Source organism: Festucalex cinctus, chromosome 4, assembly GCF_051991245.1.
Source record: "Festucalex cinctus isolate MCC-2025b chromosome 4, RoL_Fcin_1.0, whole genome shotgun sequence".
Taxonomy (NCBI): Eukaryota; Metazoa; Chordata; class Actinopteri; order Syngnathiformes; family Syngnathidae; genus Festucalex; species Festucalex cinctus.
This window is the reverse complement of record NC_135414.1, coordinates 12,464,904-12,609,082: the sequence shown is the minus strand read 5'-3', so window position 1 is coordinate 12,609,082 and position 144,179 is coordinate 12,464,904. Positions and strand designations below refer to the sequence as shown.

At 38.7% G+C, this 144,179-nt stretch overlaps 8 protein-coding genes across 28 annotated transcripts in view; 5 read left to right on the top strand and 3 right to left on the bottom strand.

Moving 5' to 3' along the window:
* The window catches only part of adamts7 (a disintegrin-like and metallopeptidase (reprolysin type) with thrombospondin type 1 motif, 7), a 93,484-nt gene extending 90,926 nt beyond the window's left edge, over positions 1 to 2,558 (top strand). Inside the window, exon 24 of the mRNA XM_077518973.1 lies at positions 1 to 2,558. This exon is cut by the window's left edge and continues 1,354 nt beyond it. The gene's annotated coding sequence lies outside the window, so the exon portion shown is untranslated.
* Positions 2,559 to 2,754: 196 nt separating this feature from the next.
* Positions 2,755 to 7,447, bottom strand: calml4a (calmodulin-like 4a). 3 transcript variants are annotated; one of them, XM_077518986.1, is made up of 5 exons: positions 6,794 to 7,447; positions 6,665 to 6,695; positions 6,215 to 6,355; positions 5,432 to 5,620; positions 2,755 to 3,761 (listed from the first exon to the last, which is right to left on the bottom strand). In XM_077518986.1, the coding sequence occupies exons 1-5, from the start codon at positions 6,794 to 6,796 to the stop codon at positions 3,664 to 3,666; spliced, it is 462 nt and encodes a 153-aa protein (XP_077375112.1). In that variant the 5' UTR covers positions 6,797 to 7,447; the 3' UTR covers positions 2,755 to 3,663. The 3 variants fall into 3 exon arrangements, with proteins under 3 accessions (XP_077375112.1, XP_077375113.1, XP_077375114.1); XM_077518987.1 differs by lacking the exon at positions 6,215 to 6,355; XM_077518988.1 differs by lacking the exons at positions 6,215 to 6,355; positions 6,794 to 7,447 and having other exon boundaries at positions 6,665 to 6,697.
* Positions 7,448 to 7,646: 199 nt separating this feature from the next.
* cln6a (CLN6 transmembrane ER protein a) lies at positions 7,647 to 13,604 on the bottom strand. Of its 7 annotated transcripts, none has more exons than XM_077518981.1 (7): positions 13,261 to 13,304; positions 11,607 to 11,724; positions 11,403 to 11,501; positions 11,043 to 11,231; positions 10,352 to 10,407; positions 9,761 to 9,883; positions 7,647 to 8,909 (listed from the first exon to the last, which is right to left on the bottom strand). In XM_077518981.1, exons 1-7 carry the CDS (start codon positions 13,287 to 13,289, stop codon positions 8,639 to 8,641), a joined length of 885 nt encoding a protein of 294 aa, XP_077375107.1. In that variant the 5' UTR covers positions 13,290 to 13,304; the 3' UTR covers positions 7,647 to 8,638. The 7 variants fall into 7 exon arrangements, with proteins under 7 accessions (XP_077375107.1, XP_077375105.1, XP_077375109.1 ...); XM_077518979.1 differs by lacking the exon at positions 13,261 to 13,304 and adding an exon at positions 13,414 to 13,604 and having other exon boundaries at positions 7,649 to 8,909; XM_077518983.1 differs by having other exon boundaries at positions 7,650 to 8,909; positions 11,607 to 11,727; positions 13,242 to 13,356.
* Positions 13,605 to 20,578: 6,974 nt separating this feature from the next.
* Positions 20,579 to 23,960, top strand: LOC144017129 (CHRNA7-FAM7A fusion protein-like). Its single transcript, XM_077518407.1, has 5 exons — positions 20,579 to 20,741; positions 21,573 to 21,770; positions 22,597 to 22,683; positions 22,967 to 23,076; positions 23,541 to 23,960. The coding sequence occupies exons 1-5, from the start codon at positions 20,579 to 20,581 to the stop codon at positions 23,958 to 23,960; spliced, it is 978 nt and encodes a 325-aa protein (XP_077374533.1).
* Positions 22,120 to 28,875, bottom strand: LOC144017424 (uncharacterized). Of its 6 annotated transcripts, none has more exons than XM_077518991.1 (5): positions 28,347 to 28,720; positions 27,906 to 28,087; positions 26,592 to 26,774; positions 26,328 to 26,399; positions 22,120 to 26,207 (listed from the first exon to the last, which is right to left on the bottom strand). In XM_077518991.1, the coding sequence occupies exons 3-5, from the start codon at positions 26,659 to 26,661 to the stop codon at positions 26,011 to 26,013; spliced, it is 339 nt and encodes a 112-aa protein (XP_077375117.1). In that variant the 5' UTR covers positions 26,662 to 26,774; positions 27,906 to 28,087; positions 28,347 to 28,720; the 3' UTR covers positions 22,120 to 26,010. The 6 variants fall into 6 exon arrangements, with proteins under 6 accessions (XP_077375117.1, XP_077375119.1, XP_077375120.1 ...); XM_077518993.1 differs by having other exon boundaries at positions 28,072 to 28,087; XM_077518994.1 differs by having other exon boundaries at positions 28,072 to 28,084.
* Positions 28,244 to 39,525, top strand: LOC144017421 (neuronal acetylcholine receptor subunit alpha-7-like). Of its 4 annotated transcripts, XM_077518974.1 has the most exons (11): positions 31,209 to 31,261; positions 31,335 to 31,527; positions 32,877 to 33,016; positions 33,133 to 33,177; positions 33,418 to 33,527; positions 35,906 to 35,985; positions 36,247 to 36,414; positions 36,695 to 36,889; positions 38,345 to 38,431; positions 38,717 to 38,826; positions 38,940 to 39,525. In XM_077518974.1, exons 2-11 carry the CDS (start codon positions 31,473 to 31,475, stop codon positions 39,303 to 39,305), a joined length of 1,356 nt encoding a protein of 451 aa, XP_077375100.1. In that variant the 5' UTR covers positions 31,209 to 31,261; positions 31,335 to 31,472; the 3' UTR covers positions 39,306 to 39,525. The 4 variants fall into 4 exon arrangements, with proteins under 4 accessions (XP_077375102.1, XP_077375100.1, XP_077375101.1 ...); XM_077518976.1 differs by lacking the exons at positions 31,209 to 31,261; positions 31,335 to 31,527 and adding an exon at positions 28,244 to 28,395; XM_077518975.1 differs by lacking the exon at positions 33,133 to 33,177.
* A 1,199-nt stretch (positions 39,526 to 40,724) lies between these two features.
* On the top strand, positions 40,725 to 124,170 carry trip4 (thyroid hormone receptor interactor 4). Of its 3 annotated transcripts, XR_013283186.1 has the most exons (14): positions 40,725 to 41,250; positions 42,104 to 42,285; positions 42,750 to 42,880; positions 42,976 to 43,194; positions 43,286 to 43,364; positions 43,755 to 43,860; positions 43,950 to 44,165; positions 44,263 to 44,389; positions 47,393 to 47,586; positions 47,671 to 47,795; positions 48,236 to 48,327; positions 68,763 to 68,865; positions 69,105 to 69,213; positions 69,287 to 69,303. XR_013283186.1 is itself a non-coding variant. In XM_077518972.1 (13 exons), exons 1-13 carry the CDS (start codon positions 41,171 to 41,173, stop codon positions 69,155 to 69,157), a joined length of 1,707 nt encoding a protein of 568 aa, XP_077375098.1. In that variant the 5' UTR covers positions 40,725 to 41,170; the 3' UTR covers positions 69,158 to 69,380. The 3 variants fall into 3 exon arrangements, 2 of the variants coding, with proteins under 2 accessions (XP_077375098.1, XP_077375096.1); XM_077518972.1 differs by having other exon boundaries at positions 69,105 to 69,380; XM_077518970.1 differs by lacking the exons at positions 69,105 to 69,213; positions 69,287 to 69,303 and adding an exon at positions 122,297 to 124,170 and having other exon boundaries at positions 40,727 to 41,250.
* A 13,982-nt stretch (positions 124,171 to 138,152) lies between these two features.
* The window catches only part of znf609b (zinc finger protein 609b), a 95,971-nt gene continuing 89,944 nt past the window's right edge, over positions 138,153 to 144,179 (top strand). Inside the window, exon 1 of one of the 3 annotated variants that reach the window (XM_077518964.1) lies at positions 138,153 to 138,660. The gene's annotated coding sequence lies outside the window, so the exon portion shown is untranslated. The remainder of the gene's footprint in view (positions 138,661 to 144,179) is intronic. The other 2 variants (XM_077518961.1, XM_077518960.1) reach the window with 2 other exon arrangements.

Genomic DNA, 144,179 nt, shown 5'->3' with positions numbered 1-144,179 from the left:
AAAATATCATCACCATGTTGTCAAAGGTAAGACTTAATCACTATATGCCTATAGTTAACTGTGGAAGAACTTAAAATACTGTGATGTAATCCCTTTAAAATGATACGATTAATCTCTGCTAAAGCAATTACTATGTCCTTACTACATCCGAAAAGTTTTGGCACAAACATCAGATTATGCTGTATTTCTCGCAGGTTTCTAAGTTTGTTTTTTTCTCGCAAATCTGTGAATTTATTTCTCGTAAATTTACGAGGTGCTTTTTTTTTCCCCGCAAATTTGCCACTTTATAATGTCACAAATTTGCAAGTTTATTTCTCGTAAATTTGTGCTTTTTTTGTCGCAAATTTGCCACTTTATAATGATGCAAATTTATGAGTTTTTTGTTGCAAATTTGCGAGTTTATTTCTCGTAAATTTGTTTGGGGTTTTACAAATATTAAAAATATATATATATTTATACGTGGCCCCTATCAATGGTACTTTAACTTTAATATGCCATCGTAGCTGAGCTTCTCTGTTCAGTAATGAAAGGAATTTAAATAATTAGTTTCACTTTGTAGATAATATATTGCCAGATTGGCAAAACTGTCACTGACAACAGGCTTACAGAAGATAGCCAGCTTAGGATATAACATATATATCCACAACAAGAGAAACTACACATTATCATTTGTGTTTGGTAGCAGGTACAATACAAATGAATGTATAAATGAAATATGTAAGAGTGAGATAAAACAATGACAGGTGCTTACATTCCATATGTGTCGGTTTACCAGCGCTTAATTACAGCTCATGTGCAGCTAACAAAAGGTGACTCACAGCAGATGTGATATTCCGTAGTTGGAAAACAATCAGTGATAAAAGGAGAGATACAAAATGAAATTGCTTCAATCATAACCTTCGTGACAGATGATTTGACATCCAATAGGTTTCTAAATTTGTGTTCAATTACAACGTTTTCGCAGCTGTGTTCCCGTCTCAATTCAAATCACAGTGAAAGGTTTATTCATACCTTACCTACTGTGCATATTTTTAATAGTCAAATTAATGTAAAAGCAAATGCTCAATGGTGCTCAAAGAAAAAAAAATCTCTCAAGAATGCTGTGATCGCCGCAAAGAAAATGAGGCTGCAGGACATTTGGTGCTCGAGGCCACATGGGCTCAATTCAGGTGAGGTATGGGCAGGCCCAGTGCCTTTATAAAATATTTAAATACTCTACCTTTCATTTCATTTTGATAGTCAATTAAGTATCAATCAAATGTAACTTTTTATTACCTATAAGATGTGTCCACATCATATTAATGTAGGTTTTGTGAATCGTCTTTCAGTTTTTATTTGGTCTTTTCTACATTGAAAGCACCATGACCTCAGTGACAGTGAATAAGCAATTTAGAAAATGGATGGCTCCAATGAAAGGCACAGTGCAACATGTAGGATAGTGTTGTTGTTGTTTTTTTTTATCTTTTTTTTCTTTTTTGAATGCTTCTCCGAAACAAAAATTGGTGACTGCAAAGCCTCAGACCTCGCTATCTTTCACTAAGTTTCTCTAAAAGCTTTTTGATGCAGCATAATAAAGCAGAAATGCACAGTAATGTCTCGTGGCAAATGATAACCGACTGCCATAAATCAAACACTTACTGTTGAACACAAAAAAGCAAAGCAGCTTTATCGCCAGCGAGGAACCTTTAATTCTTTCAAAGGGAACATGACTCTTAAATTCGTTTTCTGAATGTTTTTATTTTCTACCTTCACTGTGAAAGGTCACAAGGTTTTTGAGTGAAATGTATGCACTTCTCAGGTATCTATTCAACAACCAGCAGAGATCTGAAGTAATAAATAATTACATCTCATAGCGCAGTCAGTATTTATTTGGTAGATAATGTATTTTTAACATTAAAATCTACTTATACTTTAACATGTCTATAGTCAGTTGTTATGACCAACAAAACCAAATGAAATGTAGTTAACTAAAAAAAACTGCACTTTTTAAAAGTGGATTTTCTCCATCCTGTGTAATAACGGCTTTTAACACATTCACTGCCAGCCCAGCAAAAATGCATTATTTGACGTCTTTTTCCGCCAATGGCAGTCAATGACTTAAGATGAGATGTAACCAAAATTGATGGATTTTTAAGCAACATTTGCCTTAAAAAAAAAAATAAAAAAAAAAAAAAAAAAGGAAAAAAGGAGGCTGCAATATAATCACAAAATATATTGGCACATTGTGTTTAACACATTCACTGCCAGCCCAGCAAAAATGCATTATTTGACGTCTTTTTCCGTCAATGGCAGTCAATGAGTTAAACAATGCTGATGGTATACGGCAATGTGTCATGTTGTTTCCCGCTATAGCGTGTTGCTGGCTGCTGCTAGCAAAGGTGCTACTGTTACTAACAGATGTGTGCTGTGATTGTATGCGCTTTGCCGCATTGAAACATTATTTGAAACATGTTGTACCAGTGTTCAGCCCAAAAATCAATTGATTTGCTTGTCAACAAAGTTTGTCATACCCACAAAATGAATAATGAGCTGCATTAAAAAGAAAACGTTTTTCCTCACTGCTTCTTATTTTTGGAGGCATCATGCCTACCAAGAATGCCTCAAGCATGCATTGATGACATGACATCTTAATTACATACAGTTCACATATTTAGTAGATTACATTTGTCACAGAACGTGACACTTGTAATGGAGACTACTGGCTCTGCTTGCACCAGGCACTTTATTTTCATAAATCCCTGTCAGTGTTTACATTTTTAAATCATAACAACATTCTGAGAAAATCACAATGTCTACGCACCGGTTAACTGTTTGTGGAACAGCCGCGGGCTACTCGTGATCATTCATGATGCCATGAGTACCCACCCCCTCACTCATACACCTTGATGATGAGCTCCAAAAATAGAATGTAACATTGTTATATAAAAATAATTTTATTTAATCTTCTTAACATATTCTAATCCAAAAACGTGTAAATGTTTTTTTTATATTTTGTCCTTCACTCCCAAAAATTTGTTTTTTGTTTGTTTTTTATCCAAGAGCATACAGAAGGCTTTGATGCTTCTGACATGAAAACGTGGCTTAAAGAAATAGTAGTTACACAAAAAACGGCCAGCAGGTGGCAGCAGGGTATAAGAGATCAGCAGGGCCATGTTGCAACAAACTCTATTTGACAGTGTTTTCACCAGGAATGTGAATAATGATAAAACTTGGCTATATTCTAATGTTAATTTCTGCAAAATGGAAACAGATACAAATATATTTTTTTCCTGATGAAAGAAGAGACTCTAAACTTTCTTTTGGTAGGTTCCATGTTTTTATAGCAATACAACACAATATTCTGTGGGCCTTGCAAAATCAGTCAAAATCCAGTAAAACAGGGGGTTGCTTCAGCGAAAATGTCTGGGAGTGAATGAGTTAATTTTAACATTTAATTATTCATCATTATCATCTTTTATGTGAACTTAAACATAAAATAAATAAGAATATAATAAGAATAATCAAACAAATCAAACGCTTGATAAAAATTACAACAACAAAAATGCATTTTAACAAAATAGACCCAAAACTGACAAAACCTTGAATGTTTTTGCAAACATAATGAAACCGTTGAAATTAAATCAGCACACAGTGAGCGTTTATTTCTCGCCTTGCAGGCTGAACTCAATAATCAACCGGTGGCAGAGTCACTATTTCGATGAACTCTTCATAATTAACAACTCCGCCTGGCTTGATGTTTGCTTCTTTGAACAGCTCATCCACTACAAAAAGGAAACAGAAAAGAGTTTAGCTAGTTTCAAAGAATGTACCAAAAGACTGAAATGGCTACCAGTGAAATGAATTTCTAAATATTACTACTTTGTGGTCAAAAGGTCAATTTGGGGCTAGACTAAATTGGTATTATTTCCGACCTCTGGGGAAAAAAAACAGTGAAAACTGAAGAGTTGTGATTTCTTGGAATATGCCAAGCATCGACATGTTTGGATCCAGTGTCAACTGCATCAAGTATGACAGCAATTCTCTTGGCTGTTTGGGCATGTCAGAAATGTCATCATCAAATGGAAGAGCATCGTCATGGTGATCATGATGTTGGTGATCCTACAGTCACAGGGTTTATTAAGCAAACTGTTTACATTGTTACTGGTTTACATTTACTGAAGCATCATATCATTCATTATGGGTATCAGAGTCTCAAAAAAAAAAAAAAAAAAAAGTATCACCTTCTGATTTACCATTGTTAAGTTTGGTCTTTCTATTATAATTTTATATTTGTTGCAAATAAATCCAAAATTATGAAGGAGATTTTACAGATCTGAAACATGTTTACTGGTAGTGTTGTCACCTTTACCTTGAAAAAAATAAGTTACTTGACTGATTTGCTTTAAAAGTAACTTAGTTACTTTACTGATTACTTGCTTTAAACTAAGTAACTTAGTTACTTTGACTTAACTAACTTAACACTTGTTAATGCACGCATACATTGAGTTCCTCCACATATTGACTCGGTTCACACGCATATTATCTTCCCCTTCATCTGACAATTAGCGTAGATTTTAAACATAGAAGGGCCAAAACATGCCTTGTGAAAATTAAACTGCACTAAAAAAAAAAAACTAGCCACCAGAGGGTGCTATTACTGCACAAATGGAAATCAACCTGACTTTTTAACAGATGTGTTCCTTTTAAATATTGTGAACATGACGACGATATTGTGGCAGTTTTAATATCACGATATTGCCCTTATCGTTACATCCCTAGTTACTAAAATCATTAATTTTTCAAAAATCATTCCCAATTTAATACATTTTGAAGAAACTTTATTTGTACTTATGCTGACATTGTTATTTACGTCGCAACACATGCAGTGCATCGTGATGTCGAATGGTGGCTCGCTCTCTGCCAAGCAATGCAAAACGTGCATAACGAAAGCGAGGTAAGCCTCCAAGTGTTCCTAATGAAACAAAATGCAACATGCCGTGCACTCGTCATTCACCAGACACATTCAAAAGTTTTGATTGTCCCTTTAGGAACGCAGAGGCTTACCTCAATTTCTTACCCGTTTCGCATTCATCGGGTCGACATCATCAGCAGCTCATGATGTATGTAATGAGGGTACTCTATTACATGGTATGTGGTCACGTACTGGTTGATACAGTATTATCTTTGCATTCACAAAATGTGCTGTATGTATTCTATTGTAGCATCATATGAACTCTGCTCTAGTGTGACAACGACAAAAAAAAAGGTCACCTTGCTCCTTCGTGCTTGAGTCTCTATCTGATATCAGGATAACAAAACACGCCTTTGGCGGATGCCACATGCGTCAAATGGAAAGTGAGCTGTCTGTTTGTGTTTGTATATTGACACTGACATTTTTGTAATGTATTTGAACAGACTGTCCTTAGTCATGGTGATTGAGCCTTTTTCGTACCTTCTTTGACAGTAAGTTTCTCTCCCAGCATGGTGAGCTTGGCCCTCAGCTCCGAGGCTTGAATGTATCCTTTCTTCTGTTTGTCTGTCATCCTCAGGGCTTCAAGAATTTCTGTTTTAGGGTCTTCCTGTTGTATCTGCCGGTGCATCATGGTCAGGAATGTAGAGAAGTCCAAGCTCCCGGACTTTTCTAAAACATGATAAACTTAATCAGTTCAAGTGAAATATCCATCAAACAAGAATGAGTTATGCAAAAATCTCTTTTAACAAAGCTACTTTTTTTTCTGCACAGTTGGTTTTGCTAAACTTATTGTGAAACAACATCGTCTGCACAGCAACAAAGTGAATACAACTTAATTGCTTCCACTAATGAAGTCCCTTTTTCTGCACACAAAACAAAATGTACTGCTTTCAGGCTCTGGTGTGTCATTTTCATCTACTAATCACTAAATTATTTTCAAATCGTAAACTGAGTATAACGATATGATGAATGCATTCTGATTAATCAACCATATAATTAAATGCCTCCTCCGATGAAAATGGTTTGATCGGCATTCGCAGGATCACCCAAAACAACAAAACTGATTTCCACTAAACAGTGCCAGTGGGGCAAATTTTTCCTAATGATAAAATATGGCATATGCAAGAGGTTGGCATCTACTAAGGGGATAATCCATATTGGGATTGTTTGGGCTTGGAAAAGGTCTGTACTCTAATGGAAGCCATTCTAGTGAAAATGCAATTAATTCTGATACGGCTAACAGATTATTTTTGGTGTTATTACCAATTTTGTGAACTTGAAGATGTCTTTCAATTTCACCAAGTGTGGGGCTTGTACCGAGGCAGCGCATAACTGTGATCAAGTCCTTGACGTCAATCCTTCCCTTTTGTTTCTTGTCATACAATGAGAAACACTCCTTGAACTCTGCAAGCAAAATTTAGTTGTGGTTTAAATGTTGTTTCAAAACGGTCCGTAATCATCAGAAAAACAGTGTTGGTCCGTAATCAAACAAGCTCACGAAAGTAAAATTAACTTTAAGGAGGTAAACGACAATACTCAACATGGCATGAATCACATATTTCAATTTCACTGCAGGCTGATTTGTATAATTTGAGCGGAACACACAATGAAACAGGCACACTGGCAAGTCCCATTCAAGCATTTTTTTTTTTTTTTTTTGTTAATGATGGGGAAAGGAACAGCTCTGTGACGCATGCTGCCAAGAAGTCTTACCATTGATTTGAGCTGGTGTAAAGAATTTAGCCTGTGGAATGAAATAACAAAACGTCCAATCAAATCACAAAAAAAAAGTTGTTTTACAATCAAGAAATTTCAAGTACTAACACAAACAAGTGTTCTTACCATTGGAAGTAGTTAGGTTGCTTTCCAGGAAGAAGAAATTAATTTCCTGAAGTCTGTCCCTCTACCTGTTCAAAGTCCAACAGCACCAAGCCTGCGTGTAATTTAATATAGGTTGCTGTGGAAACACAGATACCAGATCCAAGGTGCACAGTTTAACCCTTTCACTTCCAAGTGAGCCACAAGGACAACGCTTACAAGATAACAACTGTATTCTGTTCAACAAACTGTTGATTAAAAGTGTGCCCACCCCCGGTATGCCATTACAGAGGGACCGTCCCCGATTTCCACATGATATTGCAGAGGCGTGTCAACCAGGACAGCCCTGCAACATCCACAGCTTGAGGAACCTCGTGCGGCTCTCTTCCACCCCCAGGGCCCTGCCACCAAGGAGCTTTTTAAACCAGCTCTGTGACTTCAACCCCAGAGATAGGAGAGCCCGAATCAGAGTTTCCATACTCTTCTTCATACGAAAGCGTGTCGTGGAATTGAGGAGGTCTTAGCATTCTCAAACTAACAACGTCTCACGTCAAGGTCAGCAGCACCGTATCGTATATATCCCTGATTCCCCACTATACAGTTTTAATGGCGCACTGCTTCCTGAGACGTCAAATAGTGGACTGGAATTTCCTCTGAGCCATCCATAAGTCTTTCTCCATGCCCTCGATTACCCATCAGCTGCTTCTTGGTCCCACAGGCCAAAAAAGCTCGATGTGCAGAGAGTGATATAACACCTTGTCTACCAACCCACCTCTACCTCTTGAATCCCGAGATGGCAATTAAAAAAAGAATAAGCCAGTCATTTCATGTTTATGTAAGAGAGGTGCTGCAGACCTCGCGCTCTGCACTTTTTTGTTTTTATGGACCTTTATTTAAACAGAAATGTCCCACTGAGATTAAAAACCTTTTTTTCCAAGGGAGTCCTGTACAAGAGGTGACAGAAGTTACAGTTGCAGCAAAATTAAAATGACATACATGTCAGTAAAAACTTAGTTTCAACGTATTTTAAATGACGTAAAAATTAAAACCGGTACAAGTTAAGGCGTCTGTATGAAATGCTCTCAGTCTGAATGTAAAGTCACTCAGATAAATTCTGTGAACTGCCAGACCCAGCATATATGAGTAAGTTAAATACTGTACTGTAAAACCAACAAATGCAGTAAATACAGAGTGGCAAATGTAACAGGATTACCGTGTGTGTGTGTGGGAGAAGAGGCAAGTTCTTTATATTAACACACAAAAAGCACTGATTTTATACAATCTATTCTTTTTTTAATCATTATTATTACTAATGTCATGACTGCAGTGAGCAGCCAGGACAGTGGGTGTTGAATACACTGGTGGCCTTAACGGAGTGCTGTCGAAAACGTAATCCGAGCAATGCTGTCAAATAATTCAGCAACGAGAAAAACATAATAGCTATAACTCATTGTAAAACAGAATTTACAGAAGTGAGCGCGTCAATGAATTTTGAGCTTCCGTAATTCGGCAATTGTCAATAGTCGGGACACATTTGCGCCATCGTCATTCTGTCAATATTTCACCCCGAACAAAATTGTAATCGTCAATCTATCAACATTATTTTTAACCACACTTCCAGCATGCTAAATTACATTTTGTCAGCACTATTTTCCACTTGACATTCTGTTTTCCTCACTAAAGTTGCCACATGGTTGTAACTGCTGGGAATACTTATTCTCAGAGACAATATACCCTTTTTAACACCCCTCAGCTGTTCAAGAACCTGCCTGACAAAAAATAGCGCACAGAAGGACCCCTTAGCCGTCTAACAAGGTGCCTGATGTAAACATGTGAAGTAACAAAGTTAAAAACCTGAAGAGTTCTGATTCAGTGATCTTTCTTTATATGTAACATGTAGTAAGACCAGGGTTCGGGAACATACACTAAACCAGGGTACTTGTTGCGTAATACCGGGTCGTTCCATAGATAGACAACCCAGAGTGCCACTAGCAGAACAGTAATACTAAAACTATGGAACAAGAAAAGACCGTTGCTGTCTGGGCTCAGGCCATGATGCCTTTGATGAATCACCATGGCCACCATTGCAAAGAAGGTGAGGAGAAAGAGTTCAGTGATTTGTCCTTCTGTGACCAAGTACCTGCGGTGTAAATGAAACAAAAAAGCAACTCAGGCCACGACACAACTGTAAAATGAAAAGAACAAGAGACTGGACAACAAACAGGCATGCAGATGCTTAATAATTGAAATTACAGTGCAAACTAGCAGGAAGCTGCCTTGTGTTAATACAATGCAAATGCTCTCATTTAACATTCAATTATGTTCCAAATACGTTTGACCCTGGAGTTTGCCCTGAAAAACTGTTTGTCATTGGTGGAAGTGATAAAGTTGTCCTTGCCAAGAATATATGTCTGACTGTGCAAGAAAGACAATGGGGCCTATTAAAATGTATAGTATTAATATGGAGGTTGTTTCTCCTACTCGGGGCCAGTTCGCCCATAAGGAACTCAAGACACGTCGTCTCCAGGGCCAACACAACAATGGAAACAAAAGAAAGAAAGAAAATATACCTTCACCTCGTTATATTAAAACTAGTTATTACTACTATTAACTCTTAATGTCAAGTCAAACTGGTTTTACTATAAGGAAAGTAGACATGAGTGTATAAAAATTAAAAGCGGAACAAGATTAACCTTTTTGAAATCAGCATTCCTGTCAGGAGCATAAAAAGAGAAGCACCCAGCCACACATGGCAAGAAACCAATTGTAAATAAACATGGCTAGTCCATATAGAGTAGTTTTTATTAAGTCTTTTTTTTTTTCTTGTAAGATTAAAAAAATATATATCACACTAAGTAATGTGTAGTAAAAGCTCACCACATTTATATAGCGTAAGAAATGGGAGAATGTTCCCAAATGTAGACTTCGTGTAACAGTGAAAAGTTAAAACATTAAAAAATAAAAATCTTCTTTTGAAGAACATGAACTGACCAGTAATAAAGTGCGCTGGGTACAAGTAACAGCTGGCCTGTGCGTGGAATTTTCTTCTGCTTTGTAGACTCTGTGAAACATCCAGTGAAGTAGATGAAGAGAATGATGAAGAAGGGAATATACCTAAAAAAATAAAAAATAAAACACAGATGGCTTCTTATGAACTGCACTGGTTGAGTTACATTCATTATTTCCGCTTTATGGGGAATAATTATGCCAAATGCTGCATATATTACAGTATACTATGCATCCATTTTTATGTATTTATTTATTTATTTTTACTTTTCATCATGTATCATCACAAACATACTGTAGTACTGTATTCTAAAATTACATTAATGTACAGAAATGAAATCTTCACAGAAATCTAATTCACTCAGTGCAAGACATGGATCTGTCACATATTCTTCTCTTTACATTACCAGTGATTTTTAGTGCAGATTTTTCTCTTTCTTTCTTTCTTTCTTTCTTTCTTTCTTTCTAAGACTGACTGTATCAAGACTTTAGTTTTATATGACTACAGAATGTGTCAAAACACACATGAGGAATGCAGTAATACATTCATTCCCAATGATTATGGTGACAACTTACCACATTAAGTGCCCCAATTGTTCATCATAAAAATACAGCAGCTCAAAGGATTCAATCTGTAAATAAATAAACAAGCAATCCCAAATTAATCATTAAAACACATTAATCTCAAATTACCTTCGTTGTTGTTTTTAATGACTACAAGCCAACACACCATCGTTTTCTCTTGAGCAACAGTGACACCTACTGCATTTTTCCTGTTGTCAATAGAATGTGGCTCTAATGATGTAAGAAAACATTATAAATTAATCATAATATTCATAAGGGTGTATGAGTACTTTGGATGTCAAAGATAAATAGAAAAGTGTAACAAAAAGGAAAAAGCCTGAGGCCCTGAGCTTACCATCTTTGAACAATGGATTGGAATACAAAATCCAAATTAAACATTTGACTCAGCCAGTCAAACGCATGATAAAAATAAAATCTCTTCAAGCTTCATTATGTAATGTCGCAAAACTCTTGCCAAATATTAGCTCACAATAATACACGTGGTCCAAAAACGGGCTATTCTGCTGCTATACTGCAATCTTTGTTTTCACATAACATTAGGCAATCACACCCAAAAGCAAATAATGCAAATTTTAACATTTATTTCAATGCTGTATAAACGGTGTCCAATAGTATCCCCTGAAAATTGTTTTTACATACTGTAACTGGTACTTTTGCGACCCAGACTTAATTCGAGTCTTACCAGTGAGGCGGGTTTGAGGTCTTTGATGATGGGGTTCTCTCTGACTGACAGATGGAGCTTGTAGCCACTTAGAATGAGTCTGTGGTTGATGGAGTCTCCAACCAGGTGGATGCTGGCTCCCATGACAAAAGTGATGATGCAGAGGTAGACTGCGGAGCGAGGAAGCGCCCTTGGACTGCGCTCAATCAACTAACAGGAAAAGTGACAACGGATAGACAAAATTTGCCTCAAAATCTCATCCAGTTGCTCTGGGAGTTCATTTCAAATCATTTCTCGCCTCATTCAACATTTATTGACTTTTATTGCCGTGTCCTTGGCTATCTGAAGACAGATGCGTACTGACAATGTGTTCCCACTTACCCGAAGCATGAGGAAAGGTGTTAGGACATTGTAGGCCATGTGGAAATAGTCTCCGGCGCTTGGTTTGTTCAGGGGAAACCACTCAAGCGGAAGCACGATCTATGTTCAGTACACCAAGAAACTGATAGTGGTCATTGCTTCATGGGTCAATTCCACATTACTGTACAGCAAATGTGAATCTGGGCAACATATTGACTTGCTTACCATGACAATAGGCCGTCCAAAATCAAGAATCCAGTTCTGCAGGGTCAGGCAGAACCACAAATCTAAATGGAAGTCTTTCCTTTTCTTCCGTGGCATGTTCTGCTTTGAACTGAGTTTGCTGCTGAAACAGACAAATCCAAGTAAACACATTTCAGCACATAGTTTTTATTATTATTATTTTATTTTTATATCGTTGTCCGCAGCCCTTGTGAGGATTTGCGGTTCACAAAATAGATGGATAATGGATCGTCAACACTACAAATGCAATTCACATTTAAAAAAAAAAAAAAAAAAGTGTGTGGTAGTACTTCATATTTTCGTTTTTGTGTCAATCTGGTAAACAAAAATATATGCAGTTGATTCACATTGTTTTGTGTTTAGCTAACAAAACACAATGCAACTGACTATTTTGAGACTAGACTTTTTTTTTCATTTAACCTTTATTTAACCAGGTTGATCCCGTTGAGATTAAAAACCATCCATCCATTTTCTTAACAGCTTACTCCTCACAAGGGTCGTGGGGATGCTGGAGCCTATCCGAGCCATCTTCGGGCAGTAGGCGGGGTAATATATACGGGACTACGTCGGCCTGAACTTGTGACAAGCATATTTTGTTATTCTTACTCGATGACGCTGTCGTGATAAGGTTACAGCACCTCCACCTGGCGGTCGGGAGGGGACGAAATAGGGCTCAATGTTTAACCTTATCTTTGAGGTCAGTTTGACCCCATCCAATGTTTGCAGTCTCTAAAAGAATGATTGGCATTATTCTCTTTTTGTGTATGTGAAATTACTTGTAATTTAATTGTAACAACCAGGTACATTAAAAGTAAATTAACATTTTAAATGATGCACAAACTTGGAATAACATTAAAAAAAAATCTGTTTCGCCGTAGGTCCAAGGCTGATGTGTACAACAATGCAAAAAGGACATGACAAATTCAATTAAAATATTGTTACATTAGCGTACCCATTTCTTTTTTAGTCAAAGTTTTTTAAGATAAAAAAAAAATTTATATTGCATGTGACTGTTTCTTATTTTCAATGTTATATTCACTAATACCGCATATCATCACACAGCCATATTATGAACAGCAATTAAAATCGAATATGATGCAGACCAAATTCTTGTAATAGGCAAAACTTAAATGATTAAGATAGGTTTAATATTTTCCTAAAATTATATATATTCACATTAAAATGACGTTTGTGTCTACCAAAGGACCTTCGTGTAGCTATCGATCACTATAATGTTGTTTAATTTGTCATTGTGTGTCTTTACAGTTAAAACAAAAATACAATATTTGACAACGAACATAAATAAATAATCTGCATTAAGTGCTCCTGCAAAAGGAACACAACCAGCTGAGAGCAGTCACAAACCGAACGCTATTAGGTCCATCATCTAATTGTACAAAACCTGGTTAATACACTCATGTTGAAGAAATTTGACTGCTGTCGATACCAAGATATCTGGTACAGACTCATACAGTAGTCAGCCTCCATGTTTGTGTTTGTATAGTAAGGACAATACTTTTATTAATAATCAACAAATATGGATACAAATAAGAATCTGAAATGCACAGACTTTCAGCAGAACTGTACAAGAAATGAATGAAGCAGACACGGCGATACCTTGATGCACGTAACGAACCGTTTTCGCAGAGAGCAGCTCAGCAGCATAACAGTTTACTGACTTAAAAGCAAACAACAAACTGTGCTCTCTTAGACCCCAAGCGAATACAATAAGATACGTTACTAAAGCTGGTATTAAGCTATCTTAATAAAACGCTTCAATCAAACCAACCTATTTTGTGTGTTTGTTCGAAACGTTAAAACGTTGTCCCGACGTTTCCGTATCGTCTGCATGTTCGGTGCGGTGTCGGACTACGTAGCTCCAAACAGCAATAAAGACAAAATGCAAAATGAAACCTCCCGTTGTGTTAAAAGTTGACAAAACTTGCTTTTTTTTGTCATGAGTCCTTAACTTCCTGTTTACTTCTTAGCCCCGCCCCTATCTACCAATCAGCATGCAGCTGATGTGTGACGTCACACCACCAACCCTCCCCACCCCACCCCATTCATTTAGTTTCAGTGGGCATTCGATCTTTGGCTATAATTTGGTCTGATGAATAAATAAGCGTACAAATAAACACAAATATATGGCAACATTATTTTAGATGAGACGCTTCTTTGGGCTGCGTCCCTCAAGCGACGCAAAGCTAGTAGTGACAAAGTTTCTAACTGTTAAAAGGCGTTCTGTTCTGTTGTGGATAATAACACATTACACGGCATTGAGAGTGGGAAGGTCATTAATTTACTAAAAAGTACAGCTTATATCAGTTTATATCTTCACAACTTGCAAGACAGCAGTCACCCTTGTGAGCGCCATAGTTGCTTCCCTCCATCCTACAGCAGCCATCCATCCTTGAGCCGATTGTAGGTCCAAGGCTGATGTGTACAACAATGCAAAAAGGACATGACAAATTCAATTAAAATATTGTTACATTAGCGTACCCATTTCTTTTTTAGTCAAAGTTTTTTAAGATAAAAAAAAAATTTATATTGCATGTGACTGTTTCTTATTTTCAATGTTATATTCACTAATACCGCATATCATCACACAGCCATATTATGAACAGCAATTAAAATCGAATATGATGCAGACCAAATTCTTGTAATAGGCAAAACTTAAATGATTAAGATAGGTTTAATATTTTCAATTATTGATATAATTTATCAATATATTTTGATTGAGTCATAACACAGTGGTTTCTCATGTCCTTGTCGGATTATACGTTAACAAGGATGCATACACATTGTGCTGCATAAGGTCGCACACAATGCAACAAGATGCAACAAAAAACTGAGAGGGTAACATTTTGGGCAGACACAGTAAAGAAAGCCCACATGGGCTGTGTCCAAATGTGCACTCCCTATTCCCTATATAGTGCCCTACTGAGCGGTCACGCCATTTTGTAGGGGTGTCCAAATGTCCAGGCAAGAGTGAAAATGTAGGGCACTCAAAATTACTCACAATGCACTATGAAAAGTAGTGAACATCCTGTAGGACGTCAAATTGGTCGATAATTGCCGATCATTTTCAGCCAATTTCTTTATCTGTTTTATCTATATGATATAAAATTGGTCGATAATTGCCGATCATTATCGACCACCGATATTAACGTGGCTCCCTATTGTTTTATTTTTATTACGCGCAATTGATTGGAAAAACGGACTCTATTTCTGTCATTACAGCCAAGCTTAAAATCTATTTGTTCCCACTTTCATATCATACTGCCCCAAATCTTGTTGTTGGTCATTGTTGTCGTGAGTATTTTTGTTTTGTTTTGTCTTTGTTTTTAACCAACCTTGACTTTAATGTTTGATTGTACGGTGTCACTGTACTCTGACGGCACCCTTATTGACATAAGAGAAATCTGGAAGTCGAACAGTATAAAGAAGAAGAAAAATAGGGATATCTGCAGGATTTTTTTTAGAAATGTATTATTATTATTATTATTATTATTATTATTATTATTATTATTATTATTATTCTCATTATTATTATTATTATTATCTCCCGGGGCTAAAGTGGGGCTTGACCAATATGTGGAAGGTGAAAAAATAATTTATCAATATATTTTAGAATATGCTGGATGGGCATAACACAGATTTGTGACAGGGCAAAAAACATTGACTTTGGAATTGCAACTGTACATTTAGTTAATAATACAAATACAAATAATGTAAAAACTGCAACACTTGTGGGAAGATAATGTCCACATCTGTTTTTCATATGTGTTGGCTTCAAGTTAGACAGACTCCAGCTGCCGACATACTATTGCACAATATGCTGCAAAAATACTTGCATAATAACATTTTTTATAATGACCTCTCGAAACTTCCCCCAAAACAATAAATGAAGGCTATTCATTTGTGCACTCAATAACCTTTTTCTTACATTTTCAAGCTTGTATGTTCTCATTTGTAACATGGGAGGAGTCTGTCTACAAAGATACGCAGGCACGCTCCCGCACTCATAAACAAGACACCCCACTGAGGTCCACAGTTCCCCACCATTTCCTGTTCCCAACCACCATGGCTCCACATAATGTTCTGCTTGTTCTGCTAGTGTGTGCATGCACAGTCCAAGGTAAGCGGACAATATGATCATTTAACAAATCGACATCACTAATTCACTTAGAAGTAGATCACTTTGGTCACTTTTTGTCAGTCACTCTGGTCCATAACCTTTCCAGTATTCTTCTTGTTTGAATTTGCTGGTGCCATTCATGTTGTATTAAATAGATTTGTAAATACATAACTTTTTGTGACTGAAATCAGTCCTCAGTCAGTGTGCCGTGGGACATTACAGTGTGTTGTGAGCTAGCAACACAAAATTACACAAGTAACATATGTTTTTTCATCTATATATATACCAATCCAACCCACTGGATTACAAAAGATGCATTTATTAACCTGCGTATCCATTTGATTTAGTTTGTTTGTTTTGTCATGAAAAATCGATATCTTGGCAAGTTGCCTCAATGATTTCTGTGAAACACTGGTCCAGATTGCGCAGTACTTATGTGCACTGAACGAGTACTTGTTTACAGAACTTTCACGGCTCCAAAAGTTCATGCATAACTCCAGCGATCAATACAGATAGATTTTTAAACTCAAACAATCCAAAAGTTCTATCACATTCTATGAACCGGTCTGGTATATAAATCAAATAAAATCATAGTGCTCAGTTTTATAAGAAAAGCAATGGAGTTGCAATTTGCTGTGATGTAAAATTGCACTGCATGTCTGCAACACATGCTTGGGTGAGGTTCTGATATTATATAAGAGGACAAAATATTACAAACACAATTCAGGACGTAGATAATGTTTCAAGATGGTGTGTGTAAGAGATTTGGAAATTTCATGATTCTCATTCTCAAGATTGTACCAGTGTACTTTTTTGATAAAGCGTGTTAGTGAATGTACCAGTACTAAAGATTTTCAATACCACTTTTTTCTAGACCGATACCAGTGTGTGTAATCAACTCTTGAGTAGTCACGATACCAAAAACTAATACCAGTCTTTTCGTACACAACATTCCCCCCCAAAAAACAATGACAGATAATTTTAAAGAAAGACCTATACAGTATACCCCAATATAGCATTTCCCTTGAAAATGGAAATTTTCTATTATTCAAAATTCTAGTTTTTAAAACAGCCACAAGACGGAAGCCGATGTTGGTATGGGCCATTGTCATGAGCACTGATACCTTAAAACGAGGCTGGTATCTGCACCGATACCTAGTGTCAGTACTTGCCCATCCCTAGAATGTACATACAGTACTACCTAGATAACTTGTAAGTAACTGACATTTGTTATTGCTAGGAATGGCCCAAAACTTTCATGATTAAGGATGTACCAAAGAGAAGACAGATGATTAAAACCTTAACATTTCATACAGCAGGCGGGTAATGGTCATCAATTAACATAATTTATGGTGCCAAAAAAATCTTAATCGTGCATGAGAGGAATGGAATTTGTAACATTAAAAACAAGTGTGACATAAACAGGTCAGAGTTTAAATATTTAATATGACATCAACTTCTAAAAGTTTTTCTTACAACTTTTAGAATCCTTTATTTATATTTGTTTGTTTCATAGTCTCGATTCAAAGTCCGAATGAGCGCAGACTGTTGGACGACCTGTTGCATGACTACACTGCACTGGAGAGACCAGTCGCCAATGACTCTCAGACTCTCAATGTTGAAGTGGGCATCATCATCAGCCAGATCATGGATGTGGTGTGTTACTTCATTATTATTATTATTATTATTATTATTATTATTATTATTATTATTATTATTACTTCATTAAAAAAAAGGACACCTAGTGTGAACAAAACATATAGAGCAGAGTACGCTGAGAAAATACAAAGTCGTATTAGGATTTTGGTGATATGTCAAACGACATCTCAGCACAATTAATTATACGTCTTAAACTCCGAAGATTTTTTAGTGCCTGCAAATGAAGTAAAATAATTTTATTTTTTTTACTCACAGGATGAGAAGAACCAGGTGTTGACAACCAATATTTGGCTGCAATTGGTAAGATTTCTAAAAGTGGTAACTTGCAGTGAAAGTGTTGATTTGTTGATAAAATCGTCTTAAGAAAAACGTAAATGTCTCTTTCTTTTTATTTCAAAACAAATATGTATACAATTTATGGCGGCACAGTGGAAGACTGGTTAGCACGTCCGCCTCCCAGTTCTGAGGACTCCGGTTTGAGTCCAGGCTCCGGCCTTCCTGGGTGGAGTTTGCATGTTCTCCCCGTGCCCGCGTGGGTCTTTTCCGGGTACTCCGGTCTCCTCCCACATTCCAAAGACATGCATGGCAGGTTAATTGGCCGCTACGAATTGTCCCGAGGTGTGCTTGTGAGTGTGGATGGTTGTTTGTCTCTGTGTGCCCTGCGATTGGCTGGCAACAAGTCCAGGGTGTCCCCCGCCTACTGCCCAGACCCAGCTGAGATAGGCGCCAGCACCCCCCGCGACCCTTGTGAGGAATAAGCGGTCAAGAAAATGGATGGATGGATATGTATACAATTTGAAAAGCAGTACTTTTCAAGTATCACATGTCTACTCTGACTGTGTCAGTGACACAACTTGCATGCGGAAAACAACATTTAAAGCATGCAGTATATACAGCGGGGCAAAAAAGTATTTGGCCAGCTTCCCATAGACTTCCTATTGGATTTTGGCCAAATACTTTTTTTTGTTATTTTAACCTCACTGTATCTAGTCATTTTTCTGAACAGTAATTTACTAAGACCTCCTCATTGCAGCCACTAGAGGCAGCAGTGAAACCATAGGGACGGATTAGGGACAAAAAGCTTTTGGTTTAATTTCCACTAAAAGCCAATTCCAGAGTTTATCTAATATGAGCTGTGCTTATCTAATAAGAGCCCATCCCACATTGTCCTGTTGAATGATTGTATAGTTTTGCTCTGTGAACACTATATAACCCTGAATATAGTATTTTGAAGAGTTTCAAGAAACAGGAGGGAAAATAACATGCAATTTTATGGATGCTCTGGCTGGCTAGTCCAATCCAGATGAATGGATCACGATCATACTACTGAACAATCTCAAAAACCTTTCAACCACTCCCACAATTTATTTTGGTTTAGCGCTGTTCAAAACAATTTATAGATAACAAGAAAATTCTTCATAAAGCAGACCAACTCAACCTTATACTGTATGTACTTATGGTCAGATTTGTTGGATTGTTATCGCTGTATCTCTGTTAATGTTTTATATGATGTGTTCTGTGAGCACGTTGTGACAGCTGTGGATGTGTGAAAACACTATATAAATGAAGATGACTTGACTTTTTCTCCACCCAGTGCACGCACCGATCATGAAGTTGCGTATATGGCAGATATGAGAGGGAAGGAGAATGCACGCAGCAAAGCATGCAGCTGTGTGGCTAATATTTTGACTTACGCAAGCAGGAGAATAGGGCCCAATGAATGGATGACATATATTAGGGTTTACGCAATCGGGATTTTTCATCTGATCAGCGATCAGTGAGTTCGAAAAACGTTTACAAATCCTGTGAGCCAACAGTTTAGATTAACAGAGTCCATGAACCTATGATTCACGATTTCTATTACCTATGTTTCTGGACCGCAAAATTCAGACTTCCCCATATCTCTGGGTTAATTTACATTTAATTTAAAATAATTCTGAGTTTTAAAAAAACCTGCTTTCTAGAATGCCATCCCATGCATACTGTGCATGTGCATGTGTATGTGAAGTCTGAAAAAGATACTGTATATCGTAATAATTCTCTGCTTCACAGTCCTGGAATGACTATAAACTACAGTGGGACGCATCTAAGTATAATGGCTTGGACACTCTACGACTTCCTAATGATCTCCTTTGGAAACCCGATATTCTACTCTATAACAGGTACAACTGGATGTGAACGCAGCATGACAAATATGGGGGAAAAATGAGTACTATGACAATTTTACACAATAATAATATTGCATTATATTTTAAGGCGCCTTTCTTGCCACTCAAGGACACCGTACAGTGTATTCAGAGAGGGCTTTTAAAAAAAAAAAAAAAAAAAAAAAGAAATCTATCCCAATGATCCGAGGAGCTGAGTTGTCTGGGGCTTTATGTCCCTGGAAAGGTCACCCATGGCAAATAGGACATGAGTGGGAAGAAGGAATGAATAAACTATTTGGATCTTGATTTCCCTTGCTGGGCTAGATCATGGGGCTAGTTGGCGATTTGTGACAAGCAACACTAATGCAATTCTATGTCATCCACAGTGCAGACAAAAGATTTGATTCCACCTTCCATACCAAAGTAGTGGTTAGCTCCTCAGGCGACTGTTTGTATGTACCTCCAGGTAAGAAAAATCCGAACTCATTCGATTTTCCTTATTGAGCGCTCAGCGACTGAAATATGGGACCCATACGTTATGCACGTTTGTCAATTGCACATGTAGTGAGACAGAAGTTGGAGTTGTTGATTACTGATTCACTGAGAATCTTCCCCGCCTCTTCCCCGCCTTTGCCCCCTTGCTGCAAAGACTTTGCACTTGTCTATAATTATGAATTCATCCACTGCTCAGTTTGCCCTCATTCTATATCAGTTCTTTCCATGTAATCAAATCAAATATTACGTTATTGTCTGACGCAATTAGTGACAGAAAGGCTCTCAAACACATTCCCATCCAAACACATTTCAAATTAAAAAGTAGTGACACGAACTACCAAATTGTCATATTTTTCTTGAATGTGGAATGGTGTTTGGGTGGCACTTGCCTCCTGAAGGATTGGCTATTATTGGAATTATTTTCTCTCAATACATGAACACCAGATGAACATATTCTCTCATTACAATGTGTCTCCTTTTCCCCCTATTCCACGTTTGTTTTCCTATTAGGGATCATGAAGAGCAGCTGCTATATTGATCTCCGCTGGTTCCCCTTTGACATCCAGAAATGTGACCTCAAGTTTGGCTCCTGGACTTTTGATGGCGCTACTTTAGATTTATCAATGATAGAGGCAGACATCAGTGAATACATTCCTAATGGAGAGTGGGACCTTGTTGGTGAGAATAATTTGATGTTGTGTATCACGAACATTCAAAAGACTTACTAACATGGAAAAGGTTGGAGTGGAAGGCACTGAACTCAGATTTGAAGATATTTGAATGTTCTTATGTCTTGGTATAGTCTGATTCATCTCAATATTGAACTTCAAAGCAGCCAACTCCGTAGTATTAAACAAGAAAGACTAGACGCAGTAGAGCACTAGACGGTGAACAACAACATGAAACAACAATGAAAAAAGTGTGAATCATGGAAAACCATGGAAACAAATTGACTTGGAGCGACACGATATGCAAGCACCTTTTCAGAAAAAAAGCTGGAATAAGCAATACAGAACAGTCTAGCACACATTATTAAAAAAAAAAAATAAAGGAAAAAAAAAAAACCTGACAGTGGCTGGTGAGCAATGAAGGAGTGAAGTATAGATTGTCAAATTTCTAAAATCTTTTTCCAAGTGCTTGAATAATCACAAAAATTCCATTCAGATAACATGCTTTATAGAGTGTTGTTAATGTGGTTAATCCAAAAAGAACTAGCTCCTGCAGTAGCTGCTAGCTGCTATAGCATCTCTGAAGTCAGAGGTAAAAACAATCAGATCTGTGTGCATATCAGAATTTTTGACTCCAATTAGGGGTAAGATTTAAGTTGGTCTTTAAAGCAAAGCATTGAAACAATCTCAAATATAAGGAACGACTTGACAAAAATATAATGGCGCTGTGACAGAGCTGTGATAGCTGATAGCTTCACTGTCATCAGAACTAAAATTGGACCGAAGATACTGTAACCTTGCTTCCAAATTAGACAAATTTATCTTTTATTTTGTTTCACAGTGGTTTCAGGGAAGAAGAATGACCGCACTTATGTTTGCTGTCCGGACCAATACTATCCCGATGTCACGTACACCATCGTGATGCGCAGACGGACTCTCTTCTATGTCCTCCATCTGATCATCCCCTGTATTCTGATCTCCATTCTGGCCCTGCTTGTCTTCCTGCTGCCTGCTGACTCGGGGGAGAAAATATCACTAGGTAACAAACTTTCATGTCTTTAAACTTCTCTGTACCTGAAAATTATGATTCGTCTAGATCTTAAATTTAAATTGATAACATTTTCTTCTCTTCCTTCAGATGGAAAACAAATAACATTCTAATACTGTAAAAATGTATATATCTTATATTATACTGTGTAGAAAGGAATTAAGAGTTCATGCTGGTTTCACTTGACCAGTTTTGAAATAAGCAAGCGATGACGCTGAGAAGGAAGTCTTTGTAATTTTTAATGCAACTTCCCCAAAGATTTTGTAGACCAATTTTGTTTGTTGACATGTTTTTATTGATGGAAATAAATCATCAAACACATTACAAAAGACTGTACATCTTGTCCAAGAGAAATAAAAAAAAAAAAAAAAATCAATGCCCTACAGCAGAAAACAAATGGAGAAGTCTGACGGGTTGCCAAACGGTGAGCACAATTTTCTTAGATGAAAGGAAATACGTAATGGAAGCGTGTGGGGAAAGAACGGTTTCCTAGCTTTTCCCCTAAAATGGCGACAGTATGGTATTGGGAGAAAATCACTGATACATTTGATATTAAATTGACCAGAAGCATCTAGTGACAGTGCAGTATACAGTAGAGTCCAAAAGTTTGGACACATCATCTCATTCAATTATATAGACTAGATTCTTCAAAATAGCATATATAAACTGGACCAAAGGCTAAATAATTTGTTCTTAAATGAAAGGTAAAACCACTTCATCAAAAGAAGATGGTTCTGCATGTTTGTATGTAAATGCAAATGCAAATGTAAATGCATGTTTTGTTTTTGAAGCACTAACTCAGATTTGGTATTTTCAGGAATCACAGTCCTGCTCTCCCTGGTAGTCTTCTTGCTGCTAGTTGCAGAACTTATGCCAGCCACTTCAGACTCAGTGCCTCTAATAGGTAAGGGAAAAACAAACATCTTCTCCTCAATGCCTTATCAACTGTATACAATTAATAGCTTGACATAATACAGTAGCAGCCTCATATCCTATACTGTTGATGCAACTACCGATAATGCTTTAAAAATAGAAAATGAAGCACAATTTGTTTGTGCCATAAATCAGAGGGGATAGGCTGAAGTTTAGCCCCATGACGCGGATTAGGACAAGTGGTATACTATATGTAATGGATGACTGTATGAATTACTCATACCCAACCCCCCCCCATGTCATCACTTTTCTAGCTCAGTACTTTGTCATCACAATGGTCATTGTTGCACTCTCTGTGATTGTCACGGTTGTGGTCTTAAAAGTTCACCATCATGACCCTCATGGAGCCAGGATGCCAAAGTGGGTGAGCGACCATTTCATTATGTTCTATACCAGAAACTCATCCTCAACATAATTCTTGTTCACCCAAATATTTACATTGTACTTAAATGCCAATCATGGAACTTTATTTGGCAGAAATATGTAGATAGATCCTCAAAATGTAGGTAATACTACACATTCAGACACATTTTTCTTGGACAAATATAATGACACCAACAAAAATAGCTCATACGAGTTTGATTTAAGAGCCAATATGTCGCTATTTTACATATGGATTTCTTGATAATCAAAATCACAGTTTGGCCAGGATGGCCCATTTTTTCGCTTCAGAACTCTTGATGTATTTTTTGATCATACAAAAAAATTAGTTGCCTTGTCAATTTCAATTATATAAGTACATTTTGGTGGAATCCGTTAACAACTAATCTAAAAATTTCCTTTTTTTATTCGCAACATGGAATCTCTCTTCATCGTTCCATCCCAAAGATCCGCATGGTCCTCTTTGATTGGTGTGCCTGGTTTCTGCACATGAAGCGTCCAGGTGAGGACAGTCAGAACAGCATGGACCACAAAGCCCGAATGGAAAGCGTTCACCCGGCCTCACCCGATTCTGGGATGGCTGGACGAGCTGGTGAGGGTGAGATTCTCCTCACCAAAGTTCCGAGCTCCACAGTCAGCAGTGAACCAGAGCTTGCCAAGATCCTAGATGAAGTGCGTTACATTGCCAAGCGCTTCCGTGACCAGCACCAACAAGAGGCCACACGCAACGATTGGAAATTTGCTGCTGCAGTCATCGATCGTCTTTGTTTCATGATTTTCTTGCTATTCATTATCCTGTGCACGTTTGTGATTCTTATGTCATCACCAAACATTACTGAGGCTATTTCCAAAGATGTGGTCTCTTGAGAACTTCATTCCCGAATTTATGGCACAAAAATTGAAATCACTTATCTCTTTGCCTTTATTCCAACAACATGGTCCTCTAGAAAATGTTTGGTCTGGTGTATATGAGACTCATGTAACCCAATATTGCATGTGGAAGTAACCCTTATACTGCCGCGGCATGGCTTGCAAATGTATTCACTCTCTGATTTTTACTCTTTCTGTTACATTGCAACCTTTATTTCAAACGGTTTCTTGATCTGAACTTTAATTGATGGATCTGCATAAAAAGCTTCAAGTGAACTTCTGCCCAGTTCTTTTATCTTTAATGCTCGTTATGCTGCTATTAAGTACCAGAAGACTATATATTCTCTGTTGGACTGTTAAAGAAATACATGACTTGTGAAAAGTCAACCTATTCTGTGAAATGGTTCATTTCAACTGAGCAATTATGATTTTCTAGCACTTTATGAATATTGTTACATTTGGCACAGTATGGACCTTCTTGTCTTCCTCGTTGATTTGCTCCTCTTCTTCCAGTTTCAATCTCCTCTTCCTCCTGATTCAAACTCCTCTTGTTGGCCTGCTCCTCTTCTTCCATGGCCAACTCCTCTCCTTCCTCTAACTCGAATTCCTTTTCGCCTGGCTCTGCCTTCATCCATTGTGTTTGTTTGGAATCTTAAAACAAACTGTGCACTCTGAACTTGCTTTTATAGGTGTGGTCAAATCATTAGCAACAAGAGTCTTCCATTTTGAGTCATTGCGTGTCATGAATAATGCCAGGTGTGTTCATTGTTTTCAAATATTGCTGATTATGGCAAGCATTTTGCATCACGTGAGCTTTCATTTGAGAATGTGAACAGAGTTCGTTTGAAACTTGTGTTTTAGCAAGGCTAAATGTGTTTAGATTTATGAGAAGGGAGGATTGTGTTTTCTAAATTGCGCCTTCATGTGAAATGTGTTTATGATATTGGCAAAGGAAGGCTACATTTAATGTGTTTAGACAGCTGGTCATTTGGTTTAGAGCAGTGTTTCTCAACCCTGGTCCTTGGGGCCCACTATCCAGCCTGTTTCCCATGTCTCCCTATTCCCATTGCAGCTGATTCTAATGACAGCTAATCAGCAAGCTCTGGAAAAGCATGATAATGATCCTCACCTGCGTTGGAATGGATGCTGTCAAGTGTTTCTGAATTGTGGATGTTGGGGGCTACGGAAGAACGACTGATGGTGGGATTCTGGCCAACTCGGCTTTTGGGAAAGCGCTGCGCTCTGGCACACTCCAACTGCCCGCTGACCGAGCACTGCCAGGAGCTGACCACTGAGGACCCCCAGCCGCACATCTTCGTTGCTGATGAGGCTTTTTCCACTTCGGAGAAACCTTATGAGGCCATTCCCGGGACGCCTCCTCCGGCAGAAGCACATAGTCTTCAATTACCGTCTCTCCCGAGCTCGGCTGGTGGTGGAGAATGCCTTTGGCATACTTTGTATAGGCGTACCTTGGAGATACATCACGAAACTACCGAGAAGTATGTCAAGGCAAAATACGTCTGTTCTCCAGAACTTCACCCGGAAAACCAGACCATCCGCGGCCACGGGGACCATCTAGCCAGAACCGATGGGACCACTGCCAAGTGTGGGAAGAGTTGATGCCAACAACTTGACAGGAGAGGCTTCACCTCCTTCTTGGCTGAGGGAGCTGTCCCGTGGCAAGACACCCAGTGATGCGCAGGCACACCCCCAAAATGGTTCTTTTAAGAGCCACCGTATACTTTGTATTGAGAAAAGTTCCTATAATAATAATAATAATAATAATAATAATAATAAGTGCTTATTCTGCTTTTGTGTGAGAAGGGGAGGACAACTTAAAGAGTCCATTTCAGACCAAAACTCTTCGTAACTTGAAAAGTTTGTAAAAAGGGTCTTTTCGTAACTCAAGGTTCCACTATTTGATTTCTTAAAGCATTAAATAAAAGTGAACCCATCGAACGATTTCATATCAATTGAGTTTTTCAAGGTAGAAATAAAATTCTAATGAAAAAGGCTGCAGGTTCCTCCCCTGCAAAAGTCATACTGTTTATTGCCATATTAATTTGAAAATTTGGAACTTAACGTCGTCCTTTTTTTCTGGTGGCACCTTTTGCAGGAGAGGAAGGAGGCTTCGTAAAAATTTCTTGTCTTGGGAGAGTGACAGAGCAGTGGTGCTATGTTGTTGCAGGAGTTGCTTCTCCTTTTCCCTGTTCTCAACGTGGCGCGTCTTTCGCCTCCTTTTACCTGCAAATGCCAAAACAAAATTAGACAGAAGACTTACATGAGTCTATTTTTATCATGGCACAGAACGCAATTGAACTAGCAAAACGTGTGGAATGAAGTCCCATAATCGTTACTAAATACCTGGCGGCCTTTGACTTTCTTGGAAGAAAGGGGCGTCCTCCGGCTCACATTCCCCATCATTTTGAACTTCATCTAAATGGCAGAACTGAGTAATTATCAAATAAAAATGCAGCGACTTTCAAATAGCAACTCTGGATAGTTAATTATGAAACAAGTGACTGAGAATAGCTTTACGCCACATCACCAGCCGCAGCTTGTGCAGGATTGAAAATGACGTACATTTAAAAAGGTAATTTCAATCATTTTGCGGTTTCTGTGACGAACCTCCTCTGTGGGCCGCCGATGGCCCGGCTACTGCTGCATCGGGGTCCCCTTCCTCGACCACCGACCCCATGTTACCACTGGTGGCTCTTGGATTTAAATAGGGGTGGAGAAATGACAGGATCGCAGAGTACTTCCACCTTTGGCGTCGGCCCCCTTCCACCTTCCTTATCCTCTCTGTAATATCTGATTTACATAAACGTATTTAACGTGATCATTTATGTGACTCAAGTTGTCTAATTGGAACACGTGCAAACTAGACCAAATTAAATTAGGTCTAGGTCAACACCATCATGGTGGCACGCAGATGATTAGGTAGTAGGCCTAATGTTTCACCAACATGAATATTGCACAAAAATCTAATCATATTCCTGTCACATGCATGCTGGATAGCAAAATAAAGTCATTATAATACATAAATGTTTCTTGATATCATTGTGTAGCACGCCCTGTGTTTGTTAGCTCAATGAAACCTCCGCTGATTTTCTGTGGCTCCCAGCGACAAAAGTTTCTCAACTTTCGTGCATCGCAGGCATGTGGGCCTATGCACGTCATACTGAACGATTATACGAATCACAAGCACGAATGTCGCCTGTCGCCCAGTGGAAGGAGGGCAGGCGATTTCCGATTTATCGCCCAGTTTAGGATTTGAAGTCAGTGCGAGCGACACCCTTGAGCCCAACATGTCCGGCGACAGTCGGCTGCAGTTGGCGCACTATATGTCTCCATTGCCTTCGGGCGGGAATAGTAAACGTAAATGGAAACACATCGTTTTGTTATGTGTACTAGAGTAATTGTGAAATTAAAAAAAAAAAAAAAAAAAAAGAATTAACTGCAAATCATGGCCACATATCAAGCCGGTTAATGAGCAGCGCTCATTAATATCAGGATGCAGAGTTTGCCAATTAAAGGCCCACAAGGCGAATAGATGATGATGATGATGATAATAATAATAATAATAATAATAATAATAATAATAATGTACGGCCTCCGTAAACATCTTTATTTATTGTATTTGAGTCTCATGTTGCACATTAAAGCATTGAGCTGTTAACTTAATATTGTTTATTGGCTAAATTACATTAAATTTCTTGTTCATGTGAAATATCGCTAGTTCATGAAGAAGTGCAAGCAGAGGACTGCAACTCGATACAAGAAAGCTGAAAATTTATCAACTTTTGTCGCTGTCGCCGGGAGCTACAACCAATCAACGGATGTTTAATTTATGAGCCATAATGAACTCAGGGCATGCAGTGCGCAATTTGGAGAAGCTTGAACCCGATGCAGTCAATCAGACAATCGGTGAATTGGTGTCACCTGTGGTTAGTGATTGTGCGTGGCGCAATGTCAAACGTGTGCACGCAAATGAGCTGTAACATCCAACAGCTGTAATCAAATAAGGCAAATAAACCAATTCCGTCTTCGCAGTCACTTGCCGGACGGATCAAAAGCTCAGGGTGCTCACACATGCAGCCACACATACCATTTGCTGAGTACTGCTGGGGAGAAGAAAAAAAAATAAAAAAAATTAGATGAATGAATATCAAATACGAATATAGCCTAATTTAAAAAAAAAATGCATATAACAAAATACATATGCATAATGACATAATGTTTTATATATTTAATCATCTTTATTATTGTCAGGTGTTTCGCTTGTTCTTCTGATTCGGGTCGCGCCACACAAGTCCCTCCGCATTATCTCTGAATGGGATCATGTAGCATGAATGGTGAAAATCGCTTCCAGTGTGAAAGTACCTTGGTGAGACGTGGTGTGGACCTAGGGAAGCAGAGCGAGGACGCAGAGGTGAACTCTAATAACGCTTTTTAATTGAACAAAAACAAGCTAGGAAACAAGGCCAGTCCGGAAAAACAAAAACAAAAACAACAAGGGTCAAAATCTTGGCGTGGCAAAAACGTGGTGAAACTACAAGGCTTGACGTAACGCACAGGAACAGCGATAGCAACAGCAAACAAACAATCGACTTATGCTGCATTCGAGGATGGTCGGAATTTGGATTTATCCGAATTGGTATTTCCCAGTTCCGACCTGAAAGCGTTAGAGGCGAAAGTAAACGACCAAAATAATAATTTATTAACTCATTCACTGCCAGCCATTTTAGAAAATTTCACAATGTTCAATACACACGCGATATCACATTCAATAATTAGATATAAACCAAATCTACCAAATGACAGAATACAGTCCCTACTTTTTGCCTCGTCCCGTTCTTTTATAATTGACAGTAGAAAAATGAACGTTTGCTAAAATACAGCCATTTCACCCATGGACTCTGAAACTGTGTTTATTTCGTATAAAATGGGGCAATGACGTCATCTAACGGCAGTTGGGCATCAGTAAAGTTGTTTCCAAGTTTAATATTTACAGCAGTGGAGCATAATCAGATTCTCCCCCATCTATCCCCGGTCTAAAAAATGTAATTGACAAGTATACTTGTTAAAGGCAGTGATTTTAATAATTATTAATATTATCAGTATTATTATTATTAATAATAATAATAATAATAATAATTATTATTATTATTATTATTATTATTATTATGGCCATTTGCTCTCAATATTTGAACTCCAGAAGTTTCCAGAGTAAACCTCTTGCTGTTTTTAAGTGTCTCATTTCAACAATGTCGCCGCCTTCTTTAGCCTACAGTACATGAAAATATTTTATTTCTACACAGTAAATTTCAAAGAGTAAGTTTTACTCTAAAAAGATTTTATTCTGTACCACTAAACAGAGTGTGTGTGTGTGTATATATATACATATATATATATATATATATATATATATATATATATATATATATATATATATATCTCAACTCTCTTCCAAGTATAAAGTTGACTGTTTAGAGTGGGACCAAATATATTTTTTTTCTGAGTAAAAGTGGCTAAAACAAAAGAAAAAGTGTATATATATATACATACAGTAGACAAAATTTACTATGTCCATATCTCCTCTTTCCCAGATTCCACAATTTATTTCCCCGTCAGCGATCTTAAAGACCACCTGCTATATCGATCTCCGGTAGTTCTCCTTTCGATAGCCAAAACTGTGACTTCAAGTTTGGCGCCTGGACTTATGGGGGCTGGTCTTTGGATTTAACAATGACAGAGGCAGACTTGAGTCAATACATTCCTAATAGGGACCTTGTTGGTAAAAAATAATTTGATATGATGTGTCACAAACACAGATGTACATAAAATGATGTAATGGTGTGGGAGAAGGTGGACAGGAAGACATAGAATTCAGATTTGAATTTCCTGTGTAAGATTGTGTCAGTCAACAATGAATAATTGCCATTTATGCAACTAGCTCAAAAATATGCAACTGGACGATGTTCACTATAAGTATAAGTAGGCACAGTAAATAAGTAGAGGTACAGTGGGGAAGTCGGTACTGTCATACTTGCCAACTCTCCTCCCACATTCCAAAGACATGCATGGCAGGTTGATTGGGCGCTCCAAATTGTCCCTAGGTGTGTTGGTGTGTGTGGATGGTTGTCCGTCTCTGTGTGCCCTGCGATTGGCTGGCAACCAGTTCAGGGTGCACCCCGCCTGCTGCCCATGGCCAGCTGAGATAGGCTCCAGCACCCCCTTGTGAGGAGCAAGCGGTCCAGAAAATGAATGGATGGATGGATGTTTGTCAGGCCACGTCCATCCGCCGGAGGATGAGGATAAACACTCCAATTGTACCAGCAGGATTGAAGGTCTGTCAAAAAAAAGTCGAGATGCAGGGATCCAAAAAGGCTCAGGCTACAAAAGGAGTGAGGCCACACTCAGCAGGAGGCTGAGAAAAGACAGACTGGTCCAACTTTAAACGTAGGAAAGCGCTAAGCATAACAGCCCGCACCAATTCATCTCCAGCTGAAATCCGCTCAGAAGTAGGAGAAGTCAAGGCAGTGGAAACAAGTCAATTTCCGAAGGTGCCGCACCAACCCACATCCTCAGAGTCCCGTAAACAAGTTCCAGAGGCCGCAATGGAGACGGCATCGTCGGCGACATCGTCAGCCTGGGAGGGTAATTGGAGGGTTGCATCTGGCACGGCCACCTCTGCAGTGATCAAAATCCCCGCAGGGGCCTCAGAAGTGGAAGGGGTTTGACTACAAATTCAATAGAATTTTTTAGTAGCATAATTGAATACCAAAATATTTGAAAGCTCTATGCCAGTTCTTACTGGCCATCTGGAGTTTCTCAAACACGCGGCCCATTTTCCGGCTAGCTACGATACCAAAGTTGGCAAGTATGTACTGTACCTTGTTCGCCTTGAACACTTGACCATGGCACCTTAGATTCTATTTCTGTCTATTCAGAATTTCATACTCTGGTCTTGTTTTAACACTGATGTTCCATGGATTTTTAGTTGACCTTCATTTTACTCTTTGATTGCACATTTTATTATTATTTAATCATTCATTATTAATATTCATTATTCTGTGCTAAGAAATCAGATTGTGATTGGTACAGACACTTCATCAATCTCTAGTATGTATATGCACACTTGACTGAAGTTGACTTGAACTTGAACTTGAAGAGTGCAAACCATGTTTCACAGTGAAGGTGACATCTACATCTGTTTTCCATTTAGTATGTTGACTTGAAGATGAGGTGGACTCCAGCTGCATCCTGCTCTTACACAATTTCCACTGAGAGCTACAGTATGCACAAGTCTATTGTACAACTTGTTGCAAAATACACCCCCGCCCCTAATTTCAAGCATCGATTATTCAGTGTAGTAGGTGTGCCATGTGACGTTTGTAACCTGGGAGGAGGAGTCATTCTACATACATAAATACATACATACATACATGCTCACACAGTCATTATAATCAAGCCACCCAACTGAGGTCCACACTTGTCTAGACCAACATGGCTCCATATGAAGTTCTGCTAGTTCTGCTTGTGAGTGCATGCACCGTCCAAGGTAAAGCTGCCAGTCTGATTATTCAACTAATTGTCATACTGTAACTAATTTGCTAAGTAGGCATCTTTTGTCGTCACTTCTTGAAGTCGCTGGTGCATTGTTATTTCATTGTTCTTGTTTAGAATTCGACAATAGCCTACTATGACCACATATAAATATTTTTTAGAGGGTGGTGTAATATTCTGAGAAAAAAAATTACAAATTTACGAGAAATAAACTCACAGGTTTGTGACATTATAAAGTGATAAATTTGCGAGAAAAACGAATACGTTTACGAAAAATAACCTCGCAGATTTGCAAGAAAAAAAAAAAAACTTGTAAGACATACCATAGGTATAGTCTGGACGAGGTGCTGCTTTTGTCCATCAGTAGCTATATAATGTGAAGATCCATTGCTGGGAAATGGAACCATTTTTATAAAATGAAATGGCAGGATGGAGACAGATTTCGAAACTTTTCTTGTCACACATAGCAAGCTACAGCGACAACGCTTCCTGACCCTATATCAGCGGACTAACATGAACCAATCAGAAGCTAGCATACTTTAGGTCAGCAGATTCAACACATCAGTTTAGCGACTTGTACGCAACGTTTTAAAGTGTGAATGCTTAATATGATAAATTGCTAAAGCAATTCATATCTCCTTATTTGAAAACCCGACCGAAAAGTATTGGCACAAACATCCAAGTGTATTTCAAGTTTCAGACATTTTTCTGACAAATCTACGAGTTTTTTCTCACATATTTGCTACTTTATATAAGCCACGAATTTGCGAGTTTATTTTTTGTATATTGGTGAGTTCTTTTCTCTCAAATTTGCCACTTTATCATGTCACAAATCTGCGAGTTTTCTCTTAAATTTGTGATTTTTTTTTTCTCACGAATTTTCCACTTTGTAATGTCACAAATATACAAGAATTTTTCTCGGCTTATTAGACCTTCCCCGCCCTTTCATTTCTAAAATACAATATATTAATACGTGACCCCAATACGCCGTCGTAGTTTTCCAACTGGTGGCATTGAAGTTGTAATTTATTTATTTTTTTAGCTTTTTAAAGTAAAAGAAAAAGAATAGAAAATAAGAATGAATAACTAATACTTTAAAATGTTTAAATTGTGGGACATAAACCTATAAGCTACTAAAGTTTACATTTTTTTAATGGAATTATGGAAATTAAACATAAATTTGCATTGTTTTGCACAAGCTGTGGTTTCTTTTCAAAGGATTTTTGACTTTATTCATATTACACCTTTAAAAACACATTTACAAAGTGCTTGTTCAACAGAACTGATTGCCAATAGATGATAGGGATCATTTGTACTGAAACTGAAAATTTGTGTGTTTCATAGTTAGCATTCAAGGGCCGAATGAGCGCAGACTGTTCCAAGAACTGATGAAAGACTACAATAATCTGGAGAGGCCAGTCGTCAATGAGTCTCAGGTTCTCAATGTCACAGTTGGCATCAACCTCGTGCAGATCATGGGTTTGGTGAGTAAGTTTTATGTATTTTTAAAATTATTATTATTATTAATTATGTATTAATCTTAAACTCTGAAGGTATATCAGAGGGAAAAAAAAGGTAAAACTCTCACTCTCACTCTCAGGATGAGGTGGACCAGGTTTTGACAACCAGTGTTTGGCTGCATTTGGTAAGGTTTCCAAGGCCTGACACTTGCCATAAGCATGTTGATTTGGTGATGGACATCATTTTTGGGCAACACATAAACTCTCATATAGCGTAAGAGGAATGCAAAATGGCAAATATGTATCGGTTTTTGTTTCAGAACAAATATGTACAATAACAGCCCTACACAGGGTTGTACTCAACTTTATGTTGTTATTCAAATGTGAACTGTGGGAAAAAGATATAATAATTCTGTATTCCACAGTCCTGGATTGACTATAACCTACAGTGGGACGCATCTAAGTATAATGGGATTGACCTTCTACGATTTCCTGATAATCTCCTTTGGAAACCAGATGTTGTACTTTATAACAGGTACAGTCCAGTATTGACAGATCTGCTGCATGTTAAATGTAATACACATCATGACAAATTCTATCAAAAGTTATTGCTCCTATTAAAATTAAGACCATTTCATCCCGACCTAAAAAACTTTGGAGGTGTGCTATGAACATAATGATTTTGGAATCAAAGTGCAGGAAAGCAGAGCAAAAGTGGAGAAACTCCAAGTTCATTTTGACCTGTATAGACATCTTTGTAATTTTAACAAAGAGCTAGTAATAGCTAGAGAACAACACTTTTCTGAAATCATTAGAAAGAATCCCAACAATACACGCAATACACGTGGCCGCCAAACTCACAAACTCCCCAAATCAAACAGCGCCAGAACTCCTCTCAACAGATAAATGCAATGAATTTGCGTTTATCTTATCAGCTACTTTAAGGAAAAAGTACAAGCCATCAGGTCAAACATTGTTACAAACCAGCAAACTGAGAAAATGATGTAGCACTTAAAATCACCCAGAAATAATTCAATTTCCATGACAGATTTTGACTCGGTCAGTGGATCAAAATTGGTTCAGCAGTTGAAACCTTCCACAAACTGTCTTGACTCAGTACAATCTGACTTTTTCAAAACTATTGTGAAATCTGTTCAAAACCGATTTACAGCAAATAATCAACTGCTCTCTTCAATCAGGTGAGCCTCCTAAACCCCTAAAAGTAGCCGTCGTCAAGCCCATTAAAAAAAAAAAAAAAAAAGTCTCCTTGTTATCAAATTATCGACCCATCGCAAACCTTCCCTTCTTAACCAAAGTTTTGAAAAAGTGTTTTTTAAACTCAGCAAATTCTTAAACTCAAACAGACTATTTCATAAATTCCAGTCAGGTTTCCGACCTCGTCGCAGTATCGAAACAGCTCTGATTAAAGTACTAAATGATATAAGATTGAACATTGACGCAGGAAAGTATCGGTGCTCATATTATTGGACCTCAGCATTTGATGCAATTGATCATAATATACTGTTGAACAGGCAGGAAACTTGGGTGGGGTTAAATGGAACAGTCCTAAAATGGTTCAGTTCGAATGGTGATTGACTACAAGGGAAGCTCAGCTTCCAGCTAAGTGCCGCTCCCCCCGATAAAAAGAAAGCGATGAAATATGCACTGCTGTGTCTATAATTCATTATGCGCTAGAATACCTTAATCTTTTGTTCAGAATCAGCTACTTATAAATAACAGACACAACTTCCTTCTCATTCATCCAAGTGATGCAACGGCACTTTTATTTGTTTACACTGTCGGACGCTGCTTCGTAGAGGTACTTGTTCGACTGCGCGAAACGCAGACGGTCATTGGATAAATGCTGGGCTTTTCCCCGCCCATCGGACGTGCAGCGTCTCTGGGGCTTTATGGAACAGACATTGGGCTACTGTGTTATGATTGGATGGTTTGTCTGAGGCGTCAAGAATGAGCTTCCCTTCATTTGAATGATCTATTTTCAGTTAATATGGCATCGATGGAATAGTCCGTCCTCCATAATTGTAATTGCACCGCTCTTGTAAAAGTCAAACTCATATTACATAGTCGTCAGTAGATACTTTATGTATCAGTGACTCCACTTAAACCCACAAGCCACAAATGTCATCTTGTGAAAATATTCTGAAGACGGTCACAAATAAATGAATCGGTCTTGGAAATATGATGATTGTCACGACGTGAAGAGGTAGGACCCAGACGCAGGATAAGGTAAGCCACCAAGGCAGCAGGTTTATTTCCAGCCAACCAGTGTCTCCTCTCAAGCTGAGAGGAGAAAGGGGGAATCAAAAAGGTGGAGAACAAAAAACGCTCCACTGGGGAGGAAAAAACAGGCAAAAGGTATAGGGGACAACAAAAGGCGCTCCGCTAGGGAGGAAAAAGGCTCAAGGCAAAAAGGGGTAACTCAGGGCGCTCCGCTGGGGAGGACAAGGCACAAAAACAAGACAAGGCACAAAAACAAGGCAAGGCAAGACAATACAATACAATACAATACAATACAATAAGGTACCGGGAACAAGGACTCGAGGACTGTGGGACGCTTCCATGCACTGACTGTGTGTGACACTTCGGCAACGGAGGGGAGAATGCAGGTGGCTTTTATTGTCTTGGTTGATTGGTGGCAGGTGGACATGATCATGGGCGGGGACCGGTAATTAGTGAACTGCAGGAAGGGCAAGTGACCTGGGGTGCGAAGGGAATCAGAAATTCAAAATAAAACAGGAAACATGACTATGACAATAAAGGCCTGTCACGCAGGTGGCGGCGTGACAATGATCCACAGTGATGTCAGTTTTTTTAAGTATTTAATTAATAAACAACAATAGTGATATAAATCAAGTACCAACCAGCAAAGATGTTCTTCTTTGTCATCTGCAGCGCTACAGAAAGATCTGAAACCACCTTCGATGCCAGAGTTGTTGTTGGCTCCTCAGGCACCTGTCTCCATCTACCTCTAGGTAAGGAAAATTTCAGGCTGCATTTTTGTGCGCACACAAAGCACATTTCAACTCATTCACCTTTCCTTTTTGAGCCTTATTATTATGAGTATTTGTTCTCAAGACCTGAACTCCAGAAGTCATCAAAGTACACTTCTTGTTGTTTTTAAGTGTCTCATTTCAAATTGAATGAACTGAATTCTTTATCCTCGTGCAGATGAAGATATTTTGTCCTTACATTTCTCCTTTTCCCCCCTTACTCCACATTTAATTCCCTGTTAGCGATCTTAAAGAGCACCTGCTCTATCGATCTCCGGTGGTTCCCCTTCGACAGCCAGAAATGTGACCTCAAGTTTGGCTCCTGGACTTATTCGGGGTGGTCTTTGGACTTAGAAAAGTCAGAAGCAGAACTCAGTGAATACATTCCTAATGGAGAGTGGGACCTTGGCGGTAAGAATAATTTGATATTGTGTGTCACAAACACACCAAGATGTATTGGTGTGGGAGAAAAGGGAGGGGAAGGTTAGCCCACAATATGATAAACCCAGTAATAGTCATATGACCATTGGCCAAAAGTTAGTAGAATAGTTACTAGAATATAAAACATGTTTTCAGTCATAGTTTTAATGCTTCAGTGTGAATCTACAATGTAAATAGTCTTGAAATGAAAGAAAATGCATTGCATGAGAAGGTGTGTCCAAACTCAGTTATTTTTCATTTTGTTTCACAGAGGTCACAGCAAGTAAGCATAGCGTGACTTATCAGTGCTGTCCGGAGCCCTATGTCGCTGTCACGTACACCATAATGTTGCGCAGACGGTCTCTCTTCTATATGGTCAATCTGATCATCCCCTGTATCCTGATCTCCATTCTGGCCCTGCTTGTCTTTCTGCTGCCTCCAGACTCAGGAGAGAAGATATCACTGGGTACAGCAATTTGCTTTCATTTCATTCAAATTATCGGTACATGAAAATGATGATTCCTCTGGAGTTTAAATTTGCATTAATAGCCTTTTCGTCATTCACATGGAAAAACGATCCTTATTAGTCGTATTTATCATACTATACCAGAGGTGTCGAACATATGGCCCGCGGGCCAGATCAGACCCACATAGGGGCCCACAAGATGATTTTGTAAAGTAAAAAACTGAGTAATGTCGAAAACAAAACATAAATTCATAATTTCACAAGCAATTCTCAGATGAGCAATGGAACTTGTACATGGAATTTCCCTGGATGTCATTATTTTACAAAAATAAAAAATATAAACATAGACCAACATAAATCAAACATAAGCGTGCTAAATACGACACATTCAATTGCTGGTAACACAAACACAAAAGACAAGGATTTACGTCTTTATACCTTTATTAACTGTGCCACACAATGCATTCTGGGAACGATACTGTACATGGAAACAGGTACGTCTGGAACTCATACAGGCAAATTGTTACCGCGTTCCATTTGCAGTTGTTATTTTTTGGAACAATGTAATTACATTTGAGTCCCGCAATCTAGGGCTGGCCCGCAAATAACGAAAATTTGTGTATAATTGACGCCAATTGTTTTTATATATAGCATAAATTTAACCGATCCGGCCCACTTGGTAATATATTTTCCTCCATGTGGCCCCTGAGTTTGACACCCCTGTACTATACAGTGTAATGACCTACACATTAGGTTAGTTACTTGCCCACATCAGGATCATGTATAGGTTCATTGATGCATATGTTTGACCAATTTTGAAATTAGCAAGAGATGATGCTCAGTATATAATATTCATTTAACCGCAATATTCGTAAAAATTCTACAAATTTTGTTTGTTGTTGTAGTGCTTTTGCATATCGTCACCCACATAAAATTTTTACAATTTTTTTTCATGCCTAAATTATCTCCTCATGATGCAAATGGTTCATTTTTTGTGTTTCCTGAAATATCTGAAAAAAATACATCGGTGATTATTTTAAGGAGGCATTAATATGTAAATAAATCTAAAAACACATATTACAAAAATGTAGAGAGCCTTATCATACTACTATACTGCGATTTTTATTCATTTGACCTGGAGGTTTTTATGACTTCACCTTAAAAAAGTCATTTCCATTACCAAGGCCAACATCAAATGTCTGTTATAATTATTTGATGATAAACAATGTTTTGCAAGGCCAAAAGCGCAGCTCCATTTTCGGATTTGGTTGATCACTTGGTCCAAATCAAAGTTGACTCTAACAGTGAAAAGTGATTACAGATTTATGTAACCTCACTTCTATTTGTATCCTCACCAAATGTTAAAAGAGAATGAAACCAATCTTTGTTTTTTGTTTTTTTTTCTTAATAACTGTTTTGAAGGAACAACTGAGATTTGGTATTTACTGTTTGCAGGAGTCACAGTCATGCTGTCCCTGATAGTTTTGATGCTGTTAAGTGCACAAATGATTCCCCCCACTTCAGACTCAGTACCTCTAATAGGTAAGCTGATGTGATGTTTGAAAGAGTTTCTGTTAGTTTTCCCAGGGGTATTTAGGCTGTGTTTGTATATTAATTCACATGGGACATATGTCTGTTCTGCGCTAGTGTGGGTTTTGTAACACTTGAAAAAATATACGAAGCACAATTTCTACATGACATGTGATAGGCTCCAGTTTTCCAGGACCATAAACAGAAAAAAAAAAAAGTGTACTAGATATGATGGATGGCTGAATGACCAAGTATTTATTTATTTATTTATTTTTTATACTGTCTTCACCTTTCTAGTTCAGTACTTTGTCATCACTATGGCCATTGTTACGCTCTCTATGATTGTCACGGTTGTGGTCTTACAATTTCACCATCATGACCCAAATGGAGCCAAGATGCCAAAGTGGGTGAGTGTCCATTTCATTGTGCTATACACCAGAATGTCATCAACACGTTGTTCATTCTCATTTAGCAAAACTATTATATTGTAATGTTATTTCTCTTTGTTCCGTACCAAAAGATCCGCGTGGTCCTCTTTGATTGGTGTGCCTGGTTTCTGCGCATGAAGCGTCCAGGTGAGAACACGCACAGCAGTCCAAACAGCATGGACCTCAAAGCCCGAATGGAAAGCGTTGGACAGGCCGGTGAGGGTGAGGTTCTCCTCACCAAAGGTCCGAGCTCTACAGTCAGCAGTGAACCAGAGCTCGTCAGTATCCTAGATGAAGTGCGTTACATTGCCAAGCGCTTCCGTGACCAGCGGCAGGGAGAGGCCACACGCAGCGATTGGAAATTTGCTGCTGCAGTAATCGATCGTCTTTGTTTTGTGATTTTCTTGCTGTTCATAATCCTGTGCACATTTGGGATTCTTATTTCAGCACCAAAATGAGGCCACAGTCTGGTGTATATGAGACTTGTATCAGGTTTGGGAGAGTTCCTTTAAAAATGTATTCCGATATTTACTACAGTTAAAAATTGTAGTTTGTAATGTCAACAAAATAATGTACCATCAAATTAAAGTGTTGTAACTTGATTACTTTTAATTACTTTTGGATTACTCCATTACCAAATACTGTATGTAAAAATAATAATAAATTTTAAAAAGTCTATGCTTGTCTGGTCTTTTCTGTGTTATGGATTTTTATTAACATGCATTTTGTTTTTTTGGAATGTGGGAGAAAGCCTTAGTACCCCAAATTCAGATCCAAGGCATAAGAACTGTGAGGTAGACATACTTAACCACTTGCACCATACTGGATGTCATGATGGTGCCATGAAGGGGTGATATATTGTCTCATGAGATGTTTTGTTTATGTAGCTATCATCAAGTTTCAACTGAAGTGATGCTTGAGTTCATGTAAGTTTGGGTTCATGACCGTGAGGTCAAGTGTCAGGTACTGATGTAACAAGTGTCTGTTTACAAAACGTGATGTTTTGTGATGTCAACCTTTAATCCTTTAGGTGATGTCTGGACCTATGTGATGTCGTTCTTTAGTCCTTTGCGATTCACTGTCTGTAGGTGCAGTCTGAGAATTGTGTGTGGTTTGCCGGATTATTGTCCACCTGTGCTGTGTTCAGCGTCTCTTGAGTTTCAGCTTCTCAATGTGAATAAATAGAGAAAATCTTATTTGTGTCTGCGCCTTTGGGATCCAAACCTCTCAGCACATAACACTGGAGAATTGATGGATGGATGGATGCTGGGGAATGGGATTAGTCAGCCCTATACTGAGTGACACTGCCAAAGGGACACAAAGCAATTAAGCACATGCTGGACGCACTGAAAAGAAAAACAAAATGTTTTGTGTTTTGAGGCCTCCACACAATTGTCCTGCAATAATTTAAATTCAACCACAAAATATGGAATGATTTTCATGGAAGATGCCAAACGAATAGGAAACAAGCAAGATGTAATGTCGATATTTTGAGAGAATTTCGGTAATCATCAGTGACCCATTCAATTGACAATAGTCATGCATTTCAGCAACAAAAACTTTGGGCTTTGCTTTCTAACTACATAGCCTATGTGTGAAATTATAAATATAGATAAGTATTTGTTGTGCGCCTACTGTTTATTTTAATGGTGTCTCCCGTGTGCAAATCATAACGGTTTATAGGGTTCACTAACTGAGATTGACAACCACAATGTCAATTGAAAATGATCATTTAAAAATTGAAATATTGCTTACTGCAGACTTTTAATTGGGGAATTGCATAATTAATCTGTTTTCTAACTGTGTGAAATATCATTCTTCACATAAATGAATTCATGAATTATTAATAGCCTACTAAAAGTATTAAAGGTACTATCAAGCAAATTTATTTCAGTAGTGTCTATCAAATTGGTAGCCCTTGCAACTAATTAGTAGAAGTGGCTCTCACTTTCAAAAACTTTTGTGATGACGGTTGAAATCAAGTCTTCTTGTGCTGTTGTTAGTGTAGATTGGAAAACAGACAAATGTCACTGTAGTGCTGTGCTGCCATCTTTTGGATCCAACAAATAAATTGTAATTCCGGGCGTTGTGTCCCTTCTCAGAATTTTAAGACTTTTACCTGTATGCTTAACTCACGTATTTTTGGGGGGGCGTTATGTGGAACCTTATTTGACTCAGTCGTGCATTTTTCCCTTCAGGAAGGCATTCAGTGAAGCACCGTACTTGTTGTGTGCCGGTCTGTAATTCGACCGGTTGGAAACAAATCTATGCTCCGAGTTTATTTGACACGCTATCTTTGAACTGTGAGAGTTGGCGTGGAAAAATGGCAGACGATTTGTTGCAGTGGTGTTTGGAGCAGTTACAGCACAAATTTGGTCTGGAGGCCTCTGAAGATATCGTCAAGTAAGTATAAGCAAGTTTTAAGATGACACGGACTGTTTGTCAAGCTGACTTGGCAGAGTAAAGTGATTAAATAAAACCGATGTGACGGTGGTTGTTTCGACAAAATAATATGTATTGATTGGTACCTATTCTGTTAACGTTGCTGTTACGAAAGCTGTCACTATTTTGTTAGCAAGCAAGCTTAATTACGAGCTAGCGTAATTTCTTCCACTGTAGCGTACATGTACATTTCTACTTTTTCATTGAGTTGAACGCACTGTAATAATCGTTAATTTTGTTTATTAGAGATAGAAGCACTATGCCTACGTCGTTTACATAAAATTGATTCTCACATCATTGATTTATGCATTTGTTTATTTATTTGTTATTTACATTTGAGGATTAATTGAGGAAATTACAAATGAATTTGTCTTGATCATTGTATTTTCTGTTTCTATTTTATTGTAGGCTATATGTTACAGGTTCAATTAAATGTTTATAGGAATTGTTTATTTAAAAAAAAGTTATATAAGTGAACAGGAAAAATAGGTTTAATTTTATGTTAATTCATCCCTCATTTATAGAAAGCTGAATTTTCTCTAATAACGACAATTTATTTTTAAATGTATTTTATTTATATAAAATTTTGATAAAATGGATGAATAGAATTATCAGTTTTTCTGTTATCTACTGAAGGTTTAAAATACTATGTGTGCAGTTCTATGAAAAAGAATAGAATATTGCCACATCGTTGACACAAAAAAAATGTGATTTCCAGGCATTAAATGGAAGCTTTCTGACAAAAGGGAGGGGCAGACACATTCAAAGTATGATTGTTACTGTTAATTTGAATTTATGCCAATCTGTTGTTTAGATACATTATATCCATTGAAAAAGCTGAGGAGATTGAGGAGTATGTGGGCGACCTTCTCCAGGGCACAGATGGGAGGAAAGGACAATTCATTGAAGAGTTCCTCCGCAGATGGAAGAAGACTCAAAGACAGGCCGGGGATATGGCTGGTCTTTTCCTCCTCACAGAGTCAATATCTGCAACAGGTGGGTAGGCATTAAAGATACTTTTTCAACTTAATTATTGATGTGAATCCTTGGCTGTCATATGTGTGTGTTTGTGTTGCTAGTAGTTTGTTGCGTATGCCTTAACTGTCATATTTTTGGTTAGGTTTATGTTGCACAACTTGCACTATGGTTTTTGTGTGTTTCTTTGCTAGACTGTGATTTTTAGTTTGTGTGTACAATAGTGAGATCCTGCTCAATTCCTTCCTTTGAGTTGTAATGCTCGCCAGGGTATTGCTTGTATAAACAAAAATATTAAGAGCAATTGATTGACAGAATAATTGAAATACTGTGTTTAACTGATACACATCGTACAAAATGAAGGACTCAATGTTTTGATGTAGTTTTCTGTGTCGTAAATTATTATCAATGTAAAAAAGTCTATACTGTAATGCACCAACTGAATTGACCCAGCCCTAATTTACAGCATGGTTTTTCTTAATTAGACTCCCAAGATACTACAAAAGATTCCCAGAAGAAGTCTAAACGTAAGGGTCGGAACAAACTAGAGGTGTTGACTGTGAGTCAAATGGACCTTGAGCCTGAGCCAGTCAAAACCCCCATGGATCTAATGAGGGTCAGTACACATATGCTTAAATATTTATCATGAGCTAAATACCACACATTAGTGGCTTATATGGTATTATACAGCTTTTATTCTCTCTATCATAGGTTCAGGAGAGCAACAGTACTTCTTCAACAAAGAAGAAAAATAAGTTCACAAACCTTTATGGTAAAGAGGGCCAGGACAAGCTGACGGTTGTATTACCCGGCCGACACAGCTGTGATTGCCTTGCTCAGAAGCACAGACTCATCAACAACTGCATCAGCTGTGGTCGCATTGTATGTGAGCAAGAGGGATCCGGACCGTGTCTCTTCTGTGGTAGTCTGGTACAAGAATTTGTCTTTCGTTCTCCACTATTATTATCATCTAAAGCCAATCTTTTTACCTTTTATGTTTACCATTCCTTTGCCATTTCAGGTCTGTACCAAAGAGGAACAGGAGATTCTGCAAAGAGACTCGAACAAAAGCCAGAAACTAAGAAAGAAGCTGATGGGAGGTGAGAAGCGGTTGTCAGTGCTACCGTAAGGGTTGAACTACTGTAAAAGCCACAACTTTTTTCACCAGCCTTTTCCATCTTCAACCCCTGTGGTTTAAACTAGAGTTGCTTATTTGATTTTCCCAATCCCACGAGCAGCATGTCCTGAAGTATTTTTAGCTTACCTTCAACACACCAGAATCACACTTACTGTTAATGAATGTTTTATTGAGCTCTAGCTTGAAGTATTAGTATTGACATTTTGAAATACATTCTGACCATGCAAAGCAAAAAAAAAAAAAAAAAAGATTCCAATTTTAGCACCGGTAAATGTGTTGGGTGCAGATTATATATTATTGGGCTACATATAGTTTATTGTACATTATTCATTGATATATTTATTTGCAACAGATTGCGGTGACAGAGATTATCTGTCACATCAAGAAGCCAAGATGAAGGCTGGATTAGAGAAGGCTGTCCAGCACAAAGACAAACTGTTGGAATATGACCAAACTAGGTAACATTATTACCAACTGTATTGTTTCAATGCAACTGGGATCACAAAAATATATTATAATACTTTGTAAATTGCTATTTTATGTGCAGTGTCAAGAGAACTCAGGTACTAGATGATGAGTCTGATTACTTTGCCACTGAATCGAACCAGTGGTTGTCACCTGCTGAGCGTGACAAGCTAAGGAAAAAGGAAGAGGAGCTGCGGGAACTTCGTCATGCATCTCGTAAAGATCGAAAAATCACCTTGGACTTTGCTGGTAGACAAGTCCTTGATGAGGGAAACAACCTAGATGAGTACTATACTAGGTGAGCAAGATGCCGTGGCAGTATGGCACAATTTCAGACATGATTCTGATTATGATGCTTTAAAATTTCCCCATTGTTGAATATTTTAACCATGCAGATTAGATGAGACCCTCCAGGCAATGAACATTGATTCTGCGGAAAAATCCCCACTGTATAAAAGACAGGGTGGACGACAGAACCTCCGCGAGCTTGTCAACCCCAACATAAAGCAGAGTGCACCAGAAGTAGGTGACTTGTGTTAGAAAGTAGACATACAGTAGTCCAGACATTGGTCACACTTCTTTAACGGGACTTGTGAATTAAGATTACCTAATAGTGACATAATATAATTGATCACTTATAAAATGTAATAGAAAATGGTTGACGGTAATTATTTGCGGACAATAAACCAATCAAAACATTTTCCTGTGCATTCCATCTACCTGATGACCACTATTATTCTACACGTGTGTATGAAACAAGACCATTCTTAAACATCACTAAAGCTCTTACAGCAATATTGGTGTAAAGAATTACTAGATGTCTCCATGCGGGTTTAGCTTACTAGAGATAATTGTATATCTTGACAACTCTTCTGTTATTTCATTTCTGTCATTTGTCTCCTCTACATTTTGAAGTTTGAAGTTTGAAGTTTATTGAACATATGCACATATACACGTATAATTATATAAACACAAAGTTAAAAGTAAAAAAATAAAAATAAAATAAAATAAAAGAAACATCCAATAAATATCTATGTATATGTTCAAGGGAGTAGGAAGAAGTTGAAAACTTATCCAGTCCTACCCCTTATTCTTCATATCCTATCACTTATTTATAATAAATTACATTTTTAATAAAAGAAAATATAATGCTACTCGTATAAAAAAATAAATTAAAAATAGAAATAAAAATACACTAGTAACACACATATATACAAATTTCATTACACTCATATTTATACATCAAAGAAAATAAGTAAATGAATAAATCATTTCTACAATCTTCTTAACTTATATCTGATTTAAATAATAATATTGAATTTTACTTTTAAACATTCTTTTAAATTCAACAAGTGAATTACATCTTTTCAGTTCGGTTCCCAAGTTATTCCACAAATTAACTCCTTTAACGGAGACACACCTTTGCTTAATATTTGTTCTTGTTTTGGGTTTTTTGTATACACTTGTACCCCTTATATCATAAGGACAGTTTCTAATTTCAAACAACTTTTGAGTACTGTGGCAGAGTAGATTATTGTATACTTTATACATTATTTGTGCTATTTTAAACTCAACCAAGTCATAAAATTTCATTGTATTTAATTTAATAAATAGTGGATGTGTTGATTCTGTATATTTTGATCTATTAATAATCCTTATGGCTCTTTTTTGCAATTTAAAAACAGTGTCAGTATTTGTTTTATATGTGTTTCCCCAAATTTCCACACAATAGGTCAAATATGGTAATAATAATGTATTATATAATGTATATAGTGAATTCATGTTCAGGACCTCCTTGGTTTTATAGAGTATCCCTATGATTTTTGACATTTTCCTTTTAACATTTTCTATGTGTGGTTTCCAACATAATTTATCATCAATAACTACTCCAAGGAATTTATTTTCATACACCCTTTCTATTTCAATTAAACTCACCCTAATTTTAACTTGATGAGTGATTGGTCTAGTACCGAAAACTATGAACTTGGTTTTATTTAAATTTAATGATAATTTATTCATATCAAACCAATTTTTTATTGTACTTAATTCATACTCCACAGTAGTCAGAAGCTGCTTCAAGTTGTCTCCAGAACAGTAGAAAGTTGTATCATCCGCAAACAAGACACTCTTGAGTATTTTCGAGACACAACAGATATCATTCATATACAATATAAATAATTTAGGGCCCAGCACAGACCCCTGAGGAACTCCATGAGTAATCTTCAATTGTTTTGAATTTGTATTTTTAAACTGCACATACTGATATCTATCATCCAAATAACTTTTTATCCATTTATATGCTAAGCCTCTTATACCATATTTCACTAATTTATTCATTAATATAGAATGGTCTATGGTGTCAAATGCTTTCTTTAGATCCATAAATATCCCAACAGTAAATTTTTTATTGTCTATGTTGGTAGCTATTTCCTCTACAAGTTCCATGACTGCCATTGAGGTGGTCCGTTTTTCTCTAAAACCGTACTGATATTCACTCAAAATCTTATGTTTCTCAATAAAATTATCCAGTCTATATAAAAATAATTTTTCTAGAATTTTTGAGAACTGTGGCAACAATGATATTGGTCTATAATTACTAAATATATGTCTATCACCACTTTCATCACCATTTTCATTTTGTTTCAACGTTTCCTTGCAGTCGGTAGCACATGCGTGTTTCTGCATATTCTTCCTGCATTTTCAGTTGGCTGCACCATTACACAATCTTACTAATGTGTTTCAAAGAACGCCTTAAATCTTTCTTTGTGCCCGTCCCCAATTAAAAAAATAAAAAACAATGCCATGGCCACAGAAAATAAGCTCACAGGTTGATGGTGCACCCTCTGATGGAAAAATTAGAGATGCAGGACTTCACTGAAATGATACTGTATATAGTTCTCCTTTCTCTGTTTTCCAGCTTCTTCCTTCTTACTCAAATTGACCAGACTATCTCAGTAGATACAATTTACTCCCATGTTTAGCATACGGTACAGGAAAGCTTGGTACCGAGTACCGAGACCGGTATCAATATCGGGCCGATACCCGACCTTATTTCAAGGTGTTGGTACTCGCGACTACGGCCAATACCAATATCGTTAGCCCACTTGTGGCTATTTTACGATCAGGAAATAGTCATGAGAAAAAATAGACAATTGCCATTAATTTCATGCAAGGAGATGCTACATTAGGATATATAGATCTTTCTTTAGAATTATCTGCCATTGTTTTTTGGGGATTTGAGGGACGAGGGGGATCGTATGTATCAAAACTAATAGTGGTATTGATACTTGGTATCGCTGACTACTGAAGAGTTGAATAAAGAAAAAATGGTATCGAACATCCCTAATTTTTAGTCTTCACTATTTCAAATGAGATCTTTAGTTATTCCAGCAGTCAATTGTTTTTTACATTGGACAAAGTCTGAATAGTGACTGCAGATGATACTGCTGAATGTTTGTTTATACAGATGGTCTTGTTTACAACTTTTATACAAATTGTGTTCATTGGTGTTGTTTATATTTTTAGTGGGTAGATGTTGGCAGCAGTGAAAACAACAAAAGGAACATGGAAAAAGGACCGACTTTGACACAGGATAGTAAAGGAGGCGAGCGGTCCAGGTTGCGTCTCCAAGACAAAGAGCTGCAGGAGATGAGTGACGGTGGCTGGTGTCTGAGCATGCACCAGCCATGGGCGTCACTACTGGTCAGAGGCATCAAGAGGTATGATGTTTAAAAATGGAGTAGTGATCACTTGTTAATAATCAAATTGTTAAAAAGTGCTGACGTGGAACTGTTTACGTGTAGAGTTGAGGGCCGAACTTGGTACACATCCCACCGCGGCCGTCTTTGGATTGCTGCCGCAGCCAAGAAGCCCACTCCTCAGGAGACGGGTGAGGTAGAGGCCATGTACCGTGCCATCTACAAAAAAGGTACAATGTAAAGTAGAACATGTTGGTGACTACTGCACTGAAAATTGTTTGGCGTTTTTTCTGCCCTCACTACTCACAGGCGGTCAAAAAACTTGGAAAGGTTTATATATAAAATTATGGGACAAAGTTTGTTTTTTTGTTTAAATATAAAGAAATACCCACACAATTCCATGGATCAAAAACAGACATATTATCAACATTTTTTTATGTAAACTGATGTGTTTGCATACGTGTTCCACACATTTGTTGCCTGGTGTTAAGTTAGAAAACTCATGAGGAGAAAAAACCCCCATCAGCAATAGAATAAATTCAAGAATCCTGCCATGAATAAATACAGAAGGTTTCAAACAAGATATGAATGACTGGTGATATTTAACATGATCTTGTAAAGCATTGTTGGATCTTATGTAATGTTGGTGCTGAATTTCTTCTCTGCGTAGAGCCCAGGTTTCCTTCAAACTATCCCACTGGCTGCCTGTTGGGCTGTGTAAACATCACTGATTGCCTTTCTCAAGAACAGTTTAGAGAGCAGGTAAGTGAATTATATGTCTTTAAATGGTTGTGTTTTTTTCCTGTAATTTTTCATACAGAAAAAATCAAATTAATAAACTTGGGAATTTGTGGCGGGACAATTTAGTTTTATCAGTCCACACAGATGCAGTTACAATGAAATAGACATTAAAATAAATATAAATTGACGCTATATCTGGTGAGCTATTTCATTGAACTAATTCCCAGACTTCAGTCTTGCGGAATTTAATTGTCTGAGGTTGTTCAATAACAATTATTACTTTTGTATACTTGATGCAATGCCATTTTGCTACCAGCAGAGGTCAGGCTGCACTTATTCACCCATAGCTCCTTAATAGCTTACAATACTTTCCACCAGAGGCAGTACAACAAGCCAAAAAATAAATAAAAAAATCTGATGCTGAAGTCTAATCCTTCATCACACCAGTTAACAAAATGGTGGTGCATCTGCAATTCATTGCCAAAAGGGAGTTGTGTGTCAACTTATGACAAAAACAAAGTCTCATCTCATCTTGTGAGTCATATGAGTCCTGCTGAGAGTAGTTATACATTTACCAACTGACTAGACACATATGTTGTCCATGCTTTCTATATGCTTCCACAATGGGCAATTCAGTAAAATCCATTCTGCAACAAATTGTATCGAGGACTCCTGAAAATATGATCCCATTCTGCCATTTAGTCATCACATGCCTGCAAGGTCAAAAGCTCATTTGTCACTCCAATAAGCAGCTGTAATACCGCTGATCCCAGCTCAACAGGCCACATTATACATTAATCGGACACTCACACTTCTCTGTTTGAGGAGGTATCATTTTATTTGTGATTTCACATCAAACATAAGGGAGAGAGACTGTATAACATTCATTATACTGCACATGTTCTACCTTGACATCAAGTCATCATACTTACACTGTTGCGAGAATAATAATAGTCATTCCATGCGTCTCACATATGCTCTCATATCTTTACCTAGGTTGATTTTCAGAAGTGTAGAGAGGGATTTTTTTTTTCTCGGTGCTCCTACATGCTTTACATTTTAACTACTGGTATCTGTTTATTTCAGGGCTTTCCCCTTTTGTACTCTGGCCTCATTCTCTCCTCTACCACTCATTCCACCCAGGGCTGTAAAATCATGTTTGCAGGCTGTGTGACTGCCCTTTCATCCTGTGAAAGAGAGTGTGTGCGTGTGCGCTCACGTGTGCGTGTGCATGTGTGTGTCCACTTGCACACAGGAGCCATAAATAACACCCCCACCCCACACAAGGCCCCACTGAAAAAAAAAGAAAGGCAGATGTAGAGAGAAAAAAAAAACAGGAACAACAGTACCAAAAGTGTAATGATGGTTTCTGAGCAGTTGACATGTTTCTCCATTTGCCGTTTTGAAGAGGGTGGGCCAGAGACTGTTAGCTGGTTAACACAGCACTTAAAGTCTGCTCACATTCATGTGCGGTGACATGTGAGTGTAATCCATAGTAGCACATAGCCGTGCTGCTCGACTGGAGGGAAAGGGTGAATTGTAGGATTTACAGGCCATTTCTGGCAGCTGGAGGTGGTTAAAGGGGGGTCATGGAGGACTGACAGCCATTATTCTTCAGGCTCTGCTAAAGTTGTTTCCAATTGTATATGAGACCTTTAGGGAAAGTGGAATATGGGGAGATGAGCTTAGCATGAAGTAACACAAAATCCCCAAATACTTAAAATGCTGTAAATACTTCAATGATGTCATCTCTACAACCGCATTTGTCCTCCAGTTTGAGCGCTGTTTGACAAAGAACTGAAGGGCATACATAAGAAGGGGAAAAAAACACCCCAGGCAAACTCGGATCTCACTTGGTCCAATTCTTTCCCTCATTAGAAACTGACTAGTGTATTGATCCATTCTCCCAGTAATCTCCCTGCCCTCCCAGCTCCCCTGCCCCCCTTACAACTGGTAATTGGCTCGCCATTATGATCCGTGCTCAGTCTCTCCACCCTATCTCCCTGTGCTTTCTCAGCAGTAAGTGGATATGTACATCCGACTTGCCACTGCTCGAGCCAAATCGGAGAGGGGGGGAGAGGGTCTGTCTGGTAAAAAGATATAAGGCATTTTACAGAGCGAAAATGGAAAAGCTTTTGGAGGCGTACTGAGATAAATGGATTGGGTTTGTACCGTGGCCAAGCTTACCTGATGTATAAATAAAAGAAACAGCAATGCAGTAATGCATTTAAAATTGCTCAATGAAAGAAGTGTCACAATATTTTTACATTGTGTACACACATTTAAGTTTACTCTTGGTCATCAAAACGATTCACAGCACACGCAAAGGCACAGCGCACACCCCATACGGTGCCTAAATAGCACTTTCTGCTGACTCCTGCAGTGAAAAAATTGATTGGATCAATCCACACTCCTAATAAGGATCTGATTTCTTACCGGGTTCCAAGGACCGTATCACCAGATGGCGAGCTACATGTTTCAGTAAATACAAGTCAAAGGGGTCTAATCTCCTGGACAGGCATGCCAAGAGCAAATGCAGTGACTGTTAAATTCGGAATTGATTCAATTGAATGCCTTACGGGCCAAAAGGTCAACATGGTCTTTGCATGTGCAATGGCATCATACAATATATCGCTATCATATATCACTACCAATTGCCTCAAGTTGACATTTGATGGAAAATTCTTCATTCAGTAGGTTTTATTGTTAAGTAACAGTTAAAGCTGTCAAATTATTACATTTTTTAATCAGATTAATCACATCTTAGAATTTTGATTAATCTCTTAATTATAAAGGCTTTTTCATCAACCAGCCAAATTTGAAGAGCACCAGTTGTGTTAATTCTTTAAACATTTAATGTTATGAGAACGTCTTCAGCATTTTATGATCCACTGCACACTCTCATCCTCCTCTTTTTCCAATCAGTTAATTACTTTAATAATTTAAAGTGAAAAATGACCCCAATAGTTTGACATGAGCAAATATTCTGACTGTCATACACAAACATTTATTAAATGCTTTACTTTAATGCATGTCGTTAAAACACAAACTGTGCTACCTTTAACAGAACCATCTGCCGTCAAGCTAAAAAGGATCATCTGTGGTCCAAATTAATACTGGTAGTTTGATTAATTAATCTGCGTTAATAAATGATTAATACAATAGATAATGTTTTGTAAGTAATGAGTGGACGTTGACAGCACTGGTAACCATACAGCCAATCGTGCCAAATACTTTATGGATAACAATATTTTATTAACCTTAAGTGTCTGGAGGATTATGTAATAGCAGCTTTTTCTTATCAGATTGCCCCGCATTTGACACATAGGAGTACTACTTTATTTGCCAAATGGTGAGGACCGATGTGTCACGTTTCTCTTTTATCACCATGTCAAGATTCATACATACAATAGGTCAGTGTAACGTGAATTTACTTTTCGGCTTTAAGGCTGCCATTAATCCTCGCCGCTGAGTTGAATAGCATCGACCGGGTTAACTCACTTAAAGTCAGCTAAAAACAGCACGTTGTCTAGATGCACTAGTTCTAGTAATTTCTTATTTTCATACACTTCTATTACAATTTTATCTTTTGTGCTGCTGGGAAATGAAACTAGAGACCTCAAATCTCGAAATCGACATTTTTGTCCAAACTATTTTTGTCACAATCTCAAAACTAATCCTGCCGACATGCGGACCCTTTAACTGAGCGCAGACAAGTGCCGATTCAACACTCACTAGCTGAATCTTTTTTTTTTTTCTCCCCAAAAATTTAAAAAATAAAATGGCTATAATGTTACTTTACAACAACTTTAGCAAACTTTTGTCTTATTGGCAATGATGTGCAAAGGTGTGTTGACTTTCTGGTGAGAGTTGTCAGAAATTGTGGAGAACATTCTTCGATGGTTGCAGCGTCATCTGATTACCAATTCTTGGATGGAATTGTCGATAGGATAATCACTTCCAAAAAGATTGGATAGTGAGTGACAGTCTTCGTTGATGTTTCATTGTAGAATTGTATTGAGCTTTTTCTGTAGCATTTTCATACATGTATATTTTATTTTTCCACTGTATGCTGCATAAGGAAAACCTTAGGCTTACATACCGCTTCGCATACAGTAGCTGCAAGCCTAGCCACTTATCAGCTACAGAAGTGATATTTTCTGTTGAATTCCATTTGTACTAGCTCTGCCTCTAAACCTCTGGAGTGGAGCTCCGTTGCTTGTTAGGCTGGTTGGGATCTCAATGTGATGCCTGCGTTTCCTTGTGTGGTAATGTGATATTTATATGCTGAAAGCCTTCCTTCCAGAAAGCCACACGGAAACACACACACGCACGCACTCACAAAGAAGACTCTTAGGATGTTGGATGCATTCCAACGGAACTGAACTTGCTCTGTAAATGCTGTTTTTTTTTTCCACTCCCCTTCTTTCTTTGCAACATTGTGTAAATCCTTTCTGTCTTCATATTTCCCCAATTTTGTATCCAACAGTATGGGTTTCAGGCCAGGAGTAAATGTCCTTTTGCTGAGGATTCAATTTCTGTTTTGTCAACAGACATGCACACTTTCTCCCACTCTCTCTCTCTGCACAACCTCAATGGCACACTAACATGCTCCCCCCTCACATTCCTCCCTACTCCTTACTGGGCAGTTTGCCATAGCGGAGAGGTCAAACATCATATGAATCTGCAGTTGTGTGTAGAATGCATTCAGCCCATCGTCCCCAGGCACTGGATGACAAGCAAGCAATCCACAGTCACAGGTTTCCGACAGCATGAAAAATACATAGAACCATCTGGCTGACAAAAATGGTCTGCTGCACTGTTTCGAATTTCACTGCTGTCCTCAGTCCACTTCGCTGAGCGTCAATTTCTGCTGTTTAGTTGGGGTAATTGGCGCCGAAGCCCTTTTCCATTGTATGTACAGCTTTGGATTTCTTTGTCTGCTTAAATCATAAAACATGCTCATTTTTCTATGTACTGATCAATGGAGCAATAATACAGATAATTTATGCAAGGATTTTTAGCAGCTTCATATTTGTTTTGACTTGAAAGACAGAAATGATACTCCTATTTGGAGCTTAATGTCTTTTCTGAAGTGGTTTTTGTCTGCACGTTTGATGTAAACGTGTTGCAAAAGAATGCCTGCAAGGAAATACAATGACAGTTAAGTGTAAAGCATTCTCAATTCTGACTTAACCAATTCTTTTTTTTTTTTTTGCGTAACAAAGTGGATGACTGCTTCTCAGTCTGTGAGAAAGCAAATTTGTCATGTTACTTTCCAGACCTCAAACTTGAAATAATCTCTGAATCCTAATTTGTCAAAAGGCGAAATCCAACATGTTCTTGAATAGATTTGAATTCCCAACATAGACTGTTAATAAGTAATATGAAGCATGCCTGAATGGATGTCGTATTTCTCTGAAATAGTGTGTCCATTTGGCATAACCCTGTGTATAAAATACCAAGACAAATTCAATAACTTGCCACATGTAGTCTCAAATTCCCAAAAATGTGCAATGAAGCTTAGAGTCAATATGTTTGACAGCTGTCTTTCCTCTGTCCATGTACAGAATGTTGTTTGTTGCACTGGTTCCAAATGACCTTTCCTCTGGCCATAACTGTGCTTGCATCTTGTGTGGTGAAGTCTACAAGTTTGTATTTAAATGAAGTCAAGAAGAAACCATGCTATCATATGGCATTACAAGGACATAGAGATTTTAATGTAAACATCATTTGTTTGCTTTTCCCCCAAAGTGCTATGCTTGTCGCCAGTCAAATGTGATACCATGTGTCAAGTTTGTTTTCACCTTAGCTGTCTAAGCGATTTTACCACAAAAACAAAATAGCAGCTCCTAGCACTCCGATTTAGAAACTGAGTCTCTTCCACTGCAGGGTCAGAGATTACAAACCTGATTGTTCTTAATGTCACTTGAACTTGTCGACGCAGCAACATCCCCCTAGGAATACAATGTAAAAGGGAGCTGCAAGGTAGACTACTTATTCTTATAGCATTATTCATCTCTGACAGAATATATATATATATATATATATATATATATATATATATATATATATATATATATATATATATATATATATATATATATATATAATTATTGAATTGTGTCTAGACACTAATATAAGGCCACTCAGACTCAGGCAATTTGTACCATTCTTATTAGGGGTGTACAGTACATCTCTCCAATTAAAGCCGATTCAGCGCATACCTTGATACAGATGATTCATTTTAAAGTGGAGCGATTTGATTCAGCGTGATCACGATTCTTTTTGCTAGGGTACGGGTGGCTCAGTTTGAGAAAGTATGATGCAATGAGTTTATTGTTGTAATTTTATATACATGTGAATAAACTTGTCAGGATTGTAAATGTGACATTTCATTCAGAGTAAATATGTGGTCGTTAGTTGCCCGTCCAACTTTTTTGGAGTGTGTTGCATGTTCGTGCGCATACACGAGAGAATTATGTTATCACCGGAGGAGTAACTATCCTGCATATGGTGTCTACATTGGAACGTACGGGGCGCGTTTTGAAATCTTTCCACTCTGGAGCCTGGTTTCAAAAGTGATCGGTTTCAAGCTCAGAAACCGAGCCTCTGTGTGGACGAGCTTCCCAAAGGGTTAGAAACTTGTGTGGATACACTGAAACCTTTCGTGTGAACGGGGGCCCAAGTAATAATAATAATAATAATAATAATAATAGTAAATTTTATTTATAGGCGTCTGTCTGGACACTCAAGGTCACAATACAACATTTAAAAACATGCAAATACAATGTTAAAAACAACATAGTGACTAGTGAACCAATTCTTTGTTGATTTTATTTTTTTTAAATTGCTTGAGGATAAGCGGTTCAGATCATGGATTGATGGATGGATATTTTTACCATGACTAGTAACTCTTCAGGCCTGTATGACCTTGTTTTATTCTTTTCATTGTGGATACTGCCGGGGCTGTAGATTTCCCTTGGGAATGAATACGTTTTCTAGCTATAGCTAGCTAGCTATCACTGCTGCAAGTCCAAATTTGGTAATGTTATTTATTTATTTGTTTGTTTGTTTGTTTGTTTGTTTGTTTGTTTATTTATTTATTTATTACTAATCTCTGCTATTGGCCAGTCCCCTCATCTTATTTTTACAAATTATCATTATTATTATTATTATTATTATTGTCATTATTATGTTAATGGCTCACCAAAAATAGTGTTTTTCTTTTCCTGAAAAGTGATGTTTTGTTGTTGTTGTTGTTGTTTTGTTTTTTTAGGTACAAGGTTTTTCTGCCTAATGCCAGTGAATACGTATCATGCTGCAAATCCATTTACTCCATGAGGAAATATTATTGTTTTTAAAGCTGTCCTATGAATTATTGATTAATTTGAAAAGCCCATTTTTTTTCTTGCTCCTTGCTTCAAATATATCCTGATGTTCCTACTCATATTTTGGGGAGTGTATTGAACCATATCAGGCAGAAGCCCCCTGCCACGCTCCAGTGGGCAAATATGCTATCAAATGCTTTTGCAGACTCAGTCTGTGGAGGAGAATATTGATTTATATGCAACATCATTCCCTTTCCACTGAAATTCTGGTGGTGTGCGCAGCAATAATGCGATTCAGCATAACTACTTGATTAATGCTGGCACTTTACTTTTAGCTTCACTCTGCCATTACTATTTGTCTAAAATCATGACCACTTTTGTGTGCAAAATATTTACTTTGTTCATGGCAGATGAATTGATGATGTGCATCTTAATTATGGAGCTTTATGAATGTTTTCCCCATGTATTTTGGTGCGGCATGGCTCAGTGGTAGAGTGGTCGTCTCCCACCCCCAGCCGTGAGGTTGTGGGTTTGATCCTCACCCCTGGTGATGATGTCAAAGTGTCCTTGAGCAAAACACTGGACCCCGATTTGCTCCCAGTGGACCTTCGTGGCAGCAGCCGACCACTTGTGTGTGAATGGGTGAATGTGAGGCATTGTATAGCGCTTTGGGCACAATATGGCGTAGTTAAAAGCACTATATGAAAGGCAGTCCATTTACTATTTTATGTATTTTAAATCCACATTCAACTATAATGATATTATACAGGTGCATTTTCTTGTCTAACCTCCTTCAACTTAAAATAGTATAATTGTATTAAATGTGGATACATTGGGATCTCAATGAAGACTGAAATGCATTTCATCCTTCAAGTTGGAAAAAATCCGGGCCAATGTTGATCCTTGACTGTCCATTTATCTGAGTCCCTTTTCTTTTTTTTCTGTCTCCTCAGACAAAACCTTTCAATTGTTTTGCAGCGTTGTCAGGAAAGCTGTAATCATGCGGCAACATTCAAATTGACTTCCGTCTTTGTAGCAAATGGGGAAAGGGGGAACTGACGTATGCCATAAAGCAGTCAACACATTTGTATTTTTTTTTTGTGTGGCAGTGTTCCTACCATCCTCCTCAAAGTTGCTTAGTGCCAGTAAAAATGATACAGACGCCCTCAGGCTATGGTAAAGGTACCATTCAACTAGTTTTAAGTAGATGTTTCATCAGAAGAGTTACGAAAATATTTTCTTAAGGTTGAAAAGTTCCTTAGTGCTACTTTAACTATTAAAGGAAATACCAACAAATGCTAAAACTGGTTAATCGACAGAATCACTTCACAATATATCTATCTTTTAAGAATCCATTGCATTTGCTGAATAGTGCAAAGACACAAATCAAGGTCCATAGAGGCATGCTTTTTGGGGTTTGAGGACAAACCTGACTGGCCAACATAGAGCCCTGACCTCAACCCTATCAAAATCCTTTGTGATGAACTACAGTGTAGTAATTGTGAGTCAATGCTACAAACACGGCACTAATTATGCACCAAAACCTTAATAGAAAAGTGGAAGCTGTTTTAGCTGAAAGCAGATGACTACAGGCATGGAACTAAGCCTGTGGTTATATGGAAATGTTAAAGTTGCCCTCAGTAGGATTTCAAGAAATCAAGGATGAGCTTTCTTCTAAATTCCTCCCATGGTTGCCTTCAAAGTTACATTTCCAGTTTGAGTGAACACACATGGGAAGGCTGTGACTGAATTTCAAAGCAACTATTCCCCTTAAGAGACTGGCATATTCATAAACTCCCCAGTCCATCTCAACTTCTATGTTATGAAATTGTACACCTGCTGTGAAACGCTTTGCTACTTTGGGTTACGTGAGAGCTTTTTTGCTGGCAGCACCTGTGCTACACTCGGAGTTGTTGGGTTTGTGCCTCTTATTTCTAAAAAGAAAAGATTTGGTGGAAACTGAAATGTATTAAGGACTTTATTTCCCTGGATTCTTCTCTTTTAAGTCATGGTTTAGAAGCTCTGTGTAAGTATGTGTAGTACAGGAAACCAGTGTGCCAGCTGTGCAGTTTGATTTTATCGATTTTATTTATAGTCTTGCGATACAATCTTTTCTTCATAATTTAATCATTTCAACGCTTGGAAAACAGAATGACTGAAAGAGAGAATGTTCTCTACTTGAAAGTTCCCACAGTTACCTCTTGGAGACTCAAAAGCTTACACTGTTGTCAGGCAGTCTTGTTTGCTTCTTGCCAGAGGGCCACCGCAGGAGGTGAAGTCATAAACATGGCTGGGAAAGTAGAAGTGAGCTGTGCAAGAAAGTCTGTGTGAATCTCTTTGTGAAACCACATGGCTTTACTGCACCTGTCAGCACTAGTGCTAGCTGAAGGGCTAATCTGTGGCTGGCTTTTAACCAAAATTCTCCCAGAGCTGAATTGTTATGCAAACAAAAACGCAGACACTTGATTATAATACCTTTTCCAGCAGAACATGGGCTCAGCATTCCACATTATAATTACACTGTCCATTTCTCTATAAATCATTCAGACTCTTGGAGTTGATTGTACAGAATTGCACATAGCGGTATTTTTTTCCACAGGAATTTTCATGTTATGTTGAAGTGTATTCTCATATATTATAATTCGGAGCGCCCAATTAACCTGCTATGCATGTCTTTGGAATGTTGGAGGAAACCGGAATAGTTGGAGAAGACCCACGCAGGCATGGGGAGAACATGCAAACTCCACCCAGGAAGGCCGGAGCATGGACTCAAACCCGAGTCTTTGTTTATCAATGATAAACAAGTATATAAATATTTTACATCAAGTGCTTCCTCATAAAGTCTCAGTTCTCCAAGTACACCATAATGACCAACAAAGCTCAAACAACAAAATTATTTCTTTCCTTAAACACCATATATAGAGCTATCAGTTTTTATGGATTATCTATATAATGTTATGGAACTCACCAAACATTAACTCTGTTGTTCTGCGTATTTAAAAAATCATGGCTAATAAAATGTCTCAAATGGGTTGAAAACAAGTAAAAATGCTAGATGATTGCGACGTCTGCGATTGGCTGGCAACCAGTTCAGGGTGTACCCTGCCTACTGCCCGAAGTCAGCTGAGATAGGCTCCAGCACCCCCGTGACCCTTGTGAGGAGCAAGCGGTTACGAAAATGGATGGATGGATAATTGTAATATTTGACAACACAACATTTGCAGACATGGCATTGTTCCATGTTCATGCTGACCACTCGTCACTTCACCAGTGGCAAATTAAGATCAAATCGGCCACGTCAAAATCCTTTCCTGTGCACGTTCATTCTGGTGTAAGCGTGTGGGCGTGTGCGTGCGTGTGTGCCGTTCTCTCACCGAATTGAAGCTTATTGCCATGACGTACGTATGATGTGTTGTTTGTCAATGTGTCATGCAATTCACATTTGTTCTCGCAGCTGCTAGCTGCCTTCATCAATGCACGAACCACTTGTAAAACTTTGGCATCACTTGCTCAGCCCAGAGCTGCAGCTAGTCATTTGGTGGCCCAAGGCAAACATGAGACAAATCTACCTCGTAGCTTCAGTCACCCCATCCGTAATTACTTATGCAATTTTGACAAAAAGGTGACTTGTGTAATTTAGGCCACTTTGCAGAATTACTTAATCCTATACTGCAATAACTGTGTTTTGGTAATGGTCCTGCCATCATATCAAACATGGAAATTCAGACAAACCTTTCTGGAAGTGAATTTCTATAGGCCCGCAGTTATATTCAATATTAGTGTAAGGCACTGTAACATTTTGTATGGTGAACGGTAGAGAAAATGAAATGATGGATAATTGTTTGAAAGCAAACGGTTCTAAAAGATGAACTTGCAAATATGTTATATTTAAAAGTTAAATACAACTAAACTAAACTAAAGTTAATCATTTTAAGCCACTGTGGTTCAACCCAATGTGTTTGTTCATGTACCACCAGAGAAATTCCACCTACCACTCGTGTGGCACCACACGTTGAAAGCACTGAGTAAATCTAAATGTGACCCACTCTGGCAAAATGGTCCAGATGTCGCTAAGTAACAACTCGCGTAACTGAGCATAATAGAGCAGGGGTTCAAAAATGTCGATTTTGAGATTTCTCCACAAATAGCCTCCTTGAGGTCTCTATTTTCATTTCCCAGCAGCACAAAGTTAAAATTGTAGTAGAAGTGTATGAAAATTCACAATTATTAGGACAACTGCATCGTTAGCCAGCATGTTTATTAGCCGACTTTAGCTAGCAACGTGTCTCGGAAACCTGCCTCGAATAACCCTTGTATTGTAGAAGCGCGCATCATCATCGGTAAACGCCGCGGCTAGAGCAGACTTCTAATCTGTGGGGAAACACTGCACCTGCACCCTAAAGTGACACGACATCGTCTCGGAAAAGTGTAAAAGTGAAATGCCGTGTATGTGGTAATGTAGGCCAATCTATTAATGTATTGTAAATTTACTACATATGAATTGTTTTTATCAATCCTCGATGTCGCCACGTCTATGAAAGACCACTTTGACGCGTCACGAATGAACCATCTACATCGAGTCGCAGAATATCACCACAAATGTTAATTTTATGCTCTTTTAAGTGGGATGAAGTTACAATCAAATATGATCTGTAAAATATTAAATTTGAGGATGGAAAGTGAACGCGATGGTTCTTTCCAAGCGAGTCTCCACTCAGCCCGCTCCAAAATGCACGCAGCGCATAATATTTGGAGAGACTTGTGCTCCTATGTATTACGTTGGGACAACAATAATAATAACAATAATAATAATAATAATAATAATAATGAATAATAATAATAAACATCAACAATACAAATGAAAAAAATCTGTTAAACCATCAAAACATTTTCATTTTCTTTTTGTGACCAAATGCATTTGAGACAAAACATCCATAAACTTGTCACAGGCCACACCAAAACGCAAATAATCTTTTCATTGACATAAAATTATTAAATTAAAATTTCGCACTGCGGTAATATGACCTCATTTAAGCAAGAAAATACTACAAGGAGCAACAATAAAATAACCAAACCTTGGCCAATGCTGCAAAAGATTAATTGTAAGCTTAATGTTATCTTCACAGTTGCGGCTAATGTCATCTGTTGGGAGGTCAAGTTTCCTAAAGTTTTAAAGGGTTCAAATCTCAGATGATGGCCTTACCTGCAATTGGAATTGACTTTCCATATTTTAACTGTTTCTGAAAATTTCAGGTTAATATCTTTTTTCCGAGGTACTGGTTACTATGGACATTTGAAAGATGCAAGTACCAAAACTTCAAACCTGATTTTCAGTTCGAATATATGAATATCTCAGTTTTTATTTTATTTTTTATTTTTTTTTATGTTATTTCTTTGGCACATGATGACCCTTTTGCCAGAGCCGGTCACAAATGTATGTATGCCTTTTGTGGAGTGAAATGTCATTTAAGTTGCAAAGAAGCTTAATTTTGAAGGAGCGTCTCTTAGTTTAGCATGTGAACAGAAGGACACGTGCACAGTAATAAAAGTTCCTAATAAAGATGGTTCCATTTTACCATCTCTGGTCAGGTTATTAAAAATGCAAAATTTCTGAAGCTGGTCTGTGAGACTCCTGATAATTAATGTTCATTCTCCAAATTGACACCAGTTGATTCTGTCGGTGAGGGACTGTTTAATTTTTAATTATCACCGTGCATCACATCCAACTTGTGCTTGAGATTCATTACAGAGGAATGATTTGCAATTAAATGCCTATTCAGATTGAAGTAGCCTTATTTTGGAGTAGCTCTAAAGTCTTTCAGAGAATAATACACACTATTTACCAATAAAAACAAGACTAAGACACAAATATATTTGAAAGAAATATAAAATAAGACAAATCAAGTATCCCTTTTCATGCTTATGGTACAAGCACTCTGGGTTTGCTTGTTGCACTGTACGCTGATCTTTTGCAGCTATGGAAACACAAATAATCATGTTATAGCGTGCAATGACATAAACAGCAGTTACAGTGAAGTTTTCCTGAGGGCAGCTGTGTTCTGTTAGAAGGGTTAATGAATGCAAAGAAAAAGCTTGTGTTGCTTACCGAACATGATAGATTAAAGAACATTTGGCGTACAATTGCGCACAGTTCCCAACAACACCTTTTCACCTCCCACATGTAGCTCATATCTCAGTCTACCCATCTGTTTCTCCCACCCCGGGTGAAAAACAACCTTGACAGGACTGGTTAAGTAGTGCTTCAAGGAAGACTCAATATATTTAGTCTAGTATTCATCAACATCTGCCTTTTTGTTTCAACCTCCTCGCCAACCTTTCCTCTTATTTTCTGTCCTTCTCACCATATCACATTCTGTATGTTTACTCTCTAGTTCCCTGTCTCTTTATTCTCCCCACTCCCACCCTCCTTCCTGCTTCAATCCGCCCTACTCATTTTTAAAAGCCACATGCTCCCAGCCCGTCTGGCTCACTTGCTCCCTGCCAATGAAGGCCTTTTTATTGGGCTGAGATTGTGTGCAGCCAAGCAATGCCTGGCTGGGGCCAACCACACATGCACGCACACACACACACCACTGCCACTTCCTCCCCTCCCCCTCTGCAGCATAACCCTCTCCACATGCCTGTTCTGGTCTGGCCCTGTCGCCCAGAAGGAGATTACTTGTTTCTGCTGCCCTTAATTGCTGACAGCAGCTGAGTGGAGTCAGAGAGAGAGACATTGTAGAAAGCTGGGAGAGGATACACTGTTAGCTTGTTGATCTGTTACTTGACATGCACGGACTCAAAGTTTGTCTTCCTTGCCTCAAAAAATTGACTGTGGATTTTCTACTTTTGTAAAGAGCCAGGTTGTTACTGACCCGTGGTATTTTAGACAGAGACACACACACACACACACACACTAAACACAATAAACCTTGATTAAACAATGCCCAGGCTAAACCTTGCTAAGTACTGGTACCTTGGTAGAGTATTACGCTTCATCTACACGACAACCATTAAGCAACAACAATTTATGTTTGTATCTGTGAGAAAACAAACCCTCAAGGCGACAATATGTAAAAAAAAAAAAAAAAAGAAAAAAAAAGAAAAAAAATACTGAAAATGCTTTACACTTATTAAAGCTGTAGCATTTGCGGACTGTCTACACATGAGCATCAACTGAAAGTGTTTTTTGAGCCCCATTTGTTTTCGTGTGTTATACAAAGAAAATGTCATTTGACTTGCGACTATATAGTATAATGGTGAAATACATGTGCACCTGCTGGGCGAGCGTTGCGATAAACATAGCTTAATAGCATAATTAGCAGCATAATAGCATAATTGCAACAAATAACACAAGACTCCAGCATAAATTGGATGACTATCTACTCTGACAAATAGCACACACTATTTTTAGGGAGCACATTCGTCATTAATATTGTAAAAGTTATTTTTCAATAATTTTGGTAATTATGTATGCTATTAGGCTAACTGGAATGCTACAGTTTTGTTTTTCTGCCTTTCGTGATTTGGCTGTAATGTATTGGCGCATACCCAGACCAAACATGCAGGCACATGTTCCTCATTTCCACACAGTATTTGAACCTTTAGATGAAAACTTATCTGCTGTCATTTCTAAATGACTCATTTTCCATTTACCAGTGCCACATGTAACATCTATCATTTTTAAAAGGCTAGTGAATTGTCTTTTGGGGTTGCTACTCTATGCTTTATGGAATAATCCAAGTGAAATTTTGTCATTGAAGGTATGAGTAAACTTTATCTTGATTTTGTGAAGTTTTATTACATTTAACTTTTCTTTCTACTTAGTATTGTTGGTATATATCATCTTTTATTCACCGTTGTTAAATTGTAAAATGTATGTTTACGCCTGCATAACCATCATGAATCACATAGCTTTATTTAGCAGAGAATCATCTGTAATCCGTGGTAAAACTCAAGGCATGCATTTTTAATGCTCATGTCACAAAGACCGCACAGCCTCAGATTTTTGTTGCCACAACCTAAAATACCCTCAGACAGACATTAGTTATTTGAGGAACTGCCACTTGGAGTTGGATCGCCTATAAATTAATTTAATCTGGCAGTTATCCTCACCAGCAGTCTTTTCATGAGAATCTAGTTAATATCCTATTGGTGTGTGTGCATTTGTGAGTCTGTGTGTGGGGGAGCGTGCGTGGCTGTGTTTCTAGCAACATCAATTGAATTTGTAAGCAAGTCTTATTTCACTCCGTTAGATCCTTCCTGATGAATATGGAGTGCTTTAGCAAAGCGTCTTGTCACTCAACCACAATGTTAAGTGCCCTTTTGATTAACATGAGATTGAAACAACTAGATGGGGGGAGGTAGTGAGGCAAAGTAGCACATTCAATGGCTCTAAATGCTAATTGGCTAATGGAGGATAAAAAAGTAGTCAACTCAAGGGGAGGGGGTTCACAGGAACACTCTTTTTCTACTGCTTGGCTGGTTTCATCTGAATTTAAAACAATGCACCATTTTGTTTTCCTCATTCTTTTCGAAGATAGCCCACGTGTGTCCTGGCATAATAACTGGCACATCTTGATTTTTGGGCTGCTCAAAACTCGTTCAGCTTGTTTAGGAATTTGGCAGACTGCGCTGCACCATGCTGGGCGTCCCAGTGGACCAAAGACGTTTTCTTGTTCATGTCTCGGAAGTATCTGACAATTTCATGACTGAAAGTAGGTCTAAGTTGTGGTGCGGATGGTTTAACATGACCGGTGAATTTGATCCAGGTACAAACAGACAGATTGTTATTATAGTCTTTATTATAGTTTTAAAATCATCCCCCTAGGCCACGGTACAGCTATGGGAGGATTGGAAGGGCGGGTGTAACACGAGGTCACCAAAATTTTGTAAGGCCATGTAAACACGCGAAATAACCCGAATATGCTCTTATTCGGGTTTTTAAAAATTCGAGTAAGAATCCTGGGATACCCCTTTCATAACCCAAATTCTTGCTCATATAAGCACATTCAGAATACCTCGATTTAATGGCGCATTGTTTTTCGCTGTGCGGATGGGCTCTATTTTACTTTGTTCTTCGCTTCTTCGAATCCACAAGGAATCTTGGTCTTTGTGGTAATGACTTGTATGCACAGCTCCGTCGACTCTCTAAAAGAGATTTCTCCGCGGTATTTTCACGTTATTCTGTGCCTCTATGGCGAAAATGCTACAGTTTGTGTCTATTCACGCATATATACGACTATATAAGTCCGTGCTTCTGCCGTGTAACCCACCGGAAATACTCAAGCAAGGGTAAACAAACATGACGAAGCAGCAAGGAACCACACTTCTGGAGTGAGGAGGAAACCGACTACTTTATTTAGCGTGGTGAGTGACATGAATATAATGTAGTTTATTGAATGTAGAAAGTTAAAAGCGGAAATGATGTCTCTTTCCGTAATGACGTCTGCGCATCAAGATCCAATGGAGTATTCCAATCGAGCACAAATGACCACATACATGGGAGCAACTCTGCATGTAAACGAGTTTGCTCGAATGTTTCAGAAACTGAAATTCTGACCTTAACCCGAATTATTGACTGCATTTAACACTGGTAGTCCCTTAGTATTTTGTAGTTCCTTAAAACGTACTTTGTGCGCGTCAGTCTCCTACATGGACTCCGGCAAGTCAGTTTTTGCTTCCGCCATGTAGACCATGCGCCTCTCCTGTGTAGGATTTAGAAGTAATGAGAAAGGCCGTGTCCATTAGCCGCCAACAATGGGGGAAGTGCCCGTTTCTAATTTTGCACGTCCTCAAAAATATCTCGAGAAAGAAATCTCCACCTATCTGCAGTTAGACTGCGCTTTGTACTAGACTTGGACTTGCCACAAAAATAGGGCCCTGTGGGCTCTCTCTGGTGGTACATGAAATATTCATTCAATATTGTTGCAAGCCTGCGGTTGCGTTAAGCAGATAGTTAATGAGTTTGGTCATTTTCGAATTTTTAAAGTCATGAAGGTGACGGCGTGTGATTTTTGATTGGACAAGGGAGCCAAGGGGGGTTGGAAGTAAAGGCAGAGAGAAATAAAATATACTTTAGCGAGATGTAGGTTGATGGTTGCGGGGAACGAAGCACTAATTGAAGTTTTGACATGATTATGGCCAAACGTAGTCATTTGTTTTGAAATAAAGAAATTGTTGCTAGTGTCACGACGAGGAGAGGTAGGACCCAGACGCAGGATAAAGGTAGGCCACAAAGGCAACAGGTTTATTGCCGGTCAGCAGCTGTCTCCTCTCACACTGAGAGGAGAAAGGGGAATCAAAAAGTGGAGAACTAAAAACGCTCCACTGGGGAGGAAAAAACAGGCAAAAGGTATAGGGGACAACAAAAGGCGCTCCGCTAGGGAGGAAAAAGGCTCAAGGCAAAAGGGGTAACTAAAGGCGCTCCGCTGGGGAGGACAAGGCACAAAAACAAGGCAAGACAAGACAACAAGGCACCGGGAACAAGGACTCGAGGACTGTGGGACGCTTCCATGCACTGACTGTGTGTGACACTTCGGCAACCGGAGGGGAGAATGCAGGTGGCTTTTATTGTGGCTTGATTGGTGGCAGGTGGTGGTAATCATGGGCGGGGACCGGTAATTAGCAAGCTGCAGGAAGAGCAAGTGACCTGGGGTGAGAGGAGAGTTAGAACTTTCAAAATAAAACAGGAAACATGACTATAAAAATAAAAGCATGGGCCGTCACGCCGGTGACGGCGTGACAGCTAGCTTACTGCTTGTACTGGTTCCTTTCACGCTTTTGCCACATCAGACATTACGGTACACATCAAACATTACGGGTCAGTACTTTACCGTAGTTCCCCTCTCTGCCACAACCCCGCCGAGCAGCACCGCGCCATTTGCGCATTTCAACTACCTCTCTGTCTGGCGATAAACGACCACAGTCAGTGTCCACCAGTGTTGGGGATAACGCGTTTCAAAAGTAATGTGTTTCAGTAATATATTACATTTAGTCAACAACGACGTAATATAACGAGTTACTCAATAATTTTTTGTAAATGTACATGTATTGCAGCGTTGGTGAGCTAAATAGGCCAAGCGGTGAACAAACAACAACTCTTTAATGACAGTTTGCATGAACTGTCGGCCGCAGCCAGGCCAGAACACAACAGCTCCGAACGCGCTTAGCTTACCAAAACAAATCCTGTGTTGCCTTCACCGACCGTCTAGACCATGGGAAACTACCCAACCCGCGACCCACCCACAAGGATTGCTACAGAATGCTAGTGTTTTTTTTTAAATCAAATCGGAGATGTTACGTCATATAAACGGGTATAATTTTACTTTGCCTACACATTAGCATGTGTGAGTTTAGTGACTGAAGATCGCTAAGTTTTATTTTTATTTTTTAAATATGTATACTGAATTTATTTATAAATACAGTGTTTACATGTCATGTTTCACGCAACATGAAAAGTTGGATATGTTGAGTGGTAAATTGTAACTAGTAGAAAAAAACTGAGATTAAAAGCTTTCATTTGCCTTTATCTTACGATCCTGTAATATATAATAGCTCTGATATTGTTTATTATAATTAACTTTTTGTTGGGTAAAAAATAATAATAATTGAAAAGGACCTTGAAAAAAATAATCACACATGATATCACAATCACCATTTGATTGTTTTCCATAATCGTTCAGCCCCCTATATATATATATGTAATCAGGTCTACTTTTAAATGGGTTAATTTGACCGTATCTTTGAATAATTTGTTGCCACTAAAAACAAATTATAACCAACCTATTTCGTTGTAGTCTCACAACCTTCACCTTTTAGAACCTCTTTAAAAAACACATCAATTTACTCAAGGTCTGTTAGAAATGTTCGAACCTGATAACAGTGTACTTGACTACAAGACCCTCATTTAATTGGAATGTGCTATAGGATGAAGGAGACACAAAGGACTCAACTCTGGTCACCATCTATCTTTGCCTACTCGAGTGTTTACATATTTTCTCACTTGTGTTTTGCACTCTGTTCGGCGGTCACGGGCTGTAATCTGAAATGAATATCTCTATCATCGTTTCCCAGTTTGTCAGAGACCATATGGCTGGGTTACTGACTCTGCTGATCTCCCCTAAAAGCCCCAAATTTGTCACAACCTTCAGTGCTCCTTTGAGGGAGATAGAGAAGCTGTGATTAAGTGAGAGGGGAGGTGTGGGGGACTGCAAGCATGCTGTCAGGAAGAGAGCCGCTTCTTGGCTTCCTCGATGCAATCATGGGCACTATCTGATAGTGCCGGGGGAAATTGGATGAGCTGAGAGACATTGGCTGCCAGTGATGGAAAAGATGACTCCTTTGTCACTGTGTCAGTCAATTCTCTACTCTCACCTAAGAGATCAACCAATAACACATGGATAAATAGTTTCCCTTTGTCTGTTGGTCTCAGCAAAACTTCTCATTATTACAAATTTGTTTTGCACACAGTAAGTTAATTGATTTATGGCTGAATCTAAATGATCTAGATAGGTATTATGGTATATGTTTAGTAAATTTATGTATATATGTTTTTGGTAAATGTGAATATGTTTAAGTGCACTTGTGTATATATATAACTTGGGTTATATATTTCATTTATTATTATTATTATTATTTTTTTAATAATAGTAAATTAAAATTGTATTAATAATGAAATAAGTTTAAATATATTTAGTAAAAGGGGTAGGACTAGATACGTTTCTAACTTCTTCCTACTCCCTTTTGAACATGTAAGTTATGATTGATTGAATGATTATTTTATTGGGATTTTCTTCTCTTTTGATTGTTGTTGTTTTGTTTTTGCTTTTTCCTTATCTTTGCTGTTCATCTGTTTATATGTTCAATAAATTAAGAAAAAAAAATCTAAAAAAGATTCGTTTCCTGGTTGGTGTTGTTTTTTTTTTTAATACATGTCTTATTCCCACGTTTGCCTACATATTACAGTGCATAAAATTCTGGTAGGCATATATCAGCTGTTATGATGTGCATAACACTGAATGATTCATTACAATCTTACTGGGGACCACAGTTCAACATCCTACAAAAAATAAGGTCATTCTCAGTCAACATTTAAATGCTATGTCTCTCCATTTCTACCCACAGTACCCCAGTACATGTGAAGAGTCTGCTTCCCCATTCGTCTTCATCTGCACTAACCCCCAGGAGCTGCTGGTGAAATTCCCAATGAAAGGGAAACACAAGATCTGTAAGTCCAATCTCTTTTCATGACTGCAAAAAAATATGTGCATAAAAATAGGCTCAGACACTTTTTAGTAATGGTTCTGTACTGAATTTTGCATGCTCACTGGCATACACACATTATATGAATATGTAAATGATTAATGATGGTACGTATACTACAAGTGAAGTGAATGCACACACACAAATCATTAACTTACACATTCTCTCCAAGGGACATCTGTAAATATGGGATTTTTGTTTCAGGTTGCCTGGGGGACAAGGCAATCCTGTATGTAAAATGTTGCTGTGTTGCGTGATTTATAATAGGCACTACACACATCATCTGCTATTGCTGCTTATGCTTCAAAATGATGTACGTGTAATCTCTCTTGTTCATATTTCAAAATCCTTGAGCGTTATTATTTATGCTGCTGTGCTTCTTTCAGATCTTACCAGATGCATTACATTAGTTGTTTGTTTGGTTTCATTCAGAGGTCCTCAAAACGTGGTACAATTCTGCAACTTCCTTGTTACAGTTCAACATTGGACTATTTTCATAAAGTATAGATGAAATTCGTGGTAATAAAGATGCACAACATGAGAGCTCCCTTCACCATTTTATGAAAAAGATGCAAGGATATTATATCATCTTTTCCCAGAAGTTGTCTTTGTCAAAACATAAACATGAGTAGTTATGCTGCAAGCAAATAATTCACTTTTGAGTGAGGCAGTCCCTTCTTGCACAGCTCTATTTCTTGAACAGTACTGTTCAGATTCTATCACTTTGCTGCAACTGCTCTTGACTTGAGTAAATACGAGTTTTGTAATCTGACAAATCCATCTCACCAAACTTCAGAAGCATTATTTGTGGCCGTTATAAGGAAGTAGTGTGGTTTATGTGTTGCAAACATAAACAATGGCGGAGAATAGCATGCCTATAGCCGCAGTTTTATTAGAACCAGACAACATTGCTTATTTAAAAGATCAAACAGGACTTTTGACTTTTCTTGGTTGTCTCGTGTCCAATAATTTACGTGTTTTTCCACCTCCTTTTGTAAAAAAGCCTTGGTTAGCTTTTTTTCCAAGATGGATTTTTGAAAGTTTTACAAAGCATTCAATCGTCTGCCTACGAGTATGTCTGGAAACGGTGGGACAGAGCCGATGGATGCTGTCAAAGAAGTGCATCACTGAATTTTCTGAGGTACAATACCTTATCACTAGGGTTGCATCCTCAATGGCACTGCTTTTGTAGTCTTGACACGTGGCTTGGAGTTTGGGAATGTAGCTGTGTACTGTATGTTGTTGGACTGGAAAAGGCACAAATAGTCACCTGAGAGTCCAATAATTTCCACCAATATGGTATGATATATTATTAGTAGACTACAGTAACAGAATTGGATTTATATTGTGCAGTGAATCCCGGATATTCACAAGGGATAGGGACTGAGGTCTGACACGAATAGCAAAAAAAATGAGCCCAAAATAGGGTTTATAATTGAGTATAGACAGAAAATGGCTGTAAAACATTTGAAACGGAAAGTATGTATAAAGTAACAACACACGGAATACCCGGGTATCGTGCTTGTCTGCTTGCTTAAACTAAGGGTAAATTGGTTGATTACTTGTGAAGACTTGGCTGAGAGGGCATTTAGTGCTCCTATCAAAATAGCTGAGAAGACTCACATTTGTAAGTCCACAGCCATTCCAATTACAAAGAGACTGACATTCTTAGGAAGTACGGTCTTTGGAAGACGGTGGCACAGAGCGGATGGAAGACCGTACTTGGCACGTTTACGAAACCGCACTCTGCATTAAACGGCTAAGCTATGATATTCTCTCTTGACTACTGTGTACGAGAGGCATTCAAGGCCAAAACAAAACAAACAAAAAACAAAAAACAGGACATTTCAATCCAGAAAAAAAGTATTAGCAGTTGATTGAACTTTAGTCTTGCCAGCAAGCTAAACTCTCACAGTATTTGTGAGTTCTCAAACTACGGAGAATACATCTTGTCCCGCTACGTTTGCAACAGACCTTTTTTAGGTCAGACCAAACAGGCGTTGTTTAGGGCGCGATGAAACAAGAAGCGCCGATTGCGGGAGGGAAACAAACAAACCTTACAGATGAATGGACACTGCAATGAAATATGTTATCGCAGAATTACTCTGATAAATTATCTGATAAAGATGTTTGTGCTTTTTGTTTTCCCCCAAGACGAGACCAAAGACGACATTATCATCCGTTGCTTTGATTGGTCAAAACAAACGTGCAAATATGCCGCATCATCCAATCAGCTCAAAATATTGTACAGCAGGTCACTCATTTCCCAAACGGATCTGCCGAGTGTAGTTCCAGATTGATAATGTGAAGAACTCCCTTGAGCGAGTCGCAATTATCAATCTGGCTTGTGAGGTTAATTGAACCTAGTATCAACAAAACCCCAAGTAATATTTTCATTGCTTTAGGCTGAGCACAAAAACATAAGTGAAATTTTCAGCAAATAATACAGGATAAGTTAAGTAAAAAAGCTGTGTATAGGCTAATTTGCGAATGGTTGCCCATGCATCCAGTAACTCAGTTTCCGTCGTTATGTACTCTGTCTGAATGCTCCTACAATTGTAAGTAATCAATTATGATTCCCTGGTAGTCTTCAAACAGGATCAAATTGCCAAGTGCTGACTGAGTTGCTATTTACCACAGCAGGTGAGACAGTGAGTTGTAAGCAAAGCATTAGTGAATACTTGGACTGCTTTTGATTTCCACCATCAGAAGTGAAGTCGGCGTATGCAGTCATGGACAGAAAGACTAGACTAACCTTGTTGCTTGTTTCTTGGTCCTTTTAAATGCCTGGTACTGCTAAAGGTACATTTGTTTGTACAAATATAATGATGAGTTAGGAGTAGAAGCGATGACGATTGACAACACAGACCGACACACACGCAACCGCGCACACCCACACAGTACTACTGTGTATATAGTGTGCCAATAGTTTGTAGTGTTTGTCAAATGACTTTATAAAGTGACTTTATAAAAAATTAGAGAAGAAAAGGACTGCTCAGGTGTTGAGGTGTCACTAAAGGAAAAATCATTAGCATCAAAATTACTGTTCATTATTTATCTTTTTCTTTTACTTTATGAAATAGGATCTTTCTAGAACTACAGACACTTATAAATCATTATGACTCTCCGTGTGTAATCTGATTCACAATTTTGAATCATTCTTGGTTTTTTATTATATATGCCCTATGTTGACATTGAGTATGCACTGGTCGCAATGATGATACCATTACCTCGTGTTGAAATTGGTCAGACTTAACAAGATGGAGAGCATATTGTCATATTCATGTGTCACCAGCTGGCCTCCCTCTTCTCTCTCAATTCCCACTGCTGATGCCTCACACAGGTCAAGGCATCACTACTCATCTTACACATAGAAGCTGAGCAAGTATTTATTTATTTTTTGCTCCCCTGCAGCTGGTCTCTGCCATTGTCAGCAGTCTCTTGCTATATTCTTTTGTTAACCTTGTTCTCTGTCTTGTTATACAAGAGATCAATCATGATGTTTTTTCCTCCTTTGGAGGACTGTCATTTTCAACAAGCCTTGTCATTAGAAAATGTCAACCTTCTTTTTTGAGATAGAAAAGAAATGTAGCCTGTATTTCAGAATCATGAAATGTTTGTTTCCTCTCTCTCCATCTGCATTTAAAATGTGCCTATTGAGAAATTATGCAAGGTTATGCTGGTTGCCAGCTGAGGTTGATCAGTCATTACCCTGTGGAGGAGTCTGTGACATTTAAAATGGCAAAATGCCAAGACTGACTCCCTGTAATAAGGGAAGTGCATAATGGTTTATGTTCACATTCTCTGAACATTTGTATCTGTGTGCACACTTGTTTTTAACCTGAAGGTCACTGTGGGTGTTGAAAGCTATTTGGCTGTCTGTCATGAGCCCTGATTTCCTTTAAGGCCTAGATACACCAATCCGATGTCAGGAGTAGGACAGCGTTGGTCCGACAGCATGCACCGTCTGATCAGTGTATAAATTACTGTCGTGAAGTTAGATCAAGTTGGAATACGTCCGGGGGGGGGAAAGAGTTTCAAATTCGACATCTTAAATCACCGTCGGGTGTCGGGGCATTTGATCACTGTGATTGGCTGTTAGCTAGCGAATCAGCACACGGGGCAAGAAGTGGAAGTGACGAACGCAGATAAACAGTACTTAACTCAACTTTATGGTTTTTCAGGACAGCATACATGAATATTGAAGTCCCCCATAAAGAGTATATGATTAAATTTCAGCATGATTTTTGTAAGAAGATTTGCAAAGTCATTTAAAAAGTCCTTATTGTGTTTTGGAGGTCGGTAAATGACGGCACAGAACAGTGACAGATAGGCCGTCTTCATGTTAAATAGGCATCGTTTACATTTAAATTTGTTTTTAAAAATAGTCGCCGTTCCTCCACTTCGGCCCGATGTCCTTGGAGCGTCCAAGTAAGCACAGCCAGGCGGTAGTAATTCAATCATAGCGGTGGACTCACCGGCAACCTTCCAGGTCTCCGTCAGGCATAGGAAATCCAAGTTGTTGGAAAAGAAAAACTCCCTCAAAATAAGCATTTTGTTTGTCAATGACTGCGCATTTAATAGTGTGGTGCTTGTGGGAGCAGCAGGGGTGCATGGCTCTTACGTCTGGCCATCTCAAGGAAGCTCCTTCAGAAGCTGAAGGTCGGCACTGCGTCCAAAACGCGGAGGGCAGCACGGCCGAAGCTTTTCAGGCGAGCCGACGATCGGTAGCAGACAGGAGTTGACCGGGTCCAGGATACGCCACAACCAAGTACATCCATGCGTTCGGGAACGAGCAGGAGACGAAGCCTGTTGCAATAGGTATGCTGCAATAGAGCCTCGCAGCCGCACCACCGCTGTTCGGGCCATAATAATAATAATAATAAGTAGAATCAATCCAATCAATCAAATTATTTCACTCTTTAAAATAAAAGAAATGAAAGGGGACAGAAAGAAGTAAAACTTGTTTTGTCTGCCCCTAAATAATAATAACAATAATAATAATAATAATAATAATAATAATAATAATAATAATAATAATAGTTTACAAAGTCACAATGCTGACAGGGTTTTCAGTCATTTTGCAGGTCCATGACTCGCACTCAGTGACAAAAAACATTCAGTGTTTTTTTTTTGTTTGTTTTTTGTGTAAGCCTTCCCTTAATTTTTCATTTTAAGCTCTAGTACAAAGTGATGCGACCTTCCCTTGAACTCAAGTTTGATTTGAGTGAGTCACTTGAGCTTTGTGTCATGACACAAGCTGATCTTAGAGCTTTTGACCCACTGGATGGTTTTAAAGCAATTTAACATTTAAATGACCTTGCGTCATTAGCAGCAGTACCTGACCACTGAACTGTTGTAATAAATGCAGTGATGCTTGTTTTGTCTCCATTAATTGTGTTCTTTAATCCTATTATGCTTTACTCGTTATGTTTGGCCATTCGGCGATGGCCTTTATATTGACAATACTGTTTGTTACTGACCTCAAAGAGTCATCCATCGCTACATTAAAATTCATGCCTACAATCTTTTTTTTGATTTGTTGTCTTGGATTTCGTGTTCCTTTTTTGGAACCTATCATGCTGTCTTACACCTGCCCTTGTGGTTTTAAGCCAACAAAGATATATAATTTGTGGAAGGACAGCAATTATTTTTCAGAGCGTGTTTGAGTTTAAAGATCAGTTTTAGACCGTATCGGTGTATGAAATGAGCTGAAATACTGGATTTTTGGTCAACAACAACACTTAAAACCATGATCACAAAGTACCAGTACTGTACCATACCATGAATTTTAACCCACAAAAATGACTACATGTGATTTGCCACGTCCACTGCCATCTAACTTAACTGGCACTATTTGTTGTTTAAAAAGGATGGTGTGTGCAGATTTGAGCCCGCTTCTTCAATCACCCCCATTCACAGATGCATGCGTGCTATACTTACCCACGTGGTGCTGTTCGGCAATGGAGTGGATGCTTACCCATTCCATCCACAAGTGCATATGGATTTATAAGGACTGTAAAACACAGTCAGTCGGTTGGGTCTCCAACTATCAAGCTATCGCTAGTTTAAAACACAGAAACATATTTACTGTGCCTTTTAAACAGAGTGGAAGACTTGGGACATGTAACAGGTAGATGCTTGTTCGGGAATATTTGTCTTATCGTTTGTAATAATACTCAACCTTGGTGATTCATCAATAAAACAGAGAGGATCATAACAGGAGTAAATACTAATGTGACTCGCTTTCGGCACGAAACACAAGGTGCAAAGACAGTAGGACATTTCAAACCTAAACAGAAAAAAGCTTCATCAAATGCATTAAACGTTAATAACTACAAATATCTATACAATCTATAAAGGTTGACATACTGTACAAGAAATATCAAATATCATTTCCAAATATCAGCTGAAAGATCCCTACTAAAAATCTAGTCTAAAATCTATCAGCACTCCTTTTACATTATCCATCCATCCATTTTCTTGACCGCTTATTCCTCACAAGGGTCGCGGGGGCTGCTGGCACCTATCTCAGCTGGCTCTGGGCAGTAGGCGGGGGACACCCTGGACTGGTTGCCAACCAATCGCAGGGCACACAGAGACGAACAACCATCCACTCTCACACGCACACCTAGGGACAATTCGGAGCGCCCAATTAACCTGCCATGCATGTCTTTGGAAAGTGGGAGGAGACCGGAGTACCCGGAGAAGACCTTTTACATTATTACGAGTGATATTGTTTAAGTTTGCCGATGAGACCAAGGAGGAATTCATTCTGTAGCAACTAGACTGTCTTATGGGATTTACATTGTGTCATTGCGCTTACATATGTATTCCAGTTAGTGATGCACAATATGAAAAATTTCAACCGATAATGTTAACCGTTTCCTGCTTTGTATGGTTGATACTGATAACCGATAAATTTGCTTTTATATTTACTATAGTATTCATATAATCTGCAATTTGTGCATCCAGGAAAGGAAAAACTGATGTTTTAGTAGCTCTGATTAAAACAGCAAAAAAATTATCTCTTTCAAATGTGTATTTATTTTCATTCCATATCATACAAATATTTGTGGTTATTTGCTGTTAAAAAAAATGTTCGCAAAAACACTCACAAATATTTGCCATGTGAAATGGCTAACAAATAATGACACAAAATAAAAAGTGAATTTGAAAATTAATACAGAACTACAACTGGTTTATCTAGGAGAAAAAAAACATTCATGTATTTATTCATTTATTCAACACGAAGTACAATAGTGGATGAGGTTGGTGAACGGTAGGTAAAATTATATGCATTGACATTTGTCAACCTTAACTAAAAAAATCGAAATCAAGTAAGTAGACAAAAGTGCAGACAGGTTTACAGAATTACTGGTATTGGAGCAATACCGCCCTTGTGGGTGCGTGGCAGGTTATGTAGTTTCCCATGGTCTGGACGGGCCATGAAAGCAACACAGATGTTAAAAAATATATATACATACATACATAAATAAATAAACTACGAACATTTAGGTGATGTGTTGTGGCTTGGTTATGGCCGGCAGTAACTGCAGTGCATGAGAAGAGTTCGTTCACTGCTTGCTTGATCATTTCACAAACGCTACAGTATTAATGATTTGACTGCACTGCGCATAGTATAGATTTTTCTGAAAACTTAAAAGCTAAAAATAAAATAACTTATGATATGCATCCTCGAAAACCCCCACCCTCCAACTGCGGTGAAGCTGTGGCTTGATATGAGTGGCAGCATCATACAGGGCGGGAAGGGACATATCGGACAAGAAGCGATGACTTGGGAGGATGTAACGTGGCTCCAAATGTGCTATTAACTTGCAAAAATCCGGGTCAGCTACAGAAAAAGCCTGGGTATCTAGTGCTATGAATGCCATAACTTTATTATGGCTTCAGCCTTGTTGTTGCTGCCTTGACTGCCTTGCTGAGTTGTTAGCTTAGTGCCGTTAGCTTAGCGCCATTAGCTGCTGCAGCTGCTGCTTCACGTTCGTTCAAAACGGCTTTGCCGCGCTGACGTATTTTCAGGTGAGCAGAAGCCTTCTTTCCCCCTCTGAATCCTCGCTGAAAATGTTTTGATCTTCTGCCATGAAGAAAAACGACCACACTGGTGAGGAGGACATGTTGTTTGTTACATGCCAGTTTGCTACTACAGTAGTGTGGACCAAGCTTCCGTGATGCCAAGCGAGGCTGGCCGGTCTACAAGAGCGAGAGGCACGATAGATGACGTAATCAGCGTGACGTGGTCTATAGATGACGTAAGCAGCGCAACTTGGTCTATTGTGGGCTGCTCGCCTTGCAAACAGTATAAAGACTTTAATAAATCTATCTAACCTTTTTATCGGCTAAAATGTACCTATCGGCGATTCGCGCCGTTTGAAAATGGCGTCATCTTTTCCCAAATCGGCAGGTATTTTATCGGTTCGATAAATGTCGTGCATCCCTAATTTCAGTGCCCCTGCTTTTTTGTACTGCTGCAAGCTCAGCTTGTGTTCTGACAAATGCCTGCTGTGTGCATCACAGGAAAATAACATCATGTGTTCCTGATGAAAATATCACCTTTGATTTTTGTTCTACAGCCATCAATTTGTGATTCCCTCTGTTTTATATGCGAAGTCACTATGGCGTTGCAAATAAAAAGGAAGCCAATTACCCAACAAATGTCTGCCTTCTCTCTCAAGGTGGTTATTAGTCTTCCTTGTGCATTTTTTCATGCTGTCCACTGCTGGTAGATAGAAAAAGGTTTTGAGAGCTAAAGAGCTCCTTTGGTATTCATTCATATTCCCATTTAATATTCATGCATTTTCAGGTCAGTCTCAATATTGAGGAAAATCTGTAGGTTCTGAGGCAGCAGGGGCCAAAACTCATGTTTCAGCTCCAATGAGCCCAGCAAATGAAGGGAAGTGGGAGGGAGAGAGAGGGAATGTGAGGGCAGGGTTTCATGTGTTCTCTAGTAAATGAGAGGCAGGCCTTGAAGGTGACAGGCTGTGTTTATTATGGTTCTGTCAGCCGGTTAATGGGGAGAAGAGGAGAGGAAAGGAGAGAGCTGAGCTGTTGAGCTGAAAGCCAAGCACACAGGCTTGGGAGCCCTGAGCAATAAATTTTCCTCCAGTAGATCAGCCTGCTCTCTTAGATTGATAACACTCCTGTTCCACTGAATACCTTTTCACTGATAACTGTGTAAAAGATTATTTTCCTTTCTCCCTCTCAATATTTTTTAATCAAACATCATCATCTCAAAATATACATGGGCTTTATACGCATAATTTTAGATTTAGTTACATATTATGAGCGGATTCGCACATGAATTGAGTAAGATTGTGTATGGCATTTTTTTTCTGGCTTCTTGCAAATCCTTTATTGAATGTAACCACTTGCCTCATCATCCTAAACTCGAACCACTTAGATAAGGCACAGAGCACAGACCTCTGCTTCAGGCTTATTGAGTGAACAACTCTCTGATTGTGGTACTGATATTTTGGTCCTTCGGATCTAAAATGAATTCTTCTTCATGATCTAATGTTGACCATTTTTACCTATTAACTTATACCAACAATTGGAATTTTCCAGATTGCAATGAATATTCCCAATAATAATTCCCCAAATTTGGAAGTCTGCTCTTTTTCCTTCCATTACTGAAAGGGGGGTGATCCTTGTATTTTTTTTAAAAAACTATCAGACTATATCAAATTTATCAGCACTGGCTAAAATTCTGGAAACTCTTTGAGTTGGATTTATTTATTTATTTAATACACAAATGATATTTTATCATCTTGTCAATCAGGTTTTAGAAAAGGGCACAGCACTGACACAGCTGCGTTAAAAGTGGTTTTAATTAATAATCTTTCTGTTGCATTTGACAAGAAACATTTATTTGTCCAAGCCTTTGATACCATCAATCATGCTGTTTTAAAACACAGACCTTTGAGCTCTGGGCTCTGAAAAGAAGCTGTTTCTTGGTTTTCAAATTATGTTAGCAGTCGGACGCAGTGCATTAAATGTGGTGTATGGTCTGACAATATACATCTGTTCATAAAGGTGTACAACAGGGTTCCGTGCTGGGTCCGCTTTTTTTTACCGTTTATGTTAACAATCTTGGTCAAAATGTAGCTAATGCAGAACTTCGCCTTTATGTGGATGACACCAATGTGTACTGCTGCGCTGCTTCTCTTGCACAAGCGGTTAAAGATTTGAAAAACAACAACTTTGTGGTCGTTCAAAACACACTGCATGAGTTGAAAGTTAACTTGTTTTAAGATAAGACCAAACTTGTGCTTTTTACTAGATCGACAATATGTTCCATTTTTTCCAACTCTTGATGGAAAGAAGATTGAGGGTCGTACATTGTTACAAGTACCAGGGCATATTAATTGATGGATCTCTTAATTTTAAATCACATGAACTGTGCCTTGTAAGAAATCTAAAGCTAATACTGTTTTTTTACTTAGATATAAGGAGTGTTTTTCTTTTAATGTAAAAAAAAAAAAAAAAGTGTCGTCGTTGCAACTTTTTTTCCTGTTTTAGACTATGGTGATCTTTTATAGATGCATGCCTCTGCACAGTGTCTCCATCAAATGTATACTCTTTATCATGCATCTCAGAGCTTTATCACAAATTGTAAAGCAATGACTCACCGCTGTGAGTTATCCTCTCTGGTCGGATGGCCTGCATTGTCGACCCGAAGACTCAATCACTGGCACACCTTTATTTTTAAGGCAATTCTTGGGCTGCTTCCCTCTATCTTTAAGTTTTTATCAGGCAGAGAAGCACCGGACCGTATTCATTGCGTTCGCTGGACCTCTTTTTGCTCTCTATCCCAAATGCCCAGATAGAAATTGATAAAAAGGTTTTTGGCTAGTCAGCACCTTCAGCCTGCAATCTTCTGTTGAATGACTTAAAGCTCAAGGAACTGGTGTCCTTATTGTTTGTAAATCTAAATTGAAAGACATGGAAACAGCTTCCATACAATGTTGATGCTTTTAGCTTGGCTGTTTGAACAATTTTATTGATTATTTAATCCATAATGTACTTGGTAAATTTTTAATTTGTCTCGCGCTGTACTATTTCTTCTTTTGTTGCTGCCTGTGTTGGCCAGGTCTCTCTTGAAAAAGTTTTTTAATCTCAACGGGATCAAACTGTTTAAATAAATAAAAATAAAGAATATGCAATGCAGTTCGATATAAATGTATGTTAATGCAATATTTATCTCATCTTAATCACATCCTTGGTCCGCTATGCTATGTTATATGTTATGTTATGTTATGTTATGCTATGCTATGCTATGCTATATGTTATGCTATGCTATGCTATGCTATGCTATGCTATCCTATGCTATCCTATGCTACGCTACGCCCTGGTTGTTTTTATGAAATTTGGAATGATTCTTACCCACACAATATCTCAGATTAAACAAAAAAGAAAAAAGAAAATTGTTACATACAATTTAACTCACAGAGCAACACCGTTTAGTATTTAAGTGATGAAGGCTTTATCATTGTCTAATTGCGCAAACACATACTATATGTCTGGAATAATATTGCTGACCGTATGACATGTTGCACATCTAAAACACAGAGGAAAGACCTTCCTTCACCACAAGATAGTATCAGTTAAAACCTTTGCACTCATACTGTAGCTTTGAGCCTTCATCTTGAAAGTTCAAATGCTATATAGACTGGTCCAGATAACCAGTTCAATATGGTAACAAAAATATTTGAGAGTTCAACTGAGCACATCGGTAAATGTCATTTTCAGTCTGCAGTTGATAATAATTTTGCACAGCATACCACCAATTCCACAAACGCAATATTAATCAAAGTACCCTGTTTTGACAAGTGCTGGCACATACAATATTATCGCCTCTTAAAATTTTGGAGGTTTAGTTTTCCTTGAAATGTTCTTTGTTTATAGGGAACCATTATTGAATTTGAAATCATGCATGTTTACATGTTAACATTGTTTGCTGTCGGTGTATTCTATAAGACACTTAACTGTGAAACATTTTTCGTATATATCATAATGTCATCAGACAGAGCCAAGAATATTTGACATGTAACAATGACAACACAATGGTCCAGTCACAGTTAGAATGTGAACATATTGACACTACTACCTTGAGGCCTTTGCCATTTCTTAATTGCAATGTAGGTCAAATGAACTTGTGAGGAAGATAATATGTGGTAATTATCCCTCACATGTTGTCAGTCTTCCATCAGCTGTCAGTGTTTTTCCTCTTCCCAATTGAAAGAAGAGAATTTGGCTGTTGTAGTTTTTCTCTTTTCAACTGAAAAGAAGCAGACAGATGTAATAGCCATTAGCCTCAGGGAGCAGCAGCACAGATGTGTCAACAAGGCTTGACTTTTACAGTCCAAGTGAATCCTGAGCAAACAGTAGCTGTAAAGATCGCTGTGTGGTTGAGCAGTGATCCAGGGATATGGTCGCATGAGGTTGCCCCGGGACTCCAAACAGACCGTGATTCTATTTCTCATTACGTGAGTGGGTCAGACCACCCCAATATGGAAAATAAATAATGCAAGGGAAAACCTGAGTGCTGCCACCTTACTGACAACAGCTACCCAACCTTAACCGTCACATATAAGTGGTCGGCCCTTTATGTACTCCTACCACGAGATGAATTTCAGTCTTGAACATGGAATTGATTTATTAGCCATTAAAAATTCTATCGATTTGCGGTACTGTTTAATCACACAATTTCGTCAAAATTGTGTGCATGACTGCTGCAGCCAATAGAAACACTGTTGATTGACTCGCAGCTGATTTGCTGACTAAATAACATGACTCCTATGGGATGACCTCCATTGTTGCAAACTCCTTCCATTCTGCTCAGTGCAATACTGTCAAAAAACGCAAATACTGTACAAAAAGTTTGAAAAGAGATTTTCCCATCCTGTTAAAGAATAAATATATTTTGAAGCACAATCAAATTAATTATTTTCCCTGTACCTGATCAATAACACAAACAAATCTGTTTTAACAAAACCCCCATAGAGACTTCATTATGCTTCTTTTGTGCTGTGAAAATCGTAAAACCTTAACATAGTTTAACAACCAAATAGTATTACTCATTTGAGGAAAAGAATCAGGCCTATTCAATTTAGTCACATTCATTATAAAGTTGTATGGCTTATGAGTTTTTCATTTAGTTGTTTATTTCAAGCACACTCCCATTGGATTGTGCAGGTCATTACTGAAACCATTTCTTCTGTCTTTACCACCTTATGACTCCCTAAATCGAATGAAGAAAATTCAATTCTTCAACCAGTCGTAATGAAAAGAGAGCATGTTGAAATGCTAATCAAGTTATAATAAAAGTAGCAAATGTATTTGGGATTTCTCAGTGTAGACTTTCCCTTGTCAGCCCTCTGTCTCTTCTACAGTATGTTTATCTTGATCTTTTCACGTTTATTTCCTACTCCATAACCAAAGGCAAGAACCCTTGACTTACTGCCCCCGACAGCCTCAGCTAAGGCAGCCATTTAAGTTGTGATAAAAAATTAATGGTTGAGTGAGAGGCAGCAGCGAGAGAACAAGAGAGGGCAAGGCGAGGAACAGGCGAAGCTTGAGCAGGAGGGAAGCAAGCCCAAGCAGCAGCTGCTCCTTCCCTGATAGTAGATTGGAAAGTCTCTCCACAATACTGCTGTGTTTTAACTGCTCTGCTCACACCCCACCATGAATATTGCATTATGGCACTATAGGGCTCTTTGTGTGACCTCCTACTGAGGGTTGAGGAGGGCTGTAGCCACAAAACTCAAGCATCCGACCTCATTGGCGTACCATACAAACTCGTCCTGCTGTGTCCTCAAATAATCATCAGGCTCATTGGGATGTATTTTCTTGCACCACCAACAAACGGGTGCATAGTCACAAAATATTCACAGGCATCATAACGGTTTTTCTTGCTCATGATATTTGCTTGTTTGTTTGTTTATTGAACATATGGACATATTAACAAGTAGCAGAAAATAAATTAAATTTAAAAGAAAGAAAAAAAACTTGTACAATCATTAGTCATAGATTACATGTTCAAAGGGAGTAGCAAGAAGTAGGAAACTTATCCAGTCCTCCCCTTATTAGGGCCCGAGCAGCGACCGCTGCGAGGTCCCTATTGTTTTTGTAAAAATTCTTCTTCTTCTTCTTCTTCTTCTTCTTTATTCTCCGCAAACGATCGCGATTTTGGGTACCTAAACATTCACGAAAACTCACCGAACTTTGCACACTCCTCAGGCCCGGCGAAAAATTTGATATTATTAAGTCGTCATAACAATGCGACTCGATAGCGCCCCCTAGCGTAGAAAAATAAAAACCAAGCCCGGCACGTTTGAGCTAGAGCAACAAAAATTGGCAGGCACGTGTAGCACCCCGAGACGCACAAAAAAGTCTATTGGGACCATGTAGCTAAAATGTACAGGAAGTGAGCTATGAATTTTTTAATGTCCAATTTTGGCCTATTTTGGCACATTCACTGAGGTCATGCTTTTTCCCCCTTTGCAAACATTTTTCATCCAATTGACTTCAAACTTGGCATTTATCATCTCAAGACCTGAGAGAACAACTGGGCAAAACATCTTGCCTTTTTGAAATACTATATGACGAGGGCGGGGCATCAAATATTGCCTTTAAAATTTCATTTGTCCAGAAAGAGCAAATGCTTAATAACTGTGTGACTTTTTTTTCCACAAATTAACACCTCTTACAGAAACACACCTTTTCTTAATATTTGTTCCTCTTTTGATTTTCTTCTCTCAAGGACTCTCTCTAATTTCAAATAGCTTCTGAGTACTGTGGCAGAGTAGATTGTTGTATGCTTTGTACCTTATTTGTGATATTTTAAACTCAATAACATTTTATTGTATTCAATTTAACAAATAGTGAATGTGTTGGTTCTGTATATTTTGATCGATGAATAATTCTTATGGCTCTTTTTTGCAGTTTTGAAAACAGGCTTCCCCATATTTCCAAACAATTGGTCAGATATGGTAATAATAATGAACAGTATTACATGTACTGTATAATGATTTCTTATTCAGGACATCCTTAGTTTTAGAGAGTATCCCTATAATATTTGACATTTATGTTTTGACATTTTCTATGTGTGACTTCCAACATAATTTATCATCAATAACTACTCCAATAAATTTATTTTCACTCTTTCTATTTCAATTGAGTTCACCATAATTTTGACTGGATGAGTGATTTGTCTAGTGCCAAAAACTATGAACTTGGTTTTGTTTAAATTTAATGATTTGTTTCTGTCAAACCAAATTTTTAATGTGTTCAGTTCATATTCCACAGTGTTGTGTATGAAAAAGAAAGGATTATATTGTCCCTTCCATGAGTGGCAGTGTGGTTCAAAACAACGAATTAACAACAATTGTACTGGTCAGCCACAATATAATCCTTTTATAATAGCAATATTTTTGATGATAATGGTACTTCAGTAAGTGAATTATCCAAAATATTATTAAATATGTCTATTTAATTCCTTTTTTCTTGTTTTTTTTTTCTTCCATTCACATGGTATTTACACTTCATTATTCACTTATCTGTCACAAATTAGTCTACCTCAGCGTTTGTATCTTTTTCCTCCTCTGTTTAATTAAAAGGAATCTTGATATCATCATCATTAAGAAGTGGATGGAAAAGTCAGAGACAAGAATTTTCAAAAACTCAATTAGATCCAAAAACATGAAAACTACATAAAAGAGGGAAAATCTGGCCGCAATCTGAAGACAACCAATTAGAGTGAATATTTCAGTACTCCTGTCCCAAAAACAGATTGATTGATGCCATCCTGACAACTTCAAACAGCTGCTTCTCACAAGAAGCAGTTATTTTTTTTAAAGTATTGGTTTATTTATAATAGTACGAGATAACCCTAATCACCTTTACTGCAGTGGAATTATGGCAAATCTGCCCATAAATACCATAAATGTACACTCATTAAAAAACAAAAGTACTTCTTTACTGTTCCATTTGATACAATATTGATTTATGTGACAAATGGCTAATAGCCCTTTTACCTCAGCATAGTACCTACTCAGCTCGATAAAGCTCCACTCCATATAATGGCACATTTCCATGATCAAAGATTCCTGTCAAAGAAAATGTAATATGAAAATAAATTTGCAAAATGCTACAAAGTAATTTGGTTATGTTCCAAAAATTGCAGTTGGATCCCTATATTTCTGACAAAGGATGCGGGGGGGGGGGGGTAAACAAAAAAGGCAGACTAATTAGTAATGGACATGCGTTTTCGCCTGTCAGTGTAATCGTCACTCACCGGGTCAAGTAGAGGTGGGAATCTTGGGGCACCTCACGATTCGATTGCGATTACGATTCAGAGGCTACGATTCGATTATAAAACGATTATTGATTTCCCCCCCAGGCAGCAGAAAAAAATTAGTTACAAAAATAGTACAAAAGTCCTCTCAGGCCTAAATAAACTACTATTTCAGTATCAAGTTAACAGTTCAAAACAGTAAATAAAATACTCAAGTCCTCATTCTGTAACAACAGCTTTTAAGTATATTCAGTCTTCAACAGAATAAAACATAGCATTGAGCAAAAATATATTATTTTTATCCACTCAAAAGTGCACTGAGGTATAAATGAAAGACAATGTGAACTACTACTTCAATACAAATGCCTAAAAAAAAAAAAGTGCTTTCCTGCTTTTTAAGTTGTGTAAAGATGAACATGTAAACATTAAAGTTTCTCAGAGGTACAAAAAAAAAAAAAAAACTCAAGTGCTTTTCTGCTTTTTAACTTGTGTAAACATGAACGTGTAAACATTAATGGGATCGTTCGGCTTTTTTAACATGAATCTCAATTTGATCCTCACCTCCCGTGTGTGCGATCAGCGCTGACTTCGGCGTTGGACGAGAGGAAAATAGTCCACCAAGCTGGCTGGGGTCTCGGAAATAAAGCGTTTTTCTTCTAAAAACTTTTTGTTTTCAAAAGCGTGATACATTTCCACCACAATACTCTTTTCTGAATAAAGTCAGACGCCATTACCGCCAGCCACTACTTTTCTGTTCGTTCGTTCGTATCACTGCGCGGCGCCCTGTAGAACGCTAACCGACGCACTGCAGCCAGCTAGCTGATACTTCCGCCTCAAGTTGTTTGCCTTTCGGAGCAGGTCTGATCCCACGAAGAGGTGGGTTGGTCAGCTCAGCCATGCTTGTTGTTGTTTTGAATCTCGAGGCGTGAGTTGTGGATGTGTAATCTCGGTCCGTCCCGAAGACCGCGCGCGCTACTGCGTTTCAGTTCCGCGTACTTTTCGCTCGGGTCACTTTAGTTTCGCTTCCCTTGGCATATTTATATAATCGGAATTTGGACGTTTGTGAATCGTTCTCGATTGTTCCACGGCCGAATCGTGAATAATCTAAGAATCGGAAATTTTGCACACCTCTAGGGTCAAGTTCCGACGTACTACTCACAGACTGACACCTGTTTTGCTGATGACTGAAGGATGCATGTGCTGCGTGTCTGCGGTGTGTTTCTGTGTATTTCTTATGTCGACTGCATTGAATATATGTGTGACTACTCCAGTGTTCAATAAAGGATCTTTGCTGAGATTTATTGTCGGCTATAATTAAGGAAGGAGGATTTTATTGTTTTGTTGTTTTTACAATGAACTTTATTTAAACAACATACAGTATACATAATGTAGAAAAAAATAATATAGACATTGTGTACAACATAACACAACAGCAATGCACATAACATTATTTGCTATAGCAAGCATACAATGAGGTTTGCCTATAGCTAAGCATGTAATCTAATAATATCAAGTGTAAGGTATTATCTGCTTTTCAATATGCTTTTAACCACCTCCGTTTTGCTACACACTGTTCATTCCATTTATCCACGCTTCTTACATACACTGTTAATTCTGCCCTATTTCTTCTGCTGCCTTCACTGTTTTTGCTCGAGGTGCTATTTGTAATGCTAATGAGGCAAGGCAGCAAGTAATGGGTGGTCGGGAAAATAAGCTGCCTGGAAAGATGGTGATATGGTGAAATGGCTTGCAGTGGCACTTCATTATTTTACTTGTGGTGTCATTATATCATCATTGTTTGGATTTCAGAGTTTTTATCAATACAGATCTGGAAACGTTCAACATATTAGTGTTTGCTGACCAACAAAATGATTCACGAGCCCATCATGTAATTGTAGCTACTCTGTCCCCTTTAGTAGTCAGAATTCTTATTCAGGGGAAAACAACTGAATGCATGTGTGTGTTTGGAAAAAAAATATTAAAACATGCCATCATCAAGTTCTGACATTGGACAACAATGTTAGTTTTATTTTACCAGGCCCCCTGCCAACGGTAATTGTCCCACTTTAAACCAACTACTAATGGAAAAGTATCACTCTGGCAAATTGTGGCAGCAGCTCTTTTTAAAGTTTGATGCTGCTTCGCCGTGCTTTCTCCACCAACTTATTGGAGGATTTTTTGTTTTTTAACATCTAGTATGTGTACTACTGGGAGTGATTTATTTATTTATGTTTTTAATCGGCTATATGCAGTAGATACAACAGTCAGTAAACCCCTATTCAAATAGCAAGGTGATTATTTAGTAAAAAGAAATGAAAGCAAGATCAATCTTTTCAAACGGTTTCCACATTCAACTCATTCAGGGCCAGCCGTTTTTGAGTATTTAGTTTGCTTTTTCAAGACCCACTCAATATTGAGGGTGTAGACTTTCTATGCATCTTATAATAGGCATGCATGTGATTGTGTTCTTTATGCCAACCTCTTTTATTAATTGTTCAGGCTTTAGCTCATTTAGTTGTGCTACCACTTCATTATTCAACTTTGAATTTTATTTATTTCTATTGTGCAAGGAAGAGAATTTCATTCATTGTTATAAGATGATGGAGGAATAATCGATTATTAATAAATTGCATGACAGTACATCGCGCATGTGCCGTTGTGTGGCTAAGTGTGTCATGGGCTTTTTATTTTTGACTGGATTCTTTGCAGTCTTTCTATTTATTTCTATTATGCATGCTGGGCTTCTTCCTGAGCCATCACCTTATCGTAGTGGAGGTATTTGTGCATCCTCATGTTCCTATGAGATACATTTTCATGGGCTTGGCCCCTAGTATGGTTAGCCAAGGGCCAGTGTTGCCAGAATTAGCTTGAAAAAGTCATTTCTTACTTTACTGATTACTTGATATAAAAAGTAACACATTTAAATTACAAGTTGCATAAAAATGACAACCAGTTTAGCCAATATTTTAATGACAGCCTTTCTTTGATTTATTTCCTGGTTAAATGCAACCAATGGAGAACAGGTTTGCTTGTCAACAAATAATTGACACTCGTTAAATTTCTGTTTGAAGCTAAGTCGTTCAGACGTGTCACAATTTCTAACCTGTCTGCCTCTCTCTCAACTATGCTGTTCAGTGAGGCGGCTTTATATCAGGCAAGGGAAACTTATTTTTCAAGTCTCTTTTGGCTTACTCTGAGTGTTTTCACATCATTTGTGTCTCCTTCTAAACTAGCGTAAAAGCATTTTTCTTCCTCCAAACACATTTACGATCTGCTGCAGGGTACAAGGAGAACACTGTGTACTGGCGCTGCATGCTTGCGTGTTTGTTTTAGTGTGTGTTTGTGCGTGCATGTGGCTCTTTTACTGTCACTCTGACCACTAGCCCCCTAAAAAAAAACTTAAGAAATAAAACACAACATTGTGTAATATAAAATTAAGCTATTACCATTCCATTTCATTTGACAAGATCTTTATAGCATTGGATTATTTGTTCTCTTTGTGCCCTTAAAAATATCAGAAAATGAAGAAAAATTATCTTTTTGCCCCATCCCTGATCATCTGAAAATCATGTGATCAGCCTCAATTTCTGATAACGTGATTGAATCAGGGCATCCCTACTCAACACCAGTGTTGGGCATGTTACTTTAAAAAAAGGAAAAAAAGAAAAGAAAAGAATTACTTAGAATTAATTACAAATTACTTCTTCCAAAAAATAATTCATTCAGCTACTGCCGAATAAAAATAATTGCTTCTTCAGAAAAGTAATTATGCTATATTTTAATTCTCTGTATTTGTACATTATTGCACAATAAAATTCAGTTCATCCAACTCTGAAAAATTCAGTAAAAACAAACATTGTTAAGCTAAACTATACTTAAGGTGTGCAGTGGTCCCTTGCTACTTTGCGGTTCACTTCTTGCAGATCAACTCTATCACAGATTTTTATTTGGGTCCATAACTCATACATTGCGGGGTTTACCTCAGGTTGTACCTCAATATTTTGTGGGGGTTTTCAGAGATTATTCCCCCCTGAAGACCCTAGAGTTCAGTTGAGCGTTTTTGTCTTGATGAGCATGTGGTGCAAATTGTAAATACAAAAGTCAATACCTACATACTAGGGGTGTTAAAAAAAAAAAAATCGATTCGGCGATATATCGCGATACTACATAGTGCGATTCTCGAATCGATTCAATAAAAAAAATCGATTTTTTTTTTTATTTTTTAAAGAGCTCAGAATTGTTCATTCGGTAGTCTTACCGATTCAACGTCTTATCATCATTGCCTTTTGTGTGTGTGTGTGTGTGTGGGGGGGTGTGTGTGTGGGGGTGGGTGTGTGTGTGTGTGTGTGTGAATCGATTTTTAAACTTCCATTTTTAATGGAAAAATATTCAACAAAACGTCTGACTTCGGGTTAGGATTCACACCTTGAGCATGGAAGAATGTTATATGAACGGAACATTAAGCCTTAATATTTTATTTTAATGCTGTTCAAACATGAAACAGATTACAACCTCTATAAGACTGAAATTTCAGATAAATAAATAATACATTTTCATATAAATCTTACACTCTACAAGCTTACTGATTAGTATTTTCTAAATTTGAATGAAAAAAAATCGCAACAATCGACTTATAAATTCGTATCGGGATTAATCGGTATCGAATCGAATCGTGACCTGTGAATCGTGATACGAATCGAATCGTCAGGTACTAGGCAATTCACACCCCTACTACATACACTAGAGCACCATTGCAAGCAAAAGTGCATCAAATTATTTATAAATCATTTTTTATGAAAATAAGCATTAATATTCCCATTCATATGCATAAAGTATAATGGAACATAACCTGTGGCATTCCTGCCAGATAATTCAACACGGATGTCACTGCTCGGTGAAGACGGACATGGTCTTTCGTCACAAACACTCACAAACCGGAAGTGCTTCGGTGGAAACCAGAAATACATTATCAGCAACCGGAAGTACGTTTAACTATAATAATTTTCCTTTAAACATAAATAAAATGAGTAAATATTCTTCCTAACAATTACTAAAGCCTTATTTATTGACACAAAGATATTTTAAACTTATTCATATAGATAAAGCCTAAAAGGCAACATAACTAGTGTACTGTACAGTGCATCTATTTTTTTTTTTAAATTAAATTTATTAAGTTAACAAGTGTTTTGAAAAAGGATTTTGTTTGCCCTTTTATGCAAATAACAGGGAAAAAAAACATGAAGGTTCATTGGCATATGGTTGTAATTGCTGTTGATGGAACCCTCCAGTACTCTCTGGAGGGTTCCTTTTGTTTGATCTTGAACCATTTTACTCCAGTGTGTACTGGAAACACTGTAGTGTACTTGGCTTCTCTTTCCCAGAAGAAAGCATGCAGTACAAGCAGCTTTTTAACATTCATTATCAAATATTTAATTTTACATTTGCTCTTACAGATTATGATATGTTGCCGTATTAGATTGTTCCTTTAGCGACTGCTTTTGAATATTTTTTTATATACACAGTATTAATTGTTGGGATAGTTCAGCAATTTTTTAGATGTGTTCTAAAAGATGACATTAATTTGATTACTGGCCACTTTCACCTTTCAGTCACAGGTCAAAAGTTAGAGTAATAAATATTTTTCTGTTAAAAAACAAAACAAAACTAAAATAAGAAAGAGAGAAAAAGACGCTGAATCTAATTTCAGTAGTTTGACTTCCATACCAAAACAAGCCAAACAGTGCTATCGGATTGAAAGACAGATCAGAAAATCTGTTTGACCCTCAGGCCAGGCTCATAAAGAATGGCTAGTTAGCCATCTGCTCGATTATGAATTCCTTCGCAATAGGGGAAAATGAGCCAAATTAAGAGTTCTCTATATTTACTCCATTCTTGCCTCTCTTGCTTTACTTGCCACAGTACATACAAATTAATCTTTTTTTTTTTTTTTTTTTTTTAGCTCAAATTTGTATGCGCATGTGTTTGAGCAGCATGCCACTTGAAAAGCCTTTTCATGCGAGATTGCCAGCTCCCTGTGGGGATTGTTCCTGAGCCTCTGCAAGCAGACTGAGACGAGGAAAATGAAACGATAGGAATAGGATCAATGCTTATGTTTAGTCAGGCAATTTGAGTGTGTGGAAATGTAAACATGCACCAAAATGGCATTATTCCAAGACTGAATTAATAACAAAGTAGGTTAGGTTTTCAACGTGACATATTATTTGACAATTACTTTTGTTTCTGTCTTGAATGTGCAGAGTGATGTCACTAGCTAATTCATTGACTAAACATCACTTAAAGATGAAAGCTATACACATGGATGAAGAATGTAACTTGTAATGCAACTAAGACCGATACCTTTGAAATGGTTTTGTGTGCAGGCAGCCACGTCATGAAAACAGTCCTCAAAATGACTGAACACATTAATATACATATGTACAGTATACAGTCAGTCAAGTTCCAGCTTCTTCCTCTTCTATATACAATGACAGCATGCTGGCAAAAAAGAAATGAGATGAGCCCTAAAGCCTCAGTAGCCTCCTGCAGATTGTGTTGCACTGTGGTTTTCAAGTTGACAGTAGAGAATAGTGTTTCACTTTCCTGACAGCTGGACTCTCATTGCACTATGCTACACTGGTGTGGCGTCTGATACCGTGACTCCCCATGCCATTATGTGAGAGTTTTGAAATGGAGATACCACCATATTTACAATACCATTCTGTCTGTACTAATCACATGAAGTATACACAAGTCCTTTATCAACCATATTTTTTGTTTTAATGGCAATAAAGACTTCAAAAACTTTTTTTCAGACCTGTTGACCTTTTAAGCCTGTAAATGATGGTTGCCCTGTGAACAGAGGGCTGAAACAACTATTTTGCGTTGATAATTGCCGTTTTAAAACAGTCCCTTAATGTGACATCTCATGATTTGGCTAAGGGGCTTCCTTTTTTTGCTCTGTTTGTAGCTATTCTCTTAATTCTTAGGTCTTTATCGTTCTTCCGCTGCCGCCGATAATTTGCTTACCACTGAGAGCACTTGAGCTTTCTGCACATACATCCACTCTGTAGACCTGGGGCGTCAAGCTCATTTTTGTCACTTATTTTTGTTATGATTTCCCTCAGAAGGCTGCTATGACTTGTGAAGCCATACACAGTACATATATATATACCAGGGGTCTCCAAGTTCGGTCCTCGAGAGCCCCTATTCAGCATGTTTTCCATGTTTCTCTCCACTAACACACCTGATTCATGATCGGGATCGTTATCAGGCTTCTGCAAAGTTTGCTGATTAGCTGATCAGTAGATTCAGCTGTGCTGAAGGACGGAGACATAGAAAACAGGCTGGATAGGGGCTCCTGAGAACCAAACTTGGAGACCCCTGATCTATATGAATAAATGTGATGTGTTGCCTCATCATATTACCTAGGCAACAAATTGATGGATAACTAGTTTTGAAACAAGTGAAGGATATTAGCTTTTTGAACTGTTGTTTTATTGATTTTTAAAAGATGCTATTCAGAGTAAAGTCAGTTTGCAATACCTAGTACACATTTTAGAAAGAAACAAAGTGCACACGTGATTAGCTTTGTAAGGCCAACATAAAATTACATGGCGGGCCTGGTCTGGCCCCCGGGACCTTGAGTTTGACACCTGTGCTACGGGCAACCAAAAAAGCAAGACCCACACACCGAATGCAGCTTAGCTTATCATACTTAATGTGGTATTACTATTAGGAGGAGTAGAAATAGCTCCATGTAGGGCAACAGTTACTGTATTGCCTAACTCTGGTAGATAAAACTACAATAGTTGATTAAGCTGTTTGTCATTTTGGCGCTTCATTTACAACTATAACTTTTGGCACTTGTCATTTTTAGCAGTCAATAACAATCGGTGGGAAAGCAAGAGTTGTCTGTGTATGTGGTTGTTTTAGTCATCGAGAACTCAAAAAGATTTTGTCTACTTTCAACAAAAATAAAGGTTTTAGTCTAGATGTAGTCACTTTTGTTATGGTTAATAGTAATGCATATTTAATAATTGACAAAATAGAATTGAATAATATTTTGTTCAGTCTCATCTCGTCAGTGAAAACTCACACGGTCTCGTCATTTCATTATCAAAGAGCCATATTAGGTCCGTTTTTGTTGTAGTTACGGCAAAAGGGCACAAATAAAATCATTTCATTAACGTCAACCATGACAAAAACACTGCTTAGAGTGCTGGAGTTTATCCCACCAGATTTGAGTCAGAAGTCAGACCACACCCTGGACTAGTCGCCACGGTGCAATTGGTTATTTTAGTGGTGCTTAATCCCATGATGCCAGCTGGTATGAATGTCACAACATAACCAATGGGGTTTGTTATCTTTAACTGTCTTGTCTTTCAGCATAATAAATATCTTAGATGCCATTCATGAACCTATGCCCACAACTTGTGGTATTCTTTGTCGATGAGCCAGCAATGAGTGGAGCTACACTGAGAATAATAGGAGTCTTTTATAATGGGACATAAAAAAAAAGATTGCTTCTCTAATCATTTTCGGCGGCACTCACATCAAACAGCATTGCTGCCTCGAAAGGGCAAAAGCAATATAAAACAAAACTACATCCCAATGGTGTAGCTACAAAACTCTATAGTGAAATTACTCAAACGTTTTCTAGAATTAGTCATATCCATCTTCATAGCCAAACATTGTCTCATCTTGAAGCCACTATTTAATGTGATGTCCCCCACTCTCAGGCATGTCTTCCTTTTCATGCTAATTAACAATCGGGCTGCTCTATTCCTCCAGCAGCTTCTTAAGTTATCCAGGAGCATAGTTGACCCACTTTACAATCAGATCTGGAGGCTAAACTGTCTCTTATTTCCAGTGAATGTCATCTCCACGCTTTTATATCTGCACAAAAATGTACAGTCATGTAGAAAGATAACCTTGCCAGCAAGCTGGATTCTCGCGGTATTTGTGAGTTCACAAACTCTGGGGAATACGTCTTATACGGTGCCCGCTGATACGTTTGCAGCCGACCTTTTTTAGGTCGGACCAATCAGGCGTTGTTTAGGGCGGGACAAAACCAATAAGCACCGATGGCGGGGGTGTAAACAAACAAACCTAACAGACGAATCAACACTCCAATTAATTCTCTTCGCGCAGAATTATTCACCATTTCCTTATTGAATTTGAAATGCTGCTTCGTGCATTTTTATTTGGTAAAGATGTTTGTGCTCCATTACCAATCATTTTTCAATCATTTAAAATGTTTTTCTCTTTTATGATCAACAATCAAAAATCAAAGCACGTTGAATTTGGAAAAATTGGGTCAACAAAGTAAATATTCAGTAAGTCTCAAGTCTTTCATTGAAATTGAGGCGCATTTTTAAAATCAATGTAAAATCTCGTTACCAGTCTGTAACTGCATTAAACATTTAATCAATATTTGTAAGCTACAGTATATTACAGTGCTTTCCTTCTATTTCTTGCAAGACCACTTGACAATGTTCATGTCATCATGATAATGTTGCGTGGTTATGTTGAGTTGGCCCACCATCATCTACTTTTCCGTTCAAACACTTGGTAAACAACTGTCTCAAAAAATGCTACATAATGACTGCTGCAGCTCTGTGCTCTCTGGTGTTTATAATGGAAATACATCTACATTGCAAGCAAGTCTGCTATCATCATTTGATCAAATCAGCAAACACAATGTCTGTATTTAATCAGTTTTCACAGAGGAAAGCAATGTTCACCTTTGCTGTAAGGCTGTTAACAAATGTCTGCCTTCTTTCTTCCTCCCGCTCTGTTATCTACCTCCATGTTTTTATGCAGCTGAATTATCTGTCTCATTTGCATACTTGGGTCGTTAAGATGTACTGAGTGTGAAATTGTGCTTTTATTGTGGCCCATTAATCTGGACAACAACCTCCCGCACAGAGTTGCTGCTATAGTGATATGTTTTTAGGAAGTGTTTTTTTTTCTTCTATTTTTCAAAGTGATGATTGAGAGTAACGACAAAGGCAACCAATCTCTTCACCCATCACAAGGGTCTATTAAATCATGTTAGTCAAGTGGAAATGTAAAAATAATTACAGCACTTAGGTGGGGGATTGATTACTAAAGTCATTTTCTTGGAAGCGGGAAGAGATTATTATTGTTCAGCAAATTTCACACCGAACATATTGGATTTAACCCACACATTAGGCAATTGTTTTTTGTCACCAATTCCCAAATCTTTGTATGATCTTCAGTGTTTCCTTATCAATAATTATATTGTGATAGACAGGAAAGTGTGTTTGCTTACAGGTTATAATTGTCTGAGCACATTTGCATTCAAATTTAGCTAAGGAGTTTGTAATTACATTAAGTGATGCATTTATGACTGATTTGGTAACCAACTCCTGTGCAGCTCTAGCAGTCTCTTTAATAGCATCTAATATCGCTTTGATCAAAAACCTGTGTTTAAAGACCTGTTTCCAGCGACCTGTACAGTTCAGTTTGGCACTCAGCAAATGGAAATGATCACCTTTGATTTGGTCTGCAATTCCACTGCATGGTGTGTGGTTGGATGTTGATAGCGGTGTCAGCTACCGGAATTATCCCAGTGTGACGCTGCAGTACCTGTAGGGGTGGAAATTGCCAACAAAATAATTAACAAAACACTACTGTTGTAGTATTATATGATTGTTACAGTATATAACAACAGTTAGATGTATTTAATACCAAATGTCAAATGTTCTCACTTGATAACTCATACACAAAGCGAAAGGCTGCAAGCATTGTATGAGAAAATTGCTGAGTAATGTACTTGCAAGCGACAGTATTGATAAATGCTGGTATATTGACAGTGTACTACTATGAGAGGTTAGAGATCAATGCAATACAGTATCCTACATCATGTTTCCTGTGTGAGTGACTTGCTAATTAATTCAAAGACAAATACAGAAATGAAGACTGTACAGTGCTACATACTAGCATTATCTATAAACAAGAATCTCAAATGGCTTTCAACCATCTCAGTAATCCATTATATTTTATATTAATAGGCGATTCACGTTTGTATTTGTATCACATAGTTTAACTATCCTGCTGATTGTCTATTAGCCAATCAACTGACTAGAGTCTGTTCCACTCCTATGGCGTATATGCCACGGAAGAGGCGGGACGTGATTTTGCACATCAGTTTGGTTCCGGTCCGGGTTGCGAACGCGCAACCGAGGGTCACAAAGTCGGAAGCACAAGTATTTTGACGCAGCCCACACGTCGCAAACCGAACCGGAACCAAACTGATGTGCCTCTTCCGTCGCATATACCCCATATACCCCAAGTAAAGCAGACATAAATACTTATGCTAGCTTCAGACCGAGCACAAAATGTTGCGTCGCCCAACGTCTCATGCACTTTTGTTCACGAGGATGAATACAGTAAACTGGGGGTTCCTTCTGCTTCGAACATCGAGTCAATCTGATGACCAGTGGTTGTGTTGGTTGCTAAATGCTATCTTGATTGACAGTTCAACAGCTGTAAATAAGTCCAATCCACTCATCAAATAGGCCAACTTCCATCTGCCCCTTTTTGGCTCGGACCCGGCTGGCATTGGAAGCTGGCTGTGTTGCAGACCACACAGGCCCTCAGACCGCAATGATATTGACCCACATTGTTTTGATTTCACCACACTGTGCATGTCAGTTCATGTGTATATATATATATATATATATATATATATATATATAGGGCGGCACGGTAGTCGAGTGGTTAGCACGTCTGCTTCCCAGTTCTGAGGTCTCCGGTTCGAGTCCAGGCTCGGACCTTCCTGGGTGGAGTTTGCATGTTCTCCCCGTGCCCGCGTGGGTATTCTCCGGGTACTCCGGTTTCCTCCCACATTCCAAAGACATGCATGGCAGGTTAATTGGGCGCTCCGAATTGTCCCTAGGTGTGCGTGTGAGTGTGGATGGTTGTTCGTCTCTGTGTGCGCTGCGATTGGTTGGCAACCGGTCCAGGGTGTCCCCCGCCTACTGCCCAGAGCCAGCTGAGATAGGCGCCAGCAACCCCCGCGACCCTTGTGAGGAATAAGCGGTCCAAGAAAATGGATGGATGGATGGATGGATATATATATATATATATATATATATATGTATATATATATATATATATATGTATATACTTCATTTGGCTGTGCGATGCAACGCAGGCAATACTTCATATCAGCAAAGCACAGCAATCGCACATGACGGTGCAAACTGCTTTGACCATGTATGGAAACGCGCCACCAGAAATGCCCAGATCACGTTTGTTCATGACGTCTAAAGCCTCTATGCACCAATCTGATGTCAGCCAAATGTGAGTGACACCTATCACCTGTGGTATCGGCCTGACCATCAGCCCACCTCAACAGACAGACACCAATGCCGACCATGAAGTACCTTCTGCGCATGTATGATAAGTAATAAACCTCCAAAGCAACCAGAAAGCTTTTACGGAGGCAGGATATAAAAATTAAACGTTTCATACCATTATCCTTTGCACTCATTATGTGCTCCTATGCAAAAAACACCCTGAGGCTCTCTTGCACTTCCTGACATCTGAGGTCGGATTGGTGTATCGATACATTTACACTTGATAATGGAAATTACACTCTGAATTCAATTACATTGCATGGCACACACTGACTCCATTTACATGGAGTCAATATTCGGGTTAAGGTCAGAATTCTGGTTTCTGAAACAATCAAGGTAACACATTTACATGCGTGGCGGCCAGTTACTCCTGTTTACATGCACATTGTGCTTGTTTGGAATATCCCGTTCGGACTGCGACGTGCGGACAACATAAGTATGTAAATAACATCATTTCCACTTTTAACTTACTACTTTCAACAAAAGACATTATATTTGTCACTCACCACGCTAAATAGTCTGTTTCCTCCGTGCTCCAGAAGTGTGGTTCTTTGCTGCGAGCGTCATGTTTGTTGACACCGGCTTGGGTATTTCCGGTGGGTTATACGCCAGAAGGACCGACTTATATACTTGTATATATGTGTATATAGGCACAAACTGTGCCGTTTTCGCCGTAGAGACACAAAATAACGTGAAAATGCAGCGGAGAAATCAATGTATTCAAGCGAGGCTCCTTTCGCGGGTAGGACGGAGCTTGGACGGAGTCGTGACTACATAGACCAAGATTCAAATAAGCAAAGAACAAGAAGAAAACAAGACGAAGAAGAAAATGAAGCGCATGCCCACAGCGAAAAACAATGCGCCTTTCAATAGAGGTTATCCGATGTTTATATGAGCAAGAATTCGGGTTATGAAAGAAGTAACTCAGTGGTATTATTTGGGCTTTTAAAAACCTGAATAAGAGTATATTTGGGTTATTGCGCATGTTTACATGGCCTTACAAAATATTCGGGTTTTAAATGGGTTATTGCCTGCATGTAAACGTAATCACTGAACTTAAGCCATCACTACTTGTGTTGCTGAAAGAGCAGCTTCATTGCCTCGTCTTACCTCAAAGTTACACCATGTCCAACATAACTATATAATTTATCAGGCTCAAGGCTCCATTAATGCAACTCACTGTTAGAGCACTGAAGCCACTCTGAAAATTTCCATCATTAGCCGAACCTCCTCTGTGTCTCCCAGCCCCCGCTCTTCAATGAAAAAAATCAATAGCATCGGCTGCCGTGCAGCTTTAGCCAGCTACATTGCTGAAGGAGACAAACAGTGGGTGAGCTATATTGATCGAGCATCCATCTACCTATATTTAGAGATGATTATTTCCAGGATTGTTTGTATTGATGAAACAGTGAAGTAGGTGGTTTGAATTCATGGAAAATTTTGTGATGAAAACAAATGACTCCTGAACGGCTGGCTCAAACATTAACATGTTACCGTTGCCTGTCACAGTGTTTGAAATAATGATAAAGGAGCTTGAGCGTGGTTGGTGAGTGAGCACAAAGCATTTGTCACATGCCTACAGTGCTTGGGGGTAATTACCGTGTGACACAGAACACAGCTAAGTTAACAAATGACACATATAAGGGAGCTAATTGCATGCTGTGGCATATTTTCGTAATTACAAACCCCTACCCACCTTCATCGCCACCCGCTTGATTGAAGTGTGAACCTCTTTAAGTATTATCACAGGACACGTGACAGCAAACTGTTAATCAGGAAGGGGCTTTGCTTCCTTCCCACAGCTGCCTCTGTTTATTTGCTCTGCATTTGTTTGAAGTGTGTCTTTGCTTAAGTAAGAACGTTGCCACTGGTGTAGGACATGTTTGTGTATAGATAGCATAGGTCTCCCTCAATTGTTGGTAGTCCTTCTAGCGATAACATTGATCATTCATGTGTTTTCCCAAGCTTATTTGTCATACGCACGTTTGAGGGTACATTTACTTTTAGATTACTTCTCGTATGTGCCCTCATTTTGCCTTTTGAAATGTGAATAACATGACTCACTTTCCATTTTTATTAAACAATCCTGTTACATCTGTCATGGGAAATAATGGCGTGAGTTCTGCTGGATTAATGTCATTGTGCCTCAAGCATGCCAAGTAGCGTTATCACTGTGTTGCGACTTCCATGACTTCCACTCCTCCTCTCCCCCACACACATCCGTGCAGTAACAAGGGCAAATACATCTACTTTGTAATATATACTCTGTCTCTCAGCACTTCACCTTCTTTCCTCGCCATTTCTCACCCGTCAGTAGACAGGATATATTCTGACATTTGGCAGGCCCATCAGCATTTTTCCTCCTCTGGATTTTACAGCCAGCCAGCCTGCAGAGACCCAAACGTAACCTTCAGCTAAGTTAACCTTGAGCAAATGAGCTACTTAAGCAGCCCCAAGGGAATCAATCCTCTGATTATTTGCTGGTCACGGTGTTCATCGTAAGCCTTGTAGTAAATGTCTAATGAAGAGTTGCTGTATGATAAAGTATTCATCAGGAAATATCGGTAAACAAGCTTGATCACATTTGAACCCCAGCTGTTAATTCTATTCCACTTGCTACATAGCCCTCCAACTGCAAAGGCACACTAGCACATATAACATTTGGCATGGGCTCTTGTCCAAAGTAGTAAGAATTATGTGCAGTGGGAGTCGAGGCGCAAAAGTCTGCCAGAGTTTGTGCTTGTACTCCTCCCCCACACAGAGCAGACAAAAAAAAGAGGAATGCTAGACTAGTGGAAGACCAATCAGTCTTTCAAACAGTGTGATGCAAATAAAATACATTTTTGTTGATGCAATACCACAAGAAAGTGGCTGTTAATAACAAACTGCATGAATAAAGTCTTTGAATGTGACTGCCCCCAAAAATTATACATCACTATCATGTCTTGTCTAATAAAGCTGGCAGAAATTTGGCTCAACCCACCAGAGGATGTTAAATATTTGAAAGCGAGAAACCCAAATGCTATGAAAGGACTTATTGTGCACTTCTGCACGTCCTAAAAATGGTGTCATTAATTATTCAGGAAGGTTCCGTTCCCGTATCTGTGATTTGTATGAGAAGCTTGTACGATCAATATGGAGTCGAATATGTTATTATCTCAGTGGTATTGCCTCTCTTTTTAACACTATGCTCAATCACTTCGAGGAAGAAGCTGAAGAGCTGTAAATGGAAGCAGACTTGGATCAGTGGACTCACACTTGTCTCACACGAGTCTGTGCTCTTCACAATAAGTGCATGTTACAGCGACTCTGTGATCCTTTTATCCTTTCTTCCCCCATATTGTCTTACTCACCCGTTGCCTAAATGTCTTGCTTATGTAGTGTGTTTGTGTTAACCCTTACAATCCTTCTTCTATTAGGATGCATACCTATTTATACACATGCGACTATAGCTCTGTCTGGGAGTGGTGAGTGAATGGCCTGCCGCATTGGCTCCTTTCCCTAGAGATGAGTCTTGTACTTGAGCTGAATGTTAAACAACAAGCACCACTGTACTTCACCGTGCAGGGACAAAGCAAATACACAAAGCTTTCCATTCTGACCTCTAGTGTGCACGTGTGTGCTTGTATGTGGAGTGTGTGCAGATTTGGTGTTCCCTCTATATCAGTGTTTGTGAGGATAGTGCCTGCAGGGGTGTCAGCAGAGGTTTAAGATATGCAGCTTGCTGTCAGTACCGACACATTTCTCCCTCTGCACTGCTGCACAGATATGCAAATGGAGGCTCCTCAGAATGCAGAGTACCGGATCAGCTTCAATTTATTCCATTCTGCTCTCTCTCTTTTTCTTTTTCTTTTCGCCCTCCCTTCTCCCTGCTGTCTCTGTTCTAGCTTTGGTTTTCTGTTTGGTCTTTGCTGCTCAGTTCATGGCATCTGCCCCCAATGAGGAATTCCTAAGAGGTGAAAGGATTTCAACTGCGTCAAGTTGAGGTTTCGTGCAAAAAGGTGATTTATGATGTCAAGAGCGGAAATTTAAACACACACATTCTTGCCTATGATGCAGTTAAGCTTGTTTGTGGTGTCCATATCCCACCAATTCTCATCTCTCTTGTTAATGACCACAAAGCTTTTGTTGCTAGTGGTAAAACACAATTAGTTAGTTGCCAAGCTGCTCTCAAAAAGGCTATCTCACTAACGCATAGTGTCATCAGTAATCTACTCTCAGCATAATCTGAATGCCGATGTCTATCCTCTGTGATCCATTCCCAGCCCACACTACATTTACATTCTAATTAGATGAAACCAAGGCTGCTTTATAAGGACTCTTTGTATAATGCGGTTGTACTCACCTTTCCCAAGACCCATTGTGTCTGCAGAAAAGTAAAAAAATAAAAGAAAGCGAGAAGTAGCTTTTTAAAGCCCTCTGCATCCAAATGTATGTGTAGCCTAACAAGAGGATTTCTAGTCTCAAGAGGATGAATTATAAATGGAATAGTAAGAATAAGATGTGGTGTCAAAGCAGTAATGAAAGTGTAACGCTATATATATCACCCTTTACCACACAATTATGTATAAATGACACATAATTGCGACTCAGTAGGATTATTTTAGATATTCTTTGATTAAACATTCCATTATTCAAGCCCAAGTGAGTAGAATCCTCTGGATGTAGAGTTTAGACATTGCCATAACTGAAGTGGAACTTGAGGTCAAACTAAACAATTCCCATTGAAAAAAAGTTAAAATTAAATGCCAACAAAACATTTAGTAGAATAAAGTACAAATAAATAAGCCTTTAACTATCCAAATAAAGAAATTCTTAAGACATTTTTCAGCAGTAAAGTGCGCTGTGAAAATATACCATGTTGTACATATTTACAACATCCAATGAGAGTGCCAATGCATGTGGCAATTACAGCTGTGGCCAATAGTATCGATTCCCACAAAATTTGCTAGCCACAGACTACAGCTCAGACTTTGCGCCCAAAATCCACATTGACTATTCGTTAACTATTTAAACGGGGAATGCCATATCAACTCGAATGGGTTACTAATTGTTTAAAAAAAAAATTTTTTTACATGTAGTCCAAAATAATGAAACATCCAGTTTGATCATAAAGGTAAATAGCACTGACGCCATATGTTGTCCAAAGCGCTTTATCAAGCCTCATATAGACTCAATGGATTGTAACAAAACTGTATGCGGTCGACGCACTAAAACTACCGCGTCAACCTACAGAAATATCTTTTCTTGTAGTTTAAAACGACTTACTTTAAAGTAATACAACACTTATTAATAATTTTCCCGTATTGAATTAGGCATTGTGCACAAAGAATAAAAGTGCACATATCTCTGGCATCTTATTCCCTGAATTTTATTTTAAAACGATTAAGTATCAGAATTCGACCGTACAGTGTGGAACGCCATTATCCTGGTCACGTGATCGTGATGGCTTATCCTGTGCGTAACCAGAAGCCATCTTCGCTCATTTCAATGGGAATTTGCCGACGTAATGGGCAAGAAAAAGATGTCTTCGATCCTTGAAGTCCTCAAAACGTCCGGTTTCATGTCATTCCATGTGGGGGTGGCCGCTCCTAATGTGGGCTAAAGCGTGCTTAGCACGCGACATGTAGCTTAGCCTAGCACAGTGCAAGTCACCCAGATGTTTACCGTCCACTTCGACTCGTTGGCGGCTGGATCTGGCAGTTTTATCCGGCTTTCGGTTGGAAACAAATCTTTGGCGTGTCCTCCGTGGCTGTACTGTTTTTGAAGAAGTGCTTCTTTTTTGTAAGGTGTAATTCCACCATTGATGGCCGCCGTGGGATGCGATAATTGCTCGTGAGTCTCTTTTTGTCATTCATGTCATTCAATGTGTATTTTACGCACGCGATATGTCACGATGATCACGTGACTGTCCAAAATGCCCGATACAGTACTTAACGCACAAATATTCATAAAAAGTGCTATAAAATCATAATTGCTCAACATAAATTGGCATTTTTTTTCAGGGAAGAGTTGAAATTAACCATTTCACAGAATAGCTGGTTAGTCTTGTGTAACTTTAACCTCCAGGATCCCTTACCGTACACTGGCCACTGGAAGTACCCAGTTTTTTTTTTAGTTTTTTTGTTTTGTTTTGTTTTTTCCCGCTTGGCAGTCATTTAAATCCATCTGTCCATCGTACCAGCTTTGCTTGTGCTAAGCTTAACACAGAATGGCTGAGTCCAATGTCCAAGTTTGCAAAATCCCTTCGTACTAGGACGGCGTCAGAGGCCAACAGCGATGTATCAACAAAGGTGGTGATACGCTGCCAAGATGGCCGTTATTGACTGATTTGCTTTACAGTTTAATGTATGATGCTTCCATACGCACGCAACCATTTCTAGGTGTTGCTTGTGAGAATCCGCAGTGTGGCGCCGCGCCACAGGGTGGCGCCTCCTTGTTTTTGTTGTGTATGCAGCACTTTTTTGTTTTGGACATCAATGAATTTGGTGCCGTGGACGTGTATGCTTATTGTGACGCGTGGTAGCTTGTTCCTATTAAAGCCTATGGAATTCCAGTTTCTTTGTTGCTCTCCATGGTTTTTGCTTTCCAGCTGCACCATCCATGGCTGATCATCCACCGTGTTTTACACGCTCTCGAAAAGCACACTTCCAGTAATAACTCCCCTAACCCTCCCCAGTACATATTACATCACACACATTGCCATTCTAACATTCCTGAGACACTAGTACACGCGACATATGATTTTCACTCAAATCTGAAGATTCTGATTCGGTATTTCTTTTTAACATCCAATTTACATCTCATTTGGAGTTACCACTGATTCGTGCATAACCCTACCGCGTACCAAAAGTTTTGTTTTCTTTGCCTTACTGCAAGGCTCCATCGTTGTCGAAAAATCAGTGCCTGTCACCAAACGATTCTTGGCTGGGAGAAGTTGCTCGAAGAGAATGTTTTGGTGGCATTCTTTATTCATGGCTGTGTTCAAAATGTTTAGTGAGCCCACTCCACCCACTTGGCTGAAAAGCTGAAACTCCACACATGAATAGTTTTAAGGATGCTTTACCGTTGGCATAGCACAGGACTGATGGTTCCCCTCCCCATTTTTTTTAGCTAAGCTTTTTACTGAATGCAAAGTAAGGGAATTCATTAGAAAAAAAAAAAAAACGAATCTACACCGACATTCAAACATTCAAATACCTTCACCTTTTACAGAATATTATTGTGTCCCCTTTATTTTTCTGAGATTTCTTTTCTGACCTTTTCTGACATCAGGCTATCTTTCCAATTGGATTCAATCATGCATGCCTGCTGCAATTCTGCAATGCCTGGTGTAGGAGATTTTTTGGCCCCCATCCACTCCTTTGTAGATTTGTCATTTTATTACAAATAATCTTAAATACCTCTCAACAGTAAATACTCTCTGACTTTTGTAGTCCTCCATGAAAGCATACTGATATAACATTGTGTTGAGTTCTAATAAGACATTTGCAAACATGTGCTTTTACTTTGGAAAACAATGATCAATATTTTAACCTATTTTCTGACATGTTGCAGACCAAAACAGTAATTCGATCATCAAGTCACTGTGATTTTCACAAGTGATTTTTATTTATTTTTTTTAAAATCTGATTCATTAATGAATTCTGAACTTTGCATATTTGAATATAAACAAAATCAGCAAGAATAGGCAGTGTCATCGTATGTGGTGGGTATTAGGAGTGTGACGATATCTCGATAAATTTTCATACTTTGTCTCCCGATCAATTATCGATGTGCCTACGCCAAGTATCGATATTTGTAGTTAATATACAGCTGCTATAATGGCTCCATTGTTCATTACTTATTAAGTAATGACTTGGCGGGCCGCTAGGAGGAACGCCTCATAAGAGTTGCGGGGAAATGTACAAATAGGACTCATGAGCTTACTTTTACTTGTGTATCTGTCCAGCAAATGAGGTACCCACAGGTTCCCACCCCTAGTAGCTATATGGCTCAACATTACTCTTCATTTCATATATATTAACCATTTGATTGATGTTGTCTTAACTATACAGTCAATAATATTGGTAACATTTTAACATTTACTCTCATACAGAAAGGCTGATCCTTGCATTATGCCTGCATTAAGAAAATTTTCTCCCAAAGAGATGGAACCAGGACATTTTTTTCAGCTAATTTTCTCAAAAGAAAAAGTCTTATTTACCACCCACCCACTTTCTGAACCAGCTGGAAGTCCTCAAATCTGGATCCAATTGGCTTCGACCTGGTATTTCCACATGCTAGTTCTGGTTTTCCTCTTGGATTATGCACACTCATTTTAAGAGTTCTCTTTTTGTCATATGGGCATGCTTAGTTTGCTGTGCGTAATTGCAGTTAAAACAACATGCAGTTAAATGATTCGGGTTTTGGTGACAACTCATTGCTGGAACTGTAGAAGTTATGACAGAAGCTAATGTAAAATTAATCCAACATTTTATGGATGTCTGCCCTGGTTTTAACTCTTGTCTTGTGGTCAGTATCACTTTGAACGCGTTTCCCCATCAGCATCACTCTTCCTTCAGGCTGAGAGCATTTGGCTAACATCATTAGAGGTCACAAACTCTGAACAGTTCTGTGCACCTTTTTCAAATGTGAACTATCTCTTTACCATGTTGAAATATGTATATAATACAAACAGAATAGTTGTTGTTTTAAATAGTCTATAACCATAGGGTATATTCCATAATCTGCATTTGATCTGAGTAGTCATTCCTCTTTCTTCTCTTCAACTTACTTCAGTACAAGCTGAACCAATCAATAATAAACACTTCATATCTGAATGTCTGCAAACTCCTTTGCACTGATTACATTTGGGCTGAGAGTAGACCCCAGAGCGTCTGAGTTAGAAGGAATGAAATGAGGAATACTTATTTAGAGCTGTCACAGACCCTTGAATTATTTTAGCAGTATTATGGTTACCTCAAGAGAATTGTGTTTGAGATTTGGACTGCTACTAATACAGTGAGTCAGTAAGTTACTTGAGTGTGTGTACAGTGTCTTTTGAGAAAGTCTAACTTTAGATATATTCTATTAGTAGAAGGATGTTGACATTAGGACTTTAGTGTTCCTACCCACTTTGTTTAACATTGCAAACATAGCTGGAACCAAATATTGAAACGCTTTTTAGAAATGATTTGCAAAGGCTGATGGATGTTGACGCGGCTGTACACACGCAACCATGCACACACACTGAGTGGTCTGCATGGCTCATACTGGACTAGAAGGTCTTGATAGGGTTCAACATTGGCCGCGCAGTGATACGAACAGAAAAATAATGCCAGGCGGTAATGGGTAATCTGTCAATTTTTTTTAAACTACTTTTTTACATATTTTTGATTCAACTGTTTTTAGCGCGTGTACTGGTTTTGTAGTGGATGTAATGTTAGATAACAGTTTAAGTACTGTATGTTTCTTGCATAAAGGGATACTTTACTTATTTAGCCATTTCTGTCAGTCAAACATTAATATTTTGCCTATAATAAATTTGATGTTTTCATTATTTTTCATGTACAATTAGTACTTTTAAAAACACATTTTGCTACTTGCTGTCAACTAAAAATGACATCACAAGGGCTCAGGTAACCAATCACAACTCAACTGTTTTCTAGGTTTGGTCATGTGACATTCACAAGCTGAGCTGAGGTACTAATTGTACATGAAAAATATACATAATCACATTTATTATAGGCAAAATATTAATGTTTGACTGACAAAAATGGCTAAATAAGTAAAGTATCCCTTGATGCAAGAAACATACAGTACTTAAACTGTTATCTAACATTTTTTATTTTTATTTTTTTCTAAAAGAGCTCAGAATTGTTCATTCGGTAGTCTTACCGATTCAACGTGTTGTCATCATTGCTCTCTTTTTTTTTTTTTTTTGTGTGTGTATGTGTGCGTGCGTTTGCGTGCGTGCGCGTGCGTGCGTGCGTGCAAATACGTATAAATTTATACTCATTCATTCACCTAAAACCTTATAAATATCCCATTACCCTTCGCCTTAACCAGGTACTTCAGAATCTTGCCAGAGTCGTGAGGTTTAAATGGTCAGGAGACCAGAGAAAAGGTCAGAAAAAAAAGAAATAAAGAGAAAAGAAAGGAAAATCAAAGTGAAATCCAGCACCGACCAAACACTTCCTGCCTTCCCCATGATTACAAAATCAAAGTCTTACGCCAACCCCGGAAGCCTCTAAATTCCAGCAAATTTTGCGAGATCTCAAGAGACCAGAGGAAAAACTAAAGAGAGGAAGGAGGGAAGGATCGATAAGGCAGAGAGAGATCCATAGAAGCCAGTACATCCAATCCATCAAAGTGAAGTCCAGCACCAACAAGACCCCTCCTACGTGGTTACAAAACCAGAGTCTTATGCCAACCCCAGAAACCTCATACTTCTAATAAATTAAGATCTCAAGTGACCAGAGCAAAAACTAAAGAGAGGAAGGAGGGAAGGATAGATAGAGCAAAGTGAGAACCACAGACACCAGCACCAACTGATTCAAGGGGCTGTGGGAGGGAGAGGCTACTTCTGTTGAGTTTCAGTAGATGCTGGTGCGACGGATCTGGCATGCATAAGGACCACCACCAAAGAAAGAAGCCGTCAACCGCGGTCCAGCAAAGCGAGCCCCCCCCCCCCCCCCCCCCCCCCCCCCCCGAAATCCCCAGGCCGCGGCAGCACCAAGGCCACCCCCAAGCCACCCGAGCGGACACCGGTCGGCGAGCCGACCCAGACGCCCGGAACACCCCCGCCCCAGCCCCGGCCCACACCCCCGAGCCCAAGGCCGCAGAACGAGGCCCAGCGGGCCCCCACAGCGCCCCACCGGTCCCCAGCCCCCATCCCCCCACGACCCCCCCGCACCCCACCCAAACCCGCCACCCACCACGACCCAGGCCCCACCACCCCCGGCCCCCAAACCCCCGAACACACCCCGACCCCCAACACCCAACCCCCCACCCACCCATACCTCCACCCCCCCCCCAAACAAGCCGCCCCCCCATTCAAAGAAATGAATATGTATATGTGTGGTGCATTAAAAAAGGGAATGGAGGGACAAAGTGGTGGGGCAGGGATACAAATGGGGGGGACCACAGCGCTGCCAGGCACTGCAGTCCATCCCCTCTGATGGCTCCCCGCCCCAACTCACCCCTCCCCTTGGACGTGAAGTGCATTAAAATTGGAAGGGAGTTGAAGGGGAGGCCCACCCACCCCGAACCGCGCCGCCGGGCACGGAGCAGCGGACCGCGCCGGGACGCCCCGGGCACCAGGGGAAGCACCTCAACACCGCACCCCACAGGGGGCCCAGGGAGCGGCCAAGACGCAACCGCTACCGAGCAGACAACGGGGGGGGGCAGAACCACCCCCGCCCGACCACAGGGGACGGCGTCAAGAAAATTGACTAATTAGCATGCAGTAACACCAAGTGTTGATGCTTAGTGCCCACTACAAATAAATCTTAAGGAGTTAATAAGTATAGTGTCGTATAGTGTGGTATGCTCGAGCCCACTAGCAGCAACTAGGTTCCTGACTATATAAAAATAAAAACAATCAGATACAAAATACCAAATACAGAAGCAGCGAAAACAGAAGTTGTAACGATGTGGTGGCTCTCGTTAACAGGCAGAATCTTGGCAGGATTAAGTTGCCAAATTGAGATTAAAATATTCTATGTACATAGACCATATTTGTTTAAATCTTGATACTTGATTTTTATTTAAGGCAGAGATTTTTTCCATTGAGATATCATTTATTAGTAAGTTTAACCAGTGGTCGATATTTAGAGATTGTTTATTTTTCCAATTGACAAGGATTATTTTTTTAGCAATAGTAAGGGCTATAAATATAGATTGTTATCTAACATTACATCCACTACAAAACCTGTACACTCGCTAAAAACAGTTGAATCAAAAATATGCAAAAATTAGTTTAAAAAAAACAATTGACAGATCACCCAAGTTTCTGCGTCGCTTTGTACAAATCAAGCCAAAAAGTTGGGTCTGTTTGTACAAACACCCCTAAAATTGGCTTGTTTTGAAACAATCAAAAAGACATTAATATCATGTTTGTGTGGGATGAATCAGCACTGGGGAATCTGAAGGCCTTGGGCAGATTACATTTACATGGCGATACATCAAAGCTGAAGTTCTGATTGGGGAGAACAAAAAATAACAACCCACAAACAACTGGAAGCTGTGCACCCAAGACACACTATGAAATGAATATAATAGACTGTTGCAAATCAATTCATACACTTCATCTAAGTTGTAAATGTAGGTCAGGGCTACAAGTTTGCACTCCACATATATTCACTAACTTAATGGACCTTTAGAAACATCACAGTTGTATGTGAATATTAAAACTCACTTTACATATACAGTATTTATTAACAGGAATCTAAATGAGTGTTGAAAGTCATGTTTTTGTGATCTCCAGTCCTCTCAGTAAAGCTTGAGGCACGAGCCTATTGTGTCAGCATTGGAGTAGAGTGATTGATAAGCTCTGGCTCTCCTTCATCAATGATTCAGAACTGTGTACAGAGCTTGCTCCCTGTCATGGATTTGCTGGATGCAAGTAAATTCTGTGCAGAGTGACCAACTGACCTTTTTTATACAGTCCCTGAAGATTATTTTCAGGGGGGGGGGTTATTTATTTATTTATTTATTTTTGCAAAGAACACACTTCCAAATGAAGAACCAAACAACAGCGGTGCTCTGACAGAGTAGGATGTGTAACACACGGCTTCCAGAAGGAACATCCATCTGCTCCTTCTTTTATATTCAGTTGTGTTGTAAGTTTGTTTTGGGGGAACAAACACAGAATCACAGACACTTTCAAATTAATGTACTCAAAACAAAATCACGTTTGGATGATTCTCTTACATATTCTCAAGCTTCAGAAATGTTGTATATTCATTTTATTGGTTTCTTCCACAGGCCACGACAAGTACAGATTGAAATGTTGCGTTCAACATGCCTTAACTCATTTGCTCTCAAAAACGTATAAAAACGTTCTATTTTAAATATTGGCATGGTCCCAAAAACGTATTTAAACGTTTTTATATGTATTTATTTTTTAATGCTACAGCATGCAGAAGGCTTTGTTGCAGCCTCTGACCTGAAGAGGTTGCGTAAACCAATGGTATTACTACAAAAAACGGCCAGCAGGTGGCAGCAGAGTATAAGAGATCAACCAGGGCCATATTACATATTGTTGTCAACAGGTTTGTGAATAATAATGAAACTTATATTCTATTATCTTATATTCATGTTTTTACAGTATAGCAATAGAACACAATATTCTGTGGGTCTTGCAAAATCAGTCAAAATCCAGTAAAACGGCTGGGAGCGAAGGGGGTTGCTACCATGAAAACGGCTGGGAGTGAATGAGTTAAATGCTGTACAAACGTTTACCATGTTGTGTAACAGCAACATTATGCTGTACCTCATTAGACCTCATTTTAGCCACCATCATAGGATTACCTTGGTTTGTTTTTTCCAATTAGAAATGATAAGCAGCAGTCTGAGAAGAAATATTGCATCGGTTATTTTAAGCAATGTTTTTAGTTGTTTAATTTCATTTGGTAGGTATCAATTTCCTTTCCTTTGTTCAGTTGCCGTAGGCTTGATGGGACACTCAGCCAGAGGCCGTATTGACCATTTGGATACATGATGTGCATATTGTTCTGGTGTCATTATTCCAAAGATAATTGCTGGGAAAAAAGTTCCAAATTGACAAATTAATTAATTGCCAATTTATTACATTCGCAAAATTATATTAAATTAGAATTATGTGACAATATGATGAAACAAAGTGATATAATGAATTGAAAATTCTATTACTGCATACTGTATACGTGTGACCATGTGATAGCTCCCTGGGTTGTTTGACGGATGCCCACCTTCTTGCAAGTGCTTCCGCATTCTTGGTGAGTGCTTTATGACGTAAAGCCTTGTAAAAATACACGACAGACGTAAACCTCTTTCAGTCGGCTCTCAGTCCGTGTATTTATTTATTTTTTTTTTAGGTGTGTTGAGATTATTGGAATACCCCACACACAATATGACAGCAAGTTTTAAATGCCCAATTTTTTTTTTTTTTATCTTTGTGTGGGGTTTGCACCAAAAAAGTTTAGTATTTGATATGCAGTATTTTCTAATTTCAATGTTGTACATATTACATCATTTAGGTGTTGATCAATATGAAATGTCGATCTAACTCTCTACTCATAACAGTTATGCATCCATGCCTCACAGTTAAAGGCAGATTAAAGTTTTAGGGAACATTGGCAGATGTACAAACATTTGGCTTATTTTCCTTTATCCAAGTTCCTAACGTTTCATGTATATTGGATTGGCCTGTGTGTGCAACAGCAAAGACCAGCAAGTAAAGCACAACAGACAAGCACTCCTGTGTTATCCCCCTATGAATACAGAATACCTAAAGCATTTTGTACTGCTTTCCTGTGTTAATAGGGTTGCAGCAGACTCTTCTTGCTTGAGGTTTTGCTGCCCTTCCAGTTGAAGGAGCAGTTATTACCCTACGGCAAAGCGTACAATATGCTAATGAAGCTGAGTGAGATTCCTTTTGAGCCATTACCAAATCATAAAATGTGACTAATGCTAACTGTTATCCTTCGAAGTCCTAAAAAAATATTACATCGTAGGGTTTGGGGAATTATAAGGGATATAAACCCTTTAAGTTTCCTTTCAAAACCAAAAGAAAAAACAGATCTGGTTGAATCTGTGGTTTTCATGGGCAGCAACATATTCGAGCCATCATCATCATCATCATCATGTCATCACGACTCCACTAGAAGCAACACCTTTGCTTTCCATGACTTGTCAGACGCCGGTTCTCCTGTGAGTGGTGACGAGCTGTCATGTGCGTGACTAAACCTTTTCAGCAGCCCCACTGTTGCTTGGACAAATCACTCAGCCATCGCAGTCTGTAAAAACAGCTTCAGGCCACGAGGTTTGGAGAGCCCAAGAAATGCAGAGAGGCTGTTTCCTCTTCAGTGGGACGCACGCTTGATGATTCTCCCAAAGCCCTTGCAAACAGCATGCAAGCAAGTTTCAAACAGCACCTTCTCTATCCACTTGTAAATGAAGTCGCAAGGCGAGGAAGGGTATCAAAGTTAGGTGTGACTAACAGCAAGATGGGAATCCAAGCGGGGGGGTTTCCACATACTGTTTTGCTGATGTCTTGAGGCTTGCAGGGTTTCTATTCACATCCACGAGTGTCATCAGCTTGGTTTCACATTCCAAACGCTATTAGCTGGAGCTTTAGTATCAGAAAGAGAAGTGTCATCCATTTGGGCGAGAAGATGTGTTCTTTTCAGAGCAACTGGCGCTGTTTTCAGATAGGACCGCCTACATAATCTTGGCTCCAAGTACTCACTGGAGACTTTTTTTTTTTTTTTTTTTTTCCCCCCACATTCATTCTTTTCACAAGAAGAATCCTATTAGATGTTCCACCTTCCCTCGGGCTTTTACATGAATATCACAATAAGTTACGATAGATTCAATTAGACTATCAGTTGTTTTTTGTTCACCATGGTAAGGTAAACCCCGATTTGGCTTATGCTTGTACTGCAGTGTGTGTTTGCAGCATATTGCAGTGTGTTTGTTAGTTGTGCCAATCAAGCAAAGTGAAACATCAATGAATTAAACAAAGAAGATAAAAGGGGCACAGAGCAATTGCTGTATCTGTAAACAAGGGACACAAACAGCAAGCACTCCCCTGCTGTCGTCAAATCACAAAGCAATGGCACTTTTTGTTTTCTTCCCATGGTGCCACTAATATTCCATTGGAATACAGAAATGACCATTCTCTGCTGAAGTTCCACCCAACACAAATGAAACATACTGTACAATATTGGGGGAAAGTGATGGTTGTTTGGGACGATTTATAATAGAAAGACAGATAATCATACCTAACTGAATCAAACTGCCACTTGCTTTGATTTGAATACCTCGGTTAAAAACAATGCTTGAGGCATTTTATTATGTGTGCACTGTCAGGAAGAAAAAGTCAAGCCAAACGCAGCAACAATTGTTCATACTGTGCACTGAGAAGGCCAACTTCAAAGATCATGTGCACAAGGCAAACCAGTGCCCCGTTCAAACGAGGTATTCCGAATGTGTTTATACGAACAAGAATTCCAGTTACGAAAGGAGTAACTCAGAGCTCTTATTCAGATTTTTCATTTCATTTATTTAGGGTTTTTGCATGTTTACGTGGCCTTTCAAAACCCAAATATTGCCAATATTCGGGTTTTGAAAGGTTGTATGGAAACGTACTCACTGTTGCTACTGACATCAACAATTTTCGAAAAATATGTAAGTTAACGTGCAGATTTTGTTATTTAGTGTTCCATATGCACAAATAAGTTGAGTATGTGAAAATACATATTTTTTTAGATGTTTTATTGCTATAAAATGTGACTTAATATGTGACATGTCTACATGTCAGGGTTAACTATTTCAAAATTGTCCACATTTGCTCTTGGTTCTGTATTTTTACTCCTTACTGAATCACTATCTGAGTATTTAAATCAATATAAAATTGGGCAGTTTCCAATTACATCTAAACTGCTATTTTTAGAACAACGCATTGCACATGTGCATGCACGGCCTGTTGATTTTTGAACAAGAAACACAGGCAGGCAACAGTGTATTCGTACGAAGCAAAACTTGTAAAGTGACTGCCTATCCATCCATCCATTTTCTTGACCGCTTATTCCTCACAAGGGTCGCGGAGGGTGCTGGAGCCTATCTCAGCTGGCATTGGGCAGTAGGCGGGGTACACCCTGAACTGGTTGCCAGCCAATCGCAGGTCACACAGAGACAAACAACCATCCACACTCACAAGCACACCTAGGGACAATTCGGAGCGCCCAATTAACCTGCCATGCATGTCTTTGGAATGTGGGAGAAGACCGGAGTACCCGGAGAAGACCCTGACTCTCTATTTCACCATAAATATACCTAACAGAAGTGTTACTGTATAGTTACAACAAACCTCTGCTGCTTTGGTGTCTGCCCCTATGTGATTGGCAATGTTGTGACCGGATCAAATGAAGGGACTTTCCAGAGAAATGTCTACACTGGGTTCAAGCATGTGCAATTAAACGGCAGTGATTTATGCAAAAAATGTCACGGAACACGCCTATATGTGCTGGCTACATTTCGTTGGCGGAAATGTGCCAACAGCTGAAAATCTAGACTGCCAGTATGTTTATCGTACGCTTTCTTAGCACTAGCCCTGCTAGCTGCTACATGCTAGCTACTATACATCATAGTGTAAATTAGGGGTGTGAATTGCCTAGTACCTGACGATTCGATTCGTATCACGATTCACAGGTCACGATTCGATTCGATACCGATTAATCCCGATACGAATTTATAAGTCGATTGTTGCAATTTTTTTTCATTCAAATTTAGAAAATACTAATCAGTAAGCTTGTAGAGTGTAAGATTTATATGAAAATGTATTATTTATTTATCTGAAATTTCAGTCTTATAGAGGTTGTAATCTGTTTCATGTTTGAACAGCATTAAAATAAAATATTAAGGCTTAATGTTCCGTTCATATAACATTCGTCCATGCTCAAGGTGTGAATCCTAACCCGAAGTCAGACGTTTTGTTGAATATTTTTCCATTAAAAATGGAAGTTTAAAAATCGATTCATACACACACAAAAAAAAAACAAAAAAAAAGGCAATGATGATAAGACGTTGAATCGGTAAGATGAACAATTCTGAGCTCTTAAAAAAAAAAAAAAAAAAACGATTTTTTTTTTATTGAATCGATTCGAGAATCGCGCGATGTAGTATCGCGATATATCGCCGAATCGATTTTTTTTAACACCCCTAGTGTAAATACATCAAAAAGACCTTGCGTTTACCGATGAAGGCCACTGATGCTTAGATGTGAAAATGAATATAAAGTATCAGCACTATAGAACCATATTGGGTGTTTTAAAAGGTAACCTATGCCAACAACAACATGCTAGTTGATCAGTGTCACTAAGATATGGTCACTGTGTCACCATGCCACTTTAACAAGAGTAACTAGACAAAAGTAACAGTCCAACGGTAGGTTTAAAATCTTACAATGAAAATCGTGGCTTTAATGTGTTTCGTTTTTGTGAAAATGATCGACTGACACGAGATTAGCAGTCAACTAGACGAGCTGATTATATAGTAAATCTTGCCTTTGTGCTAAAACTGCTTTCTTTCCACCCACTTTGAGGTCTCGGCATGTCATCCACCACTTAAGCTGTTCCAAAGTATGTTTGTCGATTGAACCGTGTTGAAATTTCACGCCTGGGATGTTGTCGTCTTCCAAAATGTCTACGCATGTGTCTTACTATGTAATTTTGCCCGACTCGTGCATATTAATGAGAAAAATGTGACATCATTTGAGATCAACCCTATTTAATGGCTACCTAATAACATGCATAAATTCTTATGCGTATACCAAATCAAGAGAAACCTAAGAATCAAATGATTATTTTTGATGATTACTCTAAGGTCGATGGTGGCCTTGTGTGTTCTTCATATCACTGACAATGTCAATGGTTGCGTATGTCTTTTGTGGCATCGGTAAGTATTTTCCTCACGACTGCCCAACAATTCTCATGGGATTATGCTTTGCAGCACCAATGAGCTTTAGCCCTCCATTTTGCGCCATGGCAATTTAATTAGTAAATATGTCCCACGGTGTTGGTGTGTCTGAATGAGCTTCTTGTTGTACAATCTTGATGATGGCGACGTGTGCTCTTTATATGGCCTCCTATTGGCGCAAACTCCAAGCAGCGCAGCAATCGATGGGAAATTATCTCTGCCAATCGATGGGCCAGCCTTTTATACTTCATCCCCTCTCTCGCTCTCTCTCTCTCGCTCTCTCTCCTCTCTCGCTCGCCCTCCTGCTGTCCTCCTGAGCCTCTTTCCTCTCCACCTCCTTCTCTTTGTCCCTCGGCAGCTTCGCAACCATTAACGATATTCACGCTACAGGCTCACTGACCTTGCAAGCATACTCATACATACTCATGCACGTTGTTCATACTTGCATATAAAATATAATGTAATGTGGTTAGTGTTTTACTTATATTAATGCAAACATATAATTTTAAAGCTGCTAAATTTATATTTTAGGCTGATCACTTATTCTAGCTGTGTGGTTTTTTTTTGTCTTTTTACAGCTCACACGTCCTGCATATTTTGTGGCGCAATTGAGGCAGAGAAATTAATTCATCTTTACCAGATAAACGAGATGTCACCATAACCTTCACAATCAAAATCTTTACCTATCTTTAATAACCTTTACATTTTTAACATGAAATTATGCAACATGCTCAGTTAGCTGCTCTTAATAAATAGATCAATACTGTAAAACCTTTGCCAATATCAAATTGCAGGTTGGGAGGCTGACAAAGCCAAATACCCAAAAACGGATGGTTGGCATTGGCAGTATCCTCTTGACAACCAGCAATTCAAATGTGTCCTCTGTGGTGGACCTTTTTAAACCTGAATATCTCCCACCCAGTGCATACGATTGAATGAACTCCTTTTGTGCTCTATAGAGGACATTCAGAGATTTCCAATGATACCAAATGTGTAGGGGCGGGGCTTTGCTACCTTTAATTGAAGGGAAAAGGAAAAGTATGTGTAAAACACTTTTTATTGAACATATTTAGGCTTTAAATGTTGTTAGCATGTTTTCTATAAGACTCTTAACGACACATTAAAGTATTGAATTATTTTAACTGTATTTGAGCCTAGCATTTAAGTTTAAAAAAAAATGTCCTCTGTAGTGGACACATCATAGCTTAAAAATAAAACCTTTTTTTTCCCCAAAAAAAATTCTTTAGCAGTATTCCAGTTACTTCACAAAGATTGGGGAATATCAAAATAAACATGATTGGACTTCTTTTTTTCTTTTTTTCCTGGTAGTCAGGAGGATATGACATTATAGTATGTAGATGTACAATGATTAATTAATAACTACTCAATTATTAAATTAAACAAAAAATGTTGATAATCAATCAACTACATTAGTATAGTTTTTAATAGGTGTAATATTTGACTACTAATCATTTATCAAATTAATTGATAATTATTTTTGATAATTGATGAATAGAATACATTACTAATAGTGGTCCAATATCTAATCGGCAACTAATAAATTATCAAATCTAATTATTTTGGATAATCGATGAATCATTTAGACATCTTTTTTTAATAAAAAAAAATGCCTTTTTTTTTTTTTAATAAAAAAAAAAAAAGTCCTGATGCTCATAATTTCAGCTCTCCAACAGTAAATATTGTCCAATCTTTGTAGTCCTCCTTGAAAGTGGGCAGATGATCTTTTGTTTTGAACCACAGTTGCTTTTACTCTGGAAAACAATGATCAATATTTTTGCCGATTCTCCTCACCTTGCAGACCAAAAACCAGTAACCGAATCTTAATTCATTTATATTTGTGCGCTGTCGATTTGAAATGGTGTCCTGTTTTTTTTGGGTTTTTTTGTTTTGTTTTTGTTTTTTTGTTTTTGTTTTTTAATACAGGGTTGGAAAGGATAAACATTTTTAAAAACAGATTCATGGATTAACAACAAATAAAAGAAACAAATTAATCAACAACTGAAAGAATGGTTAGTTACAGCCCTAATCGTGTCATAATTGACCATTCCACAAAATAATGTAGCTTAATGTTATTAGCTGCATTACTGTTGTTTTTGTTAGGCATGGCCGAGTACCGATACCAGCCTTTTTTTCCAAGTACTCGTAAGGCCAACGAGTACAAGCGACCGATGCCGGAGGGGGGCGGGGCATTGAGTGAGTCCTCCTTGCCTGTAGCTGGCGCTAGCCTACAGCAGTTTAACACCATGGCAAATCACCAGGATCATTTCCTGTTTTGACAACAATGAACCCACAAGCATGTCAGCGTTTTCACCAAAACTTCACCGGTTTGGAAATACTTCAAAATTGTGAATCCGAAACTAAAAGAGCATTTTTGTGTTTTATTTTGAGCGTTAACACTATTGAAGAGTGACTGTGCTGTTTTTTTGGGTTTTTTTTTTGTCAAAATTAAAGGAAATATATTTGTTTAAAAATATCTTTTCATGATTGATTTTTGTTTATTATTTATCAAAATGTACGATTGGTATCACCACTTGGTATTGGTATCTGTGAGTACTGAGGGTCTGAGTATCGACAGGTCTGAAAAAAATAAAAAGATATCGAACTAGTGTTGTTCCGATAACGTTTTTTGGCCCCCGATACCGATTCCGATACCCAGCTTCGCAGTATCAGCCGATACCGATACCTAAGGTTTTTTTTTCCTCAACATGAAAAAGCTGTCCTGCCATTGGTTGAGAGCATTCAAGGGCCAATAGGATATCTTAGATCAGCATGCAGTGAACATGTCACATCTCAGTGAATGTCGTGCACGAGCGAATCCTATATTAGCGTTGGAATTATTGGTATCGGCATGTTACTTGTGAGTACTCACCGATACCGATACCACTGTTTTAATGCAGTATTGGCGCCTCTGCCGATATCAGAATCGGTATCGGAACAACACTATATCTAACATCCCTCGTTTTTGTCATACATTATGTTGAGTGATTGGATTTCAAGTGTAACTGCACAGTTTTACCACTTTTACATTTTGGAGATCTGTATGCTCTAGCATTAAGAGAAAAAAAAAACATAAGAACGTTTATACGTCTTTGGGACACGTAAAACATTTAAAATAGGACGTATTTATACGTTTTTGTTAGCAAATTAGTTTTTTTTGGGGGGGGGTATTTTTTTTTATATATAGCTTTCCTCTCAAAGCTATAGATGAGAAGCATACTGCGATATATACATTAGGCGCCTTTGGCAAGCTACAACTTGACTGCTTAATTCTCATATTCGCCATCGCTGCTGTTTGTTTGAATGTTTCGCTCCATCGCAGAAGTGTCGACTTGTGCATACGTACATTTTGTTCCTTTCTAATCAAGCTCTTAACATGTCATATTTATTCCCTCTCATAATTGACGAGTAGAATGATGCTTATGCATATCATTTGAGAATTGAATCTTGAACTGAATCGGCATTTCTTTTCCAATCATTGAGGTCTAAGCAGCACTTAGTGGTAAAGGAGCACTTTGACTGACAAGACTTGGAAATGGTGAGCAAACGGGCCACCTTGTTCATTCTGCCGCCAGTCAGCCTATAACTTGACAACATGAAAAAAAGAGCACAAGAGAGCCCGTGCAAGTTTTTCAGCCACGGCGAAAACAGCCAGCGAATGTCGGACAAGCAGAAGGGCGGCGTTTGCTGCTTATCGGACTCGACACTTCACCCTGGAGCCAAAACAGTTGATCCAAAATTCAGCAGCAGTGGTTATTTACTCGCCAGTAATGAGCATACTTTGCAACAGCGACCTCATAAAATGTTTCTTTTGGAAAAAAAAAAAAAAAGCTGCTCTTTTCCTCCCGACAAATGTTCTCCAAGTGATAGTAACGTTTTATAACGGTGGCAATTGCCAAAGCAATGAAAGCAGTGAAATGTGCTCAACGGTTTGAGCAGGTGCACTTCACATATGCGTGCTGATGATATTCTGCGCTCTTCATTCTTGACATAGAAAGGATTATGAGGCCGCATATAGACGCTCCCGCAGATGTATGGGTTGCACTTAGGCGTCACCTTTCCACGATCACTTGCTCACTGCTGTTACAAATCATTTACTGTCGTACACTAAACCACTGTTGCTTTCTTGATGTTTTGTTTTCCTTCAATTAAGTGCACTCATTTAGGGCTGCAAATAGGACTGGGTTGAAAAAAAAAATTGATTTGTCAATATCAATAGATTCACAAAACCATAAATCAATTTAATTTCATGAGGAAATAGAATCTTAAAAGCCTAAATATATATATTTTTGGTATCTGTTTTCTTGACATTTAGTCTTGACAGGAAGTATTTTCTTTCATTTCCAAAATGACCTGACACATTGCAAGAAAATTCAAAATCTTTTTTGAATTGAAATGTTGAACATTGGACAAAAATCAACTAAATCATTTGACCAGTTACTGCCTCTGCATAACTTCATGTGGAATTTAAGGTTTGTGGAGTTTTATTATCTTCTTAATACGTAAGAAGAATTGGTATTCAATAAACATATGTATAGTTTCCATAATTGGATGGAATTTAATCAAATTGAATAAAAATCAAAGTCGTATTGAATTTAACTCTTGTGAAATGCAATCGAATTGATTCGTCAGGAAATTAGTATCGATACCCAGCCCTAGTACTTCAGTAATCGGTTAATCTGTCAATTGTTTTTTCGATTAATTGATAAATTGGATTAAAACAAATCAAAAACATTCAAAAATATATTGCACAAACATACATTATTTATGATTTAGTTCCTGGTTTGGTCTATACTGTGAGGAAACTAAGTAAGGTAGATGAGTAAAAATAATTGTTTTTAGCACAAAAAAATAATCAGCTCACTTTCATGCAGGACTACAGATATCGGCGAATATTTAATGTTGAAGAGCTGAAATTGCGAGCATTTAGACAATTTTAAATAAAAAAAAAAAAAACATCTGAATGATTCAGTGATCATTCAAAATGATTATTGATTAATTTAAAAATTGATTAGTTGTCGATTAATCGTTGCACATCTACACTCATTAATCAAAATAATGAGGGGGGAAAAAATCACATTGTCCACTTTGTGCTCACTTGACTATGAAAGTTGTGCCACAAATGTTGATCAGCTGCACGCCATAATACTCAACACATTCGTTGTAATTGTTGTGTTCTTGTGAATGGTCTTCGCACTTTTTTATAATATCTACTCTCAGGGTGACTTCCATGAAGGTAACGAGAGGCTTTCCAGAGGATTTCCAAGTTAATTTCCAATCGGACATTCCCGTTGATCTATTTGAATGTAATTGTCCAATATTGTCCTGTGCGTGTGTCAAACACCAAAACGCTGCATGAACAAGCAGTAGCCAAGAGTAGCGTAGGAAAAACTGCTTTTCTTCGGGTGGGGTGGGAAAGCCTGAGTGGACCCTTGTTGGGAAACCATCTGCTTTATTGGCGCCTCATTTTGGTCTTCATTGAAGCGTGGCATTTAAAAGTCTTGACCAACTGCATCACGAAACATGTTAATTGTCACTCCCACCATGGCAAACAGTCCAAAGTGTTTTCTGTACAGAAGATCTTGAAACATTTCAAGGCTCAATCAGTAGATTCGTTCATCCAGTTCAAGGTGGGCGTCTTTGAATTTGTTCTCAGGAAGTCTTTCTTTGTTTTTGCGGTGCATGTTACCAGTGGATGTCCGTCCATATAACCAGATTAAAGGCCACTTTATTTTGCCGCCAACAAAGGCTGTATTCTAATCTCTTTCAGCCACGGATTAAAGAGTCTCGTTGGCCTTTGAGCTCCGGCTTTCTCTTGCCGGCCCGTCTCGTCTCGTCTCGTCTCGTCTCGTCTCGCGGTGCTCGGCTCGCTCCCGCGTCTACCCAAGGCCGCCTCTAATCAGTGGGCCTTGAGCTCTCCGAAAGGTCACCCTGTCCCTTTGATGGTGTTTTGATTCATCTCTTCCTCTCCCCTTCCTCCCGCCCTTCCCTTTCACCCCCTTTTTCTCTCGCAGGGAAGCTGGAGAGTCACTACCACCAAGGTGCCAAGAAGGGGCTGGTCGCTTCGGCCGCCGACTGACGTCGAAGTGAAGCGACTGCTGGGCCAAAATCCACTAGTCGTCTCCTGTCAAGAAAATCTTTAGTAGAACTTTCATTTTCATACATGTAACAACAATAATGGATCATACGTTGTTATTCCTTTACAGGGAGTGAGGAAAAGGGAATTTTAAAGTAGCGTGAACGTCCAGATCGAGCGACATTGATGTCTTCGTAATACACAGATTGGTGACGTATATTCACGTGTATGCCAGAACAAGAAGAAACACAGTCAACTGTCCTTCAAATCCGCATGTAATTATTCAAAAAAATGGGGTATGTATCAGAAGGGTGCGTACCGCTCCACAAAAGATTACTTGATATGGTTCTTTATATGTGGTGTTTGAAACGATTCAACGACGGTTTGATTAGAAAGTAGAATGATTCAGTTAGTGGAATTATGATTCAATTTGGTATGGTTCAGTTTGAGGATATGATGCAATGACTTTTTTTGTTGTCATTATAGGTGCGATTAATTAAACGATGAGTCAATTAATCAACAACTGATTGATTATGAAATTAATTAATTATTTTTGATAAGCGATGAATCATTTATATTTTTAATTTAAAGTAGTCCAAATGCTCAGATTTTCATCTCCTCAACAGTAAATCTTTGATTTTTGTAGTCCTCCATGAGAGTGGACCGATTCTTTATTTTGAATCAAAATAAAAAAACTGAATTATGGAAAAGCAATAATCAAGATTTTTTTTGCCCAAACCGAACCATAATTTCTGTTTCTGCACTGTCTGTTTTGAATAATGTCCTGGTGTTGAAAAAAAAGATGGAAATCAAATGTTTGTTTAATCCAATTCATCGATTAATCGAAAAAATAATCAACAGGCTAACCGATTACTGAAATAGTCATTAGTTGCAGACTGCAAATGTACCGTTTCCTTCTAATAGGTATCTCTCAATAAACAATTTGATGCATTTTGAGTTATTTCAAAGTGAAACAATTCTGTTTGATTCGATGCACTCGCGTTTTTTCAGCTAAAAAAAAAAAAAAAAAGATTTTCCGATTCCAATTGTGTCTTTGTTTTACAGCCCTAATTATTAGCATTCAGTTAGAATTTGTAGTTTAGCGGTTCTAGGCATGAATATGAATCCACAGTCGCCAGAAAGTAGATGACTCCCTGAACACACAAGATAAACACAATCTTCCAAGTGTTTGTCAATCTTTATACAGTTCATAATTGAGATGGTAAAAGGTAGAAGCAGGACACTGCTATTTTTTGAAGTCCTTATTTTTCACTTTCTGTAAAGGAAACTATTTTTCTGAATGTAACTACCAGTATTTTAAATTGAGTAGCAGAAGGTCTTAATGTTATTTTCCACACATGAGTATCCATCTCATATGTTCAAAGGAGATTGCAGAGGAGCAACGACTGGCGACGTGAGACGTAAAAAGAAATGCGTACAGCATTACATGCAGCCTGTCATTACCCTGCTAACACCTAAGGCCACGTTTAGACCGACAATAGTTGGAGAGTAAAAACACAGCCTACTCATTTATTTCAGACAGAGAGACAATTACTTGGGCACAGTAGGGGTGATTATGCGGAGGGCTTTGGCAAGAGCGGCAGGGTCATCCCAGCGCAATCCGAATGGCTTACATTTCTTTCCCACAGTGCGGCAATGTACAGCGAGCCTTAATCACGTCCCTTTGTTTGCTCATGCCGGGGATAAAAGCTTGCATTGTGTGAAACGCACTTTGGATCATTTTGTTGGAGCGATCCTTGCGGGCCGTGATCACTTTCATTCCCAGAAGAATAAACCACACTGTGATCATCACTCCCAACTCATGCACTTATTCTTTGGCCTGGGCTCCTTGGATGCTATTTTATCTCCTCGTGGTACGTGTACTAACACGCCTTGTGGAAGATAACTCTGGAAGATTTGGTTACATGTTCAGTCTAAACACAACCTCGCAGTGGCTTTATTATGCGCTGCTATCGCCCGGGGCACGAGTGTCACAACATTTGTCATATTTATGATATCCTTACGTGTATTTATCTTTGTACGAGTCATATGTAAACCACAACAGCGCTAGCTATGTACAATATGCAGTTTTTCTTTCTTTTAAATCAGTGCAGGAATTGTTTGAGCAGAGGTGGGTAGAGTAGCCAAAAATGGTACTCAAGTAAGAGTAGTGTTACTTCAAAATAATATTACTCAAGTAAAAGTAAAAAGTAATCATTAAAAAATTTACTCAAGTAGAAGTAAAAAAGTATTCGCTAAAAAGAATACTCAAGTACCGAGTAACTGCTTGAACATTGTCTGATTTTTTTTTTTTGTTTAAAACAATGTAATCAGACAGACAAAAATGTTAATTTTGTTGGGGTGAACCCTCTGTTGACACAAAAAATATCAGGCTATGAGTTTACAGGCGAGTAAACCATTGAAATCACACATTCAGTTCAATTTGCAAAGTTAATTAAGTTAGCTTTTTTAAAGTAGGATTTCTGATGATTACTGTATTAAATCTATTAAATCTGATAGTGTACACCTGAAAATATTGTGGTCACTACATTTCTGTAAATGCCCATCCAGCAGAACAATTAGAAACTTGTACTTTTTAGCCTAAATCTTTTGTTGACATATGCTATCATTGCTACATTGAATAAGAATGGCTTAACATTTGTTTTCTTACCAGGTTCTGGCATTACATGGAGTCAAGTGTTTATCTGTTCCCAAAACTTCTTTACAGTTAATAATTTGTGACACTTAGTGCGACCGCCAATTCATACCTCCATATAACATGTATCGTGATCTGTTTTGTTTATGGCAACAGTTAGTGTTTGCAAAAGAGTCTATGTGAAAAGGTCCTTTTCAACACTTAAGACAAATACCTGCCTAAATACAGCAAGAATTTAGATCAAACTTACCGCGACATGTTAACTCAGGTTCGATGTGGAATTTTTAAATGCCAAAATGTCAGTTTGTTTCGGCAGACACATAAGACACCGCATTATAAAGCTATTACCCGCTGCTATGTTACAAACGCCGCCTGTGGTCATGTGACTGCATTGTTATGTCTGATTGGTAGAATGTTAAGGGAAGGAGTCGTCGTGATTATTGTTGCTACGTCTGATTGGTGAAACGCAGTCATGTGGCAGAACAGCTGTTGGCGTCTCTGGTAGAGATAATGAAAAAAGGAGAAAAAGTTACGACTTTAGTGTGGCCAAATATAGCGGAGTAAAAGTAGCGATCCTTTTTCACACATCTACTCAAGTAAAAGTAAAAAGTATTGTGTGGTAAAACTACTCTTAGAAGTATTTTTTTATTTTATTTTTTAAAGTTACTCAAGTACATGTAACGGAGTAAATGTAACTCGTTACTATCCACCTCTGCGTTTGAGTGTCCATAAACATTTCTAAAAAGCATTCACACGTTGTCCTACTACTTCGACATTTCTCAACCGATTCAAACCATTCCAATTTCACCATGGTCCAAAAATTCACACTTTGCGGGCTATTACTTTTCTCATTCAAAACATTCACAATTTTCCCACAATTGGACGTTTTTCACCCCCTAAATCCCCTTTCATTTTGAATGAGACATTCAACTGTTTACTCCCATTCGAAATTCAAAATGTTCAGCTCATTCAATTCCGCTTGGGATCATTGGGCAACACTCTCCCAATTCACATATAGCAAAAATTCCACTTTTTTTTTCACTAAAATATTCTGCATGATTTTTCACCAACAAAAGTTCTAGAGTTAAGGTTAATATTTAGTTAGGTTCCTGTTCAAAATTCAAATCCATTCATTTCACCTTGCCATTCAATCTGATAGAACAATTGAATTGAACAATTCCACATAATTCAACTTTTTTGACCCACAAATTCTCCATTCATTTCCAATGACACATTCAGCAATTCATTCTCAATCTACATTCAAAATGTTCAGCTTATTCCTTTTACCTTGGGAATGATTTTCAACCTTCTAACCATTCCCACATACCAAAAAAACTCCACATTTTTCACTCATATTGCACATTCTTACATTTCACCTAATTCCATATCATCAAATATCATTTAGTATCATTCCACATCACTCAATGTTTGTATTTCTCTACTGCCATTCGAGAACATTTGACATTGTTCAATATCATTTAATATCATTCAATACTATTTGATATAATTCAATATCTTTCAGCATTCCGCCTCATTCAATGTGATTCCACATTTTTATTTTTTCCCCTTCAGCATTCACATGCAATTTATCCAGAAATGTCATCCTAAGTAACGTGAGAATAAAGTGATATTTGGCTGCAACATTGTTACTGCTAAAACATGTTGTTGCATGTCACGCTTTCCTTTGTTAGCTAGGGTGCTAAACCTACGGTATCAAAGCATTAGCATCTTACTTGATATGTTAATTTTATGCCACGTTAACATAATACTGAACTCTATTTGCTACCTAACTGAAGGAAAATGAAGTCATGGAAAATGTTTCACATTCCTCACTGTAGTTAGTACCGGTAGTCAAAGGAAGACTTTTGGTTTTAACCATTTCGGATCTGTCTACATTCAAATATTGTGCTTTTGCAACATGTGAACATCATCCTAGCACCCATACAGACCAAAGCCCACAGATTATGTCGTCATATTCATGCCATGCCAGCGGTTGGCATTGGAACTAAGGCTGTTGTAATAACACACATAAAAAATCATAAACTACAATTTTGGATTTGTATTTAGTTTTAATTTTAGGGTAATTCCACGTTCAATTTTCACAGTAAAAGCAGCAGTTTGTGTAGAAGAAACTTAATATACATTTTAAATACTCAACAGGAATTATATGTAGCAGAAAGAACTATAATGTGTGTATTTACTATGATGTACTGCATGTGTTTGTATCAATAAATATATACATAAGCAGTTTGAAATGAAATAAAAAGCAGCAATGCTACCAGGAGTGCATCGACAACTGTGCCTGAATACAAATAAGTATGGGTCAATATCACTACAAAGTGCCCTTGGTGTCCTCATCACAATCACGCCGTCATCAGAAATGTAGCAGAATAATGAAGTTTCATGTGGATGCGAGTTTGGCACCAAGTGTGTGTAGTAAGTGGTCAAATGATACTAAATCAATAAGAAAAAAAAGTCCATTTTATCATGTATTTTTCTATTTCCATGATCATATTAAACATTTTGCATGTGTCCACCCTGTCATAATAGGGTAACTGCCCTTTAAAAAAAACAAAAAAAACAACAACAACAACTCAATTTTCAGTAACATTATGACCAGCATTTTGTCTTTCTTCAGTGAAGGATGAAACAGCAGATCGTTGCATAATAAATATTTACACTTTTGCTTCGTACTTTTCATTGTACGTGTGTACTATAGTTGGATGTTGTTAAGCTTAACCTTGTCATAGTGAAATGTCAAGTGGTTTCAAAAATATATTTTACAAATTCAGAATGTTTGTTAAAATGTACATAGTTGACTTGCTAGCTGAATCATGTAGTCCACCATTGGGCTCATTCAATATTCATATCAACTAAAAATGTCCTGTCGTTGTCCACCCTGTCATTACAGGGTAACTGCCCTTTAACATTCTCCAATGTTTTCAATGATATTGTGATCAGCATTTCATCTGTCTTTATATATTTACACAAAAGGTTTGTTAAAAAGTATACTATGACTTGCTAGCTGAATCTCGTGGTCCACCATTGGGCTTATTCAGTACTAACATTAACCGAAAATGTCCATCCGGTCCTTTCTTGAATGGTTTAGTTAAATGATATATAAATAATGAAGATATTTTCAATAATTTATTCTGAATTGACTTGCACTGCCCATCACTTGTTTATTTATTATTGGTGCCTTGATAATTTTGAGGTTTAGCCAACAAAAGCTTATCTTGATTAAGAAAAGTGGGATGAATGTGTCATCAATTTGAGATGATAGATTAAATGTCCACGTGAACAACAATTGTGGAAGATATTCAAACAATTTATATGAAGTGGGCGATTTCTTAAAAAGTATGGCTGATTCTGTGAGACATTTTTTTGATATATTTTGATTTATAGATTTTTGAAGATCCCCAAAGCCTTGGTAAACTTAATAAATAAATCAACTGGTTTTGCGTTGATATTACAACTGTCATTTGTACAGTGTGTGTACGCATGGTGTGTTGTTCTCACGAGTTGGTATGATATGTGCTACTCATATTTCAGTAACCGACACAACCACATTGGCTGACTTGCTGGGATTGTTCAGTTCCAGCATGAGGACGGCATGCCAGGCTGTCGCGGTTGAATGTGTATTGCTCGTCCACACGCTATTGAGGATCTCACTTCTACAATAGTCAATATGTATTGTTCCTTTCTGGTTACTGATATGACTTCAATCCACCGAAGAAATACTAAGAGCGACAGCAGAATAAGCTGTTTGGCACAGGCGTTGAAGATTTGGCACAATTAGCATGCACGCAACACATACTCACTTATGCGGCTCATCCCACAAATGCATGTTTGTTATGAATGGCAAGTCCTTTAAAAAGGGAAGCCAATCCAGACATTTTCTTTACAGTATGTTCTATGCAGCTAGTCTAATCACGACATTCTGATTAATATTGTGTTTGTGCAATATGAGTTAAGCAGCAAAATCCACCTGGGGGCAGCCATTTTGCTACTTGCTGTCGACTTAAAATTTCATCACAATTGCTGCAGGATCAGGAAACGACCAATCACAGCTCCGTTTGTGAACGTCACATGACCAAACTCAGAATATGGGTGAGCCATGATTGGTCGTTATTTGAGCCCTGAGCAAACGTGATGTCGTTTTAAGTCAACAGCAAGCGGCAAAATTACAGAAGTGTGGATCTGCCAATATGGAGTAAACATTTTTGACTGGCGAATACTTTCGAATGTATTTGCGAGTTTGTTCAAAGAACGTATTTAAATACGTTCTAGCGTAGTAGGTAATACGTCACAAGTATTTCCGTACATACTCGCAATGCGTTTGAATATACACGCAATTACATCCAAGCGTACTTGTAGGCTAATGCTGCATTCGAGGATGGTCGGAAGTTGGATATATCCGAGTTGTTTTTCTCAGTTCCGACCTGAAAGCGTTCGATGCAAAGTAAACAACCAAAATGGCGGATAGTGGTAAATTGTTTTTCATTTTGGTTCTTAAAACAATTTTTGACCTCCAGCAAACTTACCTTGTCGTAATTTTGCCTCATTTATTGTTTTTATCTTATTTCATAAGCATTCCATACAGTTAAGTAGTTGACCGTATAATTTCATGCAGGGAGATAGCAGCATATTATCACGTACGTTGCGTTACGTGAAGTTATGTCGAATATTTATGAATGAAGAAAGCTATCTCGTTTTATACTAAAAGTAAATTGTTGTTTACCCTCCACGGTCTGTGTTTCCAAAGGGGAAACTATTGTAGAGTGATGTCACATTGTAGTCCGTCGGTTGAAGTCGGGTCTTTCTTTTTTTCCGACTTCGCAAGTGGAATTTCAGAGTTCAAGGGGGCGTTCCAGTACACGCTTCCTGGTTTGAACTCGGAAAAGTCCGACTTCCGACCATCCTCAAATGCAGCATAAATGCTACAAAGAGCCAATGGGGTGCATGTGTCAGTTAAGGGAAAAAAATACATTTTGCCCACATTATACCGATACATTTGAAAATTAAGTAAAGAACATTTATTATTTCTAAAATATGATTTATTTATTTATTTTTTATGTCTGCAGTGTATGATTTAGGGTTGGCATTTTTTCCTATAATGCAACGGAGATCATGTGAAAATATGCTGTTTGTAGCATTTAGCCTACAAGTACATACAACCATACTCGCAAGTACTTTGTGAGTACATATGTTAATACTTAACCATACTCACCAGTCAAAAATGTTTACTCGACATTGGCAGTTCCATACTTCTGTACAAAATGGCCACCACCTGAGTTGGAGAAAAAACAGGCGTTTTTTGCTGCTTAGTTCATGTTCCACAAACATACGATGCCGTTTTTATGCTAATGGTGGTGCATATGACATAAAAGAGAAATAAACAGACTTTGAAAGAGTGTAAAATGTTGATTTTCCAGCCTTTCCTGACTTCATTCTCAACTGTAATAATGTAGTTTGACATTTACATGTGTGTTTTGCTTTGGCTTTGTTTTTCAGAACGTTTATTGCATCGGAATATTGTGGTTCAATAACTACAGTGCGGTTGTTTTTCCCTTTTGTGCCACTGCAATGTCGGCTTTCAACATTTTACCTGCTCTTGCCTCGTGGGTTCCTCCCCGGCGTGTTGAGTGGCACTCCCGACTGAGCCACTTCTTGAGGGCATATTTCATCATAGTGAATGAATCACCAACACACACACACGGTCATTTTGGGCTGATGTGTTTCTCACTGCTTGTCATTGTAATTCGCTGTTGATTATCTCCGATTTACTCTTGTTTGAGTTGCAGATTAGTTACAACTCCTTGCTTCACGGCATTCAGCATCCAAACACATAACACAAGCCCTCCCGGTAATCTCCCTCCAAGAGTCTCCTTTGTGAACTTTCTCCCATAGATTTTTTTTTTTTCCACTGCAGAGGCTGCTTAAGAATTTCCTAAACTCAACCCCCAGTGAATGAACGATGACAGCTCCTTGCCCTGTGGGTGGCCTTTTCTTCTGTCCCCCACATCAGGGGCATTCCTCTGGATGAGAGCAGACATCCAAGTTCACATAAACAAGGCCTGTGTGCTGCTCGGCGGAACAATTAAGCACATGCTCTTTCCTGAACAAATAGCATAAACTCATGTGCTGTTGGTTTTTCACGCACAAAGGATAATATGAGCCACTTCATGTGGAACTAATACGGAGTAGAGTGGAATAGATTGACTACCATGGGAACATTGATATCATCCTCTCATTTGCAAATCTGATATCACATCATAGCCCGTCTGTCAGTAACGGTAGACCAGAGATAAGATCTATTTATTTTTCATCCTTGAGTAAAGAAAGTTTGCTTTCTTTTTTTACGTTGCCAAATTTGTTCCTAATTGCATACACTGCCATTATTTTTTAATTCAACTTAATCCGCACTTTTAAACTGCAAGATGCGCCCAAGTAAATATTATCCTGGTGCCGCCATGTTTCGATTCAGTCCACTACACTGTATTTATTCTTGGTACGGGTTTTTACAAGTCGCCTAGTGTAATTTCCTGCAGTGGAGCCTTTTGTGTGCTCGTTGAGAGGCTGATTGAACTAAGGGAACTGGGTGTCCCATCCCCCACCCCCGCAGGCAGGCAGGGGGGATTAGGATTTGGAGATCTTTGGGAGAGGTGGTGGCAGGCAGTCAGGCGGGGGAACAATACGAACTGGAGACCTCTTTTGGCTCATCCGTCTCATAATATGTCACAGAGGGATGGGCGTACAAAGGAAATATTTAGGGGAGGAAATTGTTCCTCTTTGGTTCGCTGATGATAGAGTGACAACACGATATTAAGACCAGAATTATTCATACCAAGCCTAATGTTGACTGAATCTCAAGTGAGAAGTGAATTTTTATCTGGTGAGTGGCTGTCGTTTGGCAGCAAGTGTTACTCGAAACAATGTAAAATAAGCCATGCTGGAGTTGTATTATGATTTTTAAACTCACTATGTTCACCATCATTCCTACACTTGCCAAAATAAAACGTTTCTTTTGTCAACATTGTTTTAAAAGATATTATTGATAAATGTTTGTTTGTATTTTTACATTTTTACTTCTTTAGTGCTGTTGAACTGTCAACCACGATAGCATTTAGCATTAGCTAAAGTAACAACCACCGGTCACAAGATTGACTAGCGATTCATTTTTTTAAACTAGTGTCTGATAACAAAATATACAGACTGTGACTGTCACCTCGGAGAAATCAATGTATTCAAGTTAGACTCGCTTAGCGAGTGGCAACATAAGATGGCCGCCGTGCATTCAAGTAGTTTGTAGACCAAGATTCCAGAATACGCAGAATACAAACAAAGTTCCGTTCAATGGAGGTGCCCCAATAGGCGTTTACATGACCAAGTAACTAAAGGGGTAACCCAGGGGTCTTATTCGGGTTTTTGGCCATGCTTACGTGGCCTTTCAAAATCCAAATACTATTAATATTCAGGTTTTGACAGGGTTATTGATGGAGCCACCCATCCTACCTGCACGGAAGTCAGGTGAATGTACCTCTACATCATCAGTGGCAAAAATATTCAACTTTAGCACAACTGTTTCCAGCTAACAAATAAATAGTAACGTTTTACTCAAAATTCACTCGTGAGACAAAGTGAAAATATTTTGTACACTCAAGACTTCATACAGTACATCAAAGATTTCCCAACATCTACTGTGATTGTCTGATGTTCTTTTCAATTGTGTTTGGTAGAGTTACAGAGTGGTGCACAATTCAACCATTCTCACTAATGGAGTGCCTGACGGCGTGTTGCTTTGCTTAGACCAGACGTCTAAGCTGGGCCCCATCTGGGAGGGGAAGCACATGTACATTTGAATGCGGTTGTCCCTCAAGGCAATCGAAGACACGGATGTGGCTTCGTTTTCTCTTCTTGTGAGGATCTGTTAGCGCTCAATAGCCAGCCAACATAAATGGGAACATTTGATCTTTTTGTCGGTTCATTCTCATCAGAGGAAACCGGTGTTCAATTAAAAATGGATTTCCCATTACAAATAGCTTACATCCAACTTCATTTTTAAAGAGCTGCTGCCAAGAGATTGATTTGGTCCGCAACCCTTTGACCTCGCTGAATGAGGTGCGACCTACATGTGGTAGGAAGTTACAACAAAAGATCAAAAATCCAGCCAAAAGCCATTCACGTTTGTTTAAGAGTGACAGTCGAGTCACATCCAGACATTTCAAACAAATAGCAATAGTTTTGTAACATGATCCGTGAAGAGACTCCTCGGAGCTTGACATTAGGATCTAATGTGGGTCCACGTGGGCCCCTCCCAAGGGTGTCTCCTGCTCGGCGTTTCAACACCACGCGAGACAGTTCAGATGATCGTTTGCCTTCCAGGCCTTCTCTGTCAGGAGGGCTAAACATCTGAACACAGTGATTTGTCAAGCTTTAGTCTCTTGAATATGTAAAAGACCTCCTTCCAGGCTGCTGTTTTCTTACCAGACAGGAAGTGTATCAGATTCATAACAAGATTAGTCTGGATTACCACTGGCCTATTGCGATATGATAGACGATAAATGGAAAGCCATGTTTGCCACCAGCTCTGCCAATGTGGTCGTGTCGCCTCGACCGTTATGTGTAACCATGAAGAGAGATTTGGCAAAAGGGCTGAAGCAACAAATGTTTTGTAACAACCGACATCCAAACTGTTTCTCTCTTTTCTAATTGGGTCAAAATAGAAGCCAGGCCAATGTAAATTCCACGTTGACCTGACATGGTAATTATCTCAGCAGACGATCATGCGCGTGTTCAGCGAGTGGCAAAAATTATGTCGACAGATAAGAGTTTTAAGAATTACAAATGGTGGTTGTCTTTCGCGTTAGCTTACAGTGTTGAGCAGTTGTATGCTTTTTCTTTTTCATCTTACCTACAGTAATTCTTGATTTTTGAGGTATTTTGATGAACACCTTGGAATTGTTTTAAATTGTGAAGTAAAATGCATACTGTCTCTTTTAAAGATTATCTATGACACATGATCACACATATTTCCTTCCGACCAGACTTCCTTGATTCTTGTCACTTCCTTTATCTCTAGAACAGTGGTTCTTAACCTTGTTGGAGGTAATGAACACCACCAGTTTCCTAGGCATATTCACTGAACCCTTCTTTATTGAAAAATAAAAAATATATATATATTTTTTCAAATTCAATACATACGTAGAGTGTTTATTGGTGAGAGAAAAAAATAAACATGGAGTAGTCTTTTCATCTAATCTGGCTCTCTTCACCTTGAATTAAGAAAGCATTGTGTTCTTGTATTCCCCATTTCCATGCATCTGAAGGAAGTTTTCTTTTAGTTTTGCTAGATAGCTGTGCTGGACTAGAATTGCTCATTGGCATTGCAAATTATGCAGTTAGGACGCTGGCTCAACTCTATCGAGCACTTAAAAAAATACAACATTGTTTTCTTAAAATGGAAACCAGGGCAGAAGATACAATGAAAACAACAGAGGCCCCAGAATCGAACCCTGTGGAACACCATACATTCTGTAATACATGTGAATTCATCTTGCACATTTTCATCCGACCACATTCTTTTTTTTGCTCGACATAGTATCACAACAGTCCCTGCAGCACAGATAGGCAAAGCAATGCAGCGTGATCACTTGCAACCAATGTTGGCCAAACAGGGCATATCATCATGAATCATGTGTCAGGTGTGTCTTGACCTCCACCAAACTCCTGAGACGTACTCTCTGAACCCTTGTGGTTCGATCAAACCCAGGTTAAAGATGTGTTCAAGGATCTTCTCAAAGTAGAAACATCACTTTGTTTAAACAATGCACCTGCGGAAGACCATTGTACCAGCTCTCCTGCTCATCCGGTGGAAACGCTTATCAAATGTCGGGAATGTGCGAGCCCATCTTCAGTCTCTGCAGCCGGCCTCACTTCATAGACGGATGTGCTCTTGCGGCACTCGGCCATTTTCAAAGTATGCGGTGAGATCTAAAACGATGGATGGCTGAATCTGAAGCTCGGCAGCTACATGCTACAAACACTCGAAGTGCGCATGCACGACGTCGTTACGTCAGATTAATTGACAGGATTGAGAACCAATCGTTAAGATGATCCACCCGGAAAACGCAGCAACAAAAGATACTTGAAGCTCTGGAATGCAATACCACTTTAACAAATATCGCTGTTTTATTCCCCCCCAAAATTGAGTATCCTTGGTTACTATTTTCGTAACTACGGTACCAGCACGGTGATCTCAATTTATCTTGAGAGGCACATGAGGGTCACTACCTAATTTCGCTCCGATCGATCAAGTAGATTGTGGCGACATCCCTCTCAAGACTATAAATATGAACCTGCTGGTGGTGCTACCATCGTCATTAAGGTAAACCCCACGGGAGCCATCAGTCTTTGTATGTTTCCATCCCCAGGGCTCCACTCCATAGAAAAGAGGAAGCCATAAGTGAATAACAACAAAGAGGTACAGATCAGCACAAATCGGCCTTCTACCTATCAATCAGGGAAGGGAGGATCAATTGGGTCTGGTGAGCCACTTGAAATCATATATAATTATGCTGCAGTATAGCCCATCATGAGCTGTCTGGCTCGCTGCAGTGCGCCAAATGTGCGACAATGTTTGACATGGACCTTTAATTGTGAGTGTGTGCCGGCAAACACGACTGTTTTAGATCCGTCCAAGAGCTTTACAGCGTCTTTTATAGAGTAATGGAAAGATGATCGCGCATGAATCAAGCCAGCTCTTGTGAGATTCCACATGGCTGACTGATTAAGTCTTTGGAGCTGATGGAAAACACATGTCTTCCACAGAGCCTGTTCACTTCACTTTGTAGTCGGCGTGACTCTTCGAAAGAGCCTCGGAGGGGCCGGCCACCACCACAAATGTGTCCCCTGCAGTCCTACTCGCCACTGACTGTTACTTAGCCCTCCATTGGAGGCTGCCAATTCCCCCGGGAAGGCATGAGTGTGCCTGCCAGCAGGAATGCATTTGAGGCAATCGAGCAAGATGGAGGATGGTGAGGAGCTGCTGCTGCTGCTGCTTCCCCCTCTGTGTGAAAATGAGTCCATTAATTCAACCCCCATCCCTCCTCCTCCTCATCCTCTTTCCCAGTCCTCTCTGTGCCTGTTGTCTGTGTTTGTTAGCAAGATGATTCCCTCTGTCATGTCAAAGGCAACATTATCATATTCTTGTTGCCTGGGAAACCAGTGCTGAGAGAGACAACGACTTAAAGCCTCACTGGTGTTTGAAGCTGCTGGAACATGAAAGGTTATTCATGGTGTTGCCAGAATTGGAGGTCTGACATATCTGAAAGGCTCTTCTTCTGAGAAGATCACTGTTTCATGAGAAACTCCCTCTTGGATTTGCCTCAATTAGATCAGCTGTGCTAATATTAAACCAAAGGTTCAGGGGAGCAAAAGGGTATATTTGTGCTATAAAATAAATGATAATGCTTGTGGCATTTCAAAGAAACACTGTAGATTTTCTGTTTTGTCATTGGTTTCAATGGCAGTCTATCACTAATCTAGCTCTAACACAGTAGTTTGCATCAACTGAGTCTATGCCATTAATACAGAATAATCCAATGAAAAAACAGTAAGTATTGTGGTGGTATGGTGTATGTCAGCATTCCTCAATGCATTCTAATAAACAAAGGTGGGCACCTCCGTCTCTCATCTCTTCCTGTTGTTGACGGATGCCCACATCTTCAGTGAGTGCTTTACGATGCAAAGCCTCAATAAAATACACAGACTCAAGGCCCAATCGGGCTCACCACATCATTTTATGTGGCCCGACAAAGCTAGTCACAGGCATAGAAATAAAATGTTGCATTGTGGTAATAAAATATATGGTTGGATTTTCGAAATTGTTAATATGACGGAAAAGTAATTTTGAGCTGTGTTACTTTACTGTTGAAAGTACAGGAAGTTGTCGAGTTAAGGCGCACTCGACCTAAGGTGTTTCGACTTCACAACGGTTACGCCCGGTCCGCCATTTTGGCCCCGTCTTCTGCCATTTTGGCTCCTCGTCCGCCACATAGCCCAAATCTGCTATTTAGCCCTTAGCTAGTGTTATCGCTTGTGCACTTGTGGGAGTATGTTTGGCTTTTTTCGCCCTTTTTTTTTTTTTTTCCACATCATGGCCCCAAAGAAGAAAGCTACATCTTCTGTCAATGTTGGTCCAGCCAAAAGAAAAGCAGTTACCATGGAAATGAAGCTAAACATCATGAAAAGATTGCAGAAAGGAGAGACATCGACGAACATCGGCAAAGACTGGGGCTTCAGTCGTACAGCATCTTTTTTTTTTTAAATGTATTTTGGATTTTTTTTTTATGCAAATTATTTTGATGTAAATCTTGACTGGGGAAATTTGACTTAAGTCGGAATTCGGGCTACATCGCTAGCGTAGGAATGGAACTCGAGGACTCCCTGTACTGAAAAGTGCTTTTTGTTGCTTGGTAGCTTTGTGGTCTGTGACTCCTCCTTAGGGATGGACATATCGATTCGAAAATATCAACATTTTAATCCAGCGTGTTCAGTTTTAAGTATCGATCCATAAGCTAAAGTATCGATATTTACAATTAATTTATCATATTTTGTTCAGCTCTATTTTTTTTTGTATATTTTTGTTCATACGAGCTACTTTTCCTTCTGCACGCATGTAAGCAGGTGCACCGGCGTCTGCCTGCGCCCACTCTTACTTCCAAACCAGTGTCAAGCATGCTTTTCCTTCACCCTTCTCACCAACACAAACAAACGTTTGGAAGCAAGGCGGCTGCATCGTTGGCATAACTTACATAACTCAGGGTGACTAGGTCGCATAGAATTGGGAACACAATAGGTTGAGGTAGTTTGAAGATGTGTGCCCCCATTGGTGTGAGCGTAGCAGCAGCGCAGATGTTTTTTTTCCATCTTTGTGTATTTAAAAAATAATGATAATAATAAAATAAAAATAAAACACTTCCGGTATCGATATCGGATCGGTATCGCGATATTTGGACCCAGTATTACTTGGCATCGGATCACATCCAAAGTCACTGGTGTATCGCCCATCCCTAGACTCCTCTTTTAAAGATCCACTTCCGGGTGTTCCATCGGTTCAATCCGCGTGGAATTTATCTCCAGGTGTTCCAGGCGGCTCCCTCTGCTGCCTCCGCCGCCGCCGCTGCTGCTGCTGCTTGACTACATTGTATCAGTTCCCACACGAAGAAGAGGCGCCGCGGTGTTTCACGCTCACACGGAGGAATTAACCTGAGTGGAAAGCTATTCGCCAAGGATTATATTGGCCGAGGGTCGCGGGAGAGGAACGGGCTTGTTGGTCTGCCGGGGCTGCACCTCCTCCTCCTCCTCCTCTTCCCCCCCGGGCTCGGTCGTCTTCGTTGTTGAAGCGAACGTTATCTCCACTTGAGATGGCACAAGTCCAGTGAATCGCTGGCCTCCCCTCTTCTCCTCTGGTGGATGTCTTTGGGGATTGCGCAGCCGCTGTTGTCGGCTGCTTCAGTTTTTCTTGATCTTTTAGTGCAATTCAAAAGCCGTTACTCTGACTGGTACTTTTTTTTTGTATATATACGGAGCGACCGACACCATGGAAAAACGAGGACCCGGAATACGCATGGCTTGCTAAGTCAGTAAGTTTATCCACCTTTATTGTTAATATGACTCGTTGACTGTTTATCGTTAGCTCGAGGTTGGCTAGCTGGGAGCAGATAGCCAACACAGCATGCCGCAGAGAGGAAGCTAATGTAGCCGAGGCTGAGCTCATTGTTTCAGTCTACTCGTCAGAGGAGCTTATCACACAGCCAGCTAAACTCCCCATGTGCCTCTTGAAGTCCACCTCTTATAAACACGGAATAGTATAAAAGATATGCACGCGCTTATGGCGAACTATCAACCTCACACAGGTAAAGTACTGAACATCAAGTCAACAAATGCCATATAATGTGATGCCTAATAAAGGCACGTCACTGAAGTAGAAATGATTAGGGGTTGGGATAAAAGTACTGTAGTTCGTGTCTGACATACAGTAACTACTAACGAACTGAAGCCACTTACTAAATACAGTGTACCGGGTACCCCAGGGGGTCCTCGGGAGTTGGTTCTCACGAACATCCCAAAGGGGAAAACGTATTGTGAACGGTGTCACTGTTGAGGGTATTTCCCATTTGATTATGGTGCTGTCAACAAGAGTAGGTGCAGTGTTTCACTTTGCGAGTAAATCTTGAGTAGCACTCTTAGGCGATAAAGATAACACCATGGTTACCAGCTTTCCATCCAAAGCAGATTGCCTGCAGGCGCTTTGCTGTGGCAAATGGTTTGTTTATAAGTTGTCTGCTTTACTCCAAGCACACAACCATCAGTTAAACAAATATAGCTGCTCCTGTGTCATGTAGGTAGTTAGTATTTTTGTGTGCTTTCTAAGGCGGCTAATCATCTCGAGGTGTACAGGCCTGCCAACAGTCTTGTTGAGGAGTCAACATAAGGTTGTCTATGTCAGACACAATCTGGGCTCCAGGAAATACTTTTAAGTTGAAATGGGGGTGTGGCCCCTGGGTAAAGCCTGTCTAAGGCTGTGTGTAAAACGTCTGTTGTGGTCACATAACCGGTTTGTAATGTGTTAGGTCAATCAAGTTTTTGTCAGTCTTCCGTTTGCAATATAAATGCTTGCCAAAACTTAATTCTACTACAATAGTAGCGTGCTAATGGTTTCCCTTAATCATGCAAAGGACATACTCAATTGAATACATAATCTGAATCCAACTATCTTTCTTGGTAGAGCTCACTTTAATATGGACTAGCTAAATTCGAAGAAAAAATACTTGCCAGGAATATGCATTCTCTTTTTGCTTCCCACCATTCTCACATTGGAACAGTAGCCTCATGTTGTCTTAATGTTTTCATGCCTTGAATTAATGGTGCAACGGATCACTAATGTCACGGCTTGGATCACAGATTTTGTCACGGATCGGAGCGTTTTTTGGAACAGCAAAACAGTAGCACTTTTGTCTTAATTTATTTTGTAAAATGCTTTTCCACGTTTAAAAAAATCAACTCAAAATGTCTAATATGGCTGTTTAAGATTTATGAACATAGCTTCAAGTGCAATATGAGGCAAATGCATTCTTATTTTATACATGGTCCATTTATAAAATAAGATATTAATGACTTAATTGTGTTCCTAAAATGTAAATGGCTACATTTGACATTTTGAGTTGAATTATTATTATTATTATTATTATTATTATTATTATTTAATGGACAAAAATGTTTTATAAAATAAATGAGGACACATTTCTATTTTATTTATTTATTTATTTATTTATTTATTTATTTATAATGCAAAAGTCCTCAAAGTGCAATTTAACTCAACTCAAGTTTATTCATATAGTGCTTTCAAACAACCTGAGCTATCACAAAGCGCTTTACAAAATTTAAGGCACTTTCCTTCCTTTAAACATGGAGAGTGAATTACAAAGTAGCCTAGGTACAGAATATTGAAAAAGACGTAAAGAAAATAACCCATGTAATAGCTGTCAAACTCATTTACTGTTCCCAGCCAGGCACTCTTTGCTAATGCTAACAGGTAGCTGCTAGCTACTAACGTCGGATATATATGCTGTGCCATACAATGACGATGCAATTAAATAGCACTTAGCATCCTAAATTAGTGATTGAATATGAGTTTGACATAGTGCTGTGCTGATGTTGGTTGCAACTATGTAATATCAATAAAAACTAAGATATACGGAAATCCAAACATAGAAAAGGTAAGTCACGCTAGCCGTCACGAAACGACACGAGCCAACTACAACGTAAAAATTTACTAAGGCTATTTGCATTATCATCAATATATGATTTGGTAAACTTTTTTTTTTTTTTTATGTTAGCATTAGCGTAGATGGCGTGTTAGTTGTGTATGTTTCCAGCTTCCTTGACATGCCTGGCTGATGGGGTCGGGACAGGATAGGAAAAATCACGTGTCATTAATTTGAGGACTCATTTCACCCCTCCTTGCAAAAACGTTGCCATATATGTGACTTTCCTGATCCACAAGGGTTTTCAACTTCCTCTGCTGCTATTATAGTGAATGTGGACTGATCATGTTGCTTTCGTGTGAATGTGCAGTTTATTTTTTCACCAAACAATCCGCGGATGGTATGTGATCAGAACCGTGAGGCCTGATTCGTACGTATCAATGATGGTCCGTTGCACCACTACCTAGTAAATTATACAGGTAGAGAAAGGTGTAACACAAAGTTACACCAAGCCCAATTACTTATTACTTAAGGGATAGTTATAGTGTCATATTGATGATACGTGTATTCATAAATGATACAGACAGAATGTTGGAAGAGCTCATTTATAAGTCCAATGGTGCTGACACACACCAACTGTGGTATAAAGCACATCCTGGAACAAGATTTTGCATCGATGAGTTCTGTGTTAACAGGCAGAGCAACATGTTGGTGCACTCAATTGTTATAGGAATATGTGGGGTTAGTGTTTTAGACTATACCACTTTGTGGTTTGAGTAGCCTCTTTAACACGGTCAAATCAGAAGACCCAGCATTTATCCGCTTTTGCCTTTTACTCAGGACCCACTAAAGTAGGATATTGCTACAACTGTGTCTGCTTTAACAGTGACACAGCATCTCACAATCAAGATAATTGGATGTGTGAGGCAGTGACGAGCTCAGTCTGGTATGACCTCTACAATACTTGTACATTGATAGTTGCTTTCAAAGCAACAAAAGCACAGGAGAAGTGAGTCCATGTTAAACTTCACTCTTCTGTCTTGCCTTTAGAGCATTCTAACGATACACACAGTTTCTGCCCAACTGCTGTCACGGTTTTGATACGAACGCTGAGGGTGTAAAATTGTTGTTGACTTCGTGGCCCAATTGACCTTACTGTGGCACGCCCCTCCCCGCCCACATTGTGCGACAAGCAGCTCCCTCCGACATTGTTCGGGCAAGATTAGTGAAACAGCATGCACTCTTACACTCTTTTTATTTTTTTAAAATTATTTATATTTCTATTTTATTTTATTTTTTTAATACACGCACGCACATTCTCCACAAATAAACGTGGTCTCCGCCAACCCGCGCCGCCAGCACCGAGCCGAGGGCAAGCGATGTCTCGCCAGTGTCCATTTACGCTCCTTTAAGCAACACCTTTTCTTTTTATGCCGCTTTTTCGGCTGAAAACCAGGATCAACTCATGTTGAGGACTCGGAAGCCACGATTAATCTCGAGAGCTTTTGCGAGACTTCCTGTCACATTCTTGAATGAACTCGGCTCGTGTGGGGTGTGTTGATTGTGCAGTGTGGCCGCACACAACACACGGTACGTTCAAAACTGGAACTCCCGTGATTTTTTCTCTTCACGTGTGGTGTCTGTCAAAGATTGGAAATCGGCCGACAATTTTAAAATCTTGCCGTGTGAACCAGACTTTAGGCATACACAACTCGATATATTTGCAAAATATTTGATTGGAACACGAGGTTTGCCTGCAACAAGGGCTATCAAAACAAGTCAATAATTTCATATAACTTAACTCTTGTCAACATTATTTTGTTTAGCTCATTAAAAGTCAGTACTTTTTTTTTCCCTTCACCTGCTCCTCAGCTGTCCTCGCTCTGAAGCTTCTAGATTTCACAGCGAGTTAACGACATTCCAAATTACCAGAATTCGTTTTCCTTTTGTGCTGTTAATCTGCACAATGGCCTCTGACCATTACCCTCTTTAAGGCGTCGTAAAACTAGAAAATAAAATAACAATGTAATATTAGCTAACAAACATGACACACTTTCATGCTAGTAGCTAGTTACATTGCACATTCAACAATCTCTAATTGTCCTAATTAACTAAAATAAATCTACAGTTTTTATATTGCACAAATTCAAACTAAAACTTCTGACGGGCAGAATAATCTGTGTTTGATTTGGCACCGTCCGCTGGCCCTTCCTTTACCACTACCATTCTCCTCCTCATTCTCATTTTTTTTTTTTTTTTTTATTCTTTATTTGTAACTTTACAGACTTTAACAGATGGGTACAATTCACACATGCAAGAATATGCATATCATCATTCATCTCTCTAGAAAAACAAACAAGTCCCATCTAAAAATAAAACAACAACTACCAAAAAAATAAAAAAAATAAAATAAAATATTAAACAATATTACCAATATAGCATCAAGAACATCAGGGAGTGACCTCATTTCGTTTTATAAAATAATTTTGCGATCAAAATTATCAGAACAATCTGATCAGAACAATAGATCGCTTCATTTTTAAAAAAAAAAAATTTTAAATTCGCTGCCGCTTTTCCCTGAGCCCCGCACGGCAAGCTACCACAAGCTCCATTGCGTTTCCGTTACAGTCGGCGCACGGCGGGTAGGGTGCGGGATCATTTGAACTCAGTCTCTCCAAGCCGAGCTTGCCTTCTCCAATGCGCGCGGATCTGCCATAACATTTCACGAGTGGCAAGTCACACCAACATTGAACCATATTTACAGTTTAATATGGATGGGAATATTGTGATTCACGACCGGCTTCCGAGTCACGAATCTATTTGTGAATGGAGAACTTTCCCGCTGGCGCTCTCATTCAAGTTAATGGGAATACATGACCGCGATTTTTTTTTTTTTTTAACCACAAACAATACAAATCCATCCACAAGTACCTTTTAAATTGTAAATATAATTCAGTGTTGTTGTAAAATATTATTATATTGATTGTATATACCGTATTTTTATGACTTTGGTGAAGACCGGCCGGCGCCTTTGGTTCTCTCACGCAAAATGCGTTGCTGTCGGTCAATCAGATGACAGGTGACGACGGCCCCTCTCGTCCCCCGACGACCGGCGCTGCAGAACCACAGCTAGAGGTTCTAAACAGCGGTTACAACGGAACCGCTCGGCCCCGAAAGAGTTCCATGGAGGTATCCGGGGACAAAAAATGCCGCTTCTGTGTGCAACTGGTCCGGTGGAAAAACGGCATATTACATATGTTTGTATGTAAATTGTAGTCTGCGCGGTGCGCTTGTACACGTATGCTGTGCCGATCAGGAAGTAGCCAGCCAATCACATTGCAGCGGCTCATATTTCATTCAAATACTATTGGATTGAGTCGGCGCACGGTGGCGCG

Excerpts from the sequence above, each read along its gene's own strand:
- trip4 (XM_077518970.1), top strand. The coding sequence starts at position 41,171 with ATGGCAGACGATTTGTTGCAGTGGTGTTTGGAGCAGTTACAGCACAAA. Across the intron at positions 41,251-42,103 it reads GCCTCTGAAGATATCGTCAA|ATACATTATATCCATTGAAA; the intron begins GTAAGTATAAGC and ends TCTGTTGTTTAG. Across the intron at positions 42,881-42,975 it reads CCCCCATGGATCTAATGAGG|GTTCAGGAGAGCAACAGTAC; the intron begins GTCAGTACACAT and ends TCTCTATCATAG.
- LOC144017129 (XM_077518407.1), top strand. The coding sequence starts at position 20,579 with ATGAAGAGCAGCTGCTATATTGATCTCCGCTGGTTCCCCTTTGACATC. Across the intron at positions 22,684-22,966 it reads AGACTCAGTGCCTCTAATAG|CTCAGTACTTTGTCATCACA; the intron begins GTAAGGGAAAAA and ends TCACTTTTCTAG. Across the intron at positions 23,077-23,540 it reads GAGCCAGGATGCCAAAGTGG|ATCCGCATGGTCCTCTTTGA; the intron begins GTGAGCGACCAT and ends TCCATCCCAAAG.
- LOC144017424 (XM_077518995.1), bottom strand. The coding sequence starts at position 26,661 with ATGGGGTCGGTGGTCGAGGAAGGGGACCCCGATGCAGCAGTAGCCGGG. Across the intron at positions 26,400-26,591 it reads ATCGGCGGCCCACAGAGGAG|ATGAAGTTCAAAATGATGGG; the intron begins GTTCGTCACAGA and ends TCTGCCATTTAG. Across the intron at positions 26,208-26,327 it reads AGAAAGTCAAAGGCCGCCAG|GTAAAAGGAGGCGAAAGACG; the intron begins GTATTTAGTAAC and ends TGGCATTTGCAG.
- LOC144017421 (XM_077518974.1), top strand. The coding sequence starts at position 31,473 with ATGGCTCCATATGAAGTTCTGCTAGTTCTGCTTGTGAGTGCATGCACC. Across the intron at positions 33,017-33,132 it reads TCGTGCAGATCATGGGTTTG|GATGAGGTGGACCAGGTTTT; the intron begins GTGAGTAAGTTT and ends TCTCACTCTCAG. Across the intron at positions 38,432-38,716 it reads AGACTCAGTACCTCTAATAG|TTCAGTACTTTGTCATCACT; the intron begins GTAAGCTGATGT and ends TCACCTTTCTAG.
- cln6a (XM_077518978.1), bottom strand. The coding sequence starts at position 13,475 with ATGCAGACGATACGGAAACGTCGGGACAACGTTTTAACGTTTCGAACA. Across the intron at positions 11,502-11,606 it reads TTGGACGGCCTATTGTCATG|ATCGTGCTTCCGCTTGAGTG; the intron begins GTAAGCAAGTCA and ends TACTGAACATAG. Across the intron at positions 10,408-11,042 it reads ACCTCAAACCCGCCTCACTG|ATTGAATCCTTTGAGCTGCT; the intron begins GTAAGACTCGAA and ends ATTTATTTACAG.
- calml4a (XM_077518986.1), bottom strand. Across the intron at positions 5,621-6,214 it reads TCTTCAAGTTCACAAAATTG|AAAAGTCCGGGAGCTTGGAC; the intron begins GTAATAACACCA and ends ATCATGTTTTAG. Across the intron at positions 3,762-5,431 it reads GAAACTTACTGTCAAAGAAG|TGGATGAGCTGTTCAAAGAA; the intron begins GTACGAAAAAGG and ends TCCTTTTTGTAG.